Below are 121896 nucleotides of genomic sequence, written 5' to 3' on the forward strand. Positions count from 1 at the left end.
TTCCTTCTTCTTTCAATATCTGAAAATTGATTTTTCTTCTCTCTAGATCTTTAGTATTATCGCCGAATTTTGTAAGCTAATTATGTGTACATGGTATTCTTTTTTTAATGATGACCAGTATCATTTGCATCCTGTCCATGCACCCTTGTCCTCGTGATAAAGTTTGCTTTAATCGAATCCATCTTTAATGCTAAAAGGAAATCATCATGATGATATCCCAAATTAAACTCAGATAGTTTGTGGGTAATACTTAATTAAGATGTTCAGGTAAATAGTTTGTGGGTAATGGTAATTACCCGGATTTTGAGAAAAGTGAGTAAGTGGGTGTTAAGAGAGAGAGAGATCGAGGGAGGGAGGGAAGCATGATATCCTTTTGGAAGGTTTTGTACGTGCTTGACTGAAAATGATTATATAATTATGGGTGATTCGCCAAATGAGAAGTACTTCCTTGTTGTATCCGTGCCTGTTAGAAACTCTGAGTGGTAGAGCTGGATATATATACATGGACAAGAAGAAACTAAAGAAACGCCAAAATTCCACTCAAATCCATGCATAGACACCCTATCTAGAATAGGATTCCCGGATCTTGTTTGCGAAAAACTAACGTAAGACTACTGCAGTTTCTAGGCTCTAGACAGAGTCAAAAGTTGTGCAAGAATGCACAAAAACTGCTAGACCTTCTTCAAGTTTTGTTTGATTTTTGTTCCCTACTTTTATTAAGCCTGTGGTAAGCATAGCCTTAGTGACTGCATTGTTTAATCAAATATATATATTTATATATATAATCTCATGCTGATAATCTCAGCCGTGTTTTATGGGGATTATGATTGTCATTATTAAAAATCTTTGTTGGGTTTTCATCTTAGTGTAAGAGATATATAGAATATTGGAATCTGGGATTTGGATCTGCTTTTGCAATAACCAATGATATTTACCAACAAGGAATAAAGGCATCCCTAATATGTTAAAAAAAGCAAATAATCACTCTCTCTCTCCCTCTCTCTCATGAGAGTGAAACAGTGATCGAGGATGTGGGGTATTTTTTGTCGGTTGAATGTGAGGTATATTTGATGAGATAGTGATGATCCCAACATTCTCGATAGTAATGTGGCTAAGTGAGGATGTAGCTTAAAGAGAAGAAGAAAGAAAAAAAACATAAGAAGAAGAAGATTTAAGGAAGGAGGTCCGAAATCCAAGCGATGACATGAGGATTAACCTTTTTGTTGATGCCACATGTAATGTTAAAATTTATCAATTCCTCAATATTTTTATTTGTATTTATTAATTTGTCAATATTTTTATTTGTATTTATTAATTTGAAACAGCGCAACCTGTATATTTTTTTTAGACTGTGTTGTTCCTAGCAGTGTAATCTCAAAAATGACAACCTCAATAATAAAATAAGAAATTATAAAGGTTATGATATTGTGAACAAGGAAACCTTTATCACTTTTGAATATCCAAATTTTAGATTTTATTTGGACAATTGAATGTCCAAACTTTGTCCGTTGAGAACAGCGCAACCTCCATAAATTTTGAATGTTCAAATTTTGGACCTTCATTTAGACAATTTAGTTTCCAAATTTTGAACATTCAAATTTGTGAAGGTTGCGCTCTTCTCCAAGAGCGCAACATTCATGATTTTTTTATATATTTTAAAAATTAAATAATATTGAAAATGGACTCAGTGATTAGAGACCCGATTTGAAATTAAGTTAACCAAATATAGGTTCGTAAAAATAATAAACACTAAAAGACAAAGATAAGTACATCAACAGTTTGTTGTCTCCATCTCAAAACTTAACTTCATGGTATTGTTTATACAATAAGTAGAACAAAAGAGTTGTGAGGAAAATAAATTAGACCGGTATGCTCACTTAATTAGAGATTTTGATATAGAGGGGAAGATAAAGATGGCAAGTTGAACCCACACCCGATTGAAAGATTGAGACATGACATTTTGGAAATAAAAAAAAGTTGGTTATACAATTCTAGAGTAAAGCGATATATCAGAAGATGGTGGACTAAAACAATATTGTTTTTATTTTTATTAAAAATTTATATATCTCGAGATTGACTTGTCGATTTTGAATTGATTAAAGCTAGGTCATCCATGTTAACCGAGCTTACATTAAGTTTAATCGGGTCAGCTTCTTGGTTGGTTTAATTTCGCAACCTTTATGATTATTATTTTTTAATTTTTAAGGTTGCAATATTGAAAATAAAACAACTTCAAAAAAATATATAGTTTGCATTTTCAAACAACACAACTAGCATATGAAAAAAAAAAGGGGGTTGTGTTACAATATGTGAATATGTGATATTTCCCTGAAAGTATTTTAGATTAAGTTGTTTCATAAAAAAAAAAAAACATGTATTGAGATGTCATTGTTGCTATTATATACTTTCGCTATCTATCTCTCTCCCTGATGAGTCTCTAAGATTTTGATTTGTGCTAGCTTTTTTGTTGCTAGCCCTTTCAGTCATTATATTATGTGTTGGATTCTTAATTGCTTGGTCATTTCTAGATGTCCATTTCATAAATCATACATTTCTATCTTTAAAAAAAAAAGATGGCAAAAAGAAGTGAGGGAGAGAGATTTTCTTTTATTTATAGTCTTTTTTTCTTTCTTTCTTTGTTTGTCTCAAAATACAAACAAAGAGAAAGAATAACTTTTGAAGATTTGTGTAGAAAAACTTCACAAAGAAAAGATGTCTAGAACTCTCTTTCTCTTTTTCTCGGTTAGATATTCGAATAAATCCAATGACATTCACCTCTTAAAAAAAAGGGAACTTTCCTATTAAAATTCTATTCATGCGACTAGAAAAATTACGATAATGATAAACAGGGCATTTCAATTTATGAACTTGTTTAATTTATTTTCTTCTAAATTATTGTTATCTATCCTTTACACTCTATTTATAGCTATATTTCAAAACTTCTCCTTTTTAGATAATACACCACACTGACACATACACACGAAGACATACATGTGCGCGTGCACGTACATATATGGTTAATGATTGCTTAAGGCATGTGTAGGATCAATTGTATCTTATTGATCTTATTTTTAATCCTGGCTTAATTAATTGATATATTTTTTATCATTTATGTGCAGCATCGCAATAATTATCCTCCCAGATCAGGATTTTTCGTGGTGATGTGAGAGGAAAGGATAAGAAATTCTTTTTTTTTATCAGTAAAAAATAGGAATGGAAGTCGTCATCTAATATTTTGATCATTAGAAACTCTAACTGGTCTCAGAGTCTGGGTAAAAGAATTGATTGCATAAAAGAAAGGTATTAGCACTCTCAGTATGCCTTACCTGGGTGATCTGAATTGTTTATTTGTCTGATATAAATTAATGTATTGTTATGTTTTCTAATCATTGGCTTATCTAGGGTTTAAGAAAAGCCCTTCTTGGTAAGGAAGTCTTTATCTTATCAAGTTAAAACTTAATTATTCTAATGCTAAAACATAAATATAAACTGAATTGTTTTTTTTTATTTAATATCAAAAATACATCTTACGTATAAGTTTATAATTTCGCATGTTAAAAGAAACAAAATAATTTTTTTCATATTTTTGAAATGTAAGCCAAGTTCTAACGAATAATCATAAACTAGTTATGATATCCTTTGACTAATTCTTGTATTTTTTTCAAAGTATGATAAAAATGTATTTTTTTATAAAAAATAAAATGTGCATGAAATTTTTAGAATTTTTCCACATGCAAGGAAAAATAAAATAATTTTGTTATAAAAAGATTACAAGCCAAACAAGGTCTTAACCCTTTGACCCCACGGGGTTGATCTGGAATTTTTTGTTCGACTATAAATCGTACAAAACATTCTGATATGACCTGAAAACAATCCTAAAATAAAACCAAAGTAAAACAAATATTAAAAAAAACATAAAAACACAAAAATTCTTGAACAAAATAGACCAAACACAAAAAAAATGAAGAACACGGAGAACACCAAACCCAAAAGTATGGGTTCCAAATTAGACCTGATATGGATAAATTAGGGGCATAAATATGGTGGAAATCATGCAAGGATCAATAATCTAGCATCTATTTACTTTTATTATCACTTAAACATCATAATTTTATTAAAATAGGTTTCAGTTCAAAATCAAAATCCTAGGATTAAATCCCATCAAAAATATGTTATTGATACAAATAAATCCTAGATTATTTATTAATCAAGCATAACGAAGAGTTATATGTAGGGAAATGGACCAAAATTGATTCAAACTAAGGGCTAAGGCAATGTTCCTCCTAAAAACATGAAGAATATTGCCCATAAACCCAGCTATGAACCTAGCATAGGTAGCCATTGTCAAGCCTAGAAAATAACATTTTTGGCTTCTATAACATGCTTTATTTAACACAATAAGTCATACTATCATAAACAAAAATGTTTGAATCACAAAAACTAATAAATAATATCAAAATATCAAAATCAAACATGAGGTACTATATCCAAAAATCATCAACTTAAAACACTTGTTCATGCAATATAGATTAAAAATTATTTTTTTGAATTCATTTTGTGCATGAATAAGCCTAGCAAACCCAGAATAAACATTGTTACTTTTACATGCATTGCTTAAGTTAAACTAAAACAACATTATATAAAAAACAACAAAAAACTTCAAAAAGTACACAATAAATAAAGATCACAGCAACAAAGAAGTAAATACAACATCACTTCTTAAGTATTTCAAACCTCTTTTCTATGCTTATAAACATAAATTTAAAATTAAAAAAAAAACACCTCAAGCAAGTCACAGGGGCGTCCTTTTAGATAAGAAAATATATGTAGAACAATTATTCTCTCCTTTTGCTTTCATTTGAAAAGTTGTCTCTCACAAATTTATTATCCTTTCAAAGCTTAGGAAATCTTTGTATTAGGCCCTTGAACTTTTACACTTAGGTTTATTATTGATATTTCCTACTTTTTTTCTTCCCTTTTAGCCTTTATACTCATACGTCTTTTTCAATTTGGTTCTTGGTTTTTGATTTTTTCAATCAAGTCTTTAATTACCCATTAAACTTCAATATTTATGCAATTAAATCTTTGATTTGATCAAATTAACTCTTAAAAATTACAATTAAACCCCAGAGTTTAATTTCTTCCAATTAAAACCTAAATTGACTTTGAAAATCAATTTTTCTGGCAATTAAGCCCTCAATAAATTTAATTAGACCTTGAGAAATGTTAATTGAGTCTTTAAACATTCAATTTTGAATTTTTCTTTTAAATTGAATTTTCTTCAGTGCCAATAGGATCTTCCTTCATCGGTCAAAAATACACTGTTAATTTTTTTAATCTTGTATATTTTGATCTTCTTCAACCAGTTTTCGGTAATTTTTTAGGTGTGCTGGTATATTTTTTTCATTGGTATATTTTTTATTTCCTTCCAATATTGTTTTTTATTTCCCTTTTATTTTCTGATTTTTCTTTTTACGTGAGACCAAAAAAGGGAGAACAACAGTTTTGTTCGTGTCCCGGGCTAAAGATTTATCAGGTGATTGATTGATTATACTTTTTGATCTTGTGTTACATCATCTACCACATAAAAGTTATTGGAATTTTGCGTAGAGAAGCACTAATTTTCATTCAAGCACAGTTTTGTAATGATTCTATATTGAGTCCTGCAATAATTAAGTAACGAATCATGTCTTGACATGAAGAGAAAAGGCAGAGATATGGAACGACATGGTTGACCAATCTCTTGAACGAGGACTCGTCTTTTCTGAATATGAGAATCATTTTTGTTTCTTCCTACACTTGTAGTTGATTAAACCCTCCTGATTTATAATTAATTATCTTCAGTGCTGATACAAAAGAAGATTCCTCATAAGTGAAGATCCTAAACGTCATATTAGACGGTCATATCACACACGTATATCTTTTTATCATTCTTAAAATATGATACCACCTCAAATATCGAAGAGAGGGCGTACGTACGTACTTCTTTACATCTCTTAATTATCCGACCTTGGAAACACAGATTCTTTGAAAAGATCACCATAAATGCTAGATCAAACTCAAGCATCGACTCTACATGGAAGTTAATTTAGAAACATTTGCCAAAGTAGAGGACAAGTGGAATTCTTTGTATGATTATGATTAGGAAACGGTATTCGGTTGGCTATAAGCGTATAATCAAGAGGTTTAATCCAATATTTCGATCAGGTGAAAAATATATAAGAACTTGGTCATCGATCGATTATCCTCTGGGATATTTGAAATTATTGCAATATTTTCAGTCTCCCTCTCCCTTGCTCACAAGTGAACGTTATGTTTTGAGAGCATCACTAGGGCTGAAAGCATATAATATCCATATTTAAGGTTGTTCACATTGATTTCCGAGGTTAATGATTTCACAGGCCCTTGAATGCAATTTGGAATTGGTGCCACGGTTCTTTTTTCCCGTAAGTAAGGGTGGTGTCGTTCTCACAATAGATTTTTTTGTGATTGAATTTATTTTGTAAAATTATATTTAGCTTGAAAAAAATATTATATTAATTTTTTTTAGATGTTTTTTATGATTTTATTTTATTAATGACGTCAAAAAAATCTTTAAAAAATATTTTAGCTAAAAAATACATTACACCACATTCCCAAACACACATTTTTTTTTCAAAATTATTCAATCACCACAACTTTTTATATAGATACTAATATCTATCTTAATGCTTAAGCAATATATATCTTGCCTTTACTGAAAGCTCTTGCGTAGAATTCCTATTCGTGCTACAGTAGCTAGTTGATGAAGTGATTGTGGCCCTTACTGCTAGATTAGATGAAAATTTGATGCTGTCAAAAGTGAACATTAAATTAACACCATTCAACAACGCGGTTCTAAACAGTGTTTTATAAAAATTTAAAAAATTAATTTTTAAAATTTTTAATTTCAAAAAAATTTTTAGATCGTTTTGATGTGTTAATGTTAAAAATAATTTTTAAAAAATAAAAAAATATTATTTTAATATATTTCTAAACAAAAAATACTTTAAAAAGAAACCTTTACCATAATTATAAACACCTCTTAAACAGTAATTATTCGTGGTAAGGATGGTGGTCTTTTGCCCACACGCTTTGAAGGAGAATCACGCCAATGAAAAGCCAATTATATGGTTGTAGTTGGTGTCGATATCTCTCTCGAAAGATCATATATATCAAAAGTTGTCGTCTCTGATAATTTATGAACTGACAAAATATTGTGGATGTATCATGTATAATTGTCTGTTCCTAAAAAGCATCGGTTCAAAAATCAAAAGAAATATTTGCTATGAAAGTGGATTGCCATACAAGAGGCCCGTTTAGACCCCCTAATTCTGATGTAACTTCAACCACTAATTCTCATGTGGCTACTAAATTGGGGTCCAACTTCATTATTTGCCTCTTTTTAAAATCATTCCATGTCCTGCTCACTTTAGTCGTTAAAGTTGCTTGGATGTATGACCACCATGTATTGTTTTTCTTAAGATTTGCCTTTGAAAATAAAAGGAAAAGGAAAAGGAAAAATAAATAAAAATCATTGCCTCATTAGTCAAGCCCAACTCCTGAGCTACCATTAGTCAGAATGGTTCAAGGAAAACGCAAAAAAAATCAAAATGGGACAGTGCCATTTTCTCTCTGCTGAGTGCTGGCTAGTAATTAGTCGATATCCGAGAGTTATTACAACTTCTGAGAGAACATGCACACATACACACATTTAAGAGCTTTTTATTTGCTATATTACTCATCAACTTTGTACGTACACTTGTCTGAAGAGAATTACATGATTAGCTAGTAGTTAAGTTGGTAAGACATACGACAATTGACAAACATAACTATTTCCCACAGTGGATCCCCTGTTTTAAACAGACAGACAAGTCCTGTCAATTGTCCAAAGTTGCATATCAACTACACCCTTGGAGTTAAAAGTCTTCGCAAGATTAATGTAAAGGACAATTCCAACGAAAATTACGGAAGTTTTTAAGAGTGTAGGTTGTTTATTAAAGTAATATTTTTTTATATTTTAAAAATTATTTTTAATATCAATATATTAATATAATTTAAAAATATAAAAAAATTAAATTTTATTCAATATCTATTTGAAACGCAATACTAAATGGGATCTTAATTTTACTTATTAACCGCAATTATACTAACAGCAAAGGATATTTTTTGGTGGATATTTTTTGGTTTATGTGATGAAAATACTAATTTAGTTTAAAGTTTAAAATTTGAATGTTATGATAAAATGTATTTACTTTTAGTTAGTAAAAATACTTTAAACTTTGATACAATTATTTCGATATATTTGAACATAGAAGACAAAATATTTCATTCTTCATTCCTCCAATATCATCACACATTTAGCAGTGTAAGGATTAACACTGTCCTTTTCTCCCTTTTTTCCATGACAGGCATTCTTAATGTTTCAATAAAAAAAAAAAAATTAAGAACGAAACTGGGCCTCTTACAAGTAATCAAATTTAACGGTAAACTAAATTGGGCTTGTTATTAGTGATCAAATTTGACGGTATCCCTCATTCTATTTCTATTTCTCGATCCCCTAGTTCTTCTCTCCAACTTTGTTTTAGATTCGTCTAGTTTTAGTTTCCTAAACTAATTTTGGAGGGTGTCTTCTAGATCTACACGCTCTTTCTAGAGAGCGGTTTGTTGTTTGGTCGAGCGCTACAAATTTAGAGTTTTAACCCCATCTACTCGGTGAACAAGTCAATCTCCTCGTGATCATCACAATTTTGCTTCCATTGCCGCTATCAAAGGCCCTGACGAGGTGTGCTTTCCCACGGCTACCATGAAACAGATTAATCTAAAGTGGCCCAAAGACTTGCTCGTGAGATATAACTTTTCAGAAGTGAAGTGAAACTCCAGTCCGCCTTACCATTTACGCCAAATAGTTAGTTTCACCACTTTATAGATCTGGATAGAGTCATTTCTCCACATGTATGTTCATTTACCTGAACCCATTTTGTTACGAGTCTTGATGCTTTGTTTTTACCAAATTTTTATTCTTCACAGTACTTTGTACTCGATATCTCTGTATTATTGGCCTTAGTTTAATGGAAATTTCATCCTTACAGAAAAAAAGCATTGGGTGAATAATCGATACATCTGTACAAACACGGAAAAGAGTAAGCAATTTTGCAATTTAAAAGGAAAAAAAAACGAGTCGAAGGATATTGGATCGCACGCGGTTAGGTTCCGACAGTAGGCCCCTTTGGATATCACGACTCAGACAAGTGACGCAGCATCATGGATGGATGGGTCCCCGTCAAACAAAATATATATACGGCAACAAGATCAAACGGAAGTCCTGGCTATAAGGTTAAATTGACAGAAGTGAAGTTGGAGGGATACGGAAAAGTGGTCCTAAAATCACCTTTGACAGGCAAAAGACACTGGTTCCATGCCAAAGAGAGCCTGTTTAAGCAATTTGAGGCCTGCGCTTTCGATTGTACTGAACCCCATCTCATTATTTAAGATAAAAAGGTGTAAATGGCAGCACCCTTAGAAACTTGGAGAAGCTAACTTCCTCTCCCATGTTTCCAGTTCTATCATCTGCTTTAGACCAGTCCTGTTAATTGGATCGCTGGCTGTGAAGAATCTTAAGTTTCCCTGGAACTGAACGAAGGGTGATGTAACACGGCGGTGAAGCTAAAGCAATTGCTCATATGATTGCATAGGAGGGACACAAGAGGTCACTGATTGTAGAAAAATAACCATGTGACTGGGGCCCATTTCAACCCACCAAACAGTTTTTTTTTTTTTTTGAACGAACAAAATGAAGGATCTGGATTTGATTGATGCATATGAAACACCATTAATCTGGCCCACTTTCTCTCTCTCTTTTTTTTTTCTATCTAAAGAAAAATGGTGATGGAAAATGTTGCGCCTGGTTGAAGTTTGTGGGAATCAGCAATCCATGAGCTATGACAGGTGGAATCACAGATTATTTTCATGTGATGTGGATGTGAACCATAAGATGTTTGCAAACATTTTTTTACTGTAAGAGAATTGATTTGCACTTTATTATCAGTAATGTGAATCTTACAGGAGCCGAGATTGTTTAATATGGTTAATGGTCCGGACCGAGCTTTGGTGAAGACTTGGGTGGAGTATCTACCGGATTTTATATGGTTAATGGTCTTCATTGAACAAAGATTGTTTAATATAGGTGTGAAAAAGATTTCGTGTGAAAGACTTCGAGTCAAAGGTCAGCTAGGACTGAGGAGATGGGACTAGTCCTTCTAATTTAAGTGATATATTTTTAAATTTAGTTTGAACCCAAAAATCGTTCATGATTTCTGGTTAATATAGAATCGTAATTTGGTTGTAGAAAGCTGCAAGTTTGTTTCAGACAAGCTTTTCTCGGTGGCTCGAAATCAGGTGTATTTGCCAAAAATCTTGCATGTGATGGAGAGGTTTGACGAACATTTAAAAACACCTTCTAGTTATATTTTAAGTTTATTATTTAAAAATTATCATGTTCGAGTTATATAAATTTTAAAATTACTAAAAATTTATAAAATTAATTAAGATATGAGTAAACTGCTCCAAATAATAAAAAATAAAAAATAAAAGAGAAAGGACCGGTTGATGGAAAACATAAGGCTTACTCTTGGTCAAACCAGGTGCTTCTTGAGTTCTTGATAAATTATTATGGCTCCGGGCAATGTCTAACTTTCACTCTCCTTTTATCTGTTGAAAGAAACATTGATCATATCATAAAATTTTAAATTGCCCTTTCTATCTAACAAGTAAATTCTACAAGATCAGTAGCCTGCTTGCCACTCATGACAGCAATAAATACTCTTATTTTACAAGAATCGGATTCTTATCGGCAAAAAATGATATACCTGTCGAAGATAGATCAGTGATTGGTGAATCGATTTATAATTAACTCTTGGGCTAGTATCTGGCCTTTCTGTCCAAAGAATTATCTAGCTTTTGTTAGGCGGGCCAGGTTAATTAGGCTGTGTAGTCTGGTGTTCTAACGACGCTAAGTCTACAATGAGCTATGTCGCTGTTGGGCTTTTTGTCCAATTAGACTGGGTTATTTATGTGTTCGTAATATCTTGTCGATGATAATTTTTCTAGGATTTTTTTTAAAACAAATCCAGCACTTATTTAGTAGCAATTGAACGGAAATTAACATTTCTTTTCCTTTGTTTTTTATAAGCAAACGAGTAGGAAATCTAGAAAGAAAAGGCACTTTCTCTGCACTTTACACTTGTATGAAAGGATTCATATTTCCACTGTTTTTTTTCAAGGAAAACAAACATTGCCTGTATTTTTTTTTTTTGAGTTTAACGTGGGTGTCAGGGCCAGCTTGCGTGTACCTCGACTAATCCCACGGGCCCTGAAATTAACGACCATGTAAGTCTCCAGTGGCCATCATATGAGCAACCACAGGGTTCGAACCTGGAACCACAGAGAAAGCAAACCTCTTGATCCCAAGCTCTTACCACTGGACCACAACCTAAATGGTTAAACCTTGCCTGTATTGTTCCTGTTGGATGTGGGATCTAACTGAATTTCAAATCAATGGAGATATGATGTCCTAAAAAATCCTAGTTTAGGAATAGAACTTCTAAATTAGATAATTATTTAATTTATTGAACAATCTCATTAATTTTCTGTAACTAAAATAATTAATAATTTATCCTTGATATTTGATAAATTAAAATGGCTTATGACTAGTATTTATAAAAAATCTTATTTGGTATAGGCGAGGATTTTTTTATGTTTAAATAAATGTTTTTTAAATAAAAAAATATAATAATAGTTTAGAGAAAAATATTCTAAAAATATATATAACATAAAAAATAAATAAAGATTATGAATGTTTATTTTAAATTATTTCTTTGGTTTTCTTTCCATTTCAACCTGATTTGACAGACTTATATATGTCATTCATTTCATCCTCCTCTGCCCTTCCTTCCGTGAACTTGCGATGGTCAAATAATGTGAAACGGATCAGATGATAAAAGTAGATAAGAAATGGGTGGCGTTGCGTGACGACTCCAAGCATTTCGCTTAAATTGTACGCCGAGGTGGAGGAATTTAGATGGAATTTTCGGTGTCTTTGATAGTCACCTTCATTATATTTGGGAAGCATAATTTAATTGCAAGAAAAATCAGTATAACATCTCTTTTCTATATATATATATTTGTGTGTGTGGACGTTGGAATTTATAATAATTTTCAGGATTGTCGATTTTTACTTGAACGGCATGCAATCTAGATTAATTTGATTAAAAATCTTCAAAGGGTTAATTAATGGGCTACTGTAGTTCCTTATTATGGACAGGTACGGCGTGAAAAATGTTTCTTCGGCCATCCAAATAATCATGTCTAAGAACTTTTATAATGCTTAAATCTAATTATCAATATTTAGAGAAAAATAGATATAAGAAATATTAATCATGTCTAGAAAATGTTATAATGCTTAAATGTAATTATCAATATTTAGATAAAAATAGATGTAATTAAGAAAAGAGAAAATCATATTTCATCATACAAACAATTTTAGAATAATTAATTAACTCGTGATTGGTATTAAGAAATCAAGAATTTAAAAAATTAAAGTCCTTCACCAAGATCTTCCGTAATTTTCTTTACGGCACACTTCTTCTACATACAAACAAGCATACATAGTTAGTCACATACCCACTGAAAACATTATCATAACATGATCATTTGCTTTCAATGAGATCTTGCATGTATAATAATACAATATTTTTACATATAGTTTTATCAGTAAACGATAGCCATACAGAGAATGGCCAAATCAAAACATGCTTGAACCAAGCACAAACTCGCAATATTTTTACAACATTTAACATGATTTATTTTTTTAACAATATCTTTACATCTCTTTGACAATATTCGCAAATCTACACGAATATTTTGGGAACAATATGAACAAAACGAAAAAGTCATATAGTAGCACTCAAATAAACATTAATTACAAGATTCTATACACAAAAACAAAATCATCGATGTGGTCTGCGTTCCCCTTTAACTGGAGAGTAATTGTTGAACAAGCACTGAAATGAGAGTCGTCGGTTCTCCGAACAAAGCAGAAATAATAAGCATAATAACTGTTTTTGCCGTGCTCCATATTTGTTTGGCCTTGCTTGAGCTTTTCCCACTTGGAAGTACTATTTCTCTACTTGGGTTGAAAGTTTGAAGCGCTAGGTAACTCGCCTTCACGTTGCCATCTTGAATGAAATAACCCTTTCTCCACTTCTCCAGAATCATGTTTTTCACACAAGCTATATGGTAACAGTATTGATCAGAGGAAGAAACATAGCACCAGCCTTGGATTCTGTTCGAGGTTTCTTTGCTTCCACAGTATAAGCATTTCGATGGCAATTTTTTCCTCAACTGTAGCATCAACCCATCTTCAGTTGTCAAGGTACGCGGGAGCTTTAAACAGCGAGGATGGAAATCGTGTGGATTTTTGTGTTTGCACTGGTACACGAACCCTGACACATCTTCTCCGCAAGCATCACAGTATCTTTCACCCTCTTGAGGAACCTTGTCGTGAAATTTCAAGCTGCACTTAGAAAATGGATGGGAGGTGGATGGGGCAGCATTTGCACATTCCTCGTGGAGATAGAAACTGCAGTCTTCGTGCTCGCATTCGTAGCATGGGCCAAATCCTATCCCCATGCACCCGTTACACTGATAAGGCTCTTGTGGATACTTCAGCAAAAGACAGTGTTGGCTATGACTAGGATGTTTGATCTTGGTTAATCCCATATCTGCAATTATAAACATGGTCAATCACTTTCCCGCATGTGCGTAATTATAAAACATGTAATTACACCATTTAATTTAGAGATTGAAATCTTCCTAGCCCTGGTTGTCCAGGAAAATCAATTATAAATATATACAGAGTGTTGTGTGTACTGCAATATAATCTAGCTTCTACCCAAACCAGGAAAAGAGAAGTCATACACTACTATAATATTCCGCAAGCTATATATATAAAAAATTGTTTCCAGATTCGAAATGAAAAGAGGAGACAGAAAGTGGATAGTTCACCCAATATTCCACGACAAAGATATTGTTTATGAATAAAGAGTATTTTTTTTAATAAAAAAATAGTTATTTAAGTTTTTTTACTCTACAACGTGTAATCCTTGAACCAGTTTATAGTCGGTCTAGAATAGCTCTCTTTTCTAGACAATTTTAAAAGCATAACCTAACATCAACCTCTTCTTGTATTTAGAAAAATTTATTTAGACATATGCTTACATATTATCATATATCTTATGTACATATATAAGACACCCGTTGAATAAATTAAACAAAAACGATGTATGAATTGATTCTAAGCAGATAAAAAATATATTAACAAAAACATACAAGAATTATTAACCCTAGCAAATACCAAGCAGATAAAATATTAGCTTACCGAAAATTTATCGCTAGGATCTCTGGATTAGTTCTGGCTAAAGCGCTCGGCAGGCTTTAATTGATAGAACCCTCTTTGATACCCAAAATGATGTCTATATCTATATAGAAGTAGTCTGGATTTGGTACGAATTGAGGAATCTCCAAAGATGCACGATTTATATAGAGAGGCCTAAACCGACTTAATTAGAAGGGAAACATCAACGAAGGCTAGGTCTTTTTTCCTATTTTTTTCTGGGGTAGGGGGTAGTAGTTACTGAGAAAAACCGTTGTCTTCGTTCCTAAGAGATTATATTAAGTTTGAGTGTATGTATCCTGTTAAGAAAACTTATATGGCTTTTATTTTTCATATATCATATGTTAAATTAAAATGCCGAAAGGTTGATATATTCAACGACATTCAGTTCGGTGTAATTATTATATACCCGCTCCTTCCTTGTATTGTATACCCAATGAGATAACTTTCACAACACTAGCTTTGATCTAGTCCATTGCAACACCGGCGCCGATTGTTTATTCAAACAAGTAAAATATTAATGTACGAGTAAGAATTTGTTATATATTATTATTATTATTATTATATTTTTAAACTCTTCTATGCATAAGATCATATTACCAGTGCTCAACCCATTATTAGGTTGTGTTATATATATAGTAATTGTGTGTGGAAATATTATCATGAGCGTGAAAAACTACAAATTCAAAAAATAAAATAAAATAAAAATTTATGAGGGCAACGGTTTAAAGGGTGATTATTGTTTGCTCGAAACCCTACTATAATCAAATGTACTTCTATAGTTAAAAACCTACAAATACGTGCATATATGGATTTGCCTTAATTACTGTCCTCGAATGTTGGTTTAAGTTCATCATGGATAATGGTTCTCAAGTTTTGTACTGCAGAAAAAATGCAGCAGGGGATTTCTTAAATATAGTTTTATTGAAATTATTGCATGGATATGTCTTCAATCTATCGCATTTGCGTGCTTATGTCGGTAGATTTTTACTTGGCCGTGCATGCGGAGACCGGAGTTAATACAGAAAACAAGACCGATAGTATATTAGTAGTTTATCGGTTATCACGGTGTCTTCGCTACGCGTTCCGTTAGCACACAAGACACGAAAGCAAACGTATGATATACCGCGTTGCATTCCATTACAATTTTTTTTAAAAATAAACTTCTTATTTCTTTTTTAAGAATAACCACGAATTTGTCTGGTACTTTCCTGTGTGCTACGTCTCTCGAATGTATTATACGATGCCGTGTCTTAATAACTAAGGGTTAGTTTGGTATTATAGAATCAGTTATTTTTTAAAGTATTTCTTATATAAAATAATTTGAAAATATAAAAAATTAATAGTTTAAATCTAAGATAAAAAAATTCAATATTTTTTTTGAAGTTTGAAAGTGAGCTTATTAACGTCTCACGCATAACTCCAGCCCAGTGAAGGCCATTTGGGCCTTTGGCTTATAAAAAGAAGAAGAAGAAAGAAACACAAAGGTATCCAACATATTTGAAAATCCCACTCTATTATCCGCGACAAATTAATTTGAACCGTCAGCAAGTGAGGTTAGATAAATAAGCAGACCAACATCACAGCCCAGTATAACCATAAACATACAATGGGCTCATTATTCATCCGAGCGGGCCCTTTTATCTTAGTCTCATGTCCGGCCCATAATACATTAGCCCAATTCTTTCATATATAACCGCATTGCCCACAACCAAAAAAAACAAACATTGTTTATCGTTCTTTAACCACAGAAAAGCAACGACCCGTAACTCCTTTAACCTTTTTAGAGGCGAAGTGTTTAATTTTGATTTAGATCTTAACATAAATGTGAGTATTCTTCTAGAAGCGAAGCTAAACTGTGTATTATTATTATATTATTATTATTATTATTTTACAGGTAATTCTGTAATCCCAATTCAATCTATCAAACCCTAAAGAAAATGGGGAAGAACGATTTCCTTACACCGAAAGCGATAGCGAATCGAATCAAAGCGAAAGGTCTTCAGAAACTTCGATGGTATTGTCAGATGTGTCAAAAACAATGTCGAGACGAGAACGGATTCAAGTGCCACTGTATGAGCGAAAGCCACCAACGGCAAATGGAAGTCTTCGGTCAAAACCCTAACAGAATCGTCGACGGCTATTCTGAAGAATTCGAAAACGAGTTCCTCGATTCGATGAAACGGAGCCATAGGTTTTCTCGTGTCGCGGCGACCGTGATTTACAATGAGTATATTCATGACAGGCACCATATTCATATGAATTCGACACAGTGGGCGACGTTGACGGAGTTTGTTAAGCATCTGGGGAGAACTGGAAAGTGTAAAGTCGATGAGACTCCGAAAGGGTGGTTTATGACTTATATTGATAGGGATTCGGAGACGATTTTTAAGGAGAATGCGAAGAGTAAGAGAGTCAGGGCGGATTTAGCAGAGGAGGAGAAGCAGGAGAGGGAAATTAAAAAGCAGATTGAGAAGGCTGAAGAGTTTTTGACTGTTAAAAATGACAGTGTGGATAGTGGTGAAGTGCGGCCAGCGAAGGAGTTGAAATTGGACAGCGGGGTGAAGGTTGGGTTTGCCCTTGGTTCGAAGAGTAATAATGTTGGGAAAGAGACAGGTGAGAGTTTTAGTTCTAGATTGGTTTTTGAGGAAGTTGAGGATAAGGAGAGGAAGATGGGGAAAAATAAGGAAGGTGGTATTGGAGGTAAAAGTGGGAAATCGGCGTTGGAGGAGTTGATGAAAGAGGAAGAGAAGGCAAAGGAGAGGACTAATAGAAAGGATTATTGGTTGTTTGAAGGGATTATCGTTAAGGTTATGAGTAAGGCGTTGGCAGAGAAAGGGTATTATAAGCAGAAAGGGGTAGTGAGGAAAGTGATTGATAAGTATGTTGCTGAAATTGAGATTCTTGAGAATAAGCATAAGTTGAGGGTTGATCAGGAAGAGCTTGAGACTGTGATTCCGCAGATTGGGGGTTTGGTGAAAATAGTGAATGGGGCATATAGAGGTTCAAATGCCAGGTTGTTGGGAGTGGATACGGAGAAGTTTTGTGCCAAGGTGCAGATAGAGAAGGGAATTTATGACGGGAGAGTGCTTAAGGCTGTTGAATACGAGGATATTTGCAAACTTGCCTAGTGAGTTCTGTTCAATCTCTTTAGTTCAGTTCTGGAATTGCTTTTGTAGTTTTGGATTTATTGATCTTGTGGAATATGTGGTGTAACTTTCCATGATTAATAAAATGACTTTGGAAAGTTGCTCCTTGAAAAGTTCTGTCTATCAGTAAGCTTTTCCTTATCGTTCACATTCTCCTCAAACCCAACTCTACTAGCTTTCTCTATAGCTGTGTACTGCTACTGTCATTACTATAACTGTCTGAGATCTCAACGTGGAAGTTCCCTATGAGGTTTCTGTTTTTCTGCTGTCTCTGAATCTTGAAGAGAATTGTTTAAGATATAAAGTATATGCTTTTTATATAGCTTTACATGAATTTACTCTCTTTTCAATTATCTCCAAAATGGAGGTGACTGTAGTTTCTACCTGTCGTAGAGTGGTCATCAAAAGAGGCCTTGACCTTTGTGTTTCCATATACTCATCTCTTTCTTTCTTTTAATATTTGTATGTTAGGTTGCTATGAAAATGAAGGGCAAATATTGTGTTTGGTTTTTAATTGTATGCAGGGAAGCGTATAGCTATTGACTCAAAGTCTGTCATCTTTTATATAATTTATGACTTTATGCCATTATTATGGTCATTACACGTGAAGAGGACTCATCTGGCTTTTAGTTTGTTTATTTACATTTGCAAAGTCTGCTCACAGCCTATTTTTTATTCATTAAATCTTCACATCGTGTTGAGTTTTAATTTAATCATGCAAAAGAACCCATAAAGTTCTGTGATTGGCTTTCAATTTATAAGATCATAAATCATAAGGTTTTTCTTTCCGCTCCTGTTTCCCGTCTTGAGTTCACAATATGTAAATAATGGGTGCTTGTATGTTTCTGGAGCATCAGATGTGATTTTATTGAAGGATCTTATTTGCTTGCCCTACAACAACAATGGAAAATTCTACCTTCCAAGACAGCAGCTGACCTCCTTATTTCTGCCAGGATTAATGACAGGCCCATCATCCTTTAACCACAAGAAAATCCTTATGGATGGGAATTTGGAGCACTGAACTGTAGTGCTGGGGGAACTGAGTCCACAAATTTCCCACCATACAGCTTTTTTTCCGGGAATAATAGGTCCTTTGTCTTCCCTATTTGAAAACTTGGGTACCATTTTTTTTGTTACAAGGGAGATTGATTGTCCACCCAGGTCAGACATACTTTATTCTACTGGTGCTTCCTCTAATCAAAACGCATCATAGAGACATTTTTGCTCCCTGATTAAGTCATTAAACATCTCGAATGTGTTTAGCATTGTGCTGATTATTGAAACTTCCTACATTGCTTACTACGTGGACCGCCTACATTGAACCCTGTTAATGTTTTAGTGGCCTTTAAGTGAAGTATGGCTTTGGCGCTGGTTTGGTTTTTCAAGTCCTGAAGTTTTCCATGTCTTTCTTGAAGAATTTTTGCTGTCCTTATTTCAAATGGTGGCTTATAAAATCGTGGTTTCTCTCTAAAAATGGTCACTTGTTCAGATTACATGACCAAGGTCATCAGTGGTTAGGTTTCACATTTCAAAACATTGTTGCAGGCTATGTTTCTTCTACCCAGACCAGACATGCTTTATGCTTCTGGTGCCTCCACTGCTTCAAATGCATCATTTGTACTTTTTTACACCTTGATTAGCCACATAACCTTGCTCTCAAATGTGTCTAGGATTGTTCTCATTATTGAAACTTCTTACTTTGCTTGATATGTGAACTACCCTCTTTGCACCCTGTTAGTGGTGACCTTCAAAAGAATATCAACTTTCGCACTGTCCAGCTGAAGTTATAATTCCATGTCTTTCTTGAGGAATTTTTGCTGTCCAGATGCACATGGTGGCTTATCAAATCCCATACAGGCCTCTCTTTAATATTGTGACTTGTGCAGATTACACAACTGAGATCATCTCTGGATAAGTTTCACATTGCAAAACAGACTGTTGTAGCCAATGTTTTTCTTGTCGTTACAAGGGAGAGCAAATCATCCAAACAGGCCAGACATGCTTAATGCTTCTAGTGCTTCCACTACTTCAAATGCATCATAGAGACATTTTGCGCTCTGATTTAGCCATGTAACCTTGCTCTCAAATGCTTTTAGGATTGTGCTGATTATTGGAACTTCCTACATTGCTTGGTATGTGAACCATCCGTTTTGCACCCTGTTAGTGACCTTCAAATGAAGATTAGCTTTGGCTCTGGTTTGATTTGTCAAAACTTGAAGTGCTATTTCCATGATTTTTTTAGGAGATTTTGCTGTCCAGATGCCAGTGTTAGCTTATCAATCCCATACTGGTTTCTCTTTTATATCGTCACATGTGCAGAGTGCACAACAGAGATTCAGTGGTTAGGTTTCACATTGCAAAACAGACTTGGCATGCTATGCTATGTTATGCTTTACTTGTGGTTGCTACTTTAATCATGACCAACCTGGTCATTGCAAAGCACCTGCCAATTGAAGACAATAGCTTTCTATACTTCTGTTGAACCAGTTGTTAGCTTTATATTGTTGTTTTTCCTTCATTAATAGTTGGATAATGTGGATCTTGCTTTGCTTATGGTCCAACCTGGGTTGATGCAGAAATAAGATTGTATGAGTGTATATTATAATTGCTAAGGGCGACATAAGATAACTACACTAGCTTTTGAATTTGCAGTCTCATCTTATATGCATCAGCAGTTAAAAGTTAAGATCGTAGGTGGGTCTTCATGTGTGGTTTGGATCTGCAACACATCAGATTTGCATTAGATTAAACTGTTAAAAGATTCAGATTTGATGGCAGTAAGCAATATTTGGGCTTGAAGAAAACAAATGTATCACTGTTCCTAATTTTTCCATGCTATTCTGTTCCTTACAATTCACCTTGTCCTCTGCTGTTATTTGATAGGAAGGAGAGAAGACCTGAATATCCATTCTGATGGGCCATATTGTCCCTTTTCTCATAGAATAACTGGCAGTTCTGCCTTCTGTTAGCTGTAGTGGTATACAATCTGGATTCCTTGTCACTGAATCCCAGACTATGGTACTTTGTCACAGTTTGGGTACAAAGTGCGGGTGATATTTTCACCCGGTTACTGGAAATGTCAGTGTCCCCTTTAGAAAGCATAAATTATTCGAAACTCAAGGAACAAGGACAGTTCCCCTGTCGAATCCCTTTTCTATTTCACTCTCTTTTCAGTCTTAAATTATTTGGAAGAGTTTTTTTTTTTTTTTTTTGATGATGCTGGTTTGACTAATTTGTCTAGTTGTGGCTTCTTAACGATGCTTACTATTTCTTGCATTCTTTTCTTTCTTTCCTTTTCCTTTGGTCAAGGAGTATATTATTCCATGCAACATGCACAAAGCTGTAGTGAAGGTCTCCAACTTGCAAGCTTGATTGACTTTTTTTATTTTTTCATACTTCATCATCATTACTTGTGCCTCGTTATGAAACTGAATTATCGACTTCAGTGTAAACATTCAAGTACAGTTTATTGTCTGCAAGTTTTGATTAGAAAACATGAATATTGACATGACTTATCCAGAGTCAAAAAGGTTGATGATTAACCTCTTTGCAGATGAAAAGCGGAGGTAGGCCTGGTGAGGTTGTTTGGAGGATGTGACAATTAAGAGGATGAGATTTCTTTTGCCAAGATGTAGCGAGTTTAGGTAGGTAACAGATAGGGTTCTCCGTACTCCCAGCACCCTGTTGATGGTTCCAAGCATCAAGCACAGAAATGTGCTTTGGTTATCAAATTCATCTGTTTTCTGCGATCTCATTCAATTCCTATAAAGTTTAGAGGCCTAGTGGATGTGATCATTGTTTTTTTTTTTTTTTTCCTGAGTGTTGAACATAAATGTCTTGATCTATAACAGTGTTAAGTTGCACTCCCGATGCTGACCAATATCTGATTGGATGGTGAGAATTAGCTATTCACACAGAATTAGCTATTCAAACAGAATCTCATTATCGTGATTTTTAATTCTTAGATTGAGAGCACTTGTCCATGACAGTGGAAAAAAGTTCAAAAATTTCATCCCACAAGTTTGAATGACTTTTTCTTCTTCTTTATTCTCTCATATATTTACCATTCATAATCAAAATAATGTTCTTTCCTTCAGTTATTATATGGCTCTAAGTTGCTATACTATACTCTAAGGGAAATTTGTAATACTGATGCATATGGGCAACTACAAATGTTCCAATACTGGGTTCTATGTGATTGAAATATTTAAAAGATTTAGTGGATGAACACTGATCCCTCACCCTCTTAAATTGCGCAAAAAGTGGGAAATGGTGATTGGAAAAGTTGATGGGGGAGGACATTAAGGCATGATGAGATAATAGGAAGGACTTTAAGTTGTGTAAAGATGCTGTTGCTAAGGTGATGAGATTGATGGCAGAGTGGTACCACAAGCAGAAGGGGTAATGAGGAAAAAGTTCCAAAAGGTACATGATACAAAGTGAAGCTATTGATCAGGAAGTGCTTGAGTTGTGGTTCTGCTGATTGGAGAGAGGGTCCAGTTCGAGGTTGTTAGGAGTGGTTGAAAATTAAGTTTTGTGCCAAGGTGCAGATAGAGAAGGGGATTTTAGCACGTGAGAATGCTCAAGACAGAGCATGAGGGTATACACAGACTTGCGTAGTGAGTTTAATGCATATTTTACTTTCGTGGCTGCACTGGCTTTCTAAGATTGTTGTAATTTTTAGTCTCCTCTGGCATATGTGATGCTCATTTTATGGTTTTGTATCTCTCCAGATTTGATGATGACTCAGAAGAATGTTTATTGAAGAATGCTTCTATTATCACCATAAAAATTGCATGTAAGATGATAACTTGAAGTTCTGGAATTGTCTGTGATTGGAAATTTTTCCGAGTATGATTACTGATTGATTTGTAACACATTGACCTTAAGAATTATGATACTTGACTGATAGACATGCAGTTGAACAACACCCACTAGTCAGGTTGCCAAGTAGTATGAGTAATTTTTGATAGAGAGAAAGAAGCAGAAATAAAATGGTGAATCTTCTGAAGGTTTTCCCCCCTGAGGTCAGAAAGAAACAGTTGAGAATGATATTCTTAAGAGGCAAAATCCATAAAAGAAAGTTCTGGAGAGTTTTCTTTAGGTTTTCCCTGTAAATTGCAGATTGTAAATCACTAGTGGAAACTATTCATTTAAGAAGCTAAAGCTAGAGAATGTCATTTGCATTCCTTTTTATCTTTGGTCGTGTTGTTTTACAGACGCGGTCTGTGAAGGGGGAGCGGGGAGCTTGTTATAGTTGAGAGATGTTACCCTTCCAATTTTTCAGAGGAAGATGGTCTTTGAAATCCCTGTTCAACTCATTTTTTCTTCTCCAACTTTGGTCCTGGGCTTATGAAAGCGGCTACCAGGTAAAGAAATACCTCAGAAATTTTTATGGCAACAAATAATAATTTCATAATTAGAAAAATTGTTAAATCATTCATTGCTGATTGACTGGTGTAATGTTATAAAGATGTGAAAATGCTTCTTTATAATAATGCTAGAGATACTAAGTTTCTTACCATCTATTTTACTAGGACGTAAGCAATTCGTATAGGCGCATATAATTCAATGATAATAAGTATTCGTTGATTTTTAGGATCCAAGCCACCAAGATCTGGAAAACTTTCCCAAAAGAAGCTTTGCATCAGTTAGTATAAAGATTAGGAAAAAAAAAAAGTTTTCCTGGAATTGCTCTTAGAATAGGCTGCAACTGGTGCTCAAAATGCTGTGTTCTTGGAATAGGCTGCAGCTGTTGCTAAAAAATGCTTGAGTTCTTTGAATGGTGAGGGAAAAATATAGCTGTTGCTTCATGTTGGGTGTTAGTTGTAATCTTGACAGCACCATCAAGTGTTTGGAAAGAAGAATTATAGCTGCTGATTCATGTTGTGTGTTTTGCTGTAATCTTGTTGCCACCATTAATGCCCCTGTAAGATGTCAACTATTCTTGGTTTTTCCTTCTGTACAAATTGAACGTAGAAGTGCATCGTAAAAGGTTTTTGTTCCTCAAACATGATATGATTTGTCTTATGTCTGCAATGTTACTTGATTTAGAGTTGTTCAATGAAAATGAAATAACTTGTTTCTACCGAATGGTTGAGCTTCCAAGGTTCTTTTCTTATTTAAGTCTGGCAGTGGATTGTTGGTTATTAGCAGAAAGTTCAACAAAAATGTGTAAAGAAATATATGTGTGAAGTTCACATTATTTCTCAGGCCGAAAATGATAGGCTTTTCTACTGCAGTTAAGGTCTTTAAACGTTGTTTTATGAAATTAAAAAAACAATAATAATTTTTTTATATTTTTTTAATTGTTTTGATGTATTATTATTAAAAATAATTTTTAAATAATAAAAAAATAATTCTAATATATTTTAAAATAAAAATTAAAAAAAAACAATCATTAGTAAAAAAAATTTCAAACAACTTAAAAGGAGCAAACCAAGTTTTTGTGACTAGGAAGCTTGCGTTAACAAATTGGGAAAACGCGTGTTTGGTCACCAATTCGTATGACAAGAACGGAGCCAGCAATTCAACATAGTTTTCAGAACCTTGGTTTTAGAATTCAGTCATTAAGTTAACATTAGATCAATTATTTATCTAATTATTTTATCCAATACAAAGCTGTTTTGACATTTTTTAAATTGCGTTAATTTTTTATTAAGTCAACTCAGATCGATCTGATTTAATAATCATGTTTTTTAATTCTAAACATTTAGTCAGTAAAAATAAACACTGTCAAGTGAAGAAAAAATAATTTTAAGTCTTTTAACGGTCAAGCATGCTTTGAGTTTCTTCTTCTTCTTTTTTTTCTCAAGAAAACAAGAAATAGATAAAAAAAACAACATGGGTGGTCCCTTGAGCGCTTGCATATGCTCAAACTAATCCCTAGAGTTCAGTTTCGATTGAACCATATCTCTTGCTTCCAGTGTCTTTTGTCGAATTGATTCCTCTTAGATGGCCGCCAAGTTTATATAACTATGTAAGTAAGTAATTTGGAAGTTGAGGATCTAAATTAACTAAAAATAAAACGTAGTGTTTGGTTTGACGAAACGTTGATACTCGAGGGACCATGCATGGTATACAAAATCCCTTTCTGTTCTAAGTATCTTCGTGCTGAATACGAAAAGAAAAGGGTGTTAAGGAAAAATTTGTTGAGCAACGTTATAATAAAACCCACCGTCGGATCACTGAAAAGATGAGATGGCAAGATCAGGGACGATCAACACTGGCCCACATGCAATAACCCCCAACAATAATCTAATTCCTAACTCAAACCTAAACGCATCGTCAATTAAGGATGATGGTTGGCTCTCCTACCCCAACCACACACCTTTAATGCACAAGCACGAGCACTTGCCTAGACAGTACACACTGTGACACTGCTATTTCTATTATTTGTCTTGCGGAGACATCGAAGAACCAAATCCCATTTGGAGCTTCAGTTCCGAGTTTCTAGTTCTGTCCGAATCTTGAACAGAATTCTTTGAAATTCAAAGGGTTTGCTTTTTCTGACATTTGGCGAACCGTGTCTCGCTCATTTGATCTTCAGAATGAAGGTGACCGTAGTTTCTCGCAGTGGTAGAGAGGTCATTAAAGGGGGCCTTGAGCTTAGTGATTCGGTATGCTTATTACACATTTTCTGTCTTGTATTTATTATTAGCATGTTTGGTTGATAGGAGGAAAATGAAGGGAAAAAGACCTGTGCGTTTTGATTTGTAAATTTCTTTGTTTTGGTTGTCTTGTAGGCAACAGTGGCTGATCTGCAAGAGGCTATTCATAAGCGAAGTAAGTTCTTTATTCTGCTCCTCTCGTTATGTAAAAAAGATTGGGAATTTGGTTTTAAATTACTTTCAGGATCTTAGTATGGTTTGAGTTTTGATTGGAGATGATAAACCGAAACTCTTCCTATAATTTAATTCACAAATTTTGATTAGATAGGAAATCCGAAGGAATTCAAAGTATGCCATGGGTATTGTTTCTTCGCAGAAGCGCATGAATCATGATGCTTTCTTAGAGATATCAGTTCCTTTGTTGCAAATTCAACTTTTGGAATTGACAAGCTGCTTTTTTCTGCTTTATGGCGGTGTTAGAGTTTGTAGATTTGCTTAGGGTGCTTTATGGTGGAGAAATATGCATTTTGCTTCTTTTTCCTCACTGTAACAAGTGCTGTTGGAATTGGTTTTCTTGCCCTTGATTGTGTCATTATAATGGTTATTATATTTGAAGAAGGTTTTGTTGTTGGATTTGAGTTTTATTATTTATTTATTTATTTTCTTTGTACAGTACTCAATTTTGTTCTCTATATCATGAAATCATGTTGGGTTTTGCATTGATTGGTTTCTTTAATGCAAAAAGATTCTAAAAGTTTTTTGATTTGATGTCTCATACATCATTGAGATGAAACTCACAAGATCGGGGTTGTGATTTTCTTTTTTTGGTTGGCGAGGGTGGTGGTTGTAGTGATGTGGAAGGGGTTTGATATGTGATCCTTAAAATTGAGAACAAGAGCTCAAAAGCATAAAATTAGATCTGAACTTTGAAATTTTTGTTGACAAAATTCAAATTTGTGTCTGCTTTCATTTGTACACTAGCCCCTACTTTTTTTGATCCCTCCCCCAAGGCGCCACATGTACATAGGAGTGTTGTGTATGCAGTTGGAGCATCAGATGCAATTTTGTTTCCATAACCATTTCTGCATGTCTTACATCAACAGCCAAAAAATTCTACCCTGCAAGACAGCGACTGACCCTACCTCTTCCACCGGGGTCAAAGGAAAGGCCCACTGTACTCAACTACAAGAAGAACCTCAAAGAATACCAAGATGGGAATTTAGACAGCTTAACTATTCTCTTCAAGGACCTGGGTCCGCAAGTTTCCTACCGCACACTCTTTTTCTTTGAATACTTGGGTCCTTTGGTGCTCTATCCTTTTTTTTACTACTTCCCAGTCTACCAGTTTTTGGGCTACAAGGGAGAGCATATCATGCACCCAGTTCAGACATATGCATTGTACTACTGGTGCTTCCACTATTTCAAACGCATCATGGAAACATTTTTTGTGCACCGGTTTAGCCATGCAACCTCTCCGCTCTCCAATGTGTTTAGAAATTGTGCTTATTACTGGACCTTTGGTTCCTATATCGCTTACTACGTGAACCATCCACTTTACACCCCTGTTGGTGATCTTCAAATGAAGATTGGCTTTGGCTTTGGCTTGGTTTGTCAACTTGCAAACTTTTATTGCCATATCTTGCTGAGGAATCTTCGCCGTCCAGATGGGAATGGCGGCTATCAAATCCCAAGTGGATTTCTCTTCAATATTGTTACATGTGCAAATTACACAACAGAGATTTATCAATGGTTAGGTTTCAACATTGCAACCCAGACTGTTGCTGGCTACATTTTTCTAGTGGTTGCTGCTTCCATCATGACCAATTGGGCCCTTGCAAAGCATCGAAGATTGAAGAAGGTAACTTTCTGTTATTTTTGTTGAACTGGTAGCTTCATATATATCCTTATATTTCTTCATAAGAGTTGAAAATTGTAAATCTTTCCCTGCACATAGGCCAACCTGGTTTGATGTGGCAATGAGATCTTGTATGTGTATATAAGATGGTTTGATGTAGACAATATCAGATTACTAGCTTCTGAATCCTATAATCATACATATATTGTGCTCCTGCAAACACATGCATATCTTTTTAGATGTGTTGTGGGTGGGCCTTCATGCAAATTTGGATTGGAGGGAGGCTTATCAGAATTGAGTTGGATTTAACTGATTCAAATTTTCAGATTCCATCACATTCATCAAGATAAGGTGTTAAATAGTTGCTGGGTTTTTTCAAATGAGGTCTGCATCCTAATGTTTCTTCTTCATCGGGAAAATTTACGTTGTCTTCATGTTACTGGAGGATAATAATGGATTGGAAAGGTGGATTTTTTAACCTAGTGTAGATAATTGTAAGTGAAAACTTGGGCATGAAGAATACGCTTGCACAGCATCAACATGCTTTCTACTTGCACTTCTAATTGTCCTGGCTTGCTTTTATGTTATTGATATAAGAAACTTATCTCAAAACAACTACATAAAAGAGTGGTTTACCTTCCGTTTGAATTTTTGGCATTCTTATTTTTGTTACTTACATCCCATCTTGCCCTCTACAGCTATTCGATGGAAAGGATGGAAGACCTAAATATCCACGCAGATGGGTTATACTGCCCCCAGTCCTGTAGATTAACTGCTATCTCAGCCACAAGTCAGCTGCTTTGGTGTGTCGTCTGATTTGTTATCAGGAATCTCATGTTTCGGTGCTTGTCTAGTAGAAAGTGGAGTTCACGTTCCCATTCAATTGCCTGAGGATCGTAGGCTTTTATTCTAGACAGCTTAAATTAATGGAAACTTAGCAACGAGGATAGTTCGTCGTCAAACCTTTATTTCTTTTCTTGTCTTGAATTATTTGGAATAGTTTTTTGAATCGTATTGGTTTAGCTAATTTGTTGAAATGGTGGCTTCGTTACGATGTTTGGTACTTTTTTATTTCTTTTATTTCCATTCGCTTGCTGTTGATGCCAATTAAGGCCATGTAGCAGTTGTTTACTGAGTGGTGGGTGAAATTCATTATCCATGTCACATCAGAACTTATTCTGAAGCAACACAGGCTACTAGCTAACCTACTTGCAGACTGAAAAAAAGGATTTGGATCATAACACAACCCCCTCTTAGTAAAATAAAACTCACATTTATGATCCATAAAAGAAGTCTGCTCACAACAGGCAACGTGTTAATAGCCTAATTCATCTAGCAGATGTCTCATGCTGCTGCATCCATCCATGAGAAAACCCACAAATTGCAGCGCCAAAACTACATCCACGTGCAAGCTCGTTCAATCCCTTGACATTGTATTTGGTGTTTATCTAAAGCTTAGAGGCCTGGTGGAATCGATCATTGATGCTTTGCATACGTGGAACATTGGTGACCAAATCATCATTGCCAATGGTTGCATTCTGCTGCTTATACGGTAACCACTTTACGGGGAGGGAAAAAAAACAGGCGTTTACACCACAGAAAATCGAAGGTTTCAGACTTTTTGCTCCAAAACGAGCCCACCCTTGTGATTCCAATGCTAGCATTGTCCAAGTAAAAGAGAAAGGGTCCGGGCCATGGAAGCGCGCTCCAACCGTTATGTGCTGGAAAACGTAGCTCCACCTAGTTTAGAATGGTCATTTTAGCACAAAAGGCAGACGCTAGACTGCATCATTTATCCAACAAAATCTTTGATTCTTCCACACCTGGCCATTTCATAATCAAAGGAATGTTCCTACCCTTTTACTCATGAAGGGAAGAGTTGTCGCAGCGATGCACAGGTGCAGCTCACTCAAATACTCAGATAGTGGGCTGTAGCCTGTACTAATGGTATTTAAAAATAAAATAGAAACTTGAAGAAGAGTAGCTCGATTAGCACTAATCCATCATCTCCTTCAAAACCATTTTTTTCATATTATTAAACACATCTTCTTAAGACTAACGTAAATACTTACATGCATGCATGTGTATATATATATATACACAGTGGTTGATACTTGATACCAAGTTTATGTTCTAGAACAGTTGTGTGCTCTAAATAGTATGGTAGATTTTTTAATTAATTTTTGTAATAAAATTATACTTATCCACGAAAATTGAGCTACTCTCGTTGTTAAATTCTAGTTTTTTCATTGAAGAGGTAAAAAAGAGATATCCTGACAGCATATTTATCACCGTAAGAAATTTAATAACTTATACAAAAAAAGGAAAAAAACAATAATAGTAATTTTTTATGATTTGTTTAGAGTATGGTAGAGGTTATTTTTAAAGTGTTATTTATTTAAAAATATATTAAAATTATTTTTTTATTTTTTAAAAATTATTTTTTATATTTATACATTAAAACAATAAAAAAAACATAAAAAAATTAGTTTAAAACTAAAAAAAATCAAAACATTTCAAAAATACACCATGCCAAGCAAGAACACTACGTACAGGTAAGATTTGTAAGAAGGGAAAAAAGAGGAGGGGTAAAATAGAGAAGACAGGAAGGAGAAGAAAAAGGAAATGACTGGAAAACCGGAAGGAGCTGGCTGGATCCAGCAAGAAATAATAACCCCAGATAGATAGGAAATATGAAAAAAGAAGAGCGCATGACGCGTTCCTCTCTGTAAGTTGTGCCCACAAAATAAAAATAAAAGAATCCAACGGCCCACAACTCATCTCGCGTTCCATATATTGAGCTTCTTCCTTTCTCTTTCCAAAAGCTCAAAAAAAAAAAAAAACATTTTAGTTTTGTTTGTGTGCGTCGTCGCCTCGCTCACTCTCTCAAAATCCCTCCTATAACAAGGTCGGTCCTTTTCTTTTTCAATCAATCGCTCTTCTATCTTTTCGATCTGCTGTATAGCGGTCTGGATCTGATCTCCTTTTGATTCTGCATTTTGCTTTTTAGTATTTTGTAATGTGCGATTCATGCTCGCAAATCATTTTTTTTATCTGCATTTTGGATTCTTCTTAATCCCATATTTGGATCTGGTTTTATTATTATTCCCGGGTTCGTTTTGTTTAAAATCTGAAGGAAAATTGGGAAATTAACAGTGAAGACCGTAAATTTTACTGTAATTACAAAGTTGGAAATGGATTCTAAATGCTCACTTTTCTTTATGTCTGTGTCTTTAGATTTCGTTTGCAATTGCTTTAAAAATGTGATTTAACATTATTCTGAAATGATATCCGAGATTTACTTGCCTATTCTCTTAAGTCTTTTTTATGCATTTTGATTTTGATGCGATATATTTGTTCACTTTATTTTTCCTAATCGATTTCTTTTCCGTTTTTAAGACACGGAAACACGACGGTTGGTTTGCCATTGCATTTTCTTTTTTTGGGGGCCAATGTACACGACGGTTGGTTTGCCATTGCATTTTCTTTTTTTGGGGGCCAATGTACACGACGGTTGGTTTGCCATTACATTTTCTTTTTTTGGGGGCCAATGTTCAGTAGTTAGATTTCCAGATTAAGGTGTTTGTGTAATAAGACATGGGATCTATAGATGTGATACATTGATTTGCAATGTTGCTGTTTGTTTTTTAACTGATGAAGGCGAAAAAACTCATTTGCTTGTTTGTGTTCTTTTTTTTTTCAATATTTTATTTTTTACTCTGTTTTGCATTAATGCATGGCTAGTTAGGAGATGATTTTGATGTTTTTGCTTCGCTTGATAAAAGAAATTTATTCCTTTTTTGTTGATTATCACTGTTTGGTATTACAGGCAGTAGAAGATGGCAGACGCAGAGGATATTCAGCCACTCGTTTGCGACAATGGAACTGGAATGGTCAAGGTATGCCATTCGACTTTATTGTGTTTGTAGAAAGAATAACATTGGTCTGATCTTCTTATAGAAATACGCATGAAGGTGTTGAAAATTTCAGCAATTTATTTCCAGTGTTACTTGCTTTGGATAGGAAGATCCTTTCCTAAAGTGCTTGCAAATGTATTTAGAGCTTATCATGTTGTTAAGAAGAGATCTTCTTTCTAGAAACTGCTTTAAACAGATTTAATTTTCTAAACTTGTTTATTGTTTATGTATTGTTTTTGGGTGAACTAATTGCAATATTTGCTTTTAGGCTGGATTTGCTGGAGATGATGCTCCAAGAGCTGTCTTTCCCAGTATTGTTGGTCGTCCTCGTCACACTGGTGTGATGGTTGGCATGGGCCAGAAAGATGCATATGTAGGTGATGAGGCTCAGTCCAAGAGAGGTATCTTAACTTTGAAATACCCAATTGAGCATGGTATTGTGAGCAATTGGGATGATATGGAAAAGATATGGCATCATACCTTCTACAATGAGCTTCGTGTTGCCCCAGAAGAGCATCCAGTGCTCCTAACTGAGGCTCCTCTGAACCCCAAGGCTAATCGTGAGAAGATGACTCAGATCATGTTTGAGACCTTCAACACTCCTGCTATGTATGTTGCCATTCAGGCTGTCCTGTCCTTGTATGCCAGTGGTCGTACAACTGGTAAGTGGTGGTCAATGATTTCGTTAATATTCAGAGGGTTTAAATTGTAAACGTAAACTGATCTTGTGTTTAATTATTAATATTTTATGTGCCAACACAGATTATTTTGGAGAGGACTAAATATGACTGTTGTGTAGGTTGATTCTTGGAGCTGGTGTTCCATCTGTTTAGATTTATTTAGAGTTTTCTCATTGCAGTTGTCTCCTTTCCCTTTGTTTTTCCTCAGTTTTTTTCTTAGATGTGTTTGATGTTTTCCAATTATTTTTATTGTCTTGTTCAATTTCTTTTTGAAAATCTTGAGCTTTTCAGTCCCCTGCCTTCCTTGAAGGCATGCCCTTTTGTTCTAGGATACCCTATTTACTGGTTGTGGATTTGCTGTGCAGGTATTGTGTTGGACTCTGGTGATGGTGTCAGCCATACAGTCCCCATATATGAGGGGTATGCCCTTCCACATGCCATCCTTCGTCTTGACCTGGCTGGCCGTGACCTCACTGATTCCTTGATGAAGATCCTCACTGAGCGTGGTTATTCTTTCACAACCACAGCTGAACGGGAAATTGTGAGGGACATGAAGGAAAAGCTAGCTTACATTGCTCTTGACTACGAGCAGGAGCTAGAGACCTCCAAGACCAGCTCAGCAGTTGAAAAGAGCTATGAATTGCCTGATGGGCAGGTCATCACCATTGGTGCTGAACGTTTCCGTTGCCCAGAGGTCCTCTTCCAACCATCAATGATCGGAATGGAAGCAGCAGGCATCCACGAGACCACATACAACTCCATCATGAAGTGTGATGTCGATATCAGGAAAGACTTGTATGGTAACATTGTCCTCAGTGGTGGTTCAACTATGTTCCCAGGAATTGCTGACAGAATGAGCAAGGAAATCTCTGCACTAGCCCCAAGCAGCATGAAAATCAAGGTGGTTGCACCACCAGAAAGGAAATACAGTGTCTGGATTGGTGGTTCAATCTTGGCGTCCCTTAGCACCTTCCAGCAGGTTAGTTAAAATCTATGTACATGCATGGTTCTTGATAGAAAGCTTACTCTAACATTGGTTTCTGACCGGATTGCTTTCTTGCTTGTTTCTTCGAGTGCAGATGTGGATTGCAAAGGCAGAGTATGACGAGTCAGGGCCATCAATTGTGCATCGGAAGTGCTTCTAAATGCTTCGAGGGTGGTATTGTCGAAGAAAAAAGAAAAAAAAATGCTATATTTCTCGGAAAGAAGTGGTGCAGCTTGCACCCTTTTCACTGTAGCTTTGCTATCCATCTATGTTTATTCTAATGTTGGAGTGATGGTTTTTGAGAAGGCGAGGAGTTGATTGCCAGAATGGTCCAATTCTTTCATTAGTAATATCCCGAGATGTTTTGATTCTTTTGCACCACCACCCTAAAGCCCTTAATTTTGTTTATGGATTTGGGGGACGTCCTTGCTTAATTTGCATGGGTTATTTGAGGAGTCATTTACAGCAACGATATTGCATGTGAAGTACAAGGAACTTGGAACTGAATATGATTAAAAGCCTGGCATCAAAGCAGTCTCGATGGCCGTGTTTCAAAAAATGCTAAAAAATATTGAAAGATGGCAATTAAAAGCTGATTTCGATTTTTAATGTTGGAAAAGGATATCGAATTAAAAATCATGGGCTGTTCTTTGCACCTTATTTGCCAATCACTTTCTAAGCCCTAATGGGATAAGATAAGAGGGGTAAAGTTTTAACTTGTAACCGATGCTCTACCGAAGGGCACAAATCCTAAGGTTATAGAAGGGGTTTGCTTTAGTGATCTTGATTTCAATGCTGCATGCCAGATCAACACCACTTTCAGTAAGTCTTCACTTTTGGGATCGAGTTTTCAGTTAATTTAGACATGTCGGGGACAAAACTTGGGGAGGAAATTCTGACCGAATCTTGGGCTAAAACCCAATCATCCTCAAGCCCAGGTACCGGCCCAATCGATGATCCATCTTTATTGAATTATTAGGACTTGATAAAAAAAGTTAGAACCCGTTGATAGTTTTCTGAAATCCAGAAATGAATAAAAAATTCGGAGCAGGAAAGCAACGGGCACTCCTTCACTTGGGAGGTCATGCGTTGCTGTCTTTGTCTCGCTTCTTGCCGGCGCCTCTGTTGTCCACAACATGTACAAACCCAGCCTTGTAACAACACCCATCCCTCTTTCCCTCTATATCTCCGAACTTTCCCTCTGCTCAGAGTGTCCGATAAAATGTCTAACTCACCGACTCTTTTAATTCTTCTGTTTGTAGACACTGCCTCCAGTGGAAAGTGCTTCTGCTGAGGAGAAACAGACTGAAAAACAATGAATATTTCTTTTTTCTTAATACAATACAAGTGTGTCTGGATTTCACAGTAAAGATGCGAACAAACTTTTGAATCTTATAAGACATTTTATGGTTTGCTAAATATGTTGTCTGTTTAATTAAGAACTCTCATTTATATGAACACACAAACTCGGTCTATTTTACATATCTTCACATTCTCTTTTTTCTTCACGTCCTCTCAAACCAGTACGGAAAAAAAACAGTTTGGAAAGTTCATTCTGCATCAGAAAGTAGGGCTACTGTTGTATGATGATGATTGTCGCAGAATGGATGATCTTCTGCAGTATATTCCTCTCTGCTGATATTTTCTTGGTTTCCAAGTGCTGGATGGCTGGTATACTCATGGATTTGAATTCTTTCCTCGTGCAAAAGCTTCCCCTTCGAGTCCATAAACTCGTCATCTTTTTCTTGATTGTGTTGATGGCTATAGATAGAGTTACACCTCAAACGTGTCCTGAAGCCTAATGCTTTTAAGCTTTCCTCAGCTGAAGAGGATCGTTGGGAGAAGCTACCAAACCCTTGAATCTCTCGTGTTAACTTACGAGCGCTTGCCCTCTCTTCTTTGAGAAACTCTTCATTTTCAAGTAGCTCCAGGATTCTCTCGGATAGTTTTCTAACACTTGAACCCCAGTTGAATCTGCAAACGAAACCAAAAAAGTATAAAAATCGGAGGCTACAGCCCTTAAAATTGTATATCAATTAATTTGTCAATAAGCAACTCTACCGACCCTTTCTCATCGACAAACTGAAAGCTAGCCATCTCCTTAATGGCATCTTTATCACACTGAAACTCATCAGCAACCCGTAGAGGTCCATGGGTTAGCAGGTGTTCCAATAGAAGCAGAGTCTTGTAAAAGATTCTCCAGTTTTTCCTATCAAATTTTATCAACCTGAATTGGAAACGAAGAAGAAACATAGATCCTTCAGTATAATCTCTAAGTTTCATAGAGGACAAATAGATCAATCTAATCCCAATATACAAATATAAACCTCTTGTGTAGAATGTCCACAATTCTACAGTAATCATCAACTTCAAAAGCAGCCCGTGAAATAACACCCATAGCACGTGTATCTGGAGCCCAAAGATCTCCATTTGTGATCTCTTCTGTCAACCTTCGAACAGTTTGAACCAACCAGGAAAAGGGTTGATTAATAATTGTATGGCATCGAAATCATATAAACTAACAAAAAACGAGAAGGAGAATTAACTTACAGTTCTGTTGGTGTAACGTCGGTTAGTGCCAAACGAGCAGTTTTGATTTTCTCTTTGAAGAAGAAAGAAGCTTGCCTCTTGAATTCATGGAGAAGAGGGCTGCCCATCTTCCTATTTTTGTTTAGAAGCATAGCCATGTTCTTTGACTTGAGAAGAATATTTCACTTTGTTTTCTCTCGGAGTTCTCAGTCGCGTACGTAATACATGCAACTACTCCATTAGCAGCAACAAACACCAACTACTCTTCAAAAGTGCATGTCTGCGTATGTAATGAGAGGGGAAAGACATGTAAGTGAATATTTAAAGGTAAAAGGATAGAAGTCAGCGAATTCAAGTTTCAACAGGCCAGCATTATACCACTAACGTGGAAACTGTGTGGTAAATTTGGTCATTGAACATCTTTGCTGTCTTGTCATTTGTCCCTCTAGAACTTGATCAGGTCGACGTATAAGGAAATGTGTATATTTTATACATAGTTTTGGCATAAAGTTTAGTTGATAGCCACGATTGAATTTGGATTAGGTCGTAAACAATCTACTCAAATATCAGGATTCAAGAGATTAAAAATTACAGGCATATCACTTGCGCTATGTCACGAGTTAAAAAAATTAATTAAAAAGATTTTTTTAAAAAAATAAGAATTAAAAAAATAAGGATTAGATTTAAGAAAAAAAAAACAAATGATGAATAATTTTGGATTGAAGAGCTAAATTAAAGAAAAAAATCAATTTCACAGAAGAATTAGAAAAAAAAAACCACCAAGAAAACAAGGATGAAATTTTAAAAAATAACAAATTAATTTTTTTTTATTAAAAAATAAAATTGAAAACAATTAAAAGTTTACAAAAGAGGTAAGGAAAAAGGAAGAAAAAAAAGAATCAGGATCAAATCTAAAAACAAATATAAAAAAATTAGATTGAAAAATAAAATTGAAAACAAATAAACAACTTACAAAAATATCAATGTCAAAAATTACAAATTGAAAGAATAAGAACCGATACTTAAATATCCTCAATTAAAGAGACCATCTTGAAATTTTAAATGCCAAGCATGAATTTCGATGAAGAAGAGAAAGAAAAAAAAAAATTACAAGAGCCAAACCTTGCAGCCTTTGTCAACACATGTCGCCTTCCTGAGGAGGCAATGCTAAGGCGTTTCAAATACTATCACGAAAGGTAACGTTTGACCACCAGACAGATTGAATGTGCCGCCCTAAAGACATAGGGATTGTCCACGCGCTAATTAAATGTATATATATATTAGAAACTTTTTTTTTAAATAATTTATGTATATATTAAATCACACAATTGCTCCTAACCCAAACCTATAATTATAAAATATTCAAGTAAAAATACAAACATACCCTTGAATGTAAGGCATGGAAAATCCACTCCCAATGACATGTGAGTAATTTAACTGTTTAATAAAAATGAAAAAGATAGAAACATAAACTTTTAAAAAAATAAATCCAAGGGTACAAGGGGCTTTCATTGTGTATTATAAAATGAAAAAAACATAATTGATATTTTAAATTCTGAAATGTTCAAGTGAATCATTATGAAATTACTAAATTATCCCCAACAAAAAATATTTTAAGGGCAGAATTAATATTTCACCCTAAAATCTAAAAATATCACCTATTTTCTCAATCCTTTTTACTTTGGTATTTTATTTTTTAATCTCCTCATTCTCTAACAAACTAAAAAAAGAAGAAGAAGATGAAAAGATAAAATAAAAAAAACATTGCGTTGATATTATTTTATAAGTCCACAGCATATTTTGCAAACTAAATTCCCGCACTTTTTAGATTTACTTATAATAATTAATTTTTGGTGGTTAACCTGTGATTGTACTGGGAGTAACGAATGTGGGTTCCATCCCACTTCACGTGAAGAATGAAGAACTTAGGCAAACCGACCAACTTCAACTGACCCTTATAAGCTTGGACCGCTCATGGTTCAATCTCCACCCGCTACATGTTAGGCCGCAATTTGGTAGCAAAATATACCAAGCCGTTAAAGGATACGTGTATATTGTCAAACTAGTATGTTCTCATGCTCTTCTTACATGGAAAAGATACATCTAACCCGGTTCCCTAAATCATTTGTTAATCGTCAGTCTCTAAAACCAACCAGCCGGCGAGCCATCTTGGTTGTTCAGCCCGCAACACAGCCATCTTAATCGTCAGGCTTTTTTTTTTATTATTATTATTATTATAGAATTCCTTTCTCATTTGCATCGACTTGCCTCAGAATTTTGGAAAGACTTTGCTTTGCGATTTTCAGCCACTCACTCCTATCTATTGCCGGGTATTTTTGATACTCTAATAATAATTGTTTTTTAAATTATTTTTTATATAAAAATACATTAAAATAATATATTTTTATTATTTTTTAAAATTTATTTTTAATATCAACAAATTAAAAAAATTAAATTTTTTTAATAAATTAATCTAAAGCAAAAAAAAAATATATTCCATTCTCGCAAAAACATACGGGCCTTCATGAATAGTCCACTTTCAGACTTGAAAGGAGATGTCCGAGCCAGGCTACTTTACCTATTCTTTCAAATAATTTCTCACATGGTACAGCCCAGTTGTTATTAGCCTTGAGAACATTGAGGGTGCTGGTTAGGCTCCAGGTTGATGTTGCTTTCTTTTTTTTCCTTTTAAAATCTTGAAGACATTGTCTATTTGGTTGAAATCCCTCTGAGAGCTTTTCCATGGAGCAACAAAGAGAGAACAGAAACATGTTGGTGTAGTGCTGATGAGGACGCTGTTGTGTTTCACTGTCGAGATTCGTTTGAATATCAGAAGCGCTCGCAATAGTACACTGGATCATAGGACCCAAAAACACAGAATAAAAATCTCATCCGTTGAATAAGAGCAGCGAGGAGAATAGGAGGCCTAATGTCATGCATGGTCTACAATCTGCGGAAAAAGTAATGGTGGATGGCATTTTAAATTTTCTATCTTAGAATTCAAACGAAAGGGGTCCGCACTGACATCCCTCCATTGTTATTCCAATGAGCTGCATAATTTACCACATGCTCTGTAAATATGATTCTAAATAATGAAACAAAAATCAAGAGAAAGGAAGACGAATCGAAAAATGTGCTCCTCAAACAGTACTGCCAACAGAAACCGCAGGGTTAGAAATGGCGTTCATTGTAATGGTGTATTCCGTAGTTTGTATGCCCTAACGTTGCCTAATCAAGTGTCAGAATAACTCGAGAGCAAAAATGCCAGGAAGATCGCAACAGTTCTCATAAATAAACTCCAAATGAAAAGTCTCAGCTGCAAATTTTCCACATTCTAGTCCTATATCCCATGGACATGAGCGCTAGCTCCCAGAGCATGTTGGGAATGCTTAATGGGTTCACCTTGGATCCTGGGATTTCAGTCCAGTTTACAGAAATCTCAATCACACGGATACCAAACCATTTGCATAGGAAAACCAACTCAACATCGAAGCACCATCTGCACAAAGTACATGATATATTGGTTCCTACAAGAAAGAATAAAAGCAAGCAGATTGCAAAAAGAAAGAAATGGTTGCCAAACACAACTACTAGTCTACTGAATTCATTTCCCGCCAACATAGTTTTGCATTTCACAATTGGTTTACATGAGAAACAACAATCCAACTTGTCTATTCTTTTGCATGTGTTCATTTTGATTCATTAATTATTTCAATCAAATGAATTTAAGTTTGAAGATCTAAACAAAAGTTTTGCAGGGCTTACATTTAAGAATGTTAGTGAGTTTTTTTTTTTAAGTTTAGCTAAAATTAAGCACTTGCCTATAAAAAATGTGTGTTTGGTATTGTGATAGCTTCTGCGGTTACGGTTTAAAAATGTGAGTTTTAAAAAAGCTACAAATGGTAGCTTTTCTTAACCAAGGTTTCAAGAGAGTTTGGGACAACTTTAGTATGTGTTGATTAACCAAATACTTAAATATATGATTGAAGTAAAACACAGGCAATACCACATAAACAAACAGAGCCTAAACAACATAAACTGTACAAGGAGCAATCAAAAGAAAAATCAATGTTGTTTTGAACTCTTCTGAGGTGCCTTGCTTAAGAATTAACCCGAAGTGGATCAACAGCTCAAAGGACACCGTTTAAGCATGAATTGGTGTGATATTATCACAAGCCTCCCCCCTCCCTCAAAACAAAACAATAAAAAAGATGACTTGCAATATGTGCCCATAGTCCTCCCCCCCCCCTCCCAGCCAGCCCCCTGAGTGGTGATGCTATGACAGTAGCCTCATTGTACAGCATGCTAAATGTATGGGTTAAATTGGAATTGTTAGATTTTTTTGGTACCCGTGCCCGGTGATACTTTCATAGAGTAAGGGGCAAGTAGCATGTGTAAATACAAATATCAGTATACTTTGTTTTTTCTAACGAATTTTACAAGCTAGGAAGAGAAGATAAAATCAATCAATATCTTTAGAACTGTTTATACTTGCCTCTTCAACCGGATGTTTGTGAAAAGCTTCCGGGCAGCGGCCCTAGTAAACATCTTAAAACCACACTGTAATGCATGAAAGGTCGCATCATGGAAAAAAAACAAAAAACAAAAAGAAAGCATATTCACCCCATTACAGTACATGAGCTTCAAGGCTTTAACTAAAGTTTCTAAAAAAGAGTCTATGCTAGTGTCAAACCAACAACCATAAGTGAGTGTGTGCTTGGGCGCATGCATGTGTATAAATATTGCAGAAATTTACCTGTGTGTCACGAATTCCAGAACCAGCAGTCAGGAGAACCACAAGATGAAAGCCTTTCATAAGAAAATTGCGGTACCATTTCCTCTGAGAAATGAAGGCAAGAAGATCAACTAAAGGCCAACATAAAATAAGGATGCTAAAGAAAAATAAAATGAATTAGTGAGAAAAATCAATCAGACTGAACTGTAGCCAAAGCCTTCTCCTCAAGGTGAGCACGGGAACCAAAGGCAGCAAGTGGGATATCAGATATTCTAAAACTTGAATCGCTAGATGTTGACTCTCCTAAACGGAACTCCTTTCTAGCAACTGCATGGATCTGATAGGCAAAGCATTAGCTGGTCTGAAGTGAAGTTATTGCAATAGTTATTTTCTTATAAAAAAAAAAGGAAGGAAAGAAATTTACAATGTTTTTACCCACTAAACTTAGCCGTAGCTAACACAAACCTGATTTTCTAGTTTCTCCAAGTCAGTAACCTTGGTTGCCCCATCGGCATCCAGCATTAGAAGTAGTTCACCACGTGAATGAAGCATGCCCTGTTTTACAATGCTTTCACATAGGTAAAAAGCTTCAATGAGTTGTTGTGAACATGGGAGAAAACATGGGACCTAACTGAATTAAAGATTACATAACTGCATCAAAGAACAGCTTAGATTATACTCACTTTTCTAATAGCTTCTCCTTTGCCATGGTTTCTACCAAGAAGGATAACCCTTACATTATCCACTGTGTATTTCTTTACGAAGTCAAAAGCTACTCGTTTTGTCGCATCAGCACTTCCATCATCAACAATCACCACCTGTTCAGAAACTCATTTATTTAGACAATGTAAAGATGAAGAAAATGCTAGGAACATAGCTCATCCTCGATAGTTCATAACAGTAATAACACAAGCGGCAGAGCATCAATCACTATACAGCTCTCAATTTGTAAATAGAACAGCATGCTAAACAAAAGGTTTTTAGCTTAATTAGTACACCTAAAATTTTGAGATACATTATAACCTATCATTCATCACTAGCTGTGGAAAAAAAAATGATCCAGCATATTTTAAGAGCAGAAGGTACCTCATAAGTAAATGACTTATCCTTTGCGGCGCGCTCTTGAAGATAACTACAAAGTGAAAACACAGACAACATTAAAATCCCAATAGCTTAGTTCTATTGCAAATAGTTATTGATCCAATTAATCACTTTATGGTATCACTACTAGGAAACTGTATTCCTCATATCTCCAATCCTTATTTTCTCATATACCATAATAAAACAAGATCACACAAAAAATGGGTTGAGAAAAAAAAAATTGAACATTCTTTTGGATGGTAAGTTGCTGACCAATGAGAGCATATTGCACAAGCAGATCCATGATTTACAAGTGAGTTTCCCTATCACTGTGTTCTCATTTAATTATTGTATTTGTCTAAGTCTACGTCATTTTTGTTCATTGCATTTTGCATATCAGGCAATGAGAATGCTTAAACAGTTTTCTTTTTTAAACGGAAATGCAATGTACCTAAAATGCTACAACACTCCAAGCCTCTTCTTGCTCAATACAAACTCCAAAATTAAAAAGCAACACCACTATAATACACTACAATTAATTTGGTTAAACCTACTTGATGGTTTCATCAAGAGCTCCCGGAAGCCTATGCTCTTCATTAAACGCAGGAATAACCAAAGATATATATTTCTCGGCAGGATCATGGATATGGGGACATGGAACCTGTTTTAAGAAAAAAATAAATGTAAGATTCACTTAAAACCTCCTCTATATTTCATTAAATAGCACTGCACATGTGCTGCCATCATATAATACTGATCTAATTATAATAATCACACCACTTCCTCTTCAAAATACCAATTTTTCTGCAAGTACACCTGATTCTCAGTGAAATGTTAGTAATAAAAATCAAAGCCGAGCGAACCCAAAACCATAATTCGATTCAAGTCAAAAGGTTATGTTTTGATCTTTCTTGAGTAACCTAACCAGAAAAGCTTCCTGTTTGAACAATTCTAAAGTTAAAACCAATCTAGACAATGAAAAATCACTAAAAAAAAGCTCTCGATAAACAGCTGTATCGGGTCTCAATTACCGATTTGTATCATTAAATTCACAGAAAAGGTAGAATATTTACGCCTTCAAATGCCGTAGCTTCACTAAGAAAGGGCATATGGTTAATAACATTCGGCTTTATCAAGTTCACTACTTCCTATATTAAAAATTAAAAAAATTCCCTAAATTAGGCGAAATCTTAAAGTAAAGGAAGCATCATCGTCATGATTTTACCTGTTTCAAGGAATTCGGATCCTCGAAGAAAGCAGGAGCATCAACATGCCTAAAGAAAAAATAAACACAGATTATATATGAATCTTAAAAAAGACATTTAAATTATTACGGAAGGAATTGAAAGAATAGAAGAGAAGAGAAGAGAAGGTACGTGTTGTTGTGTCTTCTTCTATAAGCTTCAGATACGACTGCAGTAAGCAAGAACGAAGCTATAATGAAAACTAAGGCTACCAAGAGTTCTGCAATCGTCCATAGAAATCCCATTCTGTTTTACGTTATTTTGTTTCTTGCTTCTCTCTTAAGCCCCTCCTACTTAGACAGATATATTTTGGTTTTTTTTACTTGTATGTAGTATTTATTCATAATTAGTACCATCTTAACAGCAAGCCCGTCTAGCTCAGTTGGTAGAGCGCAAGGCTCTTAACCTTGTGGTCGTGGGTTCGAGCCCCACGGTGGGCGTTTGTGTGTTTTTTCGCTTCGAAACTGGCCCAAAACTTCTTTATCTTTTGCCGCTGAATAGCTCTGCCAATCAAATCATATGGTTTTTCTAACATCTTATTGGTTTTTTATATGGAGAATAAATTTCTTTCTTCATAGGGTAAGGCTCAATGCTAACCATATACCCATGAATTAATATATTTTTAAAAAATGGAAAAAAAACATTCAACCGCTATTCAAATTCAAAAAAATGAGATGATAGTGTTGGAAATCAACTCAGTTTCAACAATTTAGCAAGCATGTAAAAAATGAAATGAACACTTTGTTGAATTCAAGGTATAAGAAAAAATAAATTCAAGTGTTAAATCATCAAAATAATTTACAAATTTGAGAATCATAATATAAAGAATAAAAGTTTAAGAATATTTTTTTTCAAAATTATATTTTAAAACATCAATGCGTTCGTTAAATAAGCAAATTTCAATGAATGCTTGGTTAAAATCTTAGAACACTCAGTTACGTTTTTAATCGAATGTCTAGTTCTAAAATTGAGTTTTTCATTTTTTTTGTCCAAAAGTTTAGTTTTATATATATATATAAGTATTCGTTACATTTTTTGAATAAAAAAATCAATTATTAATCACTCAACGTTATAAATATAGGTCTTTCGATTATTTTGAAACAATTTTCTTTCCACTTTTCTCCATTTTACATAAAAAATCGACAAGTTTTTTGAAATGTTATTAGATTATTTTTTATTTTATTTTACTAGACTATTGAAATCTTTGTATTAATTTTGAAATTATGTTTACCTTAACTCAATAACCTCTAGTTTTATCAGGAGGACAGAAAGCACTTTAAATATAATGTTATTTACTTGCTCGAAACACGGAAACCATCTTCAACTTCTCAGCACATTTTCTCGAGAACTCGGGCACAATGTTTGAGGAGAGTGAAGCGTAAGTCAAAATGTCTGGAATTAAATCATGTTTTGGTGCATGCAGTTCTGTCAAATTTAGTGCAATGTCAATTCTGGAGAACCTTTTCAATTCATGCATTTTATTTAGATGGAAGTCAAGCCCTATAATTGATCCTAGGCACAAAAGATCCTAGTGTTTGTTGTTGGACTGAAGACATGTCGGTGGTTTAATTGTCTAGCAAACTTGCGAATCACTTCTTCAAACTGTTTGAAGGCTTGTATATTAAGATCCCTTTGGAAAGCCAACCGTAATGAAACATTTGCAAGTGTTGCTGTAAACACATCTGAGATGGTGGTATTCCTCGGATTAAGAAAAAGAAAAAGTGAAAAACCAAGCATTTAGCATCTCCTAGGAGGCAAGTATCATAGTGTGTTTTCAGGTATCGCCTGCTTTTGCAAGTTGCTTTTATCTTCAAGAAAGAAGAAAGACAACATAAAGATGCCACCCCATCCCATCCCCGACATAAGTACACTGGAAACCTTTGAATATATACACATCGATTCACCAGTACACTATTTAAATCTGATTCTTTTCTTTTTGGGTTCTTTAGTTTCATAGAAACTAATTGGAAGGACATTTTAATTACTGTAGTTTCGACAGATACCATGTGACAGCCAATGATATACCTGTGATCAAACAGCAGAGAGAGTACTTGAGTCCAATACACTCCTCTGTGCAGTACTCATGCCACGCTTGTCTACATGGAATTAAACTGTGCATAGATTAGCAATGGTGTATTATTGTTGTATATTCAGGAGCAGAAGGAATGAGACTTCCATGATTCATGTGAAAAGGGATGGGTTGGAGGTGGGCCTTCCCATGGCATGATTAAAGCCATAAGAAGGAATGTGAAAAAGGAAGAGGATTTTCTTTTCTTCCCCTACTTTTGTAGACCATAAAGCTTTGGTAGAGGTGGAGAGGTTGGCCCTTGACCTGCTCTCTCTCTTTCTATCATGCCCCATGGCTTCTTTTTTTTTCTTGACCCAAATATATCATCTCCGTATCCTTATCATCACACCCATAAAACAACAAACTCTTCGGTCACCATGTGTATTAGCCTTTTGTTAGTGCTTGTGTTATGCAATGCTCGTAGAAGAGCCTTTTGGATTTCAAGAAAATTTTGACATTATGGTAAAATGACAAAATGTGAAGGTAGTTAAATATTGGCACTGGAACAGTAAGTTCTAACTTCAAGAACAATTGAAGGACTGCAAGTATCACTTCGACATTTGGGTTCTCGGGTTGGATCTAAGTTCTTACAAATTGATCTTGAACACAATTTACAAGAAAAGACTGTTGAGTCTTTGGAGAGGGGAAATTTTGGATTGACTGAGGCTGCCACGCTGCTGCGATGCTGATGACAATTACATGTATAGCTATGGATTGGCATGATTCATCTGTAATCCGCGGCTCAGTGCAGTTTCTGTGGGACAAATAATAAAAATTTCCCCCGAGAAAAGATATGATAAGGATCAAGAAGATAATTAAAAGCTGAACGTAACATTGATCATTCTTTTGTTATGTTGGTAAGAAGTTGGTTGCTGTTTTTATTTATTTACTCACAGTTTTCTTGTAATTGTCACTAATGTTTATCACCAAACACTTGCAAAGAAGCACTCAAGAAAAAACTAGAACACTGCAGCACTATTGCCTGCAAAGAATATTCTTCGACAATAATTTTCTTGACTATATTGTTACCATAAATTTATGAAAGACAACAGAAATGGTAGAAGGAAATGAATAAATAATGATTTTGTACACAAATATTCCTTCAAGATAAGATCACAAGAATATAACAGCATTACTCCCATTTGTAATGTCGCTACCTCCCTTTCGGAATTGCCAGTTAACTGCGCCACTGCATGTCAAACTGGTGAATAAACTTGCAAATGGAAGACATTGAATTCAGCACGAAATAAACTCCGATTTATTTATTTATTTATTAGACTAAAATAAAGTCCTTTTGTTAATTAGAAGAAAAGGAAAAATAAAAATAAACATAAGCAAGATCCCCCACAAATAAACCAATTCCCTCGTCATTAAGGATAATAAGTACTAAAATCAACAAAAGAAAGGGCCTAAAACGAGAAAAAGAAGGGCAAAAATAAGCATGCCTAGTGAGCCATGGCGACCTGGGGTGATGCATAGTTGATGCTTCTTTGGTGAGGCATGGCAAGCATAGCAGTGTGATCCAAGAAATCATTGAGTGCAACCACGGACTGTAATATAATCTTTAAATCATCTGCACAAGAGAATCCCATGTTTCCTACACGCCTCACTGCATAGACATAAAAAGTAATGCATCCTTTTCTGAACTTAAATCTTGCCATTTCACAACCATTCAGGCCTCTGATAAGTTTCTTGTTTACTTCTCCAAGTGGTATCTCTGGCGGCCATATTCTGTCGACAGCCAACCTCATGGACTCGGATTCGAAGACAAATAACAGTACTTTGGATTTCTTGGTACCAAGACCAAGTGTTAAGGTATGCCAAGCATGGTGTGCTAAGATGGTGAAGTTTGTAGGCAGAAAAGCTGTTGTTGAAGGGAAAGGGGTCTTATTGTTGTCGCTGTTCTTATTTGTTGGTGGATACGAGAGGACTTTTAGAAGCTCGAGTGGCCTTGCTCGCCGGATTGTGAAAGATTTTACAATGAACTGGCCTCCAAAACGAAGACCCTTCACTTCTGAGCTAGGTTTGAAAGAAAAATCTGATGATGGTTTGGTGGTTTGATCATTTGGGTGTTGGTGTTTCTGCTTCTTATGGTGTTTCTTCTTCTCTTTGTCTTCCATGGGGGGTGTGATTTTTCGGAGGAGGGGGGTGCTTTTGTTGTATGTGATGGCCAACCAATCTAAAACTTTTTAAGTTATGCTATATAGTATAATTTTTTTCTCCGTCTGGGTTTTATTTTTTATTTAAGAGATTACGACAGTCAAGATGAGGGTACCCCTGTACCTAAATTAGCCATCTATATTTGGAATAAATTATAAATTACTTTCTCTGGTTTTGTAAAATGAATTAAATAATTTCTTTTATTTTAAAAATAATTAATTAATCATTTAACTGGTATTGACCATATTTAATTTAATATATTTTTAAATATCCTCTTTTGTATTCATTTTCGCTCTCCCGTTTGTTTTATTCCTTTCTTTAATTTTAAAACACAAAAGAAAAATTGAAAAATAAAACAGAACAGGTCAAGAGGATCAGGTTATAAATAGATTTAAAAATACAAGGTCCAATTAATTATTTTTAAAGCTAGAGGAATTATTTAAATCATTTGGCAAAACAATAAGGATTAATTTTAAAATCAACTCCTATTTTATGCTATCATTATCAATGTCTGCTATGTATGTCACTCCTCCATTAAAGATTAATTAGGTTTATTTTAGATGAATCACATAAGTTTGATTATCCTATTATTGCGTGTTATTATATTTTAATATTTTGAGGTGTCATTGCAAAGGGTTATTCAGTCTGATCCATAAAATAAAATAAAATAAAAAAGGTGTCAAATGCCCTTTATCTTCATCACATTATTCCGATCATGATGCTTTCATTTTAGGTGTAAAGTGGGGTAGATATTATTTTTAAAGTATTTTTTATATATAAATATATTAAAATAATATTTTTATTATTTTTAAAATTTTATTTTTGGTATTAGTATATAAAAATAATCTAAAAATATAAAAAAAAATTAAAAGTTTTATGAAAAATAGATTGAATCACAGGCATATTTTTTTTCTCGACTTTTTTGCTTATTTGCGCGTCTTTATTTACATGATGCCTCCCATGGTAGCACAAATAAATGCAAGGAATGGACAAGTAATGTACGCATAATTAAATAGCAGAGCAGGTATATTAATAACATTTTGCTGTCACGATCTGCTAGCGGAGATTTTCACAGCTTTTTAGACCGTAACATTGCTCAATAACATCCACCACAAGCACCCATTTGCCAGACCCAGCATTTCTACTGATTTCATGAGAGCACAACATGTGCCACCAGAAGATCTAGGGTTAGAGGTGATAATTTTTTCCAAATTGGGTTCAAAAGCTCACTAACAGAGGGCTTAGGACCACACTTCGGCAACCCCTTACTGGAAACGAACCCAATAAAAAAGATAACATGTTCCTGGGATCATAATTACACCCACTTGCTTAATTCCTTCCGTTTGACTCTCTAGCTACAATTCTATCTACTTACGCGTATTTTAATATACTTGGAATACTGGACTAACGTTAGGCAATGTGTGGCTATTTGAATGCACTAAAAGACAAGCTTACAGACACTCCTGTTGTTGAAATTACACTCAACAGAACTCCATCCAGTTCACAGCAACAACAACAATGGTTAGATCAACCAGAGGCTGTAACTGGACCCATTAACAATAGTTTGGTGGAAGTTGTTCAGATATATATATATATAAGAAATGGTTGCCTTTTGTCTTTGTGTTTGAGAGAGAGAGAGAGAGAGTTTACCTCATTCTTGACATCTCATTATAAGTCTTCCCGTTAAAGTTGTTTCCTTCCAAAGGCACCGTCGCCTTTAATCATTTCACGGGAAAGAGATTCCGGTCCAGACTAGAGGTGCTGAGAGAAGACCAGCTAAAAGCAATAACTCTTGCAATAAGGGCCACCACCCCATGGGCCTAACCAAAAGATGCTGCCAGGGTTTCAATCATGGTTGTCAGGTCTGGCTAAGAGCTCAGTTACCACATTGTTGGTCAGCTACTCATGCATCACTGAGTTAGTAAAAAAATACTGTTGTTTTGGAAAAAAAATTACCACATTGTTGGTCAGCTACTCATGCATCACTGAGTTAATAAAAAAATACTGTTGTTTTGGAAAAAAATTAACAAAAAAAAAATTCTAGAATTGATTCGGTTTGGTCTCACTTTTTCATCTGATTAAGTCAACATTGACCAATCAAATTTAATTAAATTTAATAAGGTCAATATTTAAAATAATTAGAAAAAATAAAAACCAGCTTGAGTCATGTTTTACATATCAACAAGTCATTTTTCTATGGTTTAAATATCATGCGTCCTTGATGAATTCAAAGTCATCCTTTTGTGTCATAAAATGAATCTTGCCATTATGAACAAATTCTAAATTTTTTTTAAAAAAAAACGTGATTTATCCGTCATAAATGTGGCTGAGTGTCTTTTGATAATTGATGTTGTAATAACAATTATTTTTTAAAGTATTTTTTATTTAGAAATATATTAAAATAATATATATTTTTTATTTTTAAAAATTATTTTTAATATGAGCATATCAAAATGATCTAAAAATACTAAAAAAATATTAATTTGAAGGAAATAAAAAATTATTTTTTCAAAAAAATATTTTAAAATGTAAAAACAAATATTACCTCAGTTTGCAAAGTCACGAGGATCAATTAATTAGTACCGCACCAAATAAATTGTTCGAACCCAGGTTTTCAAAAACTGTTGCATCAATTGCATGTACTACAGTTGAAAGATAAGTAGGCGAACCCTAAATTCCAACAAGATTAGCTGAGTTTCATAAGATGGTGTGTGAAGTTCCAGATGAAAGTGTTCTCCTTGTCAAGATTAAATACATATTTAATTGATAGTGAGATTTGAAGTCGGGGATCAATTAACTTCTTGTTTTAAACTGCGACAAGCACTACAATGGCAATCGATAATAATCATTCTAGATACTAATTCGATCCATCATTATGTGTTTGAATGATGGGATCTGGAAAAAAACAAAACAAAAAAAAAAACAGCTTTTACCTTTCCTTTTATTTTGGACGTGGTCACAATCGGAGGAGGACATAATAATCAAAGAAATTATATCGATATTGGTAACCACTGTATCAAGCATCGACATCAATGAATTACGATACAGATTAGAGGAAAAAACATAATTAATTAGAACAAACGGAATGGGTTAATGGAGGTTCCTGGTTCTGGTTATAGCAGAACGACAAAAACAGGTTGGTTGTTTCTTTCAGGGGGTTGTTAGTTTTGCATGATTAGTGTCGTGTTTCCCTTTCTCGAGAACTTCCTTGATTTCTAATCTTGCTTTTGCAGATTTTTATGCTATTTACAGTAAACTTAGGAGACGCTTAAATCAGAATTAATGATGCAACTAACACCGCAACGGATGCAAGGTAGATAGTCCAACAACTGGTAAATCAATTATTTGGAGATTGATCCTCAAGACTCAACTTTTAAGTACCGGTGTCTTCCAAGTGCAAGCTTTGATAAAGTTTTTCTCAGGAAATTTTCTATTACACGCTTGAAGAACCAGCCACCACCTATAAGCAAACGAAATGTCGGCATCTCTCAGAGGATAGAGCTCCGATGTTCATTCAGGCCCATATCATCTTACAAGAGCCCAGGTGTGTGTTCAGAGAAGGCTTCAGCCTTAGTTAAAAGGGCCGCGTGATGACGGTGGCCTGTGGCTCTCCAGACTGGGCCTCTAGTCCTCCACAATCATCCTCGTAGAAGAAGGGAAATTTCTTATGGTAACGAAACGAAACAAAACAAGAGGAAGAGAGAAAAAACAGGGTGAAGCTCTGCTATTGAAGGCTACAAAAGTGCTCAACAGCATAGAACTTTGATTTTATTTATGAAAATGAGTGAACAATAATGTTTAGGGCACCACTGACATCATAAACATTAATGTATAAGCGCAGCTAATAAAATTACATCTGTCATTCCTCGACTTTATAACTATACTTTCAGGGCTGCTGTGCAGATGGAAGCGTCCCTTGCCACGGGCTAAATCCCTTTACAGATAGCAGATGTTTAAAGCAATAAAGAATGGATGGTACAGGCAAATAAAATGCCAAATGTTTCGCTGTTTTTTTCTTTTTTATTGGTTAGTGATCCTTCCTGCATTGCTAGTGGTCAGCTACACTCCCAAATTATTACTCAATTGTATTTACAAGTGCCGTGACCTGCGTGCAAAGAGAAGGCAGAAGAAAGAATATATTAACAAACAAAATTCATTTCACAATAATTTCTCTTCAATCAAATATGACTTCGTATATATTTATATATAGGTTGGTGGGAAGTTTCAGATTAAATTTACGAAATCCCAACCATCTTTTAGATTCTAGGTCTAGTTAACTTGAAGTTGATCAGTGGGATTTATCAGTTAAAGAAAAAAAATAAAGAGAACTCATAATTTTATAGACTTACTTGGGTCAGAGGTGGTGAGGACAGCGGTTTGAGAGAAATCACAATTGAAATCATTGCTACCATGGGATTGATAGTAAGAGTTCATGATATATGATGCATGGGACCTGATATTGTTTGGACTGAAACAGGCACCGCCAGCTTGAATAGGCTTGCAATCCATACCCTGGCTGCACACATAGTCTATGTTTGCTTGTAAGGCTTTATCAGTAGCGTCAGCTTTTGGAACGCACCATTTCTTGCTTTTTGTAGGTGATGGTGGTGTTGGTCTACTGGACTGCATAACAAGTAATAAGAAGAAGAAAATTAATCAACAATATGCTATAGCGAGAATTTGGCTTTCTGCAAGGACTTTAGAGAGGATCTGTCTGCTAGCTAGAATGTGCATGTGATAAACTGAATACCTCAGGTTGTTGACAGTAGTAATTTAATGTTAATATTACAGGATCTGCTTAATATGTTAATTAATTTTGCTTTGTTGTCCCAGGACAGAAATTGAATCAAGAAAAGAATCAGAATAAAGAGAGACAAATCGAAGGAAAAAGGAGAAAAGTTGAAGATTATTTAGATCTCTCCAAAATTCAAATTTTGTTGAAAATGATATGAAAGTTTTAGATTAAACTATCATAATGCCGGAAATATGTATTCATAATTTCATATGCAAATAATTTCGTTTTCAATGTTCATCCCAAAAGAATACACTTAATTTATCAGGTGTTATCTACTATTATCCATTAAAAAAATGCGAAAAGTTTGACATATTTCATACCTGTCCATTGCGCATAATCCCAACATCATAAACCGGGGTAAATTCTGGCCTAAACAAACCCCAATTCCTCTCTGCTGTTGAGCCGGGTTTAAGATTCTCATTGAACAAAGAAAAGACATATGTCTGGAACCGTCGTTTAGGCATTAACGGAGTCCCGTTCCCTGAAGTGACAACCTTAATCATGTTCTTGTTATACGAGACTGCATTCTCCACGGTACACATGGGCTGGTTCGGGTCTCCAAGTGAGGGCCAACCGGACTCGGCGACGACAATGTCCAAGTCACCATAACCCATTGCTTTTATTGCCGAATAAACCGCGTCCATCATTGCAACGAACATGTTCGTGTAGGTAATGTTGGTGTTAGTGTCGTGGACACCGCGGTTAGGCTTGAAGAGGATGTAGTTTTCCATGCTCGGAGAGTAGCTAAAATAAGGATACGGGTTAACCATGAGAGGGGATTTGGTTTGACGTAGAAATTGGAGCATGGGAGCAAATATGACCCTGTCATAGCCAGGCCTTATCCGGGCAGCGCTTGGTTGCACAGAATTGTGCAAAATTCCAAGGGTGTGGGGAGTTGAGACCTGCGTAAATTTACGAAAAATCAATACTTGAAAACTAATTTCAAAGTCGTTGTTCAAATCCAAATGTTTATTGATATTTAAAAATAAATGAGGATGCATTCAACACGAAATTGTTGAATAAGAACTTAAAATCAATGTGTATAAATTCATTTGACATGGTATATTTTAAAAAACAAATTGGCAATAAAAGGAACATTTTTTTCCTTACTTAATGATAATTAAATCTTATTTGATTTGTATAGTACTTGAAGCTATAGCTTATATTTAATGATATCTATCTTGAACTTTCTAAAATTATTTTTATGATCAATTCATTTAAATGAGCGCAAATCATGAACTAAATCTATTTGAAGGGGGGGAAAAGGAAAAAATTACCGATTTATTACCATATCAAAAAGAAGATCGACTTTTTTTTTTTTATGAAAGCCGTTCATGTGACAATAGAAAGAAGAAATCATCCTACCTGAACATCTTTGATTCCAGCATGAACAAGAGCCTGATGCAAGGACTTCATGCAGGGAACGAGACGAGAAATCCACTCTTTATTACCAGTAAACAAGATTTCATTGCCAACAGCGATGAGTTTAATCCTTGTTTGCGGATAATATGGCTTGATATTGTTTGCAACCCATTGGCTGGCGGCATTTACATCGACGAGAGCAGGAATATCACCATTACCTACAGTGACAGTCACGGTGATGTTCGAATTGGCAAAAGCGCGAAGAATATCAGGATTGGTGTCAAAGATTTTGATGCTATCGATAGTTGTTTGTGTTTTGAGGAAGCTAGCCACCTGAGATGGTGACGGAAGATTGTTGGCTAGGGTACCATAATTGACACCGATCGCAAAGGCTGTGGTGGAAAAGTGGAGGAGGGTGGAGATGATGAGAAGGGCGGTAGTGATGGATGTGGTGGTGATAGTGGCCATGTGATCAAGGCTCTTTTTTTTTGGAGATATGAAAGAGATGTCGGAAACTTTGTGGATTTATAAATAAATAAAGAACGTGACAACTACTTAGAGAGTAGATGCAGAACCAGTTAATTAATCCAAAGAGAAGTGGTGAAATATATAGGAAGAGCCAGCTGGAATTGGCGTTAAATGTTTTGACTTTTTACGATGAAGAGACGGAATTCTGGAATGGAAGATATTGATTTGGATATTTCCTTTTTAGAGGTAAATTTAGGCCGAATGGTCCATTGGAATGGTGGTGAAGCAAGATATTGCTATGAAGAAGAAGCCGTGTTGCAAATCCACACGAAAGAAATGCCTTGGGAAGTGGAGGGTATCATGGGAGACTTGTATCATGGATGTGTGAACTGCTGGTCATGAAATGATGCTTCGACTGTGTCGATGTCAAACGTGGCGGTTGGACACGGTTGGCCCTGTTCTATTAGCTGAAATGGAGGCAGATTTATTTTTATTTTTATTGTCCTTTTGCAGTGTGAAGTGTGAACATGACCAGTCGAATCGACTGCCTTCGTTTTGGAACACGACTTCCATTGAGAAAGATTATCTCTTTCTTTATATTTATTGGCGTGAACGCGTGACGCGTACACGGTTTTGTAAATGAGCCCACGCGCCCCCCAAAAAAAAAAATAATAACATCAAGAATCAAGATCCTTAATTTGCTCCAGCTAATCAATTTATTTGATTCTTTTGTCAGACATCTTTTGCCTTTTCTTTTTATCTTTTAAGCCCACGGAGATGAATGTAGGTGGCCTGGCCAGTGGCCACCACCACCTTCTTTCTTTTTCATTTCTTTAAGCCGAAGTTTTCATATTTTTGTTTCTGAACTGGAATTGTCCAAAAAAGCTGAACAGCAAGTGCCATAGCCACAAATGAAGAACACTCTCAGCAATAACATGGCTTGCAAGAAGAACAGTAGGGTGTTTCAAATAAGCTGAAATGTCGTGCGATTAGATTTCAAATCTATGTTCTTACAACAAACAGGTACATAAATTACTTTTTAATTGAAGCACTAATTTTAATTAATTAGTTAGATACGGAGCCATTCGACATTCGATCTCAGACGAATCTGCATGTGCCGTGACCTGTACACAAACACAAGACCAAATATTAGACAACGAAAATAGTTTCCTCTTATCGAAGTACCAATTCTACTAATATTTCTCGAGATACGAACTTGCAATTCTATAAAAAAAAAACAGCATATTTAATCTATTAATTAAGCTTAACGAATCGAGTAAAACACATTTCACTTACCTGGGTTGACAGCAGTTAGGACACCGGTGTTGGAGAAATCACAATTGAAAGCTTGGCGACCGTGGGTTTGGTAAAAAAAGTTCATCACATACGAAGCATGAGATCTCACATTGTTAGGATCAAAGCAGGCACCACCAGGTTGAATAGGCTTGCAATCCACACCCTGGCTGCATGCATAGTCTATGTTTGCTTGCAAAGCTTGATCACTAACGCCAGGTTTTGGCACACACCACTGCTTCCCTGGGGTTGGTCTGGGCCTCTGCCTTCCACCACCGCGACCACTGCCTCTCTACATAACGCATTGGATAATAGAATTTTAAACTTAAGCTCGAACATTATTGAAAACCAAATCAAGCACCTCTAGTAAAAAGAAAAAATGAATTCTGCAGATCATAACATACCTGCCCATTGCGCAAAATGCCAGCATCGTAAATTGGGCTAAAATCAGGCCTAAACAGCCCCCAGTTTCTTTCAGCGGTCGGGCCGGGTTTGAGATTCTCATTGAACAACGAGAAAAGATAAGTCTCAAACCGCCGGTTTGGCATCAAAGGTGTGCCTTTCCCTTGTCTAGCACGTCTAACCAAATTCCCATTGAACCAAGCAGCATTCTCCATGCTACAAGCTGGTTGACCAGGGTCACAAACCGAGGGCCAACCTGTCTCGCCCACTACAATGCCCACATCACCATAGCCCAATTTTCTCATTGCTGAATAAGTAGCATCCAACATTGCATCATACATGTTAGTGTATGTAATGCCAGTGTATCTATCATGCACACCTCTGTTGCGCTTGAAAAGAGCATAGTTTGCCATTTTTGGAGAGTAGCCAAAATAAGGGTACGGGTTAACCATGAAGGGTGATTTGGTTTCCCTTAAAAATTGGAGCATGGGTGCAAATATGGCTCGGTCGAAGCCACGCCTGAACTGGCCGGCACTTGGTGGCTCGGAGATTGAGAGTATGCCAAGAGAATGAGGTGTTGTGACCTGTGAAAAATTGGGAGAGAAAAAAAAGGTTAAGGTCCATTATTCTTAATTACATTTCAAGAGTATTAATAAACTACATATCTTTGGATTATCATTTACTATTTTTATCATAAGAAACCTAAAAAAAAGGGAAATCTTCTAATGTAATTAAGAATAGTAATACCTGAACATTTCTGATTCCAGCGAGAAGAAGAGCCTTGTGAATGGTCCGCATGGCAGGCACGAGATTAGAAATCCAAGGCTTATTAGCAGTGGCCATAATTTCATTACCAACAACAATCCTATTAATCCTTGTCTGTGGATGGAACGGTGCAATATTGGCAGCAACCCATCCGCGGGCGCTATTTAAATTGGCAAGGGAAGGAATATCACCATTGCCAACCGTGACCGTCACAGTAATGCCAGTATTGGCAAAGGCATTGAGAATGTCATGGTTTGTGTCAAAGATTTTGATGCTGTCAATGATCGTTTGAGTTTTGATAAAGTTGGCAACCTGGGAGGGTGGGGGAAGGTTGTTGCCTAGGGTCCCGTAGTTAACACCAATGGCAAATGTGGTAGTGAAGAGGTGGAGGAGGGTGGAGACGAGGAGGAGGAGGCGGCGGTGGTGGGAAAGGTTCGTTTTTGCGACCATAGCTAGCTACCAATTGTTCTTTTTCCTGATTTTTTTTTTTGTTGGATTTGGATGGAAGGTGCGATGGTGGAATTTATGAAGATTAGATAAGAGATTGACTGGACAGATGGGAAGCGCTGTTAAAAGATAGAGATGAAACCGGCTCCGTGATTTCTGTTTTGTGGCTTGATAAACCAGCTGGGGACCAGAGCAAACCACCTAGCGAAAGTTGACTCTTTTGACCCTCGTCGAGTACCAATAGACGGAAATCATTTTGAAATAGCACTTTGACATTACCAAACATATACAGATACATTATCCTGTCTTCCTCTAAGACTCTGTATTGTCCTGGACTGGACATGGATAAAAATACCATCTTTGTCTAGAAATCAAGAAATTGTTGAGTAATGTCTGTCAAGTAAACATTTTATTCTAAAAATTAAGTTTTCAGGGAGGCTCTATGAATTATTTTATATTATTATTTAACAATAAATAAAAATAATTTCAAACAAAATATACACAAGTTTATTATTATCTTTTGTTTAATTTTAAAACTAATTATAAAAAATTAAAATAATAATATTTAAATTCATTATCATGTTACGAAAATAATAAAGTTATTAAGCTCAAACATCTTTTATTTTTGTAATTTTCTCAATGCGGCCCTTTATCAATTGATTTTCTTAATATAATCATTTTACTTGTTCTATGTTATTTAAACAAGCCCTGCTATTCAAATTTAGATGTTAAATGTCGAGCCTACTCACTTTTGATTTTCTTCTAATCCAATATTAAGTTAGTTCAAATTGCCTTAAATTTCATGTTAAGTGAGTATTATTGCAACAATCAACAGTAGTCTATAGCCTAATTCAAATTGTCATAAAATTCATGTAGAGCCTGCAATCATTTTAACATTGGATTAAGTTAATGTTTGAAAATGTGATTGTACTTGTGTTTTTTAAAAAAATTAATTTATTTTATGAGTTTTGAATCGTTTTAATTTTGATTTGTTGATTTTAAAATAATTTTTAAAAAATAAAAAATATATTATTTTAATATAAAAAATACTTTAAAAAATAATAACAACTAAATACCCGAACAGAACTTAAAAGAAAACAAAACTTAGTTAAGTGATGAAAAACGAGTCTTACCTGTCACGCCAGCTCAACATCTAACAACTAAACTTGGAAGGAAAGACTTCGTTAAGTGATGGGAAATAAAAAGTCATAAAAAGAAAAATAATTGATAAAGGGCCACAGTAGTAAATTTATTAAAGTAGTGGGAATTGTGAGCTTATTAACCCGATAACAACGAGGCATAAAGATGTCCTCTATATATATATATATATATATATATATAATTATATATGTCCATAAATGGAAAAGGAAAACAATTGCATCCATAATTATTACAGGATCTAAGTAGGCCCGACAACAAAATCCATCTGGATTTTCTTTTTGTAGCTCGTATTTTGTTTTGAATGTTTTGCATTAAAAATGTTTTTAATATTTTTTTAAAAAATTTAGTTTTAAATTATTATTTTTTATTGTTTTGATTGGTAAATATTAAAAATAAAAAATTATTATTAAAAAAATTATTATTAAAAAAAATTATTATAATACATTCTAATTTAAAATTATTTTGAAAAGAAGAATAATATTTCGGAGGCATAATAAATATTATTTTTAAAATATTTTTTATTTTAAAACATATCAAAATAATATTTTTGATATTAATATTTCAGAACAATTCAAAATTATAAAAAAATTAAATTTTTAAAAATATTTATTAAACACAAAAACAAAACTACTCTAAATTTTTTAAGTAGCTTAGTTTTGCACTGTACCACTTTTACATCTACTTAATTATTTACAATTAACCTTTGCTTAATTGTACTAAAACTCACAATTCGAATTAATTTGTTTGCACTCTATTAAAATTAATAATTAATTTGCCCAACTCTACCACCTACATATTAATCAAATGCTTCGTGCTGTTTATTTTGTTTCTAATTTTAGACTATTTTTATAGTTAAAAAATATCAATTTATTTTTTGCTTAATATTAAAATTAACCATAACGATTTTTCTGTTGCTTTTTTTTTTAATCTTGAGCTTAGCTTATGATCTTTCCTATGGATTTATTATGTTTTGAGGGGGTCTGTGTGTTTTACACGCGATGACGGTGTTGTATAATTGCATCTGGGATTCCTGGACAAGCTACATCATGTGATTTTATTACAAATAAGTCTTGACCTTTGCCTGGATAATAATTGAGGAGAAAATGATAGCAATAATTTAATACAGAAATTAATAGATTTTAATTTTTGAAACTCATCATATGTATGGACAGGTGAGAACTGTTCAAGTCTCTCTATAAATAGTTGTTTAGCCTTAAAAAAAGAAAAAAAAATGTTCTGAAACAGCAATTAATGGTTTTTAACTGATCACGTGAATTACGAAATGACATCCTTCAAGATATCAACGTGTGAATGTGATTGATTTAAATGAAGTGTTTAAAAAGAACCGAGTCAGATGAACTATATGGGATCTGATAAATAAAATAAAATTCCATGGAAGTTAATTAATAAAAAATCTAGTTGAATGATAAATGTTATTAAACGTTGTCCGAAGAAGAAAAGAGCGTGGCCACCCGCTGCAGAAGACTCGAAACAGATCTTCAATTTCCACTCTTGAAACAGAAATCTCTACATGCTTAAATCTCACGTGTGGGCACGGTGTTTCTATCATGACCCATCCGGCAATCAATACCGCAGCCAGGAAGTCCTCCTTGCATGGCTGATAGTTCTTGACCTGCAATGATCAAGTAAACTACCCAAACTTGTACAATTCTATTTGATGGGCAAAAGGATCAACTTCTGATATATTTCGCTGCTGTGTTTATCCTAATTTGTGCTTCTATTCTTCCTTATCCTGCGGGGTGTCCACACAACAAATCAGTCCGATTTATCTCCGACCTATAGTTGGCTAAAAGCATCAGCTAATTACGCTCGGTGACATACATGGCCATATATCGAATGCTAGCAGCGGGCTCACCAGGCACCAAAACTATTGTAAAACCACCTCACAGCATAGCAAAAAAACACAAAACTTAGTCGAGGTGCGCGCAAGCTGGCCTAGACACCCACGTTAAACTAAAAAAAAAAAAACACAAAGCGATCAGGTTCTAGATTTGTTTTTTAGAGTTTACCAGTTCGAGTCCTATAAATCTCAAGACTATTAAAAATTTACATGGTTATCAACTTCTAAACTCGTAAAATTAATCAAGATACGTATAATTTAATCAAAACATCCACCTTAATTAAAAATAAAAAACCCAAGGTGTATGCAGAAAGGATGGTCTACTGGGACGGCAAAAGCACAACTGAAATAGAACCAACTGGCAGCTATATAGTACAGCCCGAAATATTTAATCTTACAACCTACACAGCTAGTTGGAATCTGAATTAGTTAAAAAAATAAATCAACAAAGAACTAACGATCAACAATGTCCCAGTTCAATCGAATGCCATCTGAATACGAATGCGTCATGTGCATGGAACATGGGAAACGTGTTAAGAGAAAACACGTGTTCAACTCTTAAATTTTTTTTAATAGATTCTGATTTCACATGGTATTTGCTGATAAGTGAGAGTTCATCATGTTAGGATGCCTTTAAGCAGTGAAACAACGGCGAGACAAGAAAGGGTGGCAGAAGACTTGACAAATGACAAGTAAAGCAAATAATTATTAATTTTGAAGCCCGTATTGTCCAAGAAAAGTAACTCTAGTTTCTCAACACGATTACAGGGGACTAAGAATAATAATTCCTCGGCCATTAAAAATAGAAGGCGAGGAGTGGAATCAAGACAAAAGGAAGAAGAAAAAACAGCAATCTATAGAACGATGCACGTTGGGGAAGCAAGTACTTCGTAATTTGGCTGGAGGTGCTGCCATGAGTAGGAGTATAGCGCCCCGGAGCTCCGAAAACCAGATACTGTCACTTGATGCAAGCATAGGAAAAATTAAAAATAGATTTATGATCCCCGAGTTTGAGATGAAAAGGGAATAAGAAGATGTCTTCGGTAACATGGCGTGTTGTTGTCATTTGTGTCCCCTTGAATGAAACTGCTCTTCATTTCAGTACAAGCTTATTTGCCAAACGATAAAAAATAAAGAAAAAAAGAAGGCCGCGATATAATTAATCTCTCAGAGAAGGAAAGGAATTTGCATTATCAGACAAAATTCTATACACTTCAAAGAGCCCTGAATAAGGAGTGTTTCCGCCTCTCAAACTTCATCCCCCGGTTATTATCACTGTTAATAGGCTTCATGAGTCGTTCTCCTTCTGTTTCAAATTGCAGCGAGGACTGCAGTCTCTTTAAATGTCCACCACACTGCTTATGGTATGAAGAATCGACACTACTAAAATTTTGATTATCTGGACCAAACTGTCTCTGATATGGTGAGTACCATTTCGCTTGCAAATAAGCCAGAGACCTCCAAGGTGGAAGAGGCATCGAATTTTGCTTGAGAGAAGATCTGGCTGCCTCGGCCATGACTTGAAGATACCGTTTTAACCTGGTCAAGGAGCCTACATAAATGGCTGGAAGTGACTTCAATATTCTATCATAAGTGTCAACAGCTCTAGCTATTTCGAAGTGGCTTCGGAAGTCAACATCAATGATCACACGCTCAGAGCTTCCAGCATTGATGCAGTTGACCACATCAATATATTCATGATCCCCTGACATTAAATATAAGGAACATTTCTCAAAAACAGTACAAGTAGAACTGAGTCTTCAGAAAATAGCAAATGCAGCAGCATGAAACAAGATAAATTTATAGGGTGCATTTTCCAAATAAGATAAACAAGGTCCTCCCTCCAAATGGACTATCACAAGATACAAAAAATCACAACTTGTCCATAAAATCCAGATTAAATCATTTAAGGGGGCACATGTTGAACATCAGAACTTGAGGTTGGGATTATCCAGTGAAAACAATGTTTGCCTATGAAGGGTGGTTTAAGCCCCAACGAACTTGCAAGATAATCCGATAGATGCTAAAGACCAATGCTTATGCAAATCAAAGACTTCCCAGAAATACGAGCTAACAGTTCCCGAAAAAATAAAAAAACAGAGAAGCCACCAAATTTCTTTTTGTATTGCATTATGGGGGTTTGAAAACAGAGCAAATGTTGAGGGCAATTCCCTCTATGCAAATCTAGCCAAGTCATAACCTTCTACACCTATAGTCTCTCAAAGAAATCTTAGAACTGCAACTTAAGAACAAGATAGCATACCTCCCGGCACCTTGCCACTACCCTGCCACTTGGACACACAAACAGCAGCATCATATCCCGAAAGCCTCAACAGTTTTACCAAAGAAAAGTTGATGCAGCTTGCATTACACGGACCTGACTTGACACGATGAAGGTCTGTGTCCTTGATCGATTGCACAAGAGAATGAACTATCAACAACAAGTCACTCTCATATTGAGCTACTGTGCGCTTGTAAAACTGCAATAGTAGCACAATAATCAGCAAAATTTTATATGATCAAATAGTGCAAGCCTAAACAGTGACAAGAGTTAAAATGTATCAACACAGATCGATAGATAGACTGCTCATTGCAATATTAAAGACAACTCCAAGATGCGCAAGGAAGTCGTCATTTGAACCTACGTCAGCAAAACATATTGAAACCACACAAGAACTGCCATTTAAACAAAACTGCAGACACCAGAATACAACCACGACAGTATACCAGATGAGATTCAGACAGACAATATAAGCTGAGCTAGTCTTTATATGCACTTCAGTTTTTACGATCTCCCGGGAAGTATCTGAGATTTCTAACATTTTCTTTTTTCGGTACAAAGAAAACAATTTGATTAACTTGACAAGCAATCATAGAAATTATAACACAAAACTAGAAGTTCGCAACAATCCGAGAAGAGAGGCAAATAACCGCAATTGTCAAATCTAAATTTTCTCTTCCTCCACGATTTACAGAAATCAATTCAATTTTAGTGAGAAATTATACCATAAAATTACTTAAATTAATTCATCCATTTTTACAGAAAATCAAAACCAATAATATTATCATAATTTTATATGTCTTCTCTCTTCCTCTTAATATTACCAAACAAAATTAACAAAAAAAAGAAAAGGAAAAGGAAAACTAAAAAAAAAACATTTCATGTAAGCAAAAGAAAAAAAAAATCTTAACAGAATTCAATTCGATTCTTTATGAATTCAGCTCAGTTTCTCTTTCGGTACTAAACCTCGATGAGTTCTAGAGAAATATTTTTTGTTGTTGTTGTTGAATAATTCTAGGGAATTTTAATGAGAGAAGGCAGAACATTGGAAAAACGTGAGAATAAAAATTACCGAAATCTTGTCGGCGAGATGGTGAAGATCAGAGAGACCAGAATCGCTATCGCTGCTACACCAGGAATCGGCACCGGAGCTACAACCGTTCTCGAGAAAATCGCTAACCATGAGAGCCAAATCATGTTCGCTCTCGTGGCTAAAAGCTCCCCCGATCTGCCCACCAATCCCCCTCGCCCACCAATCCCCTGTTGCCGTCGCCGCACACATCATCAATCCAGAACAAGACAACTTCTCCCCTTTTTATGAATATTATTGTTGTTATTTCACAATCACAAAAATTATGAAAAATAGTAAACGAAACATGGAATCTGTAAAAAAAACTTTAATTTTGTTTCTATGCAATACAGAAACGCGATGCAAGTATGACGCATTTCTGGAGTCAAAACTGTGTTGTGATCATAGAAACGAAGAACACGGTGGCCCTTTTTATGTTGTTTGGGAAGATGGTGGAGGTAGAGCCGTGGGAAGGGAAGGATATTTTTTATCTTATATTTCCCGTCTTTTTTGGCGTGCAGCTAAAACCCAGAAGAGAGGGAGGGGAGAGGGAAGAGGAATTGGGGAGTAGGAGCTAGAGAGATGGTAGGAAAAATATAAAGAGAGGGATGGAGATGGAATTACGGGAACAACCTTGGGATAACAGTAATAATTTCCTTCGTGGCCATGTCAGTCCTCTGATTTCAAGGACAAGGATGGAATTACCGTGCTTTGTTCGTTGTTTGGAATTGTGATTATTTATTGGTTCGGTTCTGTTGACATTGTGTTGGGGAGTTGGGTGTAAAAGGGAGGAAATATTCAAATATTGAATAATTTCCCTCAATTATTATTATTATTATTATTTTCAAGGGATTCAATGAAGAGCCTCATGCCCCAAAATGCGCTGGCACATTACTTGGATAAGGTTGAGACTACAAAATCAACCGAGGCTGGTACTTGCATATCAATTATATTCTTTGTTCAACATGGAGTCGTTCCAATTTGCTGTGTGGTTGGTTGGTCTTTACCTACCCAATAATCCATTACGATGTTAAATTTCCTCGACAAATAATTTCTTCAAGCCCTCCTGCATGCATAAACCTTTGACATTTCAACTTTTCATGAAATTTAATTTCTTGAAACCTACTAATTATGTCGTCAAGCAAGAGAAATGTGTTTTAAATTGTGCTTTTAAAAGTGTATTTATACATTAAATTAATATCTTTTAGTATTTTATAGTGACATTGATATGCTGATATTATAAATAAAAATAAAATTTTAAAAAAAATATTAAAAAACAACTTACATATGTCAAAGAACCATCTCAACCCAATAGCTTAAGCTGTTAGGTGAGGTCCGAGGATATGATTTATATTATTCTCTAACACACCCCCTCAAGTGAGGGCCCTTTAGGCTTGAAACTTGCACAAGCCCACATTAGCTTGTGCTTAATTTTTATCAAATAAATGGGGATGGTGAGATTCGAACTCGTGACCGCTTGGTCATCAAGGCTCTGATACCATGTCAAAAAACCATCTCAATCTAATAGCTTAAGCTGTTAGGTGAGGTCCGAGGATATGATTTATATTATTCTCTAACAACATATACTAAACACACATTAGGTGTGAAAACTTTACCTGGCACAACTGCACTCTAATTATTTTTAATTACTAATAAAAAGGCAAGATGTACGTATGTTTTTGCTAGATTGGGGTGGAAGTGACAAGTTTTTACGATTAGGATTAGGGTTAGGTGGCATAAACACTAAAAGGTTTTATTTTCGTGTTTCAGTCTGAATTTGAATACATTTTAAAAAATGTGTTTGATAAAATTATATATTAAATTAATTATTTTTAGTATTTTTCAATAATTTTAACATGTTAACATAAAAAAATAAATGTATTTTAAAATAAAAAATATTTTTAAAAAATACATAACAAAAACAAAGTTGCGGGATAATAAGGCTGTGTTTGTTTCTCGAAAACTGGTTTTCAGGAAATCACTTTCTAAACTTTCTTGTGTTTGTTTGTTTGTCATAAGAAAAGTTGGTCAACAGAAAACATTTTCCGGTCAACGGAAAACACTTTTCAGTTAAATGAAAAATTGACTTGGTTTTCAAGAAAGTGTTTTCCTTTGATTTTGAACGGAAAATACTTTCTGGAAGTTGTGAAAAATTTAGAAATGTCATATTATTTGCTGATTATATCAAATTTGGTCCTCAAACTTTTGATTGCTACATATATTTTGTTTTGAATATTTGTTTTTCAATTTCATCCCTTATAATTTAATTTTTATATTAACTTTGGTCCTCATTTTTATAATTGTTATTTGATTTTTCCTTATCATTTTTTAATTAAATTTTTTTATCTGTCAAATTTGGTCCTCGTTCTTTTGATTGTTACTTATTTTATTTGAAATAATTTATGAAATGTTAATTTTTATTATTTTAATTTCTTCATCTTTGAATTTTTTTATTTTTTAGAGTTGATCTCTATTATTTTGATTATTATTTATTTTATTTGAGATAATTTATGAAATTATATATTTTTAATTTCATTCCTATTCAACTTTTTAATTTGTAAAATTTGTTTCTCGTTATTTTAATAAACTTGAAAAAAATAAAATATTAATAAGTTATTTTTTAATTTATTTTTCATGACATAGCTAAATACTGGAAAATATTTTTCAATTTATTTTCTATTAAACTGCTAAATATCAAAAAATAATTTATTTTTTTAAAATTTACTTTTCAAAGTCAAATTACTTTCTAATAAATAAACGGACATAAAAGAAATAGACAAGGAAAGTATGATGACTTTGCAAAGCAACGGCATCTGGGTATTGGTGACCCAGTCACCAAGCAACTTGATGTAACGCAGGATTAAATAAAAAGTAATCACCGTCATTGCCACAATGGCAAATGACGTGAGTTTCACGGATAGCATTCTCTCACGTCAGCGGCTTAGCATCCAATAATTGACGGTGATTTGGCTGTTCTTCCCCTATATCCGCTTCCCTGGTAAATTTATTCGATTATTTTTAAAAGTATTTTTTTGTTTTAAAATATATTAAAATAATATTTTTTTTAGAATAAGTTAATAGCTGGAATTTTCATACTTTGAGAAGAAAATACTGGAACTTCGTAGAGATGCTTTTCTTTTTCTTACAGTTCTTACAAGAGGAGATGATCGAGAAAAGCATAAAAAGAAAAGAAGGTTCCCGTCATCCCATGACCTCCATATAGAGACGAGCCACACGCGGTGGCGGGTCTCCGGTGGGTCCACACGCTCGCTAGCAGCAGCTGTCTCTTTAAAGAGGATAGGACACTTGCCACTTCCACAATTAATCAAAGGCCAGAATTTGACCACCAAGCTAAAGCTTTAAAAAGGTGATCGGCCAATTATGTTTTTTTAAAAAAAAACTAAAAGTGATAGATGTTAAATACTGTGACCGGATATATTATAATATTTTGAGAGTGTTGTGGATGTAGTTGTTTTTAAAATATTTTTTATTTAAAAATATATTAAAATAATATTATTTATTTATTTTTTAAAAAATTATTTTTAATATTAATACATCAAAAAAATATAAAAATATCAAAAAAATATTAATTTAAAGTAAAAAAATATTTAATTTAAAAAAAAACACTTTTAAAACACAAAAATAAACTGATTTATACCTGGATCAAGTCATCCTTCCAAGGTGATTTATTAAATATTACACGAATGATCGGATATAAATTCATCCACACGTATTTTTTCCACAATTAAATAAATTAAATAACTTTGTTGCCGTTAAAATAAATATATATAACTTTATTTCAGTAGCTTTTTTTTCTTTTCACTATTACTGCACAGTAAAATTACACTGTTATATTTAAAAGCAAGATACTATTAAACTTGCACACGAGACTTTTTTATATTTTCTTTTTTTTTCAGTGAAGTTACAGGATTGCATTTAATATGTGTGTGTATATATGTGTGTGGTTTCCAGGTTATTATTATTATTATTATTATTATTATTATTTAAGTTGACTTAGTGGCTGTTTAATAATTTTTAAAAATTATTAAACATCCCTGGAAAGAACTAGATACCCCGATAGTGAAATGCGATTGTTGGTAGGAGTGCTGGTGCATCTTTTGCTAGGTTGCAGAAGTCTGTTCCTTTTATCACCTTCGTACCAGATTGAGATGAATCTGAATCAATCACCTTGAATAAAAACAATTTGAAACAGCAGGTGCTGTACGTGTATTTATCATCATGGAATATCTTTCAAGCTCATGCTTTTCTTTCCTTTTCTGAACCATATGCGAGCTATGTTGGAAGAAAACATATATAATTCTTATAATTGATAGGGAATCAAAAAAGTGCCATACATTACGCGACAAACACCATTGCTTGTTAAATTACTACAAAACCTTAATTGCTTGTTTTGAGTATGTGGTGGTCCTGAATTTCTTCTGTGACTTTAAATTATCTTGGCTTCACTTAAATTTATTTTATTTTCAATTACTAAATTACATAAATAAAAAACAATTTACTTGCTCTTATATAACAAAAAAGTGAAATCACCGATAGCTTGAAATCATTATAACATTCACCGCTGGTTCTTGCCAGGCATGGCCTCTGAACAAAAAAGTGAAATTACCGATAGCAATGGAGTTTGAATTGTGCGATAAAAAATTATTTCCGGCCTCTCCTCTCTTTGGGAATCTAATCATTAATAAACGGGTCAGCCTTTAAGGAGAATCTAATTATGGTTTAATTGAAAATGAGGAAAAAGGAGGATAAATAATTATTATTTTTTGAAACAAAGGAATCCAATAATTGTCATAAACAATGGTGTAAGGGATAATAAATTACAAGTGAGGCTAGCATTATATATTCAGCTAATTTCTGATGGTGCAAGGGATGAACAATATACTATAATTTTTCGACTTGTCAACCAATTTTACTAGACTTGGGTATTCGGTGCAAATTGAAAACAGACCGATCTCCAATGGCCCAGTCAAACTCCTCATGGTTCGAAACATTAGAGCCATTCATTGTTTACTTCATCAAGCTTTTCTAGATCCTATTTTACGTCGCTTGGAGCATTAGATGTCTGTCTCCGTAAAACTAGCCTAAAAGGATGGCCATCAAACAGCAGTTCTAGAAACTATCGGCAGAACCATGCCACTTTCTTTAAGTCATCAAACAAAAGTTTAGAACAGGAAAACTGAAGGTGTATCTATTAACAAAATACAGTCAATCATAAGGCATCTACGTAGATATACAATGACAGCAATTAACACTATTGCCTCCCAACTGGTAGCAAGCACATATTTGTTTTTTAGCATATGTAGATATGAGAAAGCAAATGGTCATGAAAAACAATGTCTTCTGAAAAGCAACTATGGATTTCCAAGAAAATGAGCTTTTTCTATAAAAAAAAAAATAGAATTTTCATGAATGACAAACATCAACTTTCCAACATTCACTACTTTTCTAAGCCCTTTTAGCCCAAAAAAAAAAATAAACATTTAATCTCAAATTAAGCTTTGAATCGGTTCAAAATATGGCATCTCTTTCCAGGAAAAATGCTTGACTAAAAAAAAACCAAATTAGCATTCAAGCAACTTCCATAAAATAATCTAGAAGTCCAATATTAAAACCACAACCAGCCATTTCATAACCCATGGTTGTTTGAGAATACGGAACAAAATCATAAAAAATTTACCACACCATATGAAAACTATCCTTGTGCCCACTCCGTCAGACTCTAGATTCAGTGATGTGTGATATGCTAACTAGATAGAGACCTATGACCAGATTTTGCACGACAAGGTTGATTAGGGAAGCATGCAATCCTAATTCAAACTTCCTAATATGCACTGGAGTCATCTCTATCAAAGCCTCCCTTCTATCACATTTTCACTGCAAGGTTTGATCTCTGACAAATGTAGTTATTTTCATCTAAATATCAAGAAATTCACATCCCAGAAAATTGATTTGAATGCATTACCAAATAGTATTTCCTTTTACGAAGGTATACATGTAAACTAAGATCCAGAAATGCACTCCACCCAAAATCTCACAAATGAATTTTTGGATAGATGTGAACATGGAGGGAGACTGATGGATTCTACATGTCGAGGAAACTTCACAGATTATTGTGCATCATTAAGGGGGGGGGGAAAGACAATACCGTACACATATGGAGCTGAGGGTTCTACGTAAAATCTACTGTTTCATCACTACAATGAGCGTGGGACAGGATTTTATTTTATTATTATTTTTTTTTTTTGAGAAAGGTCAAAGAAGCTGAAATACCTTCTGCGGTCACCTGTGGAATGTACTCTTTTCAAGTTGAGATCAGAAGGGAATTCAAGTAGATGATGACTTCTTATCGAGGCTTCAAATTACGCTGCATAGCAAGAAAATTAGTTAAATGACGGAAACCTAAGCTAGTGGCATAGCACTTTAAAATAAAAGTCCACCAATTCTTTTTCACTGTTTCACGATTTTTGTTGTCAATAATTGGGAGGTAAAGAGTGAAGAAGCACTCAGCATTGCAGAAAAAGCTTGACCATCATTCACCACTGCACTAACACATTTCTCTATCGCATGATAACAAAATAAAAGGAACAAATACGACCCCCGGTGCACAAACATGTAAATCTGACATTAAGAAATAGCATACTTTTGGCCTGTCAGTAGGTATCTGTGGCTGTTTATCTAGCATTCTATCTGTATCTGTTGCTTGCTGTTCGTTATCATGCTTATAAAACGCCTGCAGAGCCCTCCCAGCAAATGCACGAATTATATTGACTTCCATTGCAGACATATTTTTCCACTGCAATATCAAATTCAAGAGATCACTTTATAGAACAGCAGAATGCATGATCTAACAAAGATACAGTAGATCACAACATAATGAAGAATGAATCTAGTACTACATCCGACAACTGACAAATAGCTTTCCGGTAACCCTGCGAATAGGCAAACCTAGAACCTCATGACATTTGATAATAGTCTCAACATCTACTCAGCTATGAAGTTTGGTTGCTGTTTGCATGTGGGCAGCAAGGAGGTTGCCCAAGCATGCAAGACACCATCATGAATTTTCAGTGAGAGATGCTTCTTTTATATTTATATATTTCCATAAGTGGAAAAGGTCAGGTACTTTTATCCCGTTTCCTTTCTTTGGTTAAATAAGTAATTTTATCAGAACACTGAAGTCTATAAGAAGGGTGAAAGAAAAAGATTTTTTACCCCTGATTTCACAATCTATATCTCCCACGGAAGCACTTGGGGACACAGCCAGATTCTCTAAGTCTTGCATCTAAATTAATTTCTTGATGTATCCATCATTATTCAGTTAAGTGAAGTGGTTTAGATCACATTCATGTTGTTAAAAAACAAATAAAAATAGCACACTTTATTGGAAGGTTCTTATTAACAGTTATTTCAATAACAGAGATTTTAGATAGATAGGATAACTAGAACACTCTTCACGTCCCGGCATAAGGGAGATCATTCTCTCCAACAATACCACGTCTAGAAAGAACATTCAACTTTCAAAGGGTATGAGGTCAATGAATTGATAAATAGACATAGCAAGCATACCGTTACTGTAGATGCAGTGAACTTTTCTAAATTGGTCTCCACTTATGAAATCTTACATCTCTGATATCCTCGATAAGTGACCTCACCTGTGAACAGGTAAATATGAATTTATGCCAAACACATAACTGAAAAAGATGAAGGAATCATAGAGGCTCACCATGTACATGTCGGGAATGTCCTCGCGTGCACTGCATTCACAAAGTTAAGTTGACACTCAATATTGTCAGCACTGAAGTGCGGAATAAACTAAGAATGTTTCAGTAGTTACTGATCGAAAAGAAGTCTTGAGATTTCCAAGTAATGAAAGGGTAATGGCTGAAATGCGTGAGAGTCTCGTTCCAGTTCCAAAAACTGAGCCAGGTTTTCTAATCCAGGAGGGAAAAAATTACAAAGAAAACAATGAGAAAGATTGGAGACAACAATCTACCATCTGTCGGAGACAAGAGAAGCAGATAAAATTCATAAAACTCTGGGATAAACAACTGATTGAAAGACAAGCAGGAAACTAATCAAATCAAGGTTCAAAACTCACCAATTGACATCCACTGAGGCGGCCTGATTGTGCATTTCCCTCTCTTCTTTAAAGCCACCGCTAACTAGAGCGGCACTTGAGCTGCTAATTGTGGATGAAATGGACCATAATCCCCCTGACTTTACACCGAATTAATAAATTACAGGGATAAATAACTGAAATGAAATGAAAACTCGCACATGTAAATTCCTATGCGTATAAGAGATGGCGAAGGAGAGATTACACAGATAAAATTGAGAGAATCCATCCTCAAATTCGGAACAATCTCCACTGGTTCATCTTCTGCCATGAATTCAATCTGTGGAAAAAAAAACAGCAGCCAAGCATAAACAACCACGCATAAATCTGTAAATCGTGTGTAGAGAGAAGGGAAGGGACCTCTTCAGGAGAAAATAGAGACATGTTTGAGTCAGATTGACCGGCCATTTCTGCGACTGTGGACAGATCTAGGGTTTGGTTAGATATTATTTGGTGCAATTGCGGTTTAGGTGAGGCAATAGTGGTGATTTGGAAGGGGAGAGAGAGAGGGACTGTAAAGTGAGAAACCTAAGGAGAGGCGTTTTGTTAAACTCTTTTTCGGCGGGGCGCCAAAGGTGGGTTTAAAATTGGCGCGCGTTTAAGAAGTTTGGGCTTCGGATTGTTGGCCCATTTGGTTTTGTTTTTTACCTACCAAGTTAGAATGTTTGATAGATAAGACCCCGTTATGGTGCCGTTGCTTTTGTGAACAAAAAAACAAATGCAAGACATTGTTTGTTTGCTGAAAAATAATTTTTTTAAAAAAAATAAATTTTAAAAAAGTGAATTATTTTCTAATATTTGGTAGTGTAATGAAAAATAAGTTGGAAAACACTTTTCAGTGTTTGGTTATGTCATGAGCTGGAAAATAACTTATTAATGTTTTATTTTTCTTAAGTTTATTAAAATAATGAGAAACAAATCTTATAAATTAAAAGGTTGAATGAGAATGAAATTGAAAAAAAATATAATTTCATAAATTATCTCAAGTAAAATAAATAATAATCAAAATAATAAAGATCAAATCTAAAAAATAAAAAAAATAAAAGATGAAGAAATTAAAATAATAATAATTAACATTTCAAATAAAATAAGTAACAATCAAAATAATGAGGATCAAATTTGATATATAAAAAAATTAAATAAAAAAATGATAAGGGAAAAACAAATAATAATTATAAAAATAAGGACCAAAGTTAATATAAAAATTAAATTTTAAAAGATGAAATTGAAAAATAAATATACAAAACAAAATATATATAACAATCAAAAATTCGAAGACCAAATTTGATATAGTCAACAAATAATATGACATTTTTAAATTTTTCACAACTTTCAAAAAGTGTTTTCCGTCTAAATTTTTCAGGAAAACACTTTCCTGAAAACCAAGCCAAATTTTCCTTTGACTGAAAAGTGTTTTTCGTTGACCAACTTTTCTAATAATAAATAAATTTAAAAAAATTTAAAAAATAATTTTTCAAAACTACTTTTAAAAAAAAAATTATACCCAAGTAACAGTTCAAAGTTATGTCGCATTGCTGTCGAATGGAACGATGTTATTGTACTCGATAGGGAACACCTTCAAAACACACTCTTCATTTATTTTTAACATTGTACATTAAAATATATTTTTTTTAAAAATCAAAAATCAAAAACATTTTTAAATAGAAAAAGCAAACGGGCATTGAAAATATTTATTTAGTTTATGTTAAAACCATGGGTTAATCGTGTCCGACATTCTTTTATTGTCGGATTTTGATTATCTGGGTCCTTTTAATACTGTTGGAATCTCATTAGCCCATTGAAATCTGATTAGTCGCTGCTGTACGGGATCTATGCCAAGCATCCATGATTTAAATAGTTAAAATTGTCTTACTCGTGGTTGGTGAATTTGTGAGTTCACTTCTTACTAGATACGTGTCAATGAAACCTTCAAAAAAAAATCTATTTACTACTGGGATTGATTTTAAATCAATGTACTTCGTTATTTTCGATTTAATTTAGTTTTTATTAAAAAAAATAATCAAACTAAATTTTTTTAAAAAAAAATCAAACCAAAATCAGTTCAAATCAATCAATTTCTGTTCAGTTTTTTAAGACAAAAACCGGTTCAAACCAATTTGGTTCAATTCTTTCAGTTTAACTTGGTTTTTTTCGGTTTGAGTTTGATTTAGTTAAAAGAGCAGTCCTGCATAACGAGTTTGTTAAATATAACACATGTAGGTGCATAAAAGGGCAGTCCTTATCGTTTTTATTTAAAATAATTTTTTTTATATATTTTAAAATTATTTTGATGTATTAATATCAAAATAAAAAATAAAATATAAAAAATATTATTTTAATATATTTACAAACAAAAAAAACACTTTAAATTATTATTATTAACACTCTCTTGAAATACCCGAAAATAGAATGAAAAGCAAAATGGAAACTATACCTGTACTCACAAGTAAATGCAATAAATTTTACTATTGTAACAACCAGTTCCAGTACAGGTTTTTTAAAACTCGCAGAAACGAGTATCAAAATACACCCAATCCTTTTACCACACCGTGAGTTTCCATTGTTTGACTCCTTTTTTAGCACACAAGAGTGTACGGAATCATCCTTGGACATGCTAGGTCGAGGCACGTGCTTTCAGGGTACATGCCTTGACCAGGCACGTGTTTGCCTGGTCAAAAGTGGACATTACACTATTTTTATCACTTCGTTACGGTTTTTAAACATTCCATGCTCTTGGCCTATAAATTTGTTGACCATAATAGCACGACAAGTGTCCATATTAATAGAAAAGTTTTCGGAAATTGGAAAAGCAAATTACAAAAAATACTTACCGGAGGTAGTGAATTCATTGTAAACCAGGCATAATGCATAGTGAGCGGAAATAGTATAATTATATTTATGCCCTTCTATGATAACCATTACGCTAGTTATTGGGGTAATATTGTTATTTATCGAGGACCAGTTAGTTATTATCACAATAATTGAGGATAATATAATCTTTAATTTAATATATAGTGTAATAATTAAAATACTCTTAGAATCAAAATTAATATATCCAAAGTCTAAGAGTTTTTTTATCTTTCGCGCAAGCTGGCTTGAACATCTACGTTAAACTAAAAAAAAAATGTTTTTTTAAATGTGTAACGAAGGTACTTCATCAAACATGAAAATAGAATTTTTTTAAAACGTGGATGCTGTGATTTTTTATATTTTCACAATGTTATTTTATTTATAACCAAATCAAGTTAGTAGCAATTTGATTCAATGAATATTAAAAAAATGAAAGGCATGTCGTATGTTAGGTGACTCCACACATTTCTAGCACCGTATGATTCGAGTCAAAAAATTTAACAAGCTAACTCGACTTTGCTAGCTTTTTTTTTCCGGTGATTAATTTGTTTTTTATATTTGAGGGTTTGAATGGCACACTAGAGTTGACTTGAGTTATTATTATTATTTTTTTTACCATGTTTTATTGAATTAAAATTTATCTTTGTTTTTTTTTAATAAATATTTTTTTTCACTGTCAATATGTTTTTTTTAATCTTATTATGCAAGATAAACTTACTCAACACACCAACTTGAATTATTAATTTTTTTACTTTTTTTAAAACACAACTGTGACTTGTTGACATTTTTTTTTTTTTATCTAACAGAAATATGGTGTGCATAATCAACCCTTAAAAGCTAAAACCACCCTTTCTGTTTTTATTTTTACTTGGTACCAATGATGAACGATGTTTTAAACGGTCACACTCTGGGCATCGACGACGAACCTGAGATGAACCCCGCTGACACGTCAGCTGCACACCTACACCCAAATCCTGGAGCCGAGAAGTCGATGAGCTTCTTTCTGAACGATGTCATCTTTGCTCCTTTATTTTTTTTTTACAGCATCATTGATTGCGAGAGGGAATCAAAGACTTTATTTTCATGGCTAGAAAGTTGTCCGTGTGTGAGAGAGCATGGCTTGAGGAAGAAATAGTGTATTTGAAATTATAGTTGTGATTAATTTTTAATGTGTTTTTTATTTGGAAATATATTAAAATAATATATTTTTATTTTTTAAAAATTATTTTTAACATTAGCATGTTAAAATGATATAAAAATATCAAAAAATATTAATTCAAAACAAAAAAATAATTTAAATTTTTTTAAAAATAATTTTAAAATATAAAAATAAACAGGCAAAAAACAACTAGCAAACATTAACAAATACTCTAAATGGTGTGGGGGGAATCACTGTTTCCCCACACATATTTCACTGTGGATTACAACAGTAATCCATGGTGATTCTTCCCTTTTTTTTTTTTTTTTACTTTTCCCTTTTTTTTCATTTTTTTTTCAATTTTTTTTCCAAAATTACTTTTTTTTTTCAATTTTCCTAATTTTTCTTTTTTATTTTTTATTTTTTCTTTTATTTTTTCCAAAATTATTTTTGTTGATTTTACTTTTTAAATATTGACCTGGTTAAAATTTTTGCTTTGTAATTTTTTTCTTGAAAATACTGTGGATTACTGCGATGTTTTTCCACATAGTTTTTCTATTTTATTTCTTTATTTTTCAAAATTATATTTTTTGATTTTTTTTAATATGAAGCTGATTGAGAATTTAGTTTTGTAATTTTTTTTCTTTGAAACATTGTTTATTGCTACAGTGTTTCTCCGCATGGTTTTTTTTATGATTTTCTCCGAAATTATCTTTTTTTATTTTATTTTTTAATATTGAGCTGGTTAAAAATTACAGTTACAATATGTGAGGAAAGCACTTTAACTTTCCTCTAAAATTACTGTTGGTTGCTACAATGTTTTTTCCCACATGGTTTTTTTTCTGTTTTTGTTATGTATTTTTCTAAAATTATCTTTGCAAATTTTATTTTTTAAATATTAAGCTGGTTAAGAATTGCACTGTTCCCCCACACACATTTCACTGTGGATTACAACAGTAATCCACAGTGATTCTTCCCCACTTCTCTTCTCTTTTTTTCTTTTTTTTTTACTTTTCCCTTTTTTTTTCGTTTTTTTTTTCAATTTTTTTTCAAAATTACTTTTTTTTTCAACTTTCCTAATTTTTCTTTTATTTATTTATTTTTTCTTTTATTTTTTTCAAAATTATTTTTATTGATTTTACTTTTTAAATATTGACCTGGTTAAAATTTTTGCTTTGTAATTTTTTTCTTGAAAATACTGTGGATTGCTGCAATGTTTTTCCACATAGTTTTTCTATTTTATTTCTTTATTTTTCAAAATTATATTTTTTGATTTTTTTTAATATGAAGCTGATTGAGAATTTAGTTTTGTAATTTTTTTTCTTTAAAACATTGTTTATTGCTACAGTGTTTCTCCGCATGGTTTTTTTTTATGATTTTCTCCGAAATTATCTTTTTTTCTTTTATTTTTTAATATTAGACTGATTAAAAATTACAGTTACAATATGTGAGGAAAACATTTTAACTTTCCTCGAAAATTACTGTTTGTTGCTACAGTGTTTTTTTCCACATGGTTTTTTTCTGTTTTTGTTATGTTTTTTCCTAAAATTATATTTGTCAATTTTATTTTTTAAATATTAAGCTGGTTAAGAATTGCAATTACAAGTAAATACAAGTTTTTCCTAAAAAAACACTATGGTTTGATACAGTTTTTCCTCACATGGTTTTTTTCCAGTTTCTTTTGTGTTTTTTTTTTGTAATATTTTTTTCCAAAATCATTTTTGTCGATTTTATTTTTTTAAATATTGAATTGGTTAAAATTTAACTTTGTAATAAAGCTTAATCATGTGGGGAAAGTATTGTAGCTTTGCTCATAAAACATTGTGGATTGCTACAGTGTCTCTCCGCATAGTTTTTTTTTTGTTATAATTTTTTCCAAATTATCTTTTTCAATTTTATTTTTTTAATATTGAGTTGTTTGTGAATTACAATTACAAGTCATTACAAATAAGGCTAAATCATGTGGGGAAGCACTGTAGCTTTCATCACAAAACACTGTGAATTGCTACAATATTTCCAACATGATTTTTTTCTCTTTTTTTGGTGTTTGTTTTGTTATTTTTTTTCTAAAATTATCTCTGTTGATTTTATTTTTTAATATTGAGCCGATTAAGAATTTAGTTTTGTTATTGTTTTCTTTAAAACATTGTGAATTGTTGCAGTGTTTTTCCATGTGATTTTTTTATGATTTTTTTCAAAATTATCTTTGTCCAATTTTTTTTTTAATATTGAGTTGGTTAAGAATTATAATTACAATAAAGCTAAATCATATGAGGAAAACGTTGTAGTTTTTCTCACAAAACACTGTGAATTGCTACAATATTTCTCTAAATAGTTTTATAGTTTATTTTATTGAGAAAAACACTATAGTTTTCCTCACAAAACATTGTCAATTGCTGCAACGTTTTTTTTCATGGGTTTTTTTCCTTCCAAAATTATCTTTGTTGGTTTTTTTTTTTAATATTAAGTTGGTAGAGAATTTAGCTTTGTATTGTTTTTTGCTTTTTATTAACTGAAAAGCTAAATCATGTGGCGAAAGCACTGTATCTTTCCTTACAAAACACTGTAGATTGCTACAAATCATTTTGTTCAGTCTCGAAGTTTTTGATCACCAACACAACTTTTTTTTTCGTCATGAAATATTTGTTCCATCATACTTTTAATTTCTATTATTTATCTAGCGATGATTCATAATTATAACACTATAAAGTGCATTTGTTTTATAAACCCGCGGCAGCACGCGGACAAATCATCTCGTACATTCTAAAACAACATCAACACACGCACAAACACACGTCAAGACTGCTAGCACCGGTTTTCGTAATTTTTCCGGCCAAATCAGTCGCAACCACATCAGTTCGTTGCAACAACTTTGCTTGTCTGTTTTTTTTTTGCTTAAAAACCAGCGAATTCTGAAATAGTTTTTAAATATTCTACAAACATTTTTTTGTTCGCATCTAGTTTATTTTATCAAACTATATCAGAGTTTTGGAAACAAAAGTGACATTTTCAAGAAATAGCTCAATCAGATGTTGTAATATTCAATAAGAATTAATTTTTTGAATCCCCGACTAAAATATAATGTGTAAAAAATTATGGCCCGCATGACAAATGACTCATCAAAGCACCAAACATTTCGAGTGGCCCGTAAAAATGCAAGATGACCCAATCCCTAAGCACAGCACAGCACACCACCCACTCACCATGACGCATCAATCCACGGGCCCGAACAACTCTTCGCTTCAATTCCCAAAACAACCCTTATCGAAACCACCGTCTCCCAAAGCATATTCCAGATAGATCCGAGGCTAAAATAGTAAATCAATTTCCCACAGATTTATAGCACCTTGTTTGATCCGCTACCATAAATAAAAAGTCAAAAAATTTAAAACAAAATCCGCAACTGAAAACCAAAACTAAAAAATCAAAAGCCGTTCTCTTCTACTTCGATCAGTACTCCACGATCTACAATGGCCAGGAAGTTCTTTGTTGGCGGAAACTGGAAATGCGTGAGTCCCATTTTCTTCCATACTTTACTTGATATTCTGTTATTTATATTGTTGATTTTTTTTTTGGTCCTGGATGCAGAATGGAACCAGCGAAGAAGTGAAGAAGATAGTGTCAGCCCTCAACAATTCCCAAGTACCTTCATCTGATGTTGTTGGTAAGTGTATGCTCCTTACTCTTGCTCTGGTTTACGCAAATCGCATCAACAAAAACACTTGGGGTATTCTTAACCATGATCTGTTTGGATATTGGTACGATCTTCTTCTACAGAGGTTGTTGTAAGCCCTCCATTTGTGTTTCTCCCTCTGGTGAAAAGTACGTTGAGGCCTGATTTTCATGTCGCGGCTCAAAATTGTTGGGTTAAGAAAGGAGGTGCTTTCACCGGTGAAGTCAGGTATTCTTAAGCTTGATGCAAATAATTTCTACTAGCTGCAACATGTCGTCTTTTTCGTTTTTTTACTGGTTTAAATCTTTCTGCGGGATTTGAATGTCTAAATGCTGAAGCTGATGTGTGCAGTGCCGAGATGCTTGTGAATCTGGATATTCCCTGGGTCATTCTTGGTCACTCCGAAAGGAGAAGTCTCCTAAATGAATCAAATGAGGTAAGTTGTGTTACATGGCATAGTAAACACTTATCTCTGGATAATTCCTATTGCCAATACTTCTGAAGATGCTTATTTTTGTGATAACTAAATCATGTAGTAACTTCCCATTCTGGGTGTGTTTCCTTTAGTTTGTGGGGGATAAGGTTGCATATGCACTATCTCAAGGGTTGAAGGTGATAGCTTGTGTTGGTGAGACTCTTGAGCAGCGGGAAGCAGGATCTACCGTGGAGGTTGTTGCTGCACAAACCAAAGCAATTGCAGGTATTCTATTGATAGTATCCTTAAAAAAATTATTTTGTGGTTCTACGATGTTGTACATGATTGTGTAAATATTCCGCGTAAGAAGTTTCTGGCCTTTATATGGCGGTGAAACATTGTTGATTAAGTTAATCTGTTGCTAGTCGGGTATGCAGAATCATTGTTTTCTTATCAATTGAAATATCGTACTCTAGTTTACAGTGATGCAATGTTCTTTGTTTACAGTGATCACTTGCTCACACACTTTAGATGAACTTGAATTCAACTCCGTCTCTTTCTCCTAGTTCCAATTCTGCAATGCACCTTCAAAACAACGTTCAGAGAACTTGTATTTATCATACAGTTAATTGAATTTTGATCACAATTTGATCATATCAAGGGGCTCCATATGTGCATACCTTTTTCAGTACATCTGTTCATTAATTTGGAACATATCACCATGTTGATTCTTTTATATGTCTTGCAACCTTCACAGTGTCTTAACTGTAACGAGTTTTGGAGTGCCATGATTTTCAACTTTGCTTTTATTGCAGCGCGAGTATCAAACTGGGCTGATGTTGTCTTGGCCTATGAGCCTGTGTGGGCTATTGGAACAGGGAAGGTTGCAACTCCTGCTCAGGCACAGGAGGTAAGTGCAAACCTGGTTTTCTTGATGCAGATTATGCTCATTATATGCACCAAGCTGTCCACAAAGTACAAAAACCAGGGCATCGAACACCTATTGATTATTTCCTGTACCGCAATAATTCAGATTGCGCTATTAAATTGAGCATAAGGACATAGAAAGTGGTTGGCGGAGTTTGTTTTCTAGGGAAATGGCTTGAATGGAAATCGATTAGGATTTCTGTTTTGTAAGTTCAGAAAATGATAACAATCAAGTCTCTTCTTTGCAAATCCTACATTTGGGTATACAGAGTACTAAGATAAGAAAACTTTGTTTGCTTCAAACTCAAAATCTTTTAGCTTCTATGAACTTTCAATCTCATAGTATTAGCTCATTTATAGCAGACAAATGGTGTTTTTGCCCCATAATTGTTAAATTTTTTTCTAACTGCCCACTTTCTCAGGTTATTTCCTGCATGTTAGACACCAGTTAATCTGTGATCGTGTCTGGTTTGTTGATTTCCCATGATTAGTTTCTTGAAACTCTGGCTTATTAATCTAATAGGTGCATTATGAACTGAGGAAATGGCTTCAAGAAAATACCAGCCCTGAAGTTGCTGCGACAACCAGGATTATTTATGGAGGTATCTTCATTTGTTAATGCTACTTCCAATCTGTCTATTTTCTTGATTGCTTTTTATCGTTTCTTGTTGATCTGTTAATAAATCTTTCACATCTTTTGAAAATAAAGAAAACCAACTTTACCCATTAAATAACTCATTCTGTAACATGAGGTAGATGCTTGCATAAAATACTGAGAAGTGAATGTGCTATGGCCTCATTTTTCTTGAACACAAACACAATGAAACATGCTTAGGGAAGCATAAGGGGTTATACCTTGCTTGGTCCAGATGGATCGATATTCAGCCCTTGATCTATCTGATCGTACCATTGGCACCATTGCAATACTCTGGGAATTGATTGGACCTGAAGCTTTTGCAAGGCTGAGCGCACTGCACCACCTTGTTTGCATCTAGATAAAGAAGATATTGTAGTGTTGTGAACAATGTCTGAAAAGCTAACGTGCCTTTTCTCTTACTGCTGGCTTATTTTTGCTTTCATTCTGGTTTCTTAATGGGAGTTTACAAAACAGTGTTTATTTTCCCCCCCAATTTTCCTTCTATGTTTGCTTAAATTTGTGCCTGATTCAGGGTCGGTTAGTGGTGCAAACTGCAAGGAATTGGCAGCAAAACCTGATGTTGATGGCTTTTTGGTTGGTGGTGCTTCTCTAAAGGTAGTGCTAATTACTAGTTATATAACATATCTCGTTGAAGTTTACTTGTCTTGTCCCTACCGGTTGATTTCCCTGACACTTTCCTTTCATTGTGCTGCCGTCATTAGCCTGAGTTCAATGACATTATCAAGTCTGCTGAAGTGAAGAAAAGTGCTTGATTTGGAACCGGGCATGGTGGTGACTCTTGATGCTTATGTTTGAGGAGGTATATAATCCATCATGTACAATTTTAGACATGTTTTCGAGGAAATAAGTTCTCGCTCTTATGTAACAAGAACATCACTTTAACTGGCTTTATGTTTGGATATAGCCAGCTGTTTTCCTACCACCGCCGTTTACATTTTGAGTTCCTGGTTACTTCCATGCTTTTAACATGTTTGCATGAGTGCCATCAATTATTTTATGTCCGGCCCTTGTAACTTTTCTAAAGTGGCTCAGGTCGTAACTCGTAAGTGATGGGAATACTCCTTCCCGCACAGGTCCTTCTGACTTTTGAAGTCTTTGCCCAAAAGTTGATGTTACAACTACTGTAGTGGGTGATTTTATGTTGCTTCAAGTTTATTAAGGATGTCAATTTTTTTTCACTGTAAAGAAAATTAAATGTAAACTTGTAAAATCATTAAATTATTATTAATTTTTTAACTAATTATGTATTGATAATTTTATAAAATATAATAAATTATATTAAAATTAAAATATAATAAAGAGAATAAATAATATTATAATCAATAAGTAATCTAAATAAAATAAAAAAAATAGTGATTCAATATATTAATGACATAAAATATTCTGAAGCAAAACTTTTAATCATTAAATGGTTTTCCAGTACAAGAGGGAATCATCATGTTATAGCCTGGCGTAACCTGTTGGATATTGTTTGCTTTGGGCTTTATTATTCTCATAGATTTGTTTTTGATGACCATATATGATTTCCAAATGCGTTTAACAAGTCGGCAACCAGCACTATTAATAAGGCTAGTTATCAAATCTTTATCCGTCAATGTGAGATATTACATATTATCTAATGAATTTTTTTGGGTTGCAAGCTAATATAAATCTAATAATAAAATAGATCTCTAAATAAAGTCTAATGTGTCAGAACAAATTCAAATTATAAATAATTATTCAACATTAAATAAATAAATAAAAATAAACGATAAAAAAATTATTCTTGCTAAAATTATTTCATATAGCTTAAATTTTCAATTTTCGTATATTCTAAGTAAATTTCAATCTTGATTTCAAATGCATCGTTCTTTCTTGTTTGAGTTAATTGTTGGGCCTATTATATATGGCTGGAAAGCTTGAGATGTTTAGTTTTCAGTCCAACTTGAATCACAACAAAATTCTACCAGTCGCTCCAAATATGTCCCAAATAGTATACGAAGGTCTAGTTTGATAGATTTGATAAGATTTATCTAGTAACTTTGATAATCTGAAATAATATGTTCTCGAACTCCATTTGATCCGAAAAGCTACCACAATATAGTTTTATGTGTCTAGTATTTACCTGTAAAATTTCAGCTCGGTCTGATATACGGTTTAATAAATATGACCGATTTCATAAAATTAATCAGCAAATATTTTAAGATCAGATTCAGATTTTACTTCATTCATGATATATCAAAATTTACTGATTTTACACGAGTCAAAGAAAATTTTACTAAATTTAAAATTTTTAATGTAATTTTACACACTAGAAACATACAACTCGCGGCTCCGACAAGAATAAAGTTTACATTGCCTAATAAACCAAACTACGGGCATAACCTCACTGCAAGTTATTTCCGCTCAGTCTTCGTCCCAACTCCCCCCTTCCGTCCCCCCGGTTTCCGAAAAGGCAAGACGGTGTTTTTCGACCCAAGTTATTGCTCATTATGTAAGAAAAGGACGCCACGCGTCGTCTCATGGATCTTATTTTGCAGATACAGGTCTCGTTCTTTTTATGGCTATGGCTAGATAGGCTCAAGCTTCTCATGCATTTCCTGGCATTCCCATTTTCTTGCTTATCCGAGACCTGATCTTTTTTCCTATCAGGGGTCTTTTTAATTATTCCCCTATCGTATGCTGTCAGCGGGTTTATTTGGCTACTTAACGTCACAACCACCATGGGAACAGTTCAGGATTTCAAGTTCTATTAGCAGCCAGATCAGTCATGATCGATATCCGTGACGCATGTTGGTTGGAACTCGTTTGATGGGGAAAATGGGATATGGGAATTTTAGGAGTTGATTCTTATTGGTTGCTGGTGGGTTGAACATGAAAAATTGCTTCTCTTGTCCTCCTCTCTTTCCTGCGGTCAAGCTTGAAAGATAAAATATTGGGAATTTGTGATGTTATTTTTTTTCTTTTCAAGTTTCTGCTCCAACCTGACGGATCAGGCGACAGTATTTTAATTGACGATTGGACCATCTGCCTCACAGGGTTAAGCTTCTCCAGGCTGTTCAAACAGGGGGTGTCGATTGTTGACTGGATTTAAAAATATTTGTGGATAGAAGTTGATGAGGTTAGCTTTACAAGAGTCAATCGCTACCAACCTGCGGGCAAGGGGCATTGCATGTCACCTTTGACCCTTTTAGCAGAATAATTATTAACCCATGTGATCTCATTGCTGTATTATGACCTTTCTCTGGAACAGCAATTTTGCCACCGCGTTAATGTTCGCCGCTGTTACACCGGCAACCGCACGGTTCGGGGGTGAAGATTTTAAGTGTTCCGGGGTTTGAGTCTTGAATCGGTGGCAGCTCTACTTTTTATGCCTCTATTTACGCAAGTATTTTGGACTTCGACTGCGATATATGCAAGAAAAAAATGAAATATTTTAGTCATTAAATCTACACAGGAATTGATTACTTGAATTTAGAATATCAAACTTCCAAATCCAAATCAATTAAATAAATATCTGGTTTTTTTATTTCTATAAAAAATATAACAATTCATTAGATACTAGCATATTGAAATATGTGTGTGTGAAAGTAATATGCCCAAAATGTCCGGTCTTCCATGCATTTTCTGAAAGTTTCCCTCTCATTGGATTATTTTAAGCTTATGATTGCCGTGACATTTTGGGCATATTACTTTCACACACACATATTTAAATATGCTAGTATTTAATGAATTGTTATATTTTTTTATAGAAATAAAAAATCCGATTTTTATCCACTGCCGTTTGTAACACAGGGTAAACCGATTTGCCGAGTATGGGTTTCTCGTGTCGTGCTTTATTAATTGTTATACCAAAAAGAAAAAGAAAAAATCTTTTGTTGAATGGTTGAGTGTATACATTATATTATAGATTTGGTCAATTAACTTATATAAAATAGTTTATGAAAGTGTAACAACAGTTATTTAAATTAAAATAATTTTTATTTGAAAATATATTAAAATAATATTTTTTTAATTTTTAAATTTATTTCTGATACCATCTTATCAAGAATACTAATATTTTTTTTTAAAAAAAAACTCAAATTCTCATGAAAATTAGGTTGAATTACAGCCCCAAATAGTCACTGAAAGCTATTTAAAAAACCAATGTTTTTAAGAATTGAATTTGTCAATGGAGAAAAATATTAGAAGATGACGAAATAGGGTCAACGAATACCAAACAACTAGAGACATGCACGTGAACCTTATAGCAGCATTCATGAAGAAAAACGATTTTTTTTTTTGCAAAAAGTCAACAGCAAAGCTTGGCCAGAGGAACAACAGTCACGGGGTTTCCTCTCCACGTTCAATTCCTGTCCGCTGTCATCTTTGTATTTTGCTAAACCTGTCCGCATTCGATTTGTTAAATTCAAAAAATTTACAACTCTAAACTTTACCTAGATTATTGTATTCTAAGCTGAATAAATAAAAATATTAATCTGAAAAAACCAGTGGTTTTTTATTTAAAAAATATATTATACTGTTTTTTTTTTTTAAAAAATGATTCAGTTTAACTAGAAGTCTGATCCTAAATGTATATATATAAAGTCTCCTTGCTTTTCCCAAGTATTGATGATAGTGTTATGTACTGTCTCCCCTGTGCTGGTTGCGCTTTTCTCCCCGCTAGAAGATGCTCTCTGTGGGGCTGTGTAAGAGAAAAGTCAATTATTTAGTGACGGTGGATGTTATTTTTGTTCTCATTTTCATGTTCATGTTCATGTTTTCTTTTATATAACGACCCTTTGCAGATAAAAATAGTCACACTCCAGCCGTGGCCAGTGGTGGAGTAAAAGCAAATAATAATATAGAAGGACGTCGATTTTAATAAGTTTCTAAAATAAAAGGCTCGATGAATAAAATAATCCGTGGGATTTTTAAAGCTTTATTGATAATAAAATTAAATATCCCATGATTATTTTTTTATCGCCATTCATAAACAAATATCACTACAGAATATATAAAATCAGAATTATTTTTCATCAGGAGACAATCATTTCATCATGATACTTTTGGTCTGCGAACAAAAAATTGAAGGGGTCATGTCATCATTTGTCATTTCTTACGTAATGCCTCAATATCCTTTCCATTTTCGCATGAATTACTACAACCGCAGCCTGTATAATCCATGGATATGAGAAATCTCGTGTGTGAATGCATGTATATTATTACACATGTTGTCAACAATCTTTTCTCGTATATTAAAGAGTTGCAGGTTGTTGAACGTTGATTTCTCAAACAGGTCCCTGTCAAGGCAAATCGAGAAGCTCACTTGACGCCCATCATTCCTGCTGCCGAATAAAATACTCTGCAACTTGATCGGAATAAACCAATACAAGGATTTCTGCACTTGCTGTTTGATAAATTATGGATGCTAATCCAATGGCCAGAAATAACTGAAACCAGGCATATCTGTCCTTTCTGTACAAAAGGACAGAGGATTCTGGACCAGAAGACAAGAAGGCCGACCATAATCGATGCCATTTTCAAATCTCCCTCTTCTATTTCTACTATCACTTGCTTGTGTAATTTAGACCATAAAATACCATTAGATGTCTGGCTGGAAGAAAATCAAACCACTTATTGGGAATTGATTAAGCAAATATCATTGGAATTAATTCATGTTAATGAGTTCTGAGTTCTCGTCCACATGTAGATAAAAGGAACTACTTTTTTTTTTTGTTTTCTTTGCTTTCCACAAGTAGACAAAGGGGAACGCAAACGAAGGCCAAGTCAACCCTTTCTCTTTTGTCCTCGGCAAAGGTCTAATAAACAGAACTTTCCCTGAAGGCAAACAAAACACAAGAGAACACCAAAATCTAACAATATTTGCCTCTTACTCATTCTCGTTTTCCCTTCTCTCTCTCTTTTTAATTAGTCAAAGTTTGCTACTGGTTGGTCACGATCGTGGGTGCCAGCTAACCTTTTTATTTTTTTTTATATAAAGCTTTTGGTTTCCCACTTGGTGTGCTCCTCTCTTTGTTCCCTATCTCAAGCTTCTCTCTGCCTTGTTCCTGTCAAGGTTTTCTTGAACTGGGCTTCAAAAATAGTTATTCAATCTTTAGCAGCTGGAACTCGTGTGCAAAAGTGAAGGGTTTTTGAGCTCCGTGTTTTAATGGGTTCGTGCTTTAGTGCTAGAGTTAAAGCTGAGAGTCTTCCTTGTAATGGTTTGTTCTCAAATTCGTACAGATCAAGATGAATATTTGATTTTACTCTTTGCCAAAGTTGGTGCTTTTTGTTTATTCCCTTTTTTTTTATCTCTCTCGCTTGAAAAGGGATATTTAGTATTTGCCTTTGCTTTTTTCCTTGTGGATTTTGGATTCTTGATGCTTTCTTTCTTGAGATATCCACCACTGTTTGATTGATAAGAAAAGGGAGGTGAATAGGGGATCTACAATTTTGATTCTTGTTTCTTTACTTGCATTATTACTTCCCTGTCACTGAAACTTCTTCTTGTTGTTTTTCTTTTATGAATATCACTGAAACTTTTAGCTCTACAACCAAAGAAGATCACAAAAACCATCCATCTAGTTACGTTACGTTGGGCTAATTTGGATAAGCTGATGTAACACAAAAAAAAAAAAAAAATAGAAAACAGATTCAATTAAATAAAACCATTTGGCATGATTTACATGACGCTTCAGTCCTGAAATAATCAAGATAAGATAAAACATAGCCATTTGAAAGATAATCTGTACTTATTTTTCTAATTTTCTCAGCAAACTTACTATTGAGCTGAAACTTCTTCGTTTTTCCTTTTCTTTTGCTTGTCGTTTTGAAAGTATAGATGGATTTGTAAGATATATAACTTTGACTATTCAGGGTTGAACACAAAATACGCTGGCAGAAGTGGCAATGACAGGAGTGGGTCAAGCAGCAAGGTATCATCTTCTACAGTGCCTTCAACTCCTCGGACACAGGGTGAGATCTTGCAGTCCTCCAATTTGAAGAGCTTTTCCTTTAATGAATTAAAAGCAGCTACCAGGAACTTCCGTCCAGATAGTGTGTTGGGCGAAGGTGGTTTTGGTTGCGTGTTCAAAGGGTGGATTGATGAGCATTCATTGACAGCTGCCAAGCCTGGAACAGGCATTGTCATTGCTGTAAAGAGGCTTAGCCAAGAGAGTTTCCAGGGTCATCAGGAATGGTTGGTGAGTATCCTTCCCTTGTCTGCCTATTTCTAAAAACTTTATTTTGAATTTTGTGAAAAAAACTGTGATTGTCTAGGGACAAGATACAATCACTCGTCCAATATGAACTGGTATTCAATTCTTTGGGAATGCTTGCCAAGAGTTGCATTAACAAAGTTAGAATTATGAAAGTGTCATTTGAACATCTTTAATGATCCGGCTCTCAGCAGTTCTAGTGCTTAGATGATAATTTTTAAAGAGAGCATGATTAATAGACTTTGTGCTGCTTTGTGGACCGCAGGCAGAAATCAACTACCTGGGCCAGTTGTATCATCCAAATCTAGTGAAATTGATCGGCTACTGCTTAGAAGATGACCACCGGCTTTTGGTTTACGAGTTTATGCCCAAGGGCAGCTTGGAGAATCATCTATTCAGAAGTGAGCAGTTCATATCCTGCTATATTTTAGCCACCTCAACCTTCAATTCAAGTAGTAATATCTTCTATGATCTCAAATACCATGGATAAAAATCGCTGAACTAATTTTTTTGTTGGAATAGGGGCTTCTTATTTTCAACCACTCTCATGGAATCTCCGCATGAAGGTTGCCCTTGGTGCTGCCGAGGGTTTAGCATATCTTCACAGTGACAAGGCGAAAGTTATATATAGAGACTTTAAGGCATCTAATATCCTGCTCGATTCGGTATGTGAAAATGTTCAGTTTATGAATTTTGCTTCATGAGGATGTACCGTACTACACCTCTCTAATAAATCCTTCTTACTTTGTAAAATGACAGAGTTATGGGGCCAAACTCTCTGATTTTGGGTTGGCCAAGGATGGGCCAACAGGCAGTAAAAGCCATGTATCTACAAGGGTCATGGGTACCCACGGCTACGCAGCTCCTGAATATATGGCAACAGGTATCTTTCAGATCACCACTCTGGTCATGTTCACTTTTCTCATCCCTGCTTCTTGTGGAAAAAGAAATGCTTATTTTATATGATTATGGTTTTCTATTGCTGTCATCTCACTTCTGTTTGTTTGTGTGAAGGTCATCTAACAGCAAAAAGTGACGTGTACAGTTTTGGGGTTGTTCTCCTTGAAATGTTGTCTGGCAGACGAGCTATAGACAAAAACAGGCCCTCCAAGGAACAATATTTAGTTGAATGGGCGAGGCCTTACCTTAGCAGTAAGCGGAGAATTTTCCAAGTCATGGATGCTCGCATCCAAGGCCAGTATTCATCGAGTGACGCTCTCAAAGCGGCAAATCTTGCAATCCAATGTCTATCAGCAGAACCAAGATATAGGCCAAACATGGAAGAAGTGGTAAAAGCATTGGAACAACTTCACAATTCCAATAACAATGATGGATCCAGGGGCTCTCGCGGTGAAATCCCCCGAAGAGTTCATCGAAGTTCAAGCAATGGTCCTACATATCATAGGAAAAATGAAGTATCCAATGGAAAACCTGCCTCTTATGCAGGGCCATGTGTTTCACCTCTTCGTACATAAAGGGGGAAAATAATCCAGTATATGCTTTACATTGTATATTGATCCAAGGAAACTACAGATTTATTTTAACGAGTGTTATATCCTGTAAAGCATGGAATGCAGCCCATGACAGTTACTGTACAGTTCTTCAATTCCAAAACATCTAAATATGACAGCTTTTTTTTACCTATTTTCTTACCCGGTGTAAGACTCAAATGACCGCCAACAATCATGCAAACTGGATACCCATTATGCTTAGATACAACTCCTGCCTCTTGGCTCTTAAGTTTCCTGATTTTTTAATTACTGGATGACCAAATGTCCAGTAGCAGAGCAGGAACCAGTCCAGTTCATGTGATGTCTCTTGGAAATATGAAATGGATCAGAGACAGTTCAGTCTTGGCAGAAATTCATTTTTCACTGGCAACATTCCCGATGAAAATTGCAATTCTTGGTAGCAGCTACAGGCTCAAATGCTTTCAGTTGCTCCCAAGATGACAGTCATAAAGCCAACAACATCACCTAACAAATCTTACTCAATCACTCAGTTTTTCACAAGTCCCTGATTTTTGAGTTCGGAAGGGATATTTATGTTTGTTTCGAAAATATCAGGACTAGAATATAACTTCTCACTAAACATGAAGGTCTTAAGAGTAAATTACAATTAGGGGCTATTATCGTCATTCTGTGTAAAAAGGCTGAGGTTTTAGATATCCAAAAGCTAAGGTTTCGAGGCTAGCGGCTTTTAGCTCAAACGGAGACAGGGAGGGTGGGCGACAACTGACGACGATGATTGCCACTTCAATGTCTCTGCTCCAGCACGTGTGTTCCGTGCCAATCGCACGTGCCATGCGACCTCGTTCCGTTACCATCATATCCTCTCGTAGCCTCTCCACCACAACCTCTTCCTCCTCCACTACATCTCGTGCCTCTCAAGTGGACCCTCACGTGCTCCTCGGCATGTCGGAGCCCGAGCTTCAACAACTCGCAACCGACCTTGGACAGGTAATCATCACAACGGAAAGTTATTTTCCGTTTGGTTCCTGGGAAAGTGGAGGAAAAGAAAGTAATAGTTATGAAACTTCAGTAATTGAAGAGAAAATTAATGCAATCTTAGTTATTTATTTTTAATTTTAAATGCTTAAATTTTCAATATCTTTGTTTTCTTCTTCTATTGGAATTACATAAATAGCAAAGCTATAGAGGAAAGCAGCTCCATCATCTAATATACCAGAGAAAAGTCAAAGAAATCCAGGATTTTAGTCAATGTAAGTAGTTCTGTACTCATAACTTAATTCAGGGCAGATTTTTTGCTTTTTCTTTTGTTCAATTTGTATTCTTGTAACTTATGTTAGCTTCATTTGCGCTCCTTTTTTATTTTTTGGTAACTAGTGCCTCTGGTATTTCGAAATGATCTTCAAGAAGCTGGATGGAAAGTCGGGCGGTCACCTATTTTTCAAACTGTAACCGCAGCTGATGGCACGGTTAAGGTAGATATACTGCTATGTTTGATTTGTAATTCGACGCTCTGTGCTGTTATTGATTTTATGCAAGCTTAGCTCCATTGGTTGAGGCAGTTTTAATATTGCTACACTATTTATGCTAAATGAAATGTATATTCAGGGCTAGTTTACTGCTGCTATGTTTCGTATGCTTTATTTGCTAGACATACTTGGTTGTTGTTGTATCATATGAAAGGGTCGTGTTAAATTTTGTTTGCTGGTTTTGAAATAGATATATAATTATCAATGGATATGCATTAACAAATCCTGTTTTTGCTCATATAATGAACTTATAGTTTTTGGGAAGTGAACTTTTGCGCGCGCACCTCTTTCTGATTTAAAATTAAGTTTATAGTATCATTTACTTCAGCTTGCTAATGGTCTTGCAGTTACTGATAAGACTGGAGGATAACAGATTGATTGAAACTGTTGGTATTCCAGTTGAAGATGAGAAAGGTTCAATGCGGCTTACTGCCTGTGTTTCATCTCAGGTAACTTTCCAAATCAAGGACTAACCTTATTAAATTTTTCCTGGTCGCGGTGCTTTTACGGGCTCGCTGATAACTTTCTTGTGGTTTTTTTACTTTTATTGTTCAGGTAGGCTGTCCTTTGCGCTGCTCATTTTGTGCCACCGGAAAGGGTGGTTTTTCAAGGAATCTTCAAAGGCATGAAATTGTTGAGCAGGTCAGTGGTGCAATCCACAATTGTTCTTCAAACACAGTTATCAAGTGGAACTGTTGAGAGTGTTTTACTGTTTGTATATCTGAGAGCATAGACTTGGTAGTTCTGGAACTACTTCAACCTGTTCAAAATTATACTTACATGTTTTATATGCACAGGTTTTGGCTGTTGAGGAGATCTTCAAGCACAGGGTGACAAATGTAGTGTTCATGGGAATGGGTGAACCAATGTTGAACTTGAAGTCGGTACTTGAAGCACACCGATGCTTGAATAAGGTGCAATTAATTTTTTTTTCCCAACAATTATCGCATTGCTTCTTACCTATCTTCTGTTAATTATTTTAATGCCTACTGTTGTCCTTATCTGGCCCCTTGATTTGGTTGGTTTTACCTGCCATGAGCAATGATTAGTTTGTCCAGAATAATTTTTTTCTTTGTAAGCATGGTTGAAAATGGGAATAGTGAGCTAAAAGAATTAGGATCAGATTTGCCTGGAATTAGACCGTTGAAGTTGATTTTTCTAGTTCAAATTAGTGGAGAAGAGAGCTGCATAGATGGTTATGGATGCCTGCATCAAATCACTGCCATTTTCAAATGCAATTTACTTCTGAAACAACCAGCATCCTGTTTATTGTAAAATTTTCAATGGATGGGCTGTACATAGGTTTCGGATGTAATAAGCTCATGTACAATTCATTTTTCTTATTTCATCAGGATGTTCAAATTGGGCAAAGAATGATCACAATATCAACTGTGGGGGTTCCGAACACAATTAAAAAGCTGGCTTCTCATAAACTTCAGTCAACATTGGCCTTAAGGTACTGTAAGAGGAGACAGAGATTATATGTTTGAGCAATTCTTTGGCACTGTAAATATTGTAATCCGTCTGAGTAAATTGGGCCACTTCCAGTGATATGCATGTCTTGATGGATTTCCTCTTAATGGATCCCTTTGATGCCAATAGTTTATGTTTGCCTATGACAACTTTTTCTCATTCTCTTTATACTTCAGCTTACATGCTCCAAATCAGAAACTTAGAGAAACAATTGTTCCAAGTGCGAAATCCTACCCTCTAGATGCAATTATGAAAGATTGCAAGGAGTACTTCCTTGAAACCAGTCGACGAGTATCCTTTGAGTATGCACTTTTAGGTACTGAATTTTCATTATCTGCACTTGAAGCTTGACCAATGAAAACTGATAAGATTATTCTAACTGCTAACATAAAATTACAATTTGTTTGGGCAGCTGGGGTCAATGATAGAGTGGAGCATGCTAAAGAACTTGCTGAGCTACTTCACCAGTGGGGACGTGGTCATCATGTGAATCTGATTCCTTTCAATCCAATCCAAGGTTCTGATTACAAGCGTCCACACAAAAAGGCGGTATGCACATTAGTCATAAACACACTGTTCTTTCCCTGCTGGCAGTAAGAATACACAAATATTCAAATCATGCATTGCCATTTCTATTTACTTGTGCCTTTTCCATTTGGCAGATACAAGCATTTGCAGCTGTGCTAGAGTCTCGTAAAGTAACTGTAAGCGTGCGCCAAACAAGGGGCCTGGATGCAAGTGCAGCTTGTGGTCAACTAAGAAATGAATTCCAAAAAAGTCCTTTAGTCATAAATTCTGACAGCTTGGAATCTCAACCAGAGAATGTTGCAGTCGCATGCTGATGCCAATCAGTCTTTGGTTGGTTGCATATCTGATGGCATTTCACACTTGTCTCTTCCCCAATCTGCAAGAATCTTGTTGCTTGATGACCAGGCTAGTTGGTGTCTCCAAGCATGCTCGTTATGGTGTAATCTAGAATTTGCATCTGCCTTGCGGCTGCAGAAGTGAAAGTTCGTTTCATACATGATGCGAAACACACGGGGTTCAATGAATGGGCTCATTTTACCGATTGGTTTGGGGGGTTCTGGGTTGTGAATAGCCTGAAAACTCATGAGATGAAGAGTGGAGGACACGCTTTTCTCAATGATTTTCCTCTTTGTACCGAGGAGGGGAGCGATCGTGATTATACACAAGCACAACCATCAGTGTTAGCTAATAGTTTGTAAAGATGCAACCTGCTCCCATCTTCTGTTTTGATTATTAATAATAGTGCTTCCATCTTTGCTCATAAAGAGAAAGAGATCAGGCGTTGGACTGTGGAGTCAGGACCACAAGTCTCTCGAAAAAAAGGTACTCTATGAGACCGTTGTTTGTAGCTAGGCAGACATTTTTTATTTGCGTTATTAGTGGATTTATACCTGTCATTACAATATCTTTGCCCTCAGTTTTCTTGTTAAACTACTTTGAGTAAATCCTAAGTGCCACAAAAACAATGAAGATGGACAGCATGGCAGTAAGCAAATTTCTGTTGTTGGTCCGAGCTCTTCATTCTTTAAACTCTCCCCTTCCCACAAAGAGAATACCGATTATCATCAACCAGTTCATATTTTCTTTTCCTCTTCTGGGTAGATTAACTTTCGGAATCTCCATGCCAACATTATAATCTTAGCTTTTTGTTTATTAGAAGGCTTACTTAGCATTGAGCTATGCTAAGCTAAATATGATCTCAGATTGACTGGTACCGTAATACCATATCAATCTGTTCTGTTGGTCAGGCTAGTACCAGCATAATTATTATTTTTTCACTTTAATACTTTCAGGCATAGTTATAATACCCATTTGGAAGCCAATCTGGCTCGCGCTTCAGACTCATTTTGAAAAGGGTGCATACGGGTCAACTCACCCCTTTGACTGTTTTTGAAAAAATAAAAAACTTCAAATAATATCAATTTTGATAAGAAAAATCAGCTTTTTTAATGACCCTGTCCAGAACAGATTTTAAATCGATAAATCACTGAGATAACCTAATTTGAAGGTATACTTTGTTTTCACATCATTATCTCAACTTTGAATCCAAAAAAGTATACTAATTTTTTTTTTTCCCGTTTATACATGATTTTAAATGTGAATAACCAATTTAAGATGCGGTTGTAAAAGGATTTTAGAGGCTGGTTGTAAAGGAAATTAGTGTCTGTTTCTTATTGTTATAATAATTATTTTTTAAAAAATATATTTTTTTGAAAATAAATTAAAATAATATTTTTTTTATTTTTAAAAATTTATTACTGAGATAGCATATTAAGACGATTTGAAATTATAAAAAAAATTTTAACTTTTTAAAAAATATTTTTGAAGTGAAAAAAACAAAGTATTAGTCTTGCAGGATGTTTACCGGAGGTAACTGAAAAAAAAAAAAAAAAAATCTTTTGTGGACGGGTGATTTATGCAGGTCATGGGCTCTTATTAGCTTTACGTTTTAATCGTCGACTAGTCGAATAGCCCATCTCAAATCAAGGCCGTAAAGCGAGGAATAATTCCGGACACTCCCGAATCCTGTTAAAAACCAGATCTACCCGCCGCTTTTCCGGTTCACAGAGTAAAAAATCGAAGTCGATGTCTTCTCCTCTCTCTGATTAACAAAAAAATATATATATTATTTTACCAACTTTACATATCACTGTTTATCAAAATAATATTTTATACTTTACTTTGGCTTCTTTTTTTACAGTTTATATATTTTTTTAAAAATTTAATCTCCAAGATAATAAATTTTATAATTTATTTTTTATAATGTTATTATAGTTTTATGATCTGTATTGTTGGTTTGACGAGTTAATTTAGTTAATTCGAGTTTTTTTTATTAATTAATTTTTCCCCTCCTCAAATTTAATTTTTAATATTGAGTTAATTGAAAGTTAAATTTTATAATTCATTTCAGTTTGTTTTCTATGAGATTATTTTTGTTTTGTAACTCGTATTACAAGTTTAGTGAATTAGCTCAAGTTTATTCAAGTTGTGTTCTTGTTTTTTTTTAATTATTTTTAATTTAAGTTTTTAATATTTAGTTGATTAAGAATTGTGATTCATAATTTATTTTAATTTTTCTATATTAGAGGTTAACATCAGTTGTTTTGAGTTTTTTTTGTGTGTAATTTCATCATTTGATATCATATTTATTGAAAATTAAATTTTATAATTTATTTTGATTTAATTTTCATGAGTTATCATGGTCTCATAATTCGACATAAAAATTGATATGTTAACTCAAATTGACCCGAATAAATCTAATATATAATATTTTTTTAATAAATATTACATTTAATATTTATTTTAAATCAAATTATTTTTTTACTAGTAGTTCTCTTTAGATATTAAGTTATCTTTAAAATTTTCAAATTAATTGACTAATATTGGAACATTCTCTTTAAATTTTTTTAAGAAATTTATTATAAAAAATATTAACAATACCTAAATATTTTTTCATATTAAAAAAAATTATAATATAACCATAATACGTGCTAGTGATCTAGCCTTTGAAAGTGCAATCCAAATAAAAATTTATTTTAGTTAAAAAAATTAAAAAAATTAATATTTAAATATATTTTTAAATAAAAATACCTTACAAAATAACCACAACTAAACTTGTAAAAACTCACAAAAACTCACAAGTCTCTTCCTAAACGTTATCAACGTACAGGTAATAAGCCAATTTTTCTCTCTCCTCCTACCCCTCATACCCCCAAATCGTAAAGAGACCCAACCCCCCTCTATATTTTGAAAGGACTTGGTAAAACCCTAATTCTCAATTAAGTTGTCGAAAACCGAAATTGAAGCTGAATACTCTTTACAATTGGAGTTTTTAGTTGATCTTGTAAAAAGTGAAGATCAATTGCTCTTTCTGATTGGTAAAGTTTGGTTCTTGACATGGCTTACCAAGTCCGCGGAGTCAATTAGTGTAGCTAACTAAAATTAATTGCCAGACTGGCAAAAAACAAGTAGGGGGATTTGGGGTTCTGGAATTGTGTTTTAAAGATTGATTTTCTTTACTTTTGTATGGTCTGGCTTAATTTTTACTTTAACTGGAAAAGATCATGCAATGGGGCGAGAAGTCTTTTTTACTTTTGTTAAAAAGATTCAATTTATGTGTTAGATTAACATAAATGATAATGTTTTTGAATTGATAGGTTATATAATGAGGAGATATAGTCCACCACACTACAGTTCTCCAAGGAGAGGACATGGAGGGCGAGGAAGAAGCCCACCAAGGAGAGGCCGTGGAGGTGGTGGTGGTAGGTATGGGAGAAGCAAGGACCAAGATAGTGGAAGCCTCTTGGTTCGGAACATTCCTCGTGATTGCAGGTGTTTGAAACTTCGCCCACTGTTTTTTTTGGTGAATTAGGTTTGTGCTTTTAAGAGAAACCTTTTGAAATTTTTGCTGATTTGTTTGTTTATCGTGGTTCAAAGACCAGAAGAACTTCGAGGGATGTTTGAGAGATTTGGAGTTGTAAGAGACGTCTATATTCCTAAGGACTATCACACAGGGTGAGTTTTTTTTTTTTTTTTTTGCACGGGGAAGTGGTTAAATCTGTAATGAAATATTCACGTGGTTTTATTCGTATTTTCTGTATCTGTTATATACGTGGTATATGTTTTATATTTTCTTGTTCCACTTTACTTTGCTTCTTGACTTCTTTTTGGGGATGTTTGACTAATTCATTGGATTCATGCAATGCCTACCATAGCTATCCAGGAGCCAGTTTAAGGGAATCATTTGCCTTAACCTTTAAAGGAACCAATCTTGAGCAGTAGTCGTTTGACTGATGAAAATCTGGTTAGAATGAGTGTTCAATAGGAGCATGGATGGTGCGAAATTCTTTTAAGTGTGTGTGACTTTCAATGTTCTCAGCATTATTGTTTGTTTGTTTGTTTTAGTTGATAGTAAGCACACAGTAAAGGTAACCTTTCTTTTGAAAGGATGTGGTAAGTAGTCGTTTCCCTCAACCTTGAAAGTAAACTTGTTTTTCTCATCTATGCTTTGTTGTTTGTTTGTTTTAGTTGATAGTAATTAGGAGAAATCTTGGGAGTGACTAATCGAAGTTTAAATTAGTAAGTCTCTTTTTGTACCAAAAAAAGGTGAAAAATCTTCTCTTGGATTTTACCTTCTGATTCTATATTCCTAGTTTCACATTAGCTACTTCAGTTACAATCTATAATGGGCCTGGGAAAACATATCTGAATTGCATTCTAAACTATTTCAGGGTTATTGTTTTCTTTTTCATAGTGAATTTAATTCTGAACTGGTTTGTCAGGGGGTATGTTGGTTTGAAGTTAAAAATTATGTTGGTTTGAAGTTAAAAATCGAGACCAAGCCCCACAAAGGGGGTATGTTGGTTTGAAGTTAAAAATCAAGACCAAGCCCCACAATTGATGAAGACCTACTGTTTATCATTCCCTAACATACTGGTCTCAAGAGTAATGTTCAATGAAGAATGTTCCTTTATGAAGAGAAATTAAAAAATACACAATCACTAGAAGTTTGATGAGGAAGAAGATTGATCCCTGACAATTGAAGACAACTTGAGGAGAATTTAAGTTTGGGAACGTTGGTTTGAGTTGCATCTTATATTTACAAGCATGTGAAGAATTTTCAAGTGACTTGCCTATTTTGAAGTTGCCTTTCAAACTTGACTGTTAAAGAAAAGGTCAGCCACTAAGCCCATTCCGTGTAAAATCATGTCCACACATGAGTAAGTGCTCTAGAGCTAGATTGTAGATTTGAAAGGAAAGGTACCAAGTAGTGATATTATGGCAATCCCTAGGCAAGCTGTTTTAGTAAGTCAATCATATCAGAAAGTCGGTGTTTGTTTGTACACAACTTTCCATACTTTGATTGACACTTTCCCATGTCTTATATGCAGGGAACCTCGGGGGTTTGGGTTCGTGCAGTTTGTGGAACCATCTGATGCTATGGAAGCTCAGCATCATATGAACGGGCAAGTTTTTGCTGGGAGGCAGATGTTTGTGGTGGTAGCAGCAGAGACAAGAAAAAGGCCTGAGGAGATGCGCCACAGAACTAGGGTTAGGTAATCTCTAATCCATATGTATAAACCATGTGATAAAAAAATTAATGTTGCTTTCTTACTTTTCTTAGATTTCTGACATTTTACTTGTACATTCCACAGAGGACCAGCTGATCATGGAGGACGATCATCTTATTCTCGTATGTTATCACTTATTGTTGTTTTATTTTTCTGGACCATGGTTTATTGAAGTTGTTGCCAGCATTTTATGTTGTCCAAAAATGACTCCGTGTTCAGCTCAGCTGATTAATTCAACAATGATCCTGTGCATGACTTGTTTCTTGCATTGCTTGAAGACCATGTTTTTTATGTTTTTGCTGTATGGTTCTAGCAGCTATGCGCCTTCCTAAGTGAACATTTATCTTTGACAAAATTGGAGTCTTTGAAATCATGGTAGTTTTGAAATTGTGGTGGTTTTGATGTTGCAGCAATGGATCATCATCATTCTCATAAAAGTGGCATTGATGTTATTTAAAAAAAAATGTTGAATTTTTAGCTCCATGAGAAAAAAGATTGTGGTCAAATAATCCTAGAAAATATCTTGGTATGGAGCCTGAACTTTTGTTATCAAGGTTTATTAATATCTTGCCAGATGAAATGAGACTAGCGACTTTCCTTTATCAATCAAATTACTGCATTGGTATCAAGCTTTCATCCTTACTTTCTCCATTGTTGGGACCCTGAATTGGTTTGCTGCAAAATTAATCACTGCTCTGTATCAAATATGCTTCAGGACGTTCTCGTTCTCGTTCATTTTCACGGTCCCCTCGCCATTATCATGTTTCCAGGTCTCGATACCGGTCGAGGTAAGCTTCATGGTTTCAAATTGGCCATTGTATTGACCCAATTCACATCTGAAACAGGTTGAAACATATTCGCAGGTCATACTCTCCTGCCCCGCAACGGCGAGACTACTCTCCTTCCCCAGAGAGAAGGTACGCGGACCATCTAAGATCCCCTAGAGGTCCTCCACCAGAGCGTGATGGTGGCCACAACCGCAGGCTGTATTCTCCACATTATGGCCATGGTGATGATCTTAATAAAAACAACAATGGGTTTGGCGAGTAAGTGACTTGTCCTCTACTGCTGTCATCATTATTTATTTTAGGCATTCCATGCCCTTGTAGTGGGTTTTCATGCAGAAGTGATTGATTGGGCACAAGTCATGAAAAAAAAGGTTAATTTCATGACAGCAAATTCCTTGTTTATGAGAACACAATATGATACTGGTATGACAGGAATGCTGCTCATGTTTTTAGGCCATGTAAGAAAACCAAGCATTTTATATGTTATTTTTCAGTTGAAGTTAATTTAGAAGGGGATGAATGCACTCTGAAGTCTGTTTATGCCTATAAGTTGACACAAATTTCTTTGCGATGTATGCATTTAAATGACAAGCGAAAACATGTTCATTATAGGAAATTGGCATATGATTTTGTGGAAGCACGAGCTTGGAGGCCGTCTCCTGGTAGACCATCAAGTTCACCTTCTGGATCAAGAACTACGTCGGCTGACTTGTCACCAAGGCATGCTAGATAGGGCAAATGATAAGTGCCAGGGTTAACACGGTTTTCTACATGCATCAGCAGATGGTAGTAGGCCTATGTTGCCTTGTGTGGATGAATTGGAACATCTGAAATTTTTCCAAAACCCGCATGTATACATGGTTTGAATTCTTCCTTAGCGCACTTCAACTGACTTAATGCGATGCAACTTTCCAGATTTTACCTCCATATTTCATGATATTATGTTGATATATGAATGGATCTGTTGTGCCAGACACATGTTCAAAGTATTTATCACGGGTCGCGCTCTCCTGTTTAAAATTCCCCTATTTTTTTCAAGTAGTGGGCTGGGTTCATGACACCTCATTTAAAATTATCAAAAATAAAAACCAGCTCATTATTCTCTCATTCAAGCTTCAACTTCGAAACCGTAAAACTCTGTTAAACCCAAGCAAATTAGCAACAATTAACCCCTTTTTTTATCCGATTTAACAACTAAAACAATTTTGCAAAGCTCATTTTTTGAAGTAGAAAGCCTTCATGTATATAGAAGTTGGGATTTTTTGATCTGCCTTTCATATAACAGTCATGAAGCTGACTTTCTTGCATTGCTTCAACCTTTAGAATATATATAGTATCTGGGAAATTCTTGGTCTTTCAAGATCCTCACAAATAAGATTTTCTTGAACTAAACTATCAGTTTAGACACTGCTAACATTTAATTTTCTATTGGTTGAGTTCAATAACATAGACAAATCCATAAATAAAGGGAAAGAACCCAGAGTAACAAGACAGAAACAAAGGGAAACAACACAAAGTAGAGGATTGTCGCAACCCATCAAGTCTGTCGAGCAAACTGTACAACCCGATAAAATCAAGACTGTGTATTTGAGACCCAGCCCACCATCGCCACTCTATCAGCACAGCCGAGAGCCTTTGCTTCAAGACAGGTAGTGGAAAGAATTGTTTGTCAAAAAACGAGACTGCTTTTGTTTGGGAGGAATAGAAATTTCATTCTTCACGATAACAGTGTTTTGGGATTCAAGAAGTTAGAATTGTAAAGGAAATATTAATGATTTGGTATTTTGTTTTATTACATTCTTACCTTCTTTTGTAAGAGAGCTGGGGTTTCATTTTCCTTTTACTTTTATTTATTGTTGGATAATTCTAAATCAGATGTCATAATTAAATCCAACACCAATTGAGGGGAATGGAGGGATTTTAGATAGGAGACTGTTCAATGCTTAGGCTTCTTGCAACGCTACTGAAAGACTTCCAGCTGAAAGCCGTCGATCATAACATTCGTGATTATGATGGAGTCACTTTTGATGGCATGACATTGATGAACAGGTAAAAAAATTCATTAAATACGCTGTAGCAGCCATTAGCTATAGATTAACAAGAATATTACTTGTATTGATGAAGAACTTGACCTGAAAATACTTTGAATTGGTTTACGTAAATCTAGGCTTGTAGACGGGTTCTAAGGCAGGCAGCGGGAAACAAGTTTGATGACCAGAAAAGTCGATGCCTACCCATCAGACGCCATGAAGAACACTTTTTTATTATTATTTAATTAATTAACCTTCATTTTCCTTTTTATTGTTTTGTCTTTTCTCCCTTGATTCGTTATCTTTATACATTATTTTGCTATACGATTCTCACGTTCTTTCCTTGAATCAGCTATTAATCTGAACCTTATCTTTAAATTTATTAAAAAAAAATACCTTATCTTTAAAGTGATTTATTTATTCACCAAGTATAATTCCAATTTTCATTCAACTCAACTGCTCTCGGTTGCCAATGATCTCACCGCAACAAAAATGTATAATTATTGCCGATGAGAAATTATTAATGGTGTCATGATCCATGTTTAACCGCAATGAGATGAATTTAATTATCAATTTGTATGGAAATGTAGGAGTCATGAAAGTGTTTGTTTTCCCAGTTAAAAAATGTTTTTGATAATTCTTGAATTTTTTTAATTTGGAGTTAATTTTTTATATATTTTTAGATTGTTTTGATATGTTGATATCAAAAATAAATTTTAAAAAATAAAAAAATATTATTTTAATATATTTCTAATAAAAATAACTTTGAAAATACTATAATTTCAAACATAACACTCTAAACTACAGTACTCTTGGATGAATATCAAATGCCCTGTAAAGCATCCAGTCATGGTAGATCATGACTGGAAATTAAGCATGCAGCCATCCATCTGCCCATCAACATTCATAAAGCGTTTTGATCAGGGTAACTATGCAAATAAACAGAAATTTTCATTTTTCTATTCGTCACAATTTCCTTTTTTATATTATCTTGAAAAGAAAAGTGCAATCCTTTTTATTTTTTATTTTTTATAACGATGTAAATTAGATAAAATCTAAATAGATACATAATAAGTTTATAAATACATAATTGTCTGTCGAGTCTATCAGAAAATTTCTTTTATTTTTTGTTTTTTTATCTTTGAATGAGAGGTTAAACCAAAGTCACATTCAAATCTCAATATAACAATATTTTAATATTGTGTTTAATATGCTGTTAAGAATTTAAAAGAAAATTGAAGGACGAAGTCTTACTTGTTTCAAAAAAAAAAAAAAAAAAAAAACCTTATCAAATTTTTACTCCCTATCCTCACTTTTGGGGTCAGGTGTTACCCTCTAGAATTATTTTTTCCTTCTATTTTTTGTGTGCTAGGTGAGGGGAAAGAACGTGAATAATTTCCCCCTCCTCTACCATAATCATTAAAGTAAATTGAGCCCAGCACGTGTTATTTTCATAGTTGAAAGAACACAAAATAATCATCAATTTAATAAATTTTATAATAAAAGATATTTAAAAAATATTTTACAAAACACTTTAATGTAATAATTATCAATGTAAGATATATAGAGTCAGCTTACGTGCATCAAATTAAATTTTTACATCTCAAACAAGACTCGTAAAATAATATTTACAACTTGCTAACCATCAATATTAGTTAATGGAGAAAGTCGAACTAGAAACCATATTAAAAACATATCTCTTAGTCATGCTGAGGAATTTCTCTTGTAATAGCATAGATTATTTTAGTATATTACAGCCACCACTTGATATAAGTCTATCTGGGGCCTTCAACTATAATTCAATCTGGCAAAATAATTAGAACAATAAAACTAGTTATCATCATTTAGAAAAGAAGAAAAATAAGAACAATGAAATGATTTGACCGAAGTCAACCAATAGTCTGTCATTTTTAAATCTTCACCCCGTCTTTGTTAGCAACTATATATTTGTCCATAATGTAAATGCAGTCAAAACGAGGTTCAAACAAAAACCCTTGAAGGAATCGTATTGAATCCTAGCTCAAAGCCCAGATAGAGAAACAAAGAGATGGCTGTTGGAATATTGGAAGTGCAGCTGGTGAATGCAAAAGGCCTCAGAGACACTGATTTCTTTGGTACAACATGTTTTTGCATTTCTATACGTATTTATTTCAGTGTCCAAAGTTATGTCTATGATCATGTTTTCCTCTCCTTTTTTGATCTTGTCGTCACCTTTTCCTTGGTACTTGCTGTTCTGATAACTTAAATGCGTGTCATGATTGATTTCTTCTGATTTTATTTCGTTCATCATCCTATTTTCTTGGTTTTCCGCCTTTTTTGGCTCATTTCTTTTTATTGAATTGCCATTTCCGTGTCTAGTTTCAACCCCAGTTCAGATACAGATTGTTGTGTAATTTTATTAAATGGGTTGCAAGCCTGTAATCTGGTAGACGATAGTAGTGAAATAATGAACAATTGCCATTCATGGCCGTCGATCATGAACAGTTTACATATAACATATGTATTCCTTAAATAATGTGATAATAGACATGACATGCCTTTGGTGGACTTGCAGAGGCTGTAACAGGGGATGAATCCTCTCATTTAACAAAATGGAGGAAGATTTTATATGAACCAGGTCATTGAATTGGTTCGGTAGAGAATTGGCCTCAAACCATGACAATCCTACAAATGAAAAACTTCAGGGGTGCTTTATCAAGTACTACTGTGCAATATATGCTGTGTGAGTTCTCAACGGAAATGACAAAGGGTTTGAGATCTGCACAGCAGGTCTCGAGTTCGAGTCAGGACGTGCACTTCTTGTAAAAGACTGGGACAGTCGGGGTTTTATTCGTTCACCTGGACCTACAAAGTACGCTTTTCAGGGAATGAGGTTTCCTCATATCCAAAATATATATATATATATGCTGTGTGGGCATATTTTTAGTTGACACACTAGGATGAGAAAGTGTCTTCAAGCAAAATGAAGAAGAGGAATCTGAACAGAGTTACAATTTCTATTCACAGATAAATCCAATAATATTTAATGAATTGCTGTATTGTTAGGCATACTTATGTTAAATTTACTTCTCCATTTTCTTTTTCATGAAGGATCTATGTGAAGGATTTGTTGACATCAGGAGTGCAAAATGGAACTGCCGAACTACATCCCTGCAAGTACAGAGTGGTTGATGCTAGTCAATCATATGTTGGAGAGATTCAAGTTGGTGTCACTTTTACTCTCAAGGTATATATTTTTTATGCTTGTATGATAAGAGTGTGGTGTTTTCTTTCTTGGTTTCTCACTTCTCTGAATTAGCAGGGAACTGAAATGATTTTGTTTCATCGAATGCTAGCATCGGTGATTTTGTCCTCGACTGAAAAACTTTCTAGAATCCTACAGTACTGGTTTCTTGTAGCTAACAGATGGTGTTCTCGTGAAAAGAGGGGAAATGATACTACTTTTGATGTTATAAGCACCATAGAAGTTTAGCTACCCCAAGTGATGCCTGAAGCACCGATCAATGAGCATTGTTGGCAATAACTCGGAACAAACTAAAGTCAAAGCACTGATAAAGTCTGAATAAAAGAAGTAAATGCAATTTTACTTTCTATAATCCATCTTGGTTGGTTAATATTGTGGGTTTTTGTTGCATTCTGTAGGAGGAACAAATTTATGACGGGGAAGAGTACGGCGGATGGAATGAAAGCAGTTTTTAAGTCTCTTGCTGTTTTGTTTGAGATGAACTTCCAATGCTAGCAGTAGCTTTTGTGGTTTGAAATTTTTGAAAGGCTATGCTACTTCCTATGATCTTGTTCTTATGTTAGCAGATGAGGGTCTAGCTCAAGGCTGCATGGCATTATAGTGTTTGTTTAAAAGTTTCCATTTTCTTTTCTTTTTAAGATTGTTGTCGTTGTTAATCTCTTCTGCTACCAAATTTTTTTAAGGGATCGCTTATTTAAATACGGTCACATGAACAAGAGACCAAAATAACCAATTGGATGATTTAGCAAGAATCAATAATATTTCACATCATGGATTGATGAAAATCTGCAAGTGACCATTAGAGAAGGCCAAGATTCTGAAGAAACTTTCATTTTTTCTTTAGAATGGTTCCTGTTGCCGCATTATTTAATGAATAATTTTGGTAAATAAGCATTAAGCAAATATGATACGGTAAACTTGCTTTCTCTCTCTCCTTTTGAGCTCTACTTCTGCCCTCAGGATGGGGGCATTGAAATTGTGGAAATAATATCTATTTAATAATATATATAGAGTATGACCAACAAATTCAACGTAGCCGTCTTAGCTCAGCTGGTAGAGCGCATGGCTTTTAACCATGTGGTCGTGGGTTCGATTCCCACAGACGGCGATTTTGTTGTTCGTTGACTTTTGCGTCAGGTCAATTTACGGACCCTTTTCTTTTTCACGGTAATAATTGGAGCCGAGTTTTTTTTTTCCCCTCGTGAATTGAAGTATGGCAATCGTAGGTTGGTGTTGCTTATTCACTGAGATGAAATAAAATACTTATCTGTCATTGTTAATAAAGTCGTTCTCTATATTATCTCTCTCTTTACAATTAGTTATATTGTTAAAAAATATTACTCTTTAAAAAGAATTGGCTGAAAAAGAAGATGAGTGGCAATGCATGGACAAGCTTAATCAGGCTCTGATTCTTAAAGAGCGGATGAGTAATGTTGAGATACAGAGTGCTCGGAAAGAATTAATAGATGTGAGAATTTCAGCGCTTCTGCTTTCCTTTTACCTTGTTAACCAGCAATGGGAATTCTTATCAAGTGGTGTTCTCTAGGGTAATTCTTATCAAAATGATTGGCGGGGTGATGATTTTGCTTTTGAAACATAAGAAATTCTGGATACAAATTATTGGGATCAAAAGAATGGGAGAGGCTCATACAGGACCTTTTGAAGATGCATGCCTGCCTGCATGGTTTCTCTGAAGATTATGAGGAGAAATCGACGCGGATATGCTCTTTGTTGCAACATGACGTTACCAATCCAATGTGGCATCCCTTCAAGAAAGAGTTCGTTGACGGGAAATTCAAGTACTTTCTGATCCTTATTTTCATTTATGAATTGTTTTCCCCTTGTCAGTCTTGTTAGGAAATTCTTGTTATTAGAGACTCAGTGTTGATGCTCCCAAAGTTTTATTGTAAAGTGATTTAACGCCATTGATTTAGTCTAAAGTATAGACAGCATTGTAGATGTTGCATGAGGGAATACGCACCCCAAAATGCTAGATGTGTAGAAATGAATTCGCCTCTTTTATCTACTTGCTGCGATGCTGGGAGAATCATACTTAAACTATCAAGTAGTTAGCAGCATGTTAATTCGAGGCTCTTTGTGGAAAGTAATTGATCCTTAATGCTCCTCTGACAGTGATTTATTTTAATCCTGCCCAATAGCTGAGCTATAATTGTTTGAAACTGCAGGAAGTAGTAGACGAAGATGACAGAAAGTTGAAGGAGTCGTGAAATACGTGGGCCGAGGCGGCTTACAACGCTGTAGCTGATGCACTAATGGAGTTGAACGATTGCAATCCTAGTGCGAGGTATGTTATTCCTGAACTTTGGAGCTTAAATGATGGCAGAAAAGCCAGTTTGCAAGAGGCAATCAAGTGCATTATTATAGAGTTGAAGACTTGCAAATCTCTTGAACGGAAAAGGTAACGGAGCCACTGTTAGCATCCAGACTCGCTGGGTCAATAATTCTCAATCGAGTCAGTTCTGTAGAGCATATGCCATTACATGAACTTCATGTTTAGCTAAGCTCCTCTGAGGTAATATACTGGAACCAAGCTTGCGTAAATATGAAAGGGAGGGAAACCAAAAAAATTAAAGAAAGCGTAGTTTAGGAAACTTTTTTGCTACATTAACTGAATATACGCATCTGTATTGAATCAAAGCGGCTATTAACTGAATATACGCATCTGTATTGAATCAAAGCGGCTATTAACTGAATGTGCTTAGGACTCCACTCCCTTCTTGATTCTCTTCTTGCTCGTCCTCCACTAGTGTCCTTAGAGCAACAGTTCAAAAGGTGCATAGTTGCAACGCCCAGAAAATAAAAAAAAAAATAAAAAATTAAAGGAAGCTCAAAAGCAGAACAGAACAGAGCATCATAATCATGTAGACGCCAAGGGAGATGATGAATGAAGTTGATGAGCCTTTTGTTTTTGTGTTTTTAAAGTTTTTTTTTAAGAATTAAATTATTTTTAAAATTAATTTTTTATGTTGTCAAATAGTTTCGATGTACTGATATTTAAAATAAATTTTAAAAATAAAAAAATATTATTTAAATATATTTTCAAGTAAAAAAACTTTAAAAAACAACAACTATCGTAATATCAATCGGACTTTAAATATGTAAGCTTTAAAATCTAAACAAGTTAAAAAGGGATTAGAATCAAACATAGAAGCCGTAACCATGATTTCAAATGAAGATAGTTGGGTAGTGTTTGAAACTATTTATTTACTATAATTAAATCCAATTATAATGTTTGATTTAAAACAAGTTGAATTTAGATGTTTGGATGAGATAATATTCAATTTATTTTATTTTTTTATATTATTCTCGTAATCTTCATCTTATTTTTTCAAATATTTTTGAGAAACGGGTAAATAAGTATTTTTTAAAAAATAGTTTTATTATTACATTTCTTATCTTTGGAATGGTAAGTCGGAAGGCTTGGCCTCTAATTTATTTTTGTAATATTTTTAAAAATTAAATTCTATTTCAAATTTAATTCTTAACGGTCAAAAAAATTCAAAACATAAAATTTTATTACAACCTCTAAATTGAAAATAATTTATAAGAATATTACATCTTACTATGAGAATAGTTTTCTTAATAGTTGGTCGTCACAAATTTGTTACCCTCACCAGTTCCCAATCACCACTCACCAGTGATACAAATAGAAGAAGTGTTGTAACCATCTAGGTGGTGGCCCAGTGGTAAAAGCTTGGGACTAAGAGGTTTGCTTCCTCTGTGGTCTCAAGTTCGAGCCATGTGGTTGCTCATATGATGGCCACTGGAGGCTTATATGGTCGTTAACTTCAAGGCCCGTGGGATAAGTCGAGATGCGCGCAAGCTGGCCCGGACACACACATTAAACTAAAAAAATATATATATATAGAAGAAGTGCTGCCATTATTTTATAATCCTCGAGAGGAGAAAATTAAGAGATTGGAGAAGATAATGGCTCAAAGTGATCTGATACTAATAAGGAGAAACAAGGTGATAGACACAAGCAATATACAAAACACAAGCAACATGGTTTGCACGACCAAATCTGATGCTAAAGCATATCTATTTTCTAGTTCACTGCACTGCCAATCAACATGATTATCCTCTTAGCACCACATGATGAGATCCACACAGAGATCTGAACAAGAGATTGATTATCTATCTCGGTTATGATCTTCCCATTTTCAATTCTCACATTCTTTTTATGGATTAACTATGATTGACGGAGCAGAATCCAACAAGTGCTTTCACTTCAATCAAGAACTTGCCAATAACTTCAACATTAAACTCATAAAGGGACTCATTAACCCCTCACAATTCACAAATCTAAATGAACTGAGGCATTGGGTTTGAAAAATTATTAGCTACATCAATTTCTCACTAACTTAACTTGAAAAGTGGGATTCATTAAAATAATAATAATAATAATTGGATGGTATGGCTGAAGAGAAACAATATACGATGATGAATTAAACTAATCAAGTATTTGAAAGTATAATAACAATTATTTTTTATAGTATTTTTTATTTAAAAATATATTAAATATTTTTTTATTAAAAAAATAAATTTTAATCCACCTCTATTCTATTTTTACCAGGGTAAAAAACGGGGGCTAATAATCTCTGGGAGGATGCGGGACGTACTCGCTACAAAGTTGTACGTTTGCCACCTGCTCGGGCCATAAGGCCCCAAATATCTGGGCTAAACTATATAGTCGGGCTCCTCCTCCTAGAGTCTGTAATTGTGCCATAAGCCCAGATCACTCAGCTATAAATTTAAACAGTGGGCTTGAAGCTTTTAGATTCTGTGAAACCCTAGGGACCGGACTTGCAGCTATAAGAAACTGAATTGCCATTTGCTTCTCCCATCTTCTGTTTCCAGCCGCCACCATAGACAGTAGACACTGCAACAAAACCCTAGGGTTTAGATATTGTTCTTGATTCCTTGCCGTTATTGTTGTATTAATTGTATATAAGCATATATGGGTTATGATTATAAAGAGAGAGGGCTTAAGTGGGATCTTCAACAAAACCCATTTGGATTTGGAGGTTAAAAATGATGGAAAGAAAGGCAGGCACAAAAGAAGAAGAAGCCGCCACTCAGAGAGTAAGGCTTTGGTTTCTCTTCAGTTTGTCCCTCTTTTCTCTTTTTTCAACCATTCACTCCTTTTGGGTTTTTCCACAATGACAGGCCTTTTAAATTTACACTTGATATGAGCCCACATGTCAAATTCATGAGATATTGAGTTTTTTTATTGACTTAGTTTTTTTATAAACATTTTGATTTGCATCTGTTGTTTTTGTTATGGGAAAACAATTTTCTGGTTTAGTTTTCTCATTTAACAACTGTGCGATATAGAAAGCCTGATTACTTTACTTGTTTTTCAATAGCAGAAAAATTTGTGTTTGGAAAATGGTGAGGTAATTAGGCAGCGGCCAGACAACCGTAGGGATGGTATCCACAGATGGCGGGTATTTTATCCCGCTTTGTCTACTGATTCCATCTCACATTTCTTACATTGGATGATTTAAATATTTTTACAATTATTATTTGTTGGGAGCCCATGAATCGGTGGAAGTTCATATATCAATTAAATTCATGAAAAAAGTGGATGAAATACCAGTTTTGTTTATAGGGTTTGTCGGTTTTTTAGGGTGTAATAGTGTTTTGCATCACATTTACTAGGATCTATGATAAAACAAAAGTTAATTTATCTCTCTAAAGCTATTTTTTGCTTCTATTTGACCATTTCAATCTTGATGGTATACCATATGCGCACTGAATTCAGTGCGTAGAATGGGTGTCCTGGCTTCTATGGAAATAGGATGACCGACACAACTTGATTTTGGAAGTCCTTTAGTGTGCTGAATTTCATGCATATAGAATTACTCGCATCAAACAAATGATCAAGTCATTGACCTTTTTTCTCGAAGTGCCCTTCTAGATAATTTCTCTCAGTGCATTGAGAGAATTTGGTGAGAAAGTTAAAGAGAAGCTATTTGTGCTCTAGTATATTTTACTAATTTTGATTAGTTACCGCATGCCCTAGCTTTTTTGTGAAAAAATTGATGTTGTTTTCTGTTTCTTTCTGCTGCTCCTTTGTGTCATGCAGCGCATGGTGCGTTGTGCAATATCTTGTATTAAGTGTTAATTATGCCCATTTTCCATGGAATTGAATCAATGTGTTTGCACACCTGCCTCGTCCTATCTCCAGTTTTACTCGAATACAATCTATGCTTGAAGTTATGCTGAAAGAAAGATCACCACAAGTGATGCATTTCCTGTTTTTGTTAACATTTTTTTTGGCATGCGATGCTTTTTGTCAAATATAACAAGATTTAATTTTGAATGTGATCTATTGATGCAATTCGTGTACTAAAATTACATCTAATGCAAGATTGCCTGTCTCGCCCCAAAATTAGCTACATGAATATAGTAGAAAACTTTTTCCTCAATTGGGACATTGGTCTTTGTGACCATAGATTTCATTGCATGCATGGTTTTGACTTTTGAGCCTCTGAACCATTATGTTTCTTTTTCCGTGCACCATTTGGTTAATAAATTCTTGATGATTGGTGAAAACTAGAGTTACACTTGAGAAAACTTGAGATCGCTTTCCTCCTGGTGTATCATGAAAGGATTAATAATTTGAGGCTTGGGACAGTGATGTGAACACTAGAATAAACTTTGATCAAGAGTGTAAATGTCTGGAGGCGTTGCTTGCCAGCGACTGGATGTTTATTTGGGATGTAAAGGAAGTAGCTGTTACATGAAAATTCACGGAAAAAAAATGCTTCAGAGCTTCATGAATGCCCTTACCCGCACGTGTATGACTTTTCTGTACAAGAGGAAACTGCTAGCCTGTAAGATCTCAGCAGGTTCATTGAAACGTCCTTGTTGTAAACTATGGCTTGTCATTTGTGTTTATTTTTTAAGAAGAAAAAATATTATTTTAATATATTTTTAAGTAAAAATTACCGTAAAATTATATATTCTCAAACACCTTGCCTGCAAAGCTACTCTTTTCTTAAGTCTTACTTTGTAATCCTGAGGCATAGCTTGTCAATAACAATAATCTCAAATTTTATGATTTTAGTACTGAGTTCGGTTGGTTGGGAAATTGCGGTTTGTTATGTTATATTTTTGTTCCGCGCTAGGGACTTCCCTAGTGGGAATGCATGATGCTTGCCCGCCATTTTGATCAATGGAGTCCCAGAAATTTACATGAATAAACAAGCTACATCATAGTGCCAGTCTTGCTACGGGATAAGCTAAGGCGTTGGTTTATGGATACGCTTGACAAGCTGCTTCCAATCAAATTAAAATAATATTAAAATGATTCCATATGGAATTATGGTAGTATTTAAAATGTTTTTTATTTAAAAATATATTTATTTTAATTTTTTAAAATTATTTTTAATATTAATGTATTAAATCGATCTGAAAACATAAAATAAATAATAAATTTTAATAAAATAAATAAAAATTTAAAAGAACACAATAGGGAGATTATGAGCTTGCAGTTGTACTTTAGATTATTTTGTATAACGAGTCCAAAAGGGAATCTACGCAAAACTCTAAAACCCAAGAAAAAAACTCCATCGGCTAGAATTTCATCGAAAAATAAATAGCTGTGGGCTAAATTGCTTGGGCCGGCTTATCTGATGATGAGGGGGCTGGGGTTAAGGTTTGAGTGCTAGCAAGAAGAACGAGGAGATTGAACAAAGCTTCGGGCAAATCTTGATCCAATTAACAACACATCAAATCCCTGTCTTCACTTTGTCCCCCTTTCTTCTTAATGGTTTCTGTTTTACTTTCTAGTTTTGATGTGAACACAGACAACAATGGTGAATCCAGTTAAGATATTATCCAGAATCTTTGACTTGTTTGTCACCCATCACCGGCCGAAGGAAAGAAATCATATCAATGTTCATCATTCTGACAGATTCTTAGAGTCTAGAGGCAGCTATCACCGCCCCTCTAGTCTTTGCATCTGTCTCCGAATCCAATCCTTTTGTTTATCCTTTCTATGGTTTCAAAGAGGAAAAGTTTATCCTCTCATCCCAAAAAAAATGCAAAAAAGAAAAATTGATGTTTAATATTTTTAAAACACCAAATTACCTTATCTTTCGACCTTTTAAGTGATTGCCACCATATTTTATCTGCTCTTGCAGGAATTTATTTTTTTTATTAGCACCTGGTTTTTGGCTAAGTCCCGACTAATTATGGAGACGCACATGCTCTTGATAAAGAGTTTTCTGCAAGTACATTACAGTTGACTCGTCAGTTTTTTCCAAGTAGCCTCCTGGAGTTGCATGATAAAAGTTTAACTTTCTTTAACAGAAACGCAGTCATGTCCCAGCTTTTCTTTTCTAATATTCTATTTGTTTTTATATTTTAAAAATATTTTTTAAAATTAAAATTATATTAAAAAACAATTACTATTATATTTTCAATCACTTTTAAACCAACTTTGCGGAAGTTTCTCGAAAAAAGAGTGCATCAACTCAAAACAGACAATCTGATAAAAATTTGAACCATACATGTCAAAGATCACAAACCAAAAACAAGGAAAAAATAATAAACAAACAAGATTATTAATGTAGTGTACACATATATTAATTTATCATATGGTAAACAAAAGCGGCGGGCTACATTTAACTTTGCAGCCTCCTCAGCTTCCGACCTTCCATTTACTTTTTCACCCATTAACCCATCGAAAAACACTTTAAATAAAGTAAAAACAACTCGCTTTCACCGACACTCTTTCCTCATTTCCTTTTTTTTTCCCACTTAGAAAAGAAAAGGCACAGGAAATAAAAAATTACAATATATCAAGCGGGAATTTTAAACCCTGAAATTCTTTCCGGCGAAAGTTTGCCCAAATTGCCAATTTGATGGAACAACATTCCAAGAAGTAGAGGTGCGTCTATCACTGCCCGTGACCCTGAAAGACAATGACTGACCAACCAAAACTGAGTTTGACTGCCAGTTTTGACCCCAGTTACGGCTCATGCTCATCCACCCAGTCCTGGATCCCTTCACGCTCACCTTCACTATATCTCCTGCGCCTGCAACGTTGGTGATCAAAACCAAGTTGAAGTAACGGTGTCCGTTTATTGTGAACCTGATTCCTCCTGGCTTTCTACACGGCACCCTGGAAAAAAAAATGGCGTTTTAGTAATTCTCGGATCAGGGGATGTGGACCTCCCCATGCAAGTGGGGACAAAGTAGATAAGATTCTCCTTGATTGAAAGACAAACGGTTCTGATTTCTTCACAAGATACATTTGATCAGAGGTTTCAGAAGATTGTACACGTGGAATCTTGAAAGACCAATCATACCATACTAGGAAACCTTCGAGCAGTCAATCATGTTTTTATTTTTTAGAGCAACCTATCACATTTTCATAGTCCAGATTCATATGAAACAAATCAACTGCTATGTCTGACCCACTGCATAGTAATTATAACACAAAATACTCGTTGTTCCATCAATCAGTCAAATTGATTTAATCTGATTCATGAAATAGTTTTTTTCTAGTTATAGCAATAATAGTAGAGTAAGAAACTGATTAGAGATAATACGACGACTAACACTTAAAAGAATAAGAGACGAGTATGGCGGAATTGTATGTTTACCGGCGGTAAGAGACAGGGACGATGCCAGCACGGTACTCGGCGATCTTGAGGAACATAGGCATAGCAAGATCGAAGTGAGGGCGGGGAGGATTGCACCAACCACCATTGTCACTAGGCAAAGCATAATTAGGAGGGCAAAAGTTTGTGGCTGTGATAAAAATTGATGGGCTTCCAGAGTGGCACCATTGTGGTTCATTAGCACACTTTATTTCAAAACAAGCACCGCAACTAAGGCCATTGTTGAACAGGGCTGTGCTGAGTGCTGCAGTATTCACACCATAGCCTTGGCTGTACAAGTTACCGTACCCGCAAGCACCGCCTGAACACAAGAAATAAGATCAATTAATTTCCTTATTTGGGATTTTGGCTTTTGGTTTTTGAATTCTTGAATGGAATTTTAATATTCATAGGCAATGCACGGTATTGGTGTGAGCTTATTGTGTTTAAATGCTTTTGAAATCTGATTTTGTTTGTTTTTATGGTTCTGTCATGAAAATGCAACAGCAAAACATGGGTTATGCAAAATGCAGAAACAATTCATGAATAATTCAAGAAGCTAGCTACTTAGCATGAAGGTTTCGAGATTACAGTACCCATAGTCCCTGAGGCATCATTGCCACCATAAAAAGTAGCATGGGCGCTCTGCCAGGCTGCACCAGTGTAAACACCGGGAATTCTTGCCTCAACAAGACTCAAAAGCAGCACCAAAGATATAAAAGAAATGGTAGCCCTGTCAGTCATTGCTTTCACCGATCACTACTAAACTACGAAGGGGCTGCTGCTAGAGATGGGGATTTGGGAAAGTGGGGAGTGTGTGGAGAATGCAGAGTGTGGACTGCTATTTATGGAGGGGAAAAGGGCATTACGTTGACACAAAAAAAAAAAAAGAGAGAGAGAGAGAGACCAAATTATAATCAGCCTTGATTAGTGCTTAATTTGGACTCCAGTTGATTAAGCCATTTTTTTTTATTCCCTGCATTGACGGTAACCCTTCGAATCTGCTTGAAGCTTTTGATACTTCTTATGTATCAAATTCCAAAATATATAAATAAAAGTTATTTATTATTTATGATAGTAATTATTCAATACATATTCATGTACTTGAATTTTTTTTTAATTTAAACAATTTTAAGCTTACAATAAAAGTTTTAAATACTTGAAAAAATAATCCCAATTGAAAGACTCAAAGATCTTCCAATTATAAAATTAATATATTTATAGAAAATATATTAAAAAACTTAAAAAAACCTTAAATTTTAAGGAAAAAAATATTTATTCTTGAGTTTTAAGTTTGTTAATACTCTGAAATATAAGTATTTTTTAAAAATATAAGAAATTATGAGTCATTTATCTGGATGGTTCAGTGAGTATTTATAACATTTAAAACTTATTATTTTGAAAAAAAAAAACTGAAAAATTATCTGTTTTTGAAAATATTATTGGGATTAAATATTTTTTATATATGATTAAAGAGATAGCAAGTAAAATAAATCTACTAAGAGATCATTTATACATCTATAAACATAGTCGAATCATTACTTAACGAGATTTTTATTTATAAGTTTTATTTGGAAAAAAAGTTAACTCATCACTATTGTTCAACAAAAATACCACCGTGGTTTATCACATGGGGGGTACTAAAGTAAGGGTCTTGGTTGAAAGAGGTAATTAAGGACACAGGAGGATGAAGAACTATCAAAGCCTAATATGAAACCGCTTTGCTTCATTTCCAAGTTTCGCCATTGATTGCAGTTTCTGTCTAACAATTTCTTTCTTTTTGGCCCTTTTTTTAACCTTTTGATTTTTCCCTCCATTGAAATTTCGTAAGTGGTGGGCTTGAATTTGGAGGGAACGGTGGGACTGCTATCTTGTACGGATCATGGAATGTAACATGACGCTTCAGACTCCAGACCATGTGCATGCACCCACCTAACAACTCCTGCTTTGGACAACAAATGAAGCACGCATACAATGTGGAAAGTCTCCAGACGTTACTTTTAATTACTGTGGATAACATAGAAATCTTGAAGAAAACTACACTCCGATAATCGCAAGTATCAAGAATCAAAATAATTCGTTGGTTTCACGTTGAAAAGTTAAAAGATTACAGTGTTGGAGTCTGAAGTTAATTTCACGCTGGAAAGCCTCCAGACATTGTCCAGATATTATACGTACCTATGCGGCTATGCCCCTTTGTTGACGATGCAAGATTTCAAAGCGAATTATACGACCGTGAACAGCCGTTTGAGGTTGGAAAACGTCGCGTTGCATTGCATTGCATTAGGCACCGTCAAGATACATTTAAAGGGTTAGTATTTTTAATGAATAAAGCGTAGTAGTTATTGTCCACTAGCAAGATGAAGATGAAAATTAAAGCATTAGGAGGCTGCTCTGCGTTTCCACTTTCTTAAAGTGGAAACCAAGCCTGTTTCCACCTAAGCATGCACCCGCCTCATTGAAGATCTTCACATAAAAGGCTGGTTTCAAATCGCCGTAGATGGAGGGGGCGGGGCCCGTATTTCCGGATTTATCGGTCCACGTATTGCGCCGTACAATTTATCGGATTCCCCCTCAGGTCTTCTTGGTCGCGGCGTGTACATTTTCCTTGGTTGGAGCCCAGTGTTTATATTAAGAAGAGCAAACCGTATTTTTCAAAGCTGCACCCAATAGGAAAGCATCTTGATGAATTTGTTCATCCCTTTCGATAATTTTGGTCTTTTTAAGTTTAAACAAATCATCCTCGTATACTAGTATCATTACAGCAGTCGGTGCTCCGCGATTTCTTACGCGTGAGACACAGAGAGAGACAAATGCCACAATTATATTGATTTCTTGCAACTTTTCAACGTCACAGAACATGCATCTCTGAAATGATTTTTTTTTTTTTTTAATAAATAGCATTCTCTCGATGAGAATTTGAACCTCAAACTTTAAGATTTGAGAAAAATATCAACTTTACACGTAAGAATATGGATAAATTTCATTTAATAAGGCGTCTGTAGACAGCAAGATTCGATTTATTTGATTAGCTGATATCAGGCTTGCTCCGAAATCCCATTACTCGCAAGAAAGATGTTAATCAATATTAACTGTAAGGAGTTGAGGATGCACTAAACCTAACCAGCAAGACCTTGAAAACGGTGTGCTTTACAGGTTTGGCGTTAAGGATGCAGAGTGACGATGCAAACTAACTCCATGTCCAGTCTGATCCTATGTATATGTATCAACCAAATCCAAGGAGATCCGAAATAATTAAGCTGTTTTTCAACAACATACACCAACCTGTCACCCATAACACCCTTACCTAGCAAGATTAAGTCTCTGTTAGCTCATGACACGAAACCCCAACTCAATGCATGTGAAAATTGTCCACCGGTATTTCACCTCTCCACCCAACATCTTCAATCTATCTCCCAAACCCACTTTCATTTATGTTATGAAAAATCATTACTGATTGTCCTTATAATTGTTGTTGAATGTAGATTAATGATCCCATTACAAATGTTGGCATGATACAGTAAATAACTTCTTTTTTTTAGACAAATAGTTGTCTGAATAGATAAATGTTCAACTTTATCATATCTGGCAAGTGGCCTTTGCTTATTTTCTCTCACCGTTTATCTCACTATGATTGCTGCAAATTCGAATATGGTTTTTAAACTTCACCCGCATCTACAGGTGATAAGTTTCAAGTTGTTTACTTGTATTAATTTAGAATAATATAGTTTTTTTTAGTTAAAAGAATAAAAATAACATCATTTTTAAGAAAAAAATTAACAGGTTTTTTCAAGGTTTTGACTGGATGAACGACTTTATCAGTCATGTTAAGTGAATTCTCCATTTATTTTTATTCAAACTCAATCATATCTAAACTTCAAAATATTTACCTAGATTTTTAACCAGGTCACACACTTGTTAATTCTCGTTCTATTTTTATTGAAACACTACTCGATCTGCTAGATTTCAAATCATAGGTCTGCTAACCACATCAAAATCAGGTTTTAAAACAATGCTATGGACATGTCTAACATTTCACACTTCACTCTAAATATTACACGCACTAGTTGATTTTATCTTTCTGAAGTACAATATACAGCAGGTGTATATTATAAGCTAGACTGCAAAGAAAAAGCACAAGACAGTTATAGGTTTGCAAGAAATTTAAGCAAGTCTTTGGTATATCACTAGCCACTCAACGATTCAAAGCGTTCATTTGAGGTTTGGTATATATAATTAAGCCCTTTTATCATGGATATGATTAGCATTCAATAAATAAGACAAAGTTTTTTATTAGACAGTGGAGATGCAAAGTGATTCTAGTTGGGGAGAGTGATAAAGTGTACTCAAAATCTTTGCATGTTTGGAGGATTAAAGTATAATGGAAGAATAATATTGGAATGAGAATTTTTTTGGCTAATGTGGCAAATGCTGTCGTGCTTGTGAGATGTGTATAATACATACATAGATATTAAAACCTGAAAGGTCTCTCTATGAGTTGAGTATGATCTAATCCCAAGTGACTTGATACCATGTATTCAAAACAACTTGATTAGTCAGGTTAATTAGGAATCAGCATCTTTATCTTCTTCTTTTTCACACAAAAGATTAAAAAAAAAAATTAGATTGCACAATTAGAAAAATCATTTTTTTATTACAATAATTTCCCAATACTCACTTTTTAAAACTAATCTACTTGATATATAATTTTTAGATTAAACCCGAGTACATGTGTTTTCATGTGTTTTTCAGTACTTTAACTGCATCGATCCAGGATTTACAAGCACTTCAAAATGGAGTTCTGCAAACTACAAACCGATCAAATGGTGGTCACTAAAACCTTCAATGCAAGAGCACCAAAAGCATTAATGATCGTTGTACAACTATAATCAAGTTAAATAATCGGGAACAATCTACTGTGCTAACCACTCATGCGTGCTTCCTCTGTAAACATGCCTGCTCTTTTTTGGACCATTACATTGGGACCACGGGACCATTTCTACCATGTCACGTCTCCCTATTACGAAGAACCCCATGTACCTACATGCAGCCCTCTATTGAGCTTTACGCAATCCCTAAAAATGTTCCAGGTTTCTCGAGCAAGCAAATTTGGAATCATATCTCGAGTTTCTCCAGCAAGCACCACCACAACTGATCAACTTTTATTCTCTTCCCGTCTTTTTCTTTCCTTCCCATGGCCCATATATCTCATGCTTTGATTTTTTGCATGATTCCTAGGAGGGTCCTCATGACTCTTGCATTTGATTCTCAACTATATGGTCACTAAACTACTTTAAAACTCACAGAAGAGTAAGAACCGAACCAACTAACATAACCACCATTAGCGATGGCAATAGGGTCCAAGCGAATCTTTCCCATGAGCAGCACATGAAAGGAAGGACCTTTTGTTATTTCGCCATGCATTTTAGCATAATTGGTATGGTCAAAATATATGCTTTCTCTAACCAGCAGGAAATGAAACTGCACCCGCCTCCTGCACAATTTGAATTTGGTGTTTTTGGGATCATAATTATTGCAACAATCACGCGACACATCGCAGTCTCGGTGACATATTCCTCGCAATTTTATTATATGTTTTTTTAGGTAGCCATTAACCCGACCCAATTTAAACAAGTTCATTAGTGTTCCCGGGATAGTGGATGCTTTTATCACTGATGCAGAACAGCTGAGGTTCTACATGTCTTCTCCAAGCATGTGGGTCAATCTTAAGAGTCAGGAGGCGTTGTACGTATTCTAGTTTATCAATCTGCCAATGTTCAGTGGCTATCATAACCGTGATGTGGCCGCACCAAAACGGAGTCATTCTAGCCTTATATTAGTGGAGCTTCACTGAAAATAGTAATAAAAGAACAGGTAGAACCAACCGTGCAAATTAAGGGAAACTTGAACAAATATGTTTGATGGGCCATTCTCGTTCAATCTTGCTTCTGCGCCTTGATAAATTTCGTATGCATGGTTGGGTCTGGGGTCCAAATAAAAACTCCATTAGATAGCACTTGACATGATTGTTTATACTGTCTTTTAATTACCACATTCATTAAAATAACAACTATGAGAAAAATATAGTATAAATAATGGCTGTATAATTTATAATTCTTTATTTGAAGATTTTTTTATATATTTTAAGTATTTGTGTTTGTGAAATTTAATCGATCAAGTAATTTTGTCTCTCTCTCTCTGTTTTTTTCTTCCTATTTGAATACGTGTACTTATAAATTTTAATCAATTAGGTATTTTTCATATATTTCGTTGTAACTCATTTGATATTTCAGTTATCTCTAATACAAATGGGTCTATATTTTCAAATTAACCATCATTTTATCATTTTGTAATATTTTCAAAATAAGATTAGGAAATTGAAAAAAAAAACAATAAAACTAGTTAATTAGGTGGGTTTATTATTTATTTTTTACTCATTAGTTAGTTGGGGCTTAATTTATTTCCTATTAAATTAAGCAATAAAATAAGGATTGGTGGGCCATTCTTTGGCACTGTTCAATTAACAAATTCATTCAATTCCATCCTTTTAATATCTCAACTTTCTTTGAATTAACAGCCATTCAATTGACTATATTTGTTTTTTTAGGTTGCAATCTGTTTTTTAAAATGTTTTTTGTCCTAAAAACATTAAGTAAATATTTTTGGTTGATTTTGATATACTAATAATAATAAAAATATTATTTTAATAACTTTTATTTATGGAACAGTTTTTAAAATTATTATGCACCCCCGTAACAAACATACTCAGGACTAGCATATCATGTTCGAACTTGCTAATTAGATTGAAAACATTAAAGAAATCTTACGAGGTTGAGTATCTCCAAGCCAATGTTTGTCGAGATCTAACGTCTTCTAACAAGGTTAGCTTATGGAGTAGTTGTGTATGCTCAAAAAACCCCACTTGCTGCCCCAACCAGGGGGAAAAAAGAAGAAATCGAGCCTAAATAGTTAATAACCACAAAGCACAAATCCATACATGGATGCCATGCCTTAAGAAGATGAGCGAGATGGTGGAAAGTTTCCCAAGTAATGCAAAGGGGCCCCGAGGCCCTAGTCATGGTTTAGCTTTGCGAGACAGTCCGGTCGGAAGAAGCATAAGGAACAATTTTTTGAGTGCAGGATTTTTTAAGGCCCGTGGGTGGTGGATAATGTATGCATCTATCCTGCTTTTTTTGCATTTGCTTGAGCTTTGACCTACGTGTCTGCTAATGGTGGGCTGATGTTTAATCGATGAAAAAAAGGGCCTCTCACACAATGCAAACCAAATCCATTCGTTTTGCTCACAAATAGCAAAAAGGCCCACCTTCTCCAGCAGCCATTTGGGGTGCTCCTTGCTGGTATCATATAACAAATAATTGTTCATGATGGCTTGTCCTGATCTTCGGAGCCCTAAGCTAGCGCCTTGCTTGTTTTTTGGTCACAATTTACATTCCTGCTGGCGACAGAAAGCTTTATTGTGTCCCAATGCAAAATTTATATTTCTGCTCAATTAAATGATGTTAAGCATATTCCTGTTTTGAAAAGAAAAAAAATTATATTTAGCATGACTTGGATGTCACCTAGCTTGATTGCTACAGTCATTTAGAGGGTTTACTTGATAATGCATCGGAGATACTTATGTGGAATATAAAAACATTAAATTAATTTTTTTTATATGATTTTAAATATCTCTCACGTAGCAATGCCAAAAGCTTAGGAAAACACTTGGGGTTGTTGAGTTTTTCCCATGAAAAAAAAAAAGGAAAAGCATGTATTTTTAGTTTTTTATGATGTGTGGTTTGTATTTAAAAAAAAAATATACCTATAAAAAAACCTCAATCTTATCTCATCACAATTCATTCCCAAACACACAGTTCACAAGACGTGCTGAAATCACAGTACCAAAAACATGACTTGAATATTACTCATGCTGAAGGTGAGTTCATTGGATCCCTGCTCCCGTTGTGTGCTAAACATTGAAGGATAAGAGATTGACAGTTTTGAAAGAAAACAAAATGCATTGATTTCGACGAAAAGCTGGCCGACCTCAGATCTGATTCCACTATGCACTTTCATCTTGAAATGACATGGGTGATGGGTGTTTGCCTACTGTTCCGTAATAAAATACTTGAAAGTTACAGGTATTTCCGGGACAAATTTATCTCAGAACTGACAGTTATAATTATCTCTGTTAATTAACCCAAACCCTAAGCTTTGGATGAGCAGATATGTTATTTTATAAAATGTTTGTCCGGTATCTAATCG

The 121896-nt window shown here is 34.6% G+C and overlaps 16 protein-coding genes, 1 long non-coding RNA gene, 3 other non-coding genes and 1 pseudogene across 37 annotated transcripts; 12 read left to right on the top strand and 9 right to left on the bottom strand.

Annotated features, from left to right (window-relative positions):
- Positions 1–12812: 12812 nt before the first annotated feature.
- Positions 12813–14597, bottom strand: LOC7457938 (uncharacterized). Its single transcript, XM_024606791.2, has 2 exons — positions 14456–14597; positions 12813–13799 (listed from the first exon to the last, which is right to left on the bottom strand). Exon 2 carries the CDS (start codon positions 13795–13797, stop codon positions 13051–13053), a length of 747 nt encoding a protein of 248 aa, XP_024462559.2. The 5' UTR covers positions 13798–13799; positions 14456–14597; the 3' UTR covers positions 12813–13050.
- Positions 14598–16198: 1601 nt separating this feature from the next.
- LOC7487955 (KIN17-like protein) lies at positions 16199–23712 on the top strand. 7 transcript variants are annotated; one of them, XR_002983437.2, is made up of 4 exons: positions 16207–17600; positions 18477–19751; positions 21173–22988; positions 23219–23712. XR_002983437.2 is itself a non-coding variant. In XM_024607524.2 (2 exons), coding segments are annotated over exons 1-2 (1191 nt in total). In that variant the 5' UTR covers positions 16207–16410; the 3' UTR covers positions 21174–23712. The 7 variants fall into 7 exon arrangements, 3 of the variants coding, with proteins under 3 accessions (XP_024463291.1, XP_024463292.1, XP_024463293.1); XR_002983438.2 differs by having other exon boundaries at positions 18573–19751; XR_008059777.1 differs by lacking the exon at positions 18477–19751 and having other exon boundaries at positions 21173–22238; positions 22353–22988.
- A 1183-nt stretch (positions 23713–24895) lies between these two features.
- Positions 24896–28121, top strand: LOC7467545 (very-long-chain enoyl-CoA reductase). The gene is made up of 4 exons (XM_002311130.4): positions 24896–25238; positions 25365–25404; positions 26333–27087; positions 27783–28121. Exons 1-4 carry the CDS (start codon positions 25170–25172, stop codon positions 27849–27851), a joined length of 933 nt encoding a protein of 310 aa, XP_002311166.1. The 5' UTR covers positions 24896–25169; the 3' UTR covers positions 27852–28121.
- Positions 28122–29808: 1687 nt separating this feature from the next.
- Positions 29809–33037, top strand: LOC7467546 (actin-97). 3 transcript variants are annotated; one of them, XM_006379531.3, is made up of 5 exons: positions 29809–29992; positions 30914–30983; positions 31270–31663; positions 32047–32660; positions 32761–33037. In XM_006379531.3, exons 2-5 carry the CDS (start codon positions 30924–30926, stop codon positions 32824–32826), a joined length of 1134 nt encoding a protein of 377 aa, XP_006379593.1. In that variant the 5' UTR covers positions 29809–29992; positions 30914–30923; the 3' UTR covers positions 32827–33037. The 3 variants fall into 3 exon arrangements, with proteins under 3 accessions (XP_006379593.1, XP_024463525.1, XP_052310804.1); XM_024607757.2 differs by having other exon boundaries at positions 29984–30051; XM_052454844.1 differs by lacking the exon at positions 29809–29992 and adding an exon at positions 30081–30105.
- A 934-nt stretch (positions 33038–33971) lies between these two features.
- On the bottom strand, positions 33972–35535 carry LOC7467547 (uncharacterized). The gene is made up of 4 exons (XM_002312058.4): positions 35217–35535; positions 34994–35116; positions 34732–34893; positions 33972–34640 (listed from the first exon to the last, which is right to left on the bottom strand). Exons 1-4 carry the CDS (start codon positions 35351–35353, stop codon positions 34217–34219), a joined length of 846 nt encoding a protein of 281 aa, XP_002312094.4. The 5' UTR covers positions 35354–35535; the 3' UTR covers positions 33972–34216.
- Positions 35536–38313: 2778 nt separating this feature from the next.
- Positions 38314–42544, bottom strand: LOC7487956 (uncharacterized). 4 transcript variants are annotated; one of them, XM_024606422.2, is made up of 10 exons: positions 42387–42544; positions 42236–42284; positions 41565–41671; positions 41017–41062; positions 40668–40748; positions 40396–40485; positions 40136–40267; positions 39952–40035; positions 39691–39755; positions 38314–38694 (listed from the first exon to the last, which is right to left on the bottom strand). In XM_024606422.2, exons 1-10 carry the CDS (start codon positions 42497–42499, stop codon positions 38508–38510), a joined length of 954 nt encoding a protein of 317 aa, XP_024462190.2. In that variant the 5' UTR covers positions 42500–42544; the 3' UTR covers positions 38314–38507. The 4 variants fall into 4 exon arrangements, with proteins under 4 accessions (XP_024462190.2, XP_002312095.2, XP_024462192.2 ...); XM_002312059.4 differs by having other exon boundaries at positions 40614–40748; XM_024606424.2 differs by lacking the exon at positions 39691–39755 and having other exon boundaries at positions 40614–40748.
- A 77-nt stretch (positions 42545–42621) lies between these two features.
- Positions 42622–42694, top strand: TRNAK-CUU (transfer RNA lysine (anticodon CUU)). The gene has a single exon. It is a non-coding gene; the product is annotated as a tRNA-Lys (tRNA).
- Positions 42695–45557: 2863 nt separating this feature from the next.
- Positions 45558–46515, bottom strand: LOC7487957 (uncharacterized). Its single transcript, XM_002312060.4, has one exon. The coding sequence runs from the start codon at positions 46440–46442 to the stop codon at positions 45768–45770; it is 675 nt and encodes a 224-aa protein (XP_002312096.1). The 5' UTR covers positions 46443–46515; the 3' UTR covers positions 45558–45767.
- Positions 46516–50184: 3669 nt separating this feature from the next.
- LOC7487958 (glucan endo-1,3-beta-glucosidase) lies at positions 50185–53478 on the bottom strand. Its single transcript, XM_002312061.4, has 4 exons — positions 52643–53478; positions 51598–52179; positions 50832–51105; positions 50185–50587 (listed from the first exon to the last, which is right to left on the bottom strand). The coding sequence occupies exons 1-4, from the start codon at positions 53105–53107 to the stop codon at positions 50562–50564; spliced, it is 1347 nt and encodes a 448-aa protein (XP_002312097.1). The 5' UTR covers positions 53108–53478; the 3' UTR covers positions 50185–50561.
- A 598-nt stretch (positions 53479–54076) lies between these two features.
- Positions 54077–56265, bottom strand: LOC7487959 (glucan endo-1,3-beta-glucosidase). Its single transcript, XM_002312062.4, has 4 exons — positions 55550–56265; positions 54805–55386; positions 54404–54692; positions 54077–54231 (listed from the first exon to the last, which is right to left on the bottom strand). Exons 1-4 carry the CDS (start codon positions 56015–56017, stop codon positions 54206–54208), a joined length of 1365 nt encoding a protein of 454 aa, XP_002312098.1. The 5' UTR covers positions 56018–56265; the 3' UTR covers positions 54077–54205.
- A 3457-nt stretch (positions 56266–59722) lies between these two features.
- LOC7487960 (uncharacterized) lies at positions 59723–62967 on the bottom strand. The gene is made up of 3 exons (XM_002312063.4): positions 62390–62967; positions 61300–61516; positions 59723–60741 (listed from the first exon to the last, which is right to left on the bottom strand). The coding sequence occupies exons 1-3, from the start codon at positions 62600–62602 to the stop codon at positions 60251–60253; spliced, it is 921 nt and encodes a 306-aa protein (XP_002312099.2). The 5' UTR covers positions 62603–62967; the 3' UTR covers positions 59723–60250.
- A 4170-nt stretch (positions 62968–67137) lies between these two features.
- Positions 67138–71071, bottom strand: LOC18101394 (DNA replication complex GINS protein PSF2-like; annotated as a pseudogene).
- A 6780-nt stretch (positions 71072–77851) lies between these two features.
- LOC7487962 (triosephosphate isomerase, cytosolic) lies at positions 77852–81150 on the top strand. Its single transcript, XM_002311132.4, has 9 exons — positions 77852–78020; positions 78100–78175; positions 78289–78412; positions 78536–78620; positions 78752–78884; positions 79415–79509; positions 80050–80128; positions 80696–80778; positions 80886–81150. Exons 1-9 carry the CDS (start codon positions 77982–77984, stop codon positions 80934–80936), a joined length of 765 nt encoding a protein of 254 aa, XP_002311168.1. The 5' UTR covers positions 77852–77981; the 3' UTR covers positions 80937–81150.
- A 4990-nt stretch (positions 81151–86140) lies between these two features.
- On the top strand, positions 86141–89006 carry LOC7467548 (receptor-like cytoplasmic kinase 176). Its single transcript, XM_002311133.4, has 6 exons — positions 86141–86366; positions 87022–87347; positions 87628–87763; positions 87885–88027; positions 88122–88245; positions 88377–89006. The coding sequence occupies exons 1-6, from the start codon at positions 86315–86317 to the stop codon at positions 88835–88837; spliced, it is 1242 nt and encodes a 413-aa protein (XP_002311169.3). The 5' UTR covers positions 86141–86314; the 3' UTR covers positions 88838–89006.
- A 514-nt stretch (positions 89007–89520) lies between these two features.
- On the top strand, positions 89521–93263 carry LOC7467549 (uncharacterized). The gene is made up of 10 exons (XM_024607333.2): positions 89521–89821; positions 90009–90084; positions 90209–90306; positions 90708–90809; positions 90916–91002; positions 91158–91274; positions 91713–91816; positions 92010–92149; positions 92246–92382; positions 92496–93263. The coding sequence occupies exons 1-10, from the start codon at positions 89606–89608 to the stop codon at positions 92673–92675; spliced, it is 1257 nt and encodes a 418-aa protein (XP_024463101.1). The 5' UTR covers positions 89521–89605; the 3' UTR covers positions 92676–93263.
- Positions 93264–95465: 2202 nt separating this feature from the next.
- Positions 95466–99646, top strand: LOC7467550 (serine/arginine-rich SC35-like splicing factor SCL30). 7 transcript variants are annotated; one of them, XM_024605986.2, is made up of 8 exons: positions 95466–95530; positions 96018–96192; positions 96298–96375; positions 97752–97916; positions 98016–98053; positions 98647–98719; positions 98777–98977; positions 99332–99646. In XM_024605986.2, exons 2-8 carry the CDS (start codon positions 96026–96028, stop codon positions 99450–99452), a joined length of 843 nt encoding a protein of 280 aa, XP_024461754.1. In that variant the 5' UTR covers positions 95466–95530; positions 96018–96025; the 3' UTR covers positions 99453–99646. The 7 variants fall into 7 exon arrangements, with proteins under 7 accessions (XP_024461754.1, XP_006379596.2, XP_024461756.1 ...); XM_006379534.3 differs by having other exon boundaries at positions 95502–95738; positions 98795–98977; XM_024605988.2 differs by having other exon boundaries at positions 95502–95620.
- Positions 99647–102796: 3150 nt separating this feature from the next.
- Positions 102797–104448, top strand: LOC7467551 (16 kDa phloem protein 1). The gene is made up of 5 exons (XM_024606966.1): positions 102797–102863; positions 103304–103366; positions 103477–103621; positions 103840–103975; positions 104392–104448. The coding sequence occupies exons 1-5, from the start codon at positions 102797–102799 to the stop codon at positions 104446–104448; spliced, it is 468 nt and encodes a 155-aa protein (XP_024462734.1).
- A 580-nt stretch (positions 104449–105028) lies between these two features.
- TRNAK-UUU (transfer RNA lysine (anticodon UUU)) lies at positions 105029–105101 on the top strand. Its single transcript has one exon. It is a non-coding gene; the product is annotated as a tRNA-Lys (tRNA).
- A 3525-nt stretch (positions 105102–108626) lies between these two features.
- On the top strand, positions 108627–111088 carry LOC18101397 (uncharacterized). Its single transcript, XR_002983126.2, has 2 exons — positions 108627–109099; positions 109387–111088. It is a non-coding gene; the product is annotated as an uncharacterized LOC18101397 (long non-coding RNA).
- LOC112328550 (small nucleolar RNA snoR143) lies at positions 109381–109505 on the top strand. The gene has a single exon (XR_002983566.2). It is a non-coding gene; the product is annotated as a small nucleolar RNA snoR143 (small nucleolar RNA).
- Positions 111089–112587: 1499 nt separating the features above from the next.
- LOC7467552 (expansin-A4) lies at positions 112588–114460 on the bottom strand. Its single transcript, XM_002312065.4, has 3 exons — positions 114228–114460; positions 113635–113953; positions 112588–113150 (listed from the first exon to the last, which is right to left on the bottom strand). Exons 1-3 carry the CDS (start codon positions 114373–114375, stop codon positions 112841–112843), a joined length of 777 nt encoding a protein of 258 aa, XP_002312101.1. The 5' UTR covers positions 114376–114460; the 3' UTR covers positions 112588–112840.
- Positions 114461–121896: the final 7436 nt, after the last annotated feature.

Source organism: Populus trichocarpa, chromosome 8 (genome assembly GCF_000002775.5).
Source record: "Populus trichocarpa isolate Nisqually-1 chromosome 8, P.trichocarpa_v4.1, whole genome shotgun sequence".
Taxonomy (NCBI): domain Eukaryota; kingdom Viridiplantae; phylum Streptophyta; class Magnoliopsida; order Malpighiales; family Salicaceae; genus Populus; species Populus trichocarpa.

Coding starts and splice junctions, on each gene's coding strand:
- LOC7457938 (XM_024606791.2), bottom strand. CDS start 13,797: ATGGGATTAACCAAGATCAAACATCCTAGTCATAGCCAACACTGTCTT.
- LOC7487955 (XM_024607523.2), top strand. CDS start 16,411: ATGGGGAAGAACGATTTCCTTACACCGAAAGCGATAGCGAATCGAATC.
- LOC7467545 (XM_002311130.4), top strand. CDS start 25,170: ATGAAGGTGACCGTAGTTTCTCGCAGTGGTAGAGAGGTCATTAAAGGG. Junction 25,239..25,364: donor GCCTTGAGCTTAGTGATTCG/GTATGCTTATTA, acceptor GTTGTCTTGTAG/GCAACAGTGGCTGATCTGCA. Junction 25,405..26,332: donor AGAGGCTATTCATAAGCGAA/GTAAGTTCTTTA, acceptor TTACATCAACAG/CCAAAAAATTCTACCCTGCA.
- LOC7467546 (XM_006379531.3), top strand. CDS start 30,924: ATGGCAGACGCAGAGGATATTCAGCCACTCGTTTGCGACAATGGAACT. Junction 30,984..31,269: donor ATGGAACTGGAATGGTCAAG/GTATGCCATTCG, acceptor ATTTGCTTTTAG/GCTGGATTTGCTGGAGATGA. Junction 31,664..32,046: donor TGCCAGTGGTCGTACAACTG/GTAAGTGGTGGT, acceptor TTTGCTGTGCAG/GTATTGTGTTGGACTCTGGT.
- LOC7467547 (XM_002312058.4), bottom strand. CDS start 35,353: ATGGCTATGCTTCTAAACAAAAATAGGAAGATGGGCAGCCCTCTTCTC. Junction 35,117..35,216: donor GACGTTACACCAACAGAACT/GTAAGTTAATTC, acceptor AACTGTTCGAAG/GTTGACAGAAGAGATCACAA. Junction 34,894..34,993: donor GTGGACATTCTACACAAGAG/GTTTATATTTGT, acceptor TTTCCAATTCAG/GTTGATAAAATTTGATAGGA.
- LOC7487956 (XM_002312059.4), bottom strand. CDS start 42,499: ATGGGATTTCTATGGACGATTGCAGAACTCTTGGTAGCCTTAGTTTTC. Junction 42,285..42,386: donor AGAAGAAGACACAACAACAC/GTACCTTCTCTT, acceptor TTTTTTCTTTAG/GCATGTTGATGCTCCTGCTT. Junction 39,756..39,951: donor CTGGAATTCGTGACACACAG/GTAAATTTCTGC, acceptor CATGCATTACAG/TGTGGTTTTAAGATGTTTAC.
- LOC7487957 (XM_002312060.4), bottom strand. CDS start 46,442: ATGGAAGACAAAGAGAAGAAGAAACACCATAAGAAGCAGAAACACCAA.
- LOC7487958 (XM_002312061.4), bottom strand. CDS start 53,107: ATGGCCACTATCACCACCACATCCATCACTACCGCCCTTCTCATCATC. Junction 51,106..51,597: donor GGATTATGCGCAATGGACAG/GTATGAAATATG, acceptor CTTGTTATGCAG/TCCAGTAGACCAACACCACC. Junction 50,588..50,831: donor CCTCACCACCTCTGACCCAA/GTAAGTCTATAA, acceptor CTTTGCACGCAG/GTCACGGCACTTGTAAATAC.
- LOC7487959 (XM_002312062.4), bottom strand. CDS start 56,017: ATGGTCGCAAAAACGAACCTTTCCCACCACCGCCGCCTCCTCCTCCTC. Junction 54,693..54,804: donor GCATTTTGCGCAATGGGCAG/GTATGTTATGAT, acceptor TGCGTTATGTAG/AGAGGCAGTGGTCGCGGTGG. Junction 54,232..54,403: donor CCTAACTGCTGTCAACCCAG/GTAAGTGAAATG, acceptor GTTTGTGTACAG/GTCACGGCACATGCAGATTC.
- LOC7487960 (XM_002312063.4), bottom strand. CDS start 62,602: ATGATGTGTGCGGCGACGGCAACAGGGGATTGGTGGGCGAGGGGGATT. Junction 61,517..62,389: donor ATCTCGCCGACAAGATTTCG/GTAATTTTTATT, acceptor CTACTATTGCAG/TTTTACAAGCGCACAGTAGC. Junction 60,742..61,299: donor TAGTGGCAAGGTGCCGGGAG/GTATGCTATCTT, acceptor ATTTAATGTCAG/GGGATCATGAATATATTGAT.
- LOC7487962 (XM_002311132.4), top strand. CDS start 77,982: ATGGCCAGGAAGTTCTTTGTTGGCGGAAACTGGAAATGC. Junction 80,129..80,695: donor AACCAGGATTATTTATGGAG/GTATCTTCATTT, acceptor TGCCTGATTCAG/GGTCGGTTAGTGGTGCAAAC. Junction 80,779..80,885: donor TTGGTGGTGCTTCTCTAAAG/GTAGTGCTAATT, acceptor TGCCGTCATTAG/CCTGAGTTCAATGACATTAT.
- LOC7467548 (XM_002311133.4), top strand. CDS start 86,315: ATGGGTTCGTGCTTTAGTGCTAGAGTTAAAGCTGAGAGTCTTCCTTGT. Junction 87,764..87,884: donor GGAGAATCATCTATTCAGAA/GTGAGCAGTTCA, acceptor TTGTTGGAATAG/GGGCTTCTTATTTTCAACCA. Junction 88,246..88,376: donor TCCTGAATATATGGCAACAG/GTATCTTTCAGA, acceptor GTTTGTGTGAAG/GTCATCTAACAGCAAAAAGT.
- LOC7467549 (XM_024607333.2), top strand. CDS start 89,606: ATGATTGCCACTTCAATGTCTCTGCTCCAGCACGTGTGTTCCGTGCCA. Junction 90,085..90,208: donor AATCCAGGATTTTAGTCAAT/GTAAGTAGTTCT, acceptor TTTGGTAACTAG/TGCCTCTGGTATTTCGAAAT. Junction 92,383..92,495: donor AGCGTCCACACAAAAAGGCG/GTATGCACATTA, acceptor TCCATTTGGCAG/ATACAAGCATTTGCAGCTGT.
- LOC7467550 (XM_024605986.2), top strand. CDS start 96,026: ATGAGGAGATATAGTCCACCACACTACAGTTCTCCAAGGAGAGGACAT. Junction 96,193..96,297: donor AACATTCCTCGTGATTGCAG/GTGTTTGAAACT, acceptor CGTGGTTCAAAG/ACCAGAAGAACTTCGAGGGA. Junction 98,720..98,776: donor AGGTCTCGATACCGGTCGAG/GTAAGCTTCATG, acceptor CATCTGAAACAG/GTTGAAACATATTCGCAGGT.
- LOC7467551 (XM_024606966.1), top strand. CDS start 102,797: ATGGCTGTTGGAATATTGGAAGTGCAGCTGGTGAATGCAAAAGGCCTC. Junction 102,864..103,303: donor CAGAGACACTGATTTCTTTG/GTACAACATGTT, acceptor GTGGACTTGCAG/AGGCTGTAACAGGGGATGAA. Junction 103,367..103,476: donor GAAGATTTTATATGAACCAG/GTCATTGAATTG, acceptor ATGCTGTGTGAG/TTCTCAACGGAAATGACAAA.
- LOC7467552 (XM_002312065.4), bottom strand. CDS start 114,375: ATGACTGACAGGGCTACCATTTCTTTTATATCTTTGGTGCTGCTTTTG. Junction 113,954..114,227: donor TGATGCCTCAGGGACTATGG/GTACTGTAATCT, acceptor TCTTGTGTTCAG/GCGGTGCTTGCGGGTACGGT. Junction 113,151..113,634: donor GTCCCTGTCTCTTACCGCCG/GTAAACATACAA, acceptor TTTTTTTTCCAG/GGTGCCGTGTAGAAAGCCAG.